We start from the raw sequence: 139,496 nt of genomic DNA on the forward strand, positions 1-139,496 counted from the left end.
CAGCAAGCTCCTTGACGCCGAATTTATCCGAGAGGTCCTCCACCCCGAATGGTTGGCGAACTCAGTTATCGTCCCGAAGGCCAACTACAAGCTCCGCATGTGCGTGGACTACACCGATCTAAACAAGGCTTGCCCCAAAGATCATTTTCCTTTGCCCCGCATAGATCAAATTGTAGATGCAACCGCGGGATGTGATCTTTTGTGTTTTTTAGATGCAAACTCTGGTTATCACCAGATTCGCATGGCCGTAGAGGATGAAGAAAAAACTACTTTTACCACTCCGGTGGGGACTTATTGCTATGTGTCGATGCCTTTTGGTTTGCGCAACGCTGGGTCTTCTTTCCAGCGCGCTATCCGTATCACCCTTGATTCGCAGGTTGGCCGCAACGTCGAGGCTTACATCGACGATCTCATGGTCAAGTTCCGAGACCGCGCCACCCTGCTCGAAGACCTTGCCGAGACTTTAAACAGTCTCCGCACTACCCGCCTGAAGCTCAACCCCGAGAAGTGTGTCTTTGGGGTACCTGCGGGCAAGCTCCTCGGTTTCTTGATTTCCAGCCGAGGGATCGAGGCCAATCTAGAGAAGATCCGGGCCATCGAGCAGATGCGACCCCCGGCTCGACTCAAGGAAGTTCAGCGTCTCGCCGGCTGCATGGCGGCCCTCTGGCGCTTCATCTCCAAACTTGGGGAGCGGGGGCTCCCCCTCTTCAAGCTTATGAAGAAGACCGGTCGTTTCGACTGGACGCCGGAGGCCGAGCAGGCCTTCCACGATCTGAAGAAGTATCTCACCTCACCACCCGTGCTGGTGGCCCTGTTCGAAGGCGAGCCACTGCTACTCTACGTATCGGCCACTCCTCAGGTCGTAAGCATGGTGCTAGTGGTGGAGCGTGATGAGTGCACGGCGTCAGGTGCTGGGTCCCAGCTCCCGACCGCCCCCGGGTACTCTGCCATCCTCGCGGCTCCCCCCGAGTAGGGGGTCGAGCCCGAGCACTCGGTTCCCCCCGAGCAGGGGGTCGAGCCCGAGCACTTGGCTCCTCCCGACCAGGGAGTCGAGCCCGAGCACCCGGCAAGCCCCGACCACGACGCCGAGCCTGGGGGCTGTAGCAGGCCCTCTGGTGAGGTCGCAATCTGGCCCCGTCGGGTACAGCGACCGGCGTACTTCGTCAGTGAAGTCCTCCGGGAGGCGAAAATAAAGTACCCCCAGGCTCAGAAACTGCTCTACGCCGTGCTCATCGCTTCCCGGAAGCTGTGCCACTACTTCCAAGTGCACAAGGTCTCGGTGGTTACCACGTACCCACTGGGGCCCATCCTCCGGAACCGAGAAGGCACCGGGCGTGTAGTCAAATGGGCGGTGGAGCTGGCGGAGTTCGACCTGCACTTCGTCAGCCACCAGGCGATCAAAAGCCAGTCGCTTTCTAACTTCGTGGCGGAGTGGACGCCCGTCCCTGAGGTCATTCCAGAAGAAATCTCCACATATCCCGGGCACAATTCGCCCGGGTATTGGATTATGCATTTTGATGGTTCCCTCACGCTTAAAGGCGCGGGGGCCGGAGTGGTTCTCACCTCCCCAACGGGTGAAGAACTCCGGTACATCGTGCAGCTGCAGTTCTGCGTATCCAACAACATGGTGGAATATGAGGGCCTCATCGCCGGCCTCCGAGCCACGGTGGGCCTCGGGATTCGTCGCCTCCTGGTCAAGGGAGACTCCCAGCTGGTGGTCAACCAGGTGTCGAAAGAGTACCAGTGCACGGATCCTCAAATGGCGGCGTACGTGGCGGCAGTCAGGAAGCTGGAGAAGCGCTTCGACGGCCTGGAGCTACGGCACATCCCTCGCCGCGACAACGCTCTGGCCGACAACCTCTCCCGCCTGGCCTCCTCCCATGCGCGCGTCCCTGCTAGAGTCTTTGAAGAAAGACTCACACGGCCTTCCGTCCTGCCTGCCGAACAGGACGAAGGGGAAACCTCGAGCTCAATTCAGGGGACCCCGGCGGCGCCCTCAGTGGGAAGCCCCGACAGGGTGCCGCCGTCCGGCGAGTGCGCTGCGCTTGCTGATTGTTCTCGAGATGCCTCATGGACGGACGAGATCCGATGGTACTTGAAGGAAAAGTTCCTCCCCGAGGATGAGGCTTCTGCCGAAAGAGTTGCTCGGCAGTCCAAACGCTATGCCATAGTTGATAGGGATCTCTACCGACGTAGCGCAGGCGTCATTCTCCTGAAATCCATCTCCCAGGCAGAAGGCGGCGAGCTTCTCACTGAGGTCCACGAGGGCGAGTACGGTGGCCATGCATCGTTCCGCACGCTGGTCGGGAAGGCTTTCCGGCAAGGTTCTACTGGCCTACAGCCCTCCAGGATGCTTCCGAGCTGGTTTGGCGCTGCAGGGCGTGCCAGTTCCACGCAAAGTAGATTCATCAGCCAGCTCAAGCTCTTCACACCATCCCCCTGTCATGGCCTTTCGCGGTCTGGGGGCTGCACATTCTGGGTCCATTCCCCCGAGCAGTCGGGGGCTATGAGTATCTTTACGTCGCCATCGACAAGTTCACCAAATGGCCGGAGGTGGTCCCAGTCGTCAAGGTGACCAAGAACACGGTGCTCCAGTTTATCCGCGGCATCACCAGTCGATTCGGTGTCCCGAACCGGATCATCACCGACAACGGCACTCAGTTCACAAGTGCCCTATTCGGGGACTACTGCGAAGACCTCGGCATCAAGCTCTGCTTCGCCTCTGTCGCTCATCCTCGGAGCAATAGGCAGGTCGAGCGCGCCAACGCGGAGATACTGAAGGAGCTCAAAACCCGGACCTACAACGTGCTCGCAAAGCACGGGAAAGGGTGGATCGACGAGCTGCCTGCCGTGCTATGGGCCAACCGGACCACGCCAAGTCGCGCTACCGGGGAGACTCCTTTCTTCCTCGTGTACGGCGCTGAGGCGGTCCTCCCCTCCGAGCTCACTCAAGGCTCCCCTCGGGTGCATGCCTACTCTGAAGGCGAACAGGAGCAGCAGAGGCGCGACGACGTTGACTATTTGGAAGAGCACCGACGGCGTGCCGCCGTCCGAGCAGCCCGCTACCAGCAAAGCCTGCAGCACTACCATCAGTGCCACGTCCGGGCCCGATCTCTCGAGGTGGGGGATCTAGTTCTCCGACGCGTCCAGTCGCGCGAAGGAAGGAATAAGCTGTCCCCTATGTGGGAAGGCCCCTTTACCGTGATCGGTGTCCCGCGAGAAGGCTCTTTTCAGTTGGCTGCAAAGGATGGGTAGCCGCTCCCCAACCCGTGGAACATCGAACACCTGCGCAAGTTCTTCCCGTAGATGGCCATGTTTGCAGGCTCAGGTCAACCAGGCCGGGGGCTTCCCCCCGCCCAAGTTGGCCGGGGGCTACCACTAACTGGGTAAGTCACCCAACCTTGTAAAAAAAAAATTGTCAATACAGTATGTATATCAATGTGCAATCCTTATGTAAAATTTCATTTTTCTGGATTCCATATGTTTAATCTGTCTGGTGAGATGCTCAATTGTGCGAGAAAAGTTCGCTCTCTCTTTTTCCCCGCTGATAAAAGAATCCTGATCGGTATGCGCGCGGGCAGTTGCCGCTGGCTTACGTCTGTTGTGGTAGGCTGTGGTGTTCGGTGTCGTGACAGTCTTTCGGGCACTACCGAGTTCCTGGGGTTCCCTGGTAATCCTATCGCTCGAGCCGCTCGAGTAGTCTGGAGCCTAGACCCTAGGGGAGGGCTGTCGGTGCTCAGTCTGGTCTGTCATACCCGAGCGCCACCGAACCATAGGACCTCTGGGTTATGCCTCTGCCTGCTCTTGTCCGCCGGTCTGGGTATTCGAGAGGTCTCGGGTAAAAAACGAGAGCAGTCTATAATGAGTACCGCACTAACAGAGCGCACCAAGCAAAGAATTTCTCTATTTTTTCTCAAGTCACAGATCGACAATCAAAAGCAAAAGCAGCTCGACCGCAAGGGCCTCAGTGCCCAGGTCGCTGCTCGGCCCTAAGGGTCATCGGGTGGTCCTACCGCTTAGGCGTGAGTGGTCGGGATCACCTGATCCCTGGCTCCTCATGAGCCCCCTGGTGCTCGGGCGCCCCAGCCGTGGGAACCAAGTTCCCGGGCACCCCGAGCTCGGAGCGCATGCCCCTCCTGGATCGGTTGGCCGAAAGGCTAACAGCTGTCCGGTGAGTGGTTAAATTCAGACGAATTTACATTCAGTAATATTTTGTTCCCGAGTCGTCCTCGGGGGCCCTCATACTCTAATCTTCTCGGTGAGATGGTCTCCTCGCGCACAAAACCCTGATGTGTGTCCACTTTTTCCTAGAACGACAGAACGGCCCGTAGAAAGGTGTACCGTGCGTACGGTAATGTCCGATCGAAGTCTTTCATGGTGGTCGTGGTGTTCGGTCCGCTTATAGGGCCCCGAGCACTACCGAGTCCCTGGGGTTCTCGGGTAATCCTATCGCTCGAGCCGCTCGAGTAGTCCGGAGCCTAGGCCCAGGGACGGGCTGTCGGTGCTCGGTCCGGTCCGTCCTAAGCCCGGGCACCACCGAACTGTGGGGACTCTTGGTCGCATTCCCGCCCGCGCATGTCTCCAGTCTACTTGCTGAGTGGTCGCAAAATGGAAAGGTGTTCACCGGTCATGGCGTGCTCCGTGCTGGATCGACCTATCTCCCGAGCAAGGAAGTTTGTACCTTTGTCTTTTGACTTAGCCGTTGCGGACTTGCGAGGGCTCGGGGGCTGAACGCGCCGAGAAGGACGGTCAGGGCGATTTCGTTCTCGGGGAAGGAAAGGTCGGGGTTGGTCCGATTGAGTACTCCTCGGGGCATCAAGTGAAAACAACAGAAACTTCATCAAGCACTCAGAAGAATACTGGAGTTGCGACCCCAAAGAAAGGCTTCCATTATATTCACAAAAGGACAGCTATTCTAAAGGATCACTCCCATATTTACATCAAGACAAAGAAAAAGAAAAACTACAAAAGCCTACTCTAAGTCGGAGCCCTCGCCGCTGCTCCCCGGGTCTGAGGTCAGCGGTGCCTCTCGCGTAAAGCAGGCCGCCACTTCGGCGGCGGTGCTCCGAACTGCCTCCCGGGCGGCCTCCTCCTCAGCTTCAACCACCCCTTCCCGAGCTGGTTCCAACGGGAAGTTCGGGTCCCGGCTTCGGTAGCAGGCCAGGACATGTTCGGCCACTGCCTGGACCAAACCGCGCCCTTCCCGGGCGGCGAGTTCCTAGACGGCCTGGGGCAGCACCTCGAGGCGCTGGCTGATCCTCTGGAAGCCGAGGGCAACCTAGCTGGGGCCAGTCCCCTTCGCCTCCACGTCGACTCGCCCGAGCCCAGCCGGCCTCACAGACCTCTGCATCTGCTGGAGGATGTCTTCCATCATCCGCTTCACATTGGCCCGTTCGGTCTTGGCGGCCTCGAGCTCCTCCGTCGCGCGCCGCAGCAGCTCCTCGAAGCCCTGTCCCCCGGCCGCGTCGGTCGCCTGGGCTTCAGCCCGCTTCACCCGCTCCGCAAGGGCGGAGAGGGCCTACTCGCGGGCGGTCAGCTCAGACTCCCACTTGGCGGCCCGCTCCTCCCGAGCGGCCGCGGCCAGCACCGCCTCAGCGGCCTCCGTCTCCTGGAGAATCAGCAGTTCCTCTCGGGCTTCTAGGTCCGTCGTCGTAATGCCGACGTCTGTCTCCCTGATGGCGACGTCCTCCTCCCAGCTCTGGAGCTCCTCCTCCCGGCTCTGGAGCTCCTCCTCCCGGTGTTGGAGTTCGGCGCGGACCTTGTCAGCCTCGCCTTTCAGGTGGGCCAATTCAGCCTGGGAGGCTTCGGCCGCCCTCTCGCGAGCCAGAACCGTCTCCTCCCGCGCCTGCGCCTGCCTCTCCCTGGCGAGCGCCTCGGCAGCCTACTGCTGCGACGCCTCGGCCAGGCGGGCGGCTTCTTCCCGTTCCCGCGCGGCCTCCGCGCGGGTGCCCTCTAGGGCCTTCCGCTCCTCCTCCAGGGCGCACCGCTCGCCCTCGTTGGTGGCACACGCCGCGGCGACGCGGGCCTAAAAAAGGTGCCAGCCTGCGACAAGCCGCGCCCTCTCCGCAACAAGGGCAGCGCGGTCCGCCTCAAGCTGCGTCATCTCCCCCACCACGGCCGCCTCCAGCCTCCCGATCACCTCACGGGCGCTTCCCAGCACGACTGGGAGGGGGTCGGCGGGTTGGCTGGACGACGGCTGGGCGTTGGGTCCCCTGCGAGCGTCCTCCGAGGGGCTCGGGGTCCCCAAAAATTTCCATGCAGGCACCGCCCACGACAAGGTTGACCGCCCCACGCTCGACGCGCTCGGGGCGGACTCAGCCGGCATCGGCTGCTCGGGCACGGTCGCTGCCACCCGCTCGGGGCTGGGTGGCGCCTGTGTTTCCGTCTCGGCCGGCGCGCTTGGCTCAGGCGTGCTCGGCTCGGGGGCTGGAACCGACCTCGGCGCCTCCGCCGGCGGCCTGCAGAAGAAAAACGAAGGTTAGTCTCCAAAGCCGCTCTGGGCGAAGTATACTCACAAAGGAAAGGGGGAAAACTTACACATATTTGGGTCCTCTGTATTGCCATCTCGATGCAGGGATCCTGTACCCCGGGCCCGATGGCATGGGCCCAGAGTCCTCCCTCCTCCTCTTCAGCGGGGGGCTCTGCGGGGCCGCCGTGCGGTCTCCGGGCTCTAGACCACGCCCAAGCAGATCAAAGTCTGGTTCCAGAACCGCAGATGCCTCCCCCGCTGACGGCCCCGCGCTGGACGACTGACCACCCCGGCCTCCCTCCTCGCTAGGCGACGACGACGGTGGGGACTATCGGAGGATTAACTCCTATCGCAGGGATCCCGAGAGACCCCTTTTTAGAGATTCGGCCGGGGGATGATCCTGAATAAGTTCGTCGGAGAAATAAATGAAAGTGAACGTAAATGCGACGGCCGGTGGTGGTGGATGATTGACCTAGTTCAAAGAGAAATAAATGCACTGGAGTTTAGACAGGTTCGAACCGCACGGGGGCGTAATACCCTACTCCTGTATGGATGCAATCACTGTCCTGAGGGAGGTCCCCTGAGGATGTATCTGGTTACAAGAATATATTGTCTAACTAAGAGCTTGAGGCTCCTTGTTCTTCGGTAGGAGCTCTGCTCAGGCTTGCTTGCAATGTCTTCGTCTGTTGGCTTGGTTCGTTGTGGGGTTCGTCTTCTTCGTCTGGGGTTTTTTTTGTTCCTGCGGTGTGCCGACTCTTTTATGCACTCGTCGGCCACGACATACCCCGAACGGGAAGGAAGGGGTACAAGTTCCAAGACGCCATGACTGAAAAAGGCGTCTTCATTTCCTTTGGGTCAAATAACTGGAGCGGTGGAAAAACGCGGCGCGCGTTCGGTCACTCGTCACTGTGGACGCCCTGGCAACGGGCGCCGTTGAGAGGCCCCACCGGGCAGCCACAGAGGCACCCGGCATGCCCGCCCTGTCTTGTTCCTCTGCCACGGCAGGGCGGCAGGCGGAACGCCTTGATCCTGGCAATGTTATCCCGAGACGCATCGGGTAATACGGGACGGGACCCGTGCAATTAATAGCCCCACGCCCCTCTGCCAAAGCATGGCAGGAGCTGACGCTGCGGCGGGAGCAGTTGGATATGTCAGGCCACGCGTGCTTATTTAATGCGGCCTTGGACCTCTGACGGGCAGACACCTCATCGGTGGGCCCCTTGGGGGCCTCTCTGGGTCGTCGGGAAATCGAGTGCTCGGGGGTACCATTGACCTCCCCGAGCACTCTCTCTCGAGAATGCTTATCCTCGTCCTCGGGGCACCGGGTACTCGGGGGTACCATTTACCTCCCCGAGCGCTTTCTCCCAAGCACTCTTGTACGGACCTTCGGGGAACCGAGAGCCCGGGGGCTGCCACGCGCAACACCGAGCACTCTCCCCCGAGCACTTTTTGTATAGATCTTTCGGGGAACCGAGAGCCCGGGGGCTGCCACGCGCAACCCCGAGCACCCTCTCCCGAGCACTTTTATACTGACCTTCGGGGAACCGTGCGCCCGGGGACTGCTGCGCGCAGCCCCCGAGCACTCTCTCCCGGGACTTAGCTCTTCTGATCGTCGGGGGACCAGGGTGCTCGGGGGCGATCGGGCGCTTCCCCGAGCACCTTCTTCCCGGTACTTAGACTTTCCTCACCTCGCGGGGGGAACCTCGCGGGATGGTGCCACGTGGCGGACAGCTGGCCTGGCCTCGAGACTCAGGGACCCCTGGTTCCTGATACACCGACAGGGACGCTGGCGCAGAAACGAAAGTCCGGGGGCGCTTCCCTCTGTCCCCCAGCGCTATCGCCGCCCCGCTGTCGGCGGCGCCACCTTCTCCGGCTTGGCGGTTGCTGCCCGCAGCAGCCCCACCGCTGGCCTGCGGCTCGTCGCTTGCGGCGCCCGGGCCACCGGTCTGCGCCGGATCGCTTGCGGCCTCCTTGCTGGCTGCCTCATCCGCCCCGGAGATCTGAATGGTCCCGGGGTTTCGGCGCCCTGGCCCCTGGGCGTTGAACTCCGGCAGCTTCGCCTGCAGCGCCACCCGATCAGGATTGGCGCAGAGGGCCATCTCCTTCCACGGGAGCTCCGCCCGGCTCAGGTCATCCACCCCGATCACCACCCGGAGCAGGCCCTGCAGCGCCGGCCTGCCCAGGTCCCACTCCTCGCCGATCTGGGTCCGGGTTATGTCCTGGGGGCCGGTGTAAAAACAGCAGGGTCGGGCCCGCTCCCGCAGGGGCGCCAGGCGACGGTGCAGGTAGTCCGCCACCACCATCACCGAAGTAAGTCCGGCCTGGCGCAGGAAGTCGATGCGCTCCAGGACCGGCGCCATCCGCGCGTCCATCTGCGGCGGCACCTCCCAGGTCGCCTTATGGGGTTCCGCCGCCATCTCTGGCAGAGTCAGACGGTCGTGGGGGCTGACGTCAACGTAGAACCAGTCGCGCCGCCAGTCCTCCCACTTGCTTCGCAGCACCTGGAGAATGTATTGCTCCCCTAGGCCGTCCTGCAGCCGGAAGTTGCAGCAGCCGGCGACGTCCGCGGTGGAGAGGCCCCTCTTCTTCCTGGCCGACCGCAGCACGAAGAAGTGCCGGAAGAGCGCCACCGACGATGGCACCCCCACGAACATCTCGCAGAGGTGGGAGAAGACCGCTAGGATGACGACGGAGTTGGGGCTGAGATGCACCAACTGGATCCCGAACGTCTCCAGGACCTGAAGAAAGAACGCTGAAAATGGCGGCACCAGCCCGGCCACCACGAAGGAAGTGAAGAGGTCGATGCTCCCCGGACGGTTTGTCGCCAGCGGGAAGCTCACCAGCGTCACCACCGAGGCCCCCCGCTGGCCCTCAGGGACCATCAGCTTCCGAACCCTGTCCGCCGCCTCCTCGTTCACCAGGCGGGACTCCGGCAGTACGCCGTCGGGAGTCCTGTCGCGGTGGCTTCCTCCTGCTCTTGACATCTCGTCGGGGTGGGGGATGATCTGGACGGTGGGGAAAGGAAGGTGCTCTGATCGTCTAAGGAAAGTCTAGGGCTCAGGAGCGCAAAGAGGGCAAGAGCTTGATCGCAAGATGGCATAAAGAGGGGGACGGTTCGCTCCCCTCCTCCTTTTATACCCCAGGGGGATTCAAACGTCACCTGCCACGGCGCGCTAGGCGGGACGGTTTCCTCGATCAACGCAATCGCCAGGCGAATCTCCCACGGATCGTGCAGTGTCAGCAGTTGCCAGGCGTATTTTTCTCGATTTGCGCGGCTGCCACGCGTGCTGCCTGCTTCGTCATCACGCGCCGCCCATCCCATTGTCACACGCCTCGGGAGTCGTTTGGACGTGCGTCCGTTCGGCACCCCGTTGGGCCGTACCAAAGGCCCGGACTGGAGGGACCACCATCTGAAAGCTCGTCACATGCCGTTGGTACCGGCTTCGGTCTCGTTGGCGACGATGGGACCATCCGCAGTCTCTGGGCCATTGCCTACCAATGGGCCCAGGGGCTGCTGTCGGTGTATCAGGAACCGAGGGTCCCCGAATCCCGAGGCCAGGCCAGCCATCTGCCACATGGCGCCATCCCGCGGAGTCTCTCCCGCAAGGTAAGAAAGATCGAGTCCCGGGAGAGGGCGCTCGGGGCCACAGTCGGTGGCCCCCAAGTACCCCAGTTCCTTGATGATCCACAAAATCTAAGTACCGGAAAGAAAGTGCTCGGGAAGGTGTACGGTGACCCCCAAGCACCCTAGTCCCCCGACGACTAGGAGAGCTAAGTACCAGGAGAAACATGCCCAGGTCCACCGACGGTGGCCCCTGGGCACCCAAGTATCCCGAGGACCCACCGAAGGAAGTTCCGGGAGAGAGTGCTCGGGGCTGCGTGCAGCAGCCCCCGAGCACTCGGTTCCCCGAGAATCCGTACAAGAGTGCCTGGGAGAGAGTGCTCGGGGAGGTGAACATTACCCCCGAGCACTCGGTTCCCCGAGGACAAGAAGGGGCATTCTCGGGAGAGAGTGCTCGGGGAGGTGAACAGTACCCCCGAGCACTCGGTACCCCAACGACCCAGAAAGCCCCCTGGCAGAGGCCCCCGAGGGGCCCACCGATGAGGTGTCAGCCAGTCAAAGGCCCGAGGCCGCATTTAAAGAGCGTGCGTGGCCTGTCACCTCCAACTGCTCCCGCCGCGCTCAGCGTCAGTTCCTGCCACGTTCTGGCAGAGAGGCGTGTGGTCATTAATTGCACGGGTCTCGTCCCGTGCCATCTGGCCTGTCTCAGGATAACGTCGTAAGGGCCGAGGCATTCCGTCTGCCGCGCTGCTGTGGCAGGGAAACAAGATAGGGCGGGCACGCCGGGCCGCTCTGCGACTGCCCGGTGGGCCCTCTCCACGGCGCCCGTTGCCAAGACATTTATGGTGACAGATAACCGGGCGTGTGCCGCATTTTTCCACCCCCGGTCACTTAGCCCAGAGGAAATGATGACACCCTTTCCATTTATGGTGTCTCGGAACTCGTGCCCCCTCCCGTTCGGGGCACGTTGCTGCTGACGGGTATTTAAAGCAGCCGGCGGCACAGAAGGAAACATCTGGAATAGATCCTTAAGCTCAGAAGAACACAGCGCAAGAGAAACACGGCTAAGAAGTGAGCAGCACGAGATAGGTTGAAGAACAAAGAACCCCAAGCTCTGAGATAGACAAACATTCTTGTAACCAGCAACATCCTTGAGGGACTTCCTCAAGGCATTTATAGTATTCATACAGGAGTAGAGTGTTACGCCCCCGTGCGGCCCGAACCTGTCTAAATTCCGATGCATTTACTTCTTTCTGCACTAGACCAATTCCACCACCACCGGCCGTTGCATTCATTCCCATTTATTTCTCCGACGAACAGACTCAGGATCATCCCCCGGCCAAATCTCTAAAAAGGGGTCTCTCGAGATCCCTGCGACTGGAGTTGATCCTCCGACAACCCCCATCCCGAGCAAGTCTGAAACCTCCGAACTAACCACAAAATCCAAAACTTCTAGGTTCAACCCGAAACTTTTAGATTAAAACTTTAAACCAAAACCAAGAACCCCAATCCAGATTTAACCTGGAAATTTGGGCAACCTAGAACTTTCGAGTTAACCTGGTACTTTTGAGTTCAGCATAACAGACCATCTAAAAAAAGGGATAACTTTTAATCCCGATGTCCGATTTTGATGAATTTTGACTTACGAAAAGATTATTCAAAGGGCTACATATCCCTACTAAATTCATGATCTCAAATATATCGGATCAAAACTAGAACACTCCAAAATCCGATTCAGATATTTTCACACTTCCCGCACTGAACTCCTAAAGCGAACTTTCACTTTGACTTGGTTAGAAACTCTTAAGTACTGAGACACGACAATAAGCTCTACGTTGCATCCCTCTTAATAGTGCGGCTAACCTGTATTTAAATTGAAAAATAAAACTCGTTTGAACCATTTTGAGCCTTTGAGTACCTTCAAGTACCGCTTCTTTCATTCAAACTTAGAGGATTGCCAACTTTTATATCATGTCTACTCCATCTCTTCTTGATTCTTCATATGATTCACTCGTAGCTTCCCATGACCTTACACAGTATTAGCGCAAAGACTTCACTCTCTCTTCACCACCGCATTGGTTCTTCGGCGTCAAGATATTTGCTTTCCCTTCACCACTGGATAGTTCATCGCAGCCGAGTCTTGCTTACCCTTCATCGTCTTGCTATAGAAAACTATTTTGTATTCGCCATCTTCAATAAATTCACTTTATCATATATGGACTACAATCTTGTTCTTCACTCTTTGCATATATAATTTCAATTCAACTTATGTCTTCTTATGGATCCTAATCTCAACTCACTCTTAAGCACAAAGCACATGTGTTAGCCCATAAAACTTAATTGACAACATTATACATTAAATTACTTGATCTCTACGAGTAATTTAGTCTTCATGCTTCAAGCTTCTTGTTCTTATGAGCATCACTAAGATCGCAATGGTTGATGCAATTCTTTGAACTCATAGCATTTCTCAATTTATTTGTGCTTCATCATTTATGCATCTCCTATGAAATAACTATTAGTCCATAGGTATCAATATAATTATTAGTTTATAGGTATTGTCCTTGACTTACCCAATCATTATTTAGAGCACATTCATCTTGATGCATATCTCTTCTTCATGCATCACCTATAGAACAATCCATTAACAATTATCAACATAATTATTAGCCTATAAGTATTATCATTAATTACCAAAACTACACATACGAACTAGATGCACTTTTAATTCCGGAGACCTGCTCTTCCGTTCGTCGGTGCACGCTGACGCAGCGTGATGGAGTAAACTACGTGCAACGGTGCAACAAAGAGAAATTGACAAAACCCTAATTAGTGTATGCAACTCACGTCTATACTTTGTGTGGTGACTGATAGATAGATATATAGAGGGAGAGCCACACGGTTCAGATAAGCCACAATCGGAGTATTAACCGACACGATTTTCATATATTTATCCGTTTTCCCACGTAGCAAAAAGAATAAAACAGCAAAAGGAGACTGCACATGCGCAAGCAACTGAGCCCGGTTTTGACGGGCCATTCACACAGGTGTCGCGTGTCGACGCCCTCGCCACGGCCTTGCTAGCCGAACAAGCACGTGTGTTCTTTCAGTCCTCTCATTCACGCATGCTAAGTGAATGGAGAAGAGAAATTCTTTTAAATTAATCTCAATCCACATCCACTAACAAGATATGTCTAAAGAAACACATCTCTCTCACATAATTATATCTTTAAAAAATATTTAAAATTATATAAATATAATAGACTAAACCCATATATTCTAACATTTCAAACGTCTAACAAATAGCAACCGCCTTTATTTTGTCACTAAATTCTTCTCACTCGTCAATTGGCCAGCCTACTTCAATAGCAAGCAGCAAGTCTCTCCCAGCAACAACAACACGGCACATGCCTGCAGTTCAAAGGTGAAAGACGAGAGAATTTCGTTCACCGCATGCTGTACAACCAACGGAGATCCACGCCTGCCACCACCGTAAGACGGACTTACTTGCTCGGGATCGTACTGCCGCCCTCTCAGTACTGACAATTCCACAGCACATTTGCGCGATCGCAGCTGTTGGGGAGGCAGAAGAATTGGATGCTCTGCTACCGCTGCGTCAGCATTACATGTAGGGCGGAACCATACGAAAACCGCAGGGAAGGCACCGTACAGTGGTAGATATCTTTGTCATCTCGTTCCTTGGAGCATTGCGACGGGCCGGTGCGGTCAGGAGCATGCCCGGGCGCCTTGGATGCACCACGCAATGACGCCGCCATGTGCGCGAGAGACCGGCGCGGCAGGCGGGCAGGTGCGGTAGGTGGGTGTGTGGCCTTGCACGCTGCGCCGCACGCGCCCCTGCACGGGTACCTGGGACGACGGCACGGGATGTTCCACCGCCGCGACGTCCGGCTTGCTGTGGTGTGTGTGGCGTAGCATCTTCACGCGATCCTATCCGAGTCTTGGTTCTGCTAATCCAACCACGGACATACATACGGACATAGGTTTATCAGGTATGTTTATCTGGGTTGAGATTCATATTAGAGGGATAGTTAAAATAATATATAATAAGTGAAAAAATCAATAAATTGATAAGATCATGTGTGAGATAGGTACGATCAAGATGAACGGTATATATCTATATACGATCTAGATGAACAGTATATATATGCAAAGATATGAGAAATTGCATTTTCAGTCCGTAAAGACATGTGCGATTGCATTTACCATGCGTGTCGGATAGCAAGGCAGCACGCCGCGCCTGGGCGCGGCAACGTGCGCTGCCTCCCGGTGACATTAACACCCGTCTCCAACCCCAAGACAGAATCCTATGCTACATACCGCGACGCCATGCGAATCTCCGGTACCGAAACTGAACTACTGCCTCTCCTGCATCCACGTACACGTCGTCGTGGTTGGTTGGATTCCTGCAGCTTGTTCCCGGTCTCGCTTTGTTTCGTTTGGATCGATCCTTGTCGACTGGATCATTGCTCGTTGGTCTACTGGATCATCGTGTCCGGAAAAGGTGTGATTACCGGTACAAAGCTGCAGATTAATCAACGTGATCAGTGGTACCCCATATGATGTGACAGTTGCTTGTTATTTTTGTGCACTGTCGATGTGCTCGATGGAGATCACCCGCATGTCTGTGCGCTCAGAGAAGATCAATTGTGTATGTCTCTACACTGGCTTACATAACTAGGCATCGATAGTTTCTCGTGCGTGAGTCTACGACGTACATGTTCAAAGAACATGCACGGAGCTTGTAGCACCGGTCAACGTAATGGTGAACAGGGATTTCAATTTTTTTTTACAATTTTTTTGTTCATTAGAAAAAAAACTGAAATTCACAAAATTTCATTGGTTTTTTTGGCACTCCTTTATAGGTCCTACATGTCAGATAAAAGAAAAATCTAGAACTATATATTTCACTCTCCTCCAAAATTTGTAAACTGTCAACATTTTGACGAAATTTCAATTCCTGATGGAGAACATTTGGAACTGTCACCTGCACATTGTTGTGGTGTTCAGTTTTCACACCGGAGTAGTTACAACTTGAGAATATGTTTAGGACGCAGGAATTTCGCAGCCGGTAAGAATTCCCGTGTTCCAAACGGCGCTTTACTGTTTTTGCGTACGTTGTTCTTCTGTACCTTGCAATACCTCACTACTAGTATTTTACTGCCGGGTATTAACGTTTCACCGTACTAAGGTTTGCTGGTACACACACACACACACACTCTCCCCTCGTCCTGAATTATGGCATAAAACCAGAGCATGCATGGAGCTGCAGGACGCATGTGAAGTCTGATGAGTAAAGCAAGAACTGAAAAAGGGCCAAACAAAAGTTGATGCCCGGATCAGAGCATCCAGCTTACTTGGTTTTCGTCAGGCCTAGAGGAAAAGGGGCAAAATGAGGATGCTACATCATTAACTTTTACTGACTTACCAGACACTCCAGGATCATCTGTTACCAAATTCAGCACATAGACTGAGGTAGCTTATGACACAAAAGCAACAGTGACCAGAGAGAGTACATTCACCTGAAGTGAAAGTAGAGAGAGAGAGAGAGAGAGATTGATAACCAGATCACATCAACTTATCACAGTAGTCGGTTGCCAATATTACTATTTTGATTACATATCAGAATGAACACAGAACATTAATGTTTTTCACATCACAGAGAAAGTTTGATATGTAACCTTCCCATTTCGATATTTTTCCTTTGGACTGAACACTTGTGGTTTGTCTGAGGGACACTTTCCTTTGTCAGTTGGCTAGTGCGGTCCACAATTATATGTACCAAATGGCTAACTAGAATCGATGAACATTTCCCCACATTTGATAGAAAAAAGAAAGCATTCATGGAACCTTTTGCATTGCTTGTTTGATTCATCCCTAGTTAATAATAACTTAGAGATACGCGGCGAGTAGATTTATCCAACCTGAAACGGTTTATATAGAGAGAGAGAACAAGGCTACGATCTTTTTAGGGAAAGTATTGAAAAGGTTATTGTTTGATGCATACCATTTTTGTTTGGCCAGCTATTGCTAGCAATTAGTGTAAGAAATACATACTTTAATAAGTTAGGCTTGATCACGGATAATCTTCTAATTAATAAATTAAGATTATAGTTGAGGCTCATGCCACTTCTGCATGGGAAAATACAAATTAATTTCTCAATATTCGTGAATATAATGATAAAAAACTTGGCTTACTGGAGGCAAGCTTCAAGAAAAAGTGGTAAAAACATTTGGTAGCGAGAACTTGCTCGAAACATGGCAATGCGTTGTTCAGATGCCATATTTGAAAGGTAGTAATTTTATAGCAAAAATATCCGCTAGTCATTCTGGCTATGTGGTTTTCTATGAAATCCATATGTATTTAAAAAGTCTAAAGAGGGCATAAACTTTAATAATACTGTTTGGTGTAGTATGGGAGTACAATTTATCGCTATCAATTGACTGGAAAATTTGTATCCACCACACAATGGCTCACTGTAAGCTCTCCAAGACTACAAGCTACTCTCCAGTGTTGAACTGTTGATAGGATCCTCCTCCTGTGTACTGACAGTTACAGCAATGCTCACTAGCAACCGACACATTTTGCCGAGGAAAGGAATTTTAATACTCAGCCATTTATGTGGGCCTCTACGTACCTGGTTAAAATAGTAACCAGAAAGCTTCCGTGTTGCTTGCTTGAACAAAATACACTTCAAGAGTCTAGATACAGTCTTAGTCATGAGGGTCCATACCACTAAACGCTTGGCAGCCAAAATTGTGTTATCAGATAACAGCTATGAACTGGATGAAAGAAAACTTCAGTCAGAAAGGGGATATTGGAGTTTGCCCTAATGACAAAATAGACAGCTTAGGAAGAATAGCATCAGGATTTTGGTTGTCCAAAATTTCCAGCTATTATACATGTCACACTTAAGAGGCAACAAAAAAAAAAAACAAAGAACAGGGCTGTGATAGTTTGTTTGACAATATGAACATCGATGGAATTCAAGGTGATACAGAAAAACGAGAGAAAACATACATACCGATTGTAGTGGTATTTTTTAAGAGATTCTGTCCATTGGTCAATTTTGAAATTCCTGCATTACATATGCATATGAACATAGTTGTGACTTTAAGACGTATGTCACTATAAACACGAAAGATGTGTCATTTTTCTTGGGACGACAAAAATCTATACATTATGATAGCTAATTTACAGATAGATATAACTATATATCACGCAAACTTAAATAACAATATTTCTACAGCTATCACTTGTGTCGTCACTGCAGATAGAAACAAGTAATCATACCTATGCGTGACAAAAAAAAACTTAGTATGCACCTATACAGCTGTAGATACCAACAATACATGTAAAAGACTGCAAGTTATATATGACATATTTCTCATAGGTAGAGTACTGCAAATGATGAACTTATCCGGATTAATTATATTTTTAGTTATTACACATATATTTTAAAATCAATTTAACGAACGAGATACATACTACCGTGTAGTAGGTGATGATTCTACCACACACTAGAAAACAATTTATTCGCAGACCGGATAATCATGATGCAGCAAACTCTAGGCATAGACTTTTTGACGTGACTCAAGAAACAAGAATGGGATTTATTTCTCATGTTTTCCTTTTACTGTTGTGTTTGTTTTGATCAAAATTTCCATTGGTGTCGTGTTGCAACCTTGAGGGAGAGAGAGAGAGAGAAGGGTTTCCAGAGCGGCAGCGGCTGCCAACCCCTCTCCCTCCCCTACGCTGGCTGCTGCTGCAGGCTGCACCCTAAAGCAGCAAGCCTTTTTACCTCTCTTCCTACCACCCCACACCGCATACACCATCTCCTCTCCTCGCTCCACTTCTTGCTTGCGTATCTCTCTCATCTCGTCGCCTCCTCCTCGATTGCAACCCTCGCTCTCCAGAGGCGCCGCCATGTCGGGGCTCTACAGCCAGGGGTTCTCCCCTGCGCGAAACCTCTCCCCTCAGATTAGAAGCAACCCGGATGTTGATAGGTAGAGCGGCGCAATTATTTCTTCTGTGTTTCTTGGACAATTCTTGATGCCAAGATTGCTTCTTTGTCCCTTTTCTTGTTTGGTTTGATTGATGATATTGTGATTGTTGTAACAATTATCATCGGTTCCTTTGGTTTCTTGCAGTCAGTACTTGGCCGAATTACTCGCTGAACACCAGAAACTGGGACCTTTCATGCAGGTGTTGCCCATATGCACCAAGCTATTGAGCCAAGGTGAGAACTTTTGATCTCCTTATTGTTTCTTGCAGCCGGATGAGAGTTTTCTTTGGTTGAGTGAGCTGTTCATCTGCAATATTGAATTGGGGACTAGTGCCCCTAATGCTTGGATGAGTGCTCAGTTTAGATGGCATTGGCTGCTGGTTCTTATGTGTATGATCTCTGTCTGGTGCATACGATTCCTTATTCTCCTTTCTTTGGATTAGTATTCGATGCTTAATCGATTGGCTAGATTAGATGATCAGACTTCTGAGAGATAATGTCATCATTTGGTGTTCTTGATGATCTATCTGTCTGTGATAATCTATAATGGTGATGGTGCAAACCTTCTTGGTTGAGATATTGTGGGGTATTGTTGTTTGGTATGCTTTCAAGGAATGGATGCATTATTAACTTGTATGCTATCTTAGCAATTTGTCTTGTCGTTCTCTTGGTGAGAATGGTATTGATTGTCCTAAAATTGATCTTAACAGCAGTACAGAAGAGCTTCTAGGCTGTACAAGTGGTAAAGGTTATCGATGGAGATCAACATGTGTTTATCCCAATCGCCATCATACAAATCATGGCACGTTATCAGTAGGAGAATGTCGACATATTACACAGCCTGCGCATGACTAACTGTACTCAGTAGAAACAATTTTTTCTGACCTATCTATGTAGATCTTTAGTAAATTTAATATAGGAATACTGCGGGACCTCTTGCCCGTGCTGATACTGGAAAATGTGGACCTCATTTTTGTTTTTGTAAATTGAAATATAACCTAAAATTTCTTGTTGTATAGGGAGATGCCTCTCTGTCATCTGGCTCCACTATTTGTGTGCAATACATATGATCAGACTATATGATTTCCTTTATCATACCATTGTAGATAATATATATCACCTTCTTCAATGAGATCATCAGGAATAAGTGGTGATATTGGACCATGCATCAAGTAGATTACACTTCAATGTTGTTTGTTTAGACCATCCTGAAGAAAGAACTATCCCTCTGGTCATCTGTTTATTTCAGGCATAACAAGGGAATGGTTTATATTACGGAGTTATTGCTAATTGCTGTATAAAACATATACAGTTTCTATGTGCATGCACGTTTTTATTCCACTTTTCCCCTGTCAATGCATTTCCACTGCATGATCATTTCTTGTGTTGACTCTCATGAAAAAGTTAGCGGCAATGCAATTCAGGTTGTAATCAACAACTTATCATTTATGTTTATAGAAATTGTCTTCTGACCTTTCTTCTACATTTATGTTCATAGAGATTATGCGGGTATCAAGCATCGTCCACAACCATGGATTTGGCGATTTTGACAGGCATCGGTTTAGAAGTCCTAGTCCAATGTCCTCACCAAACCCCAGATCCAATATCCCTGGCAACGGGTTCAGTCCTTGGAATGGACTACAAGAGGTAGTCGCTCGACAAAATATACTTATCTGCAATCAAGTGGGTCATACTTTTGTACTTCATACACCAAATCGATGTGCTTTTCCTCTGGGAGCTCTGGTCATTATCATCATACAAAACAACCACATATATGCCTGGCGTGACAATGATATTTCAGAGCCATAGTGCACTACGACAACAAAGCCTTTTAGTCTCAAGCAAGTTGGGGTAGGCTAGAGATGAAACCCAACAAGAGCACCAACAAAGTGGATATAAAAAGTAAAAGAGATTTGTAATAGTGATAATATTAAAAGGGATCGATAGCTTAGGCCATGGTTCAGGCATGTGGATTGTTGAGAGCCATAGTTTGCTAATATTATAAATTATCATGCAAGATGTACTGGTATTTTTGTTTTGCACATGCTTCAAGATATAACTTTTTTTTTTGGTAAAAAATACTGATAAAGCATTTGTCTTTGCTTTTTGAACTGTGCCAAAGCGATTAGGTTTTCCTCAAGGAACCAGTATGGACTGGCAAGGAGCACCACCAAGCCCTAGCTCTCATGTTGTAAAGAAGATTCTACGTTTGGAGGTCCCAGTTGATTCCTATCCGAATGTATGCATCCTCCAACTTGTGCAGCTTCTCTTAATGTTCACACAGAAGAGTGAATAAGCTTTTTGTTGATATTACTCTCTTCTATCCCAGTACAATTTTGTGGGCCGCATTTTAGGACCTAGAGGTAACTCCCTAAAGCGGGTAGAAGCATCCACTGGCTGTCGTGTTTTCATTAGAGGAAAGGGTTCCATCAAGGATCCAGGGAAGGTAACAAAAGTTTACAATGGTTGATTTACATCCACTCAAATCAAAGTACTGTTCTTTATTGAGATTTCGGCTTATTATTATGCTAATGCGTACCTATAGCAATATATATTTTTCTTTCAACAATAAACCTCTCACATTATTAATATATTGCTTTTTAAGCCTGCAAATTGGTGGGTTTTACTCGGTTGCACATTAAATTTAGCAAGTCCATTGGAGTTGTCTTCCTATGCGAGGGATTCCATCCATCACCATGCTCGTTATTCTGTGACCTGTTCATGACCCTAACAATGAATTGCGTGTCCCAACTTTTGTGGGAAAATATGTATATGTTGTTCGGAGACCTTCAACTCCCTAGTTGATTTCTTGAACTCTAATGCTGTAACTGAAGCTTCTCCTGCATGTCCGAACACTGTATATTTCTTGAATGTTGTATCCTTTCAATACAACGTTCAGAGTTTCTCTACATGGTAAATGTTACTTTTTTGCAAAATATGTTTCAATTCTATCCGGCTTACCTGCCATTTCTTTGTCTCGCTATCTTATATTAGTGTTCCTCTATCTCTTATTTGACCCTGATTAACTCTTAACCTAAGGTTGTATTGCTCCCCCACCCAAATCTTGTGTTTCTGCCTCCTTGTTCGAGAACACAAGCCTTACATATTTGGTTTATGATTCTTCAAGGAGGACAAGCTAAGAGGAAAACCGGGCTATGAGCACCTGAGCGATCCACTGCATATCTTGATAGAGGCTGAGTTCCCTGCCAGTATCATTGATGCAAGGTTGAGACATGCACAGGAGACTATAGAAGAATTGCTCAAACCAGTGGTGAGTGATTTTTATGCACCCTATTACTGTTGCCTCCTACGTATATCTGCAAGATTATTATGTGAGCCTCCTCCCTGCTACCCACTGGAACATGTTTGTACCCTGAACCTGGAGAACTCTTGAAGACTAGGTCTTTATGCAAATCTTCAGGGCCAATCCAGTGGGGAACGGTAATCTGATTGATATCTGGAGAAAGCCAAGAACATAACCATTTTACCCATGTTACATTTTAATATCATGAAAGAGCTTTTTTGGTGAACGAATAATTGTGAAGATCTTAAGTCATTCATACGTAGGAATGCCTCTGGCTTCTGTGATGCTTGCCCTCAGTCCTCACATAGCTCTTTTCTTGAATTTCAGTTATCGTTTACTGATCTCTCTCAAAATTTTAAAGTCATTATCCATGTTCACATATTCTATTCTGAACTTTGTGTATGATTTTACATATATTATATATATAATTGCTTCTCACTTCTCTGGAAGTTCCTTATATTTACAAATGAGGTCTTCATATGCCTGACTTGCAAAGCTATATTGGTTTTTGCTGCAGGATGAGTCTCAGGATTTCTACAAAAGGCAACAGCTCAGGGAGCTGGCAATGCTGAACTCCATCCTGAGAGAGGACAGCCCTCATCCTGGGAGCGTCTCTCCATTCAGTAACGGTGGCATGAAACGTGCGAAAACAGGCCAGTAGAGAAGCATCTATGCCGTCCTGCCTGGCACTGTCCAGGTGTGTTATGCCGTCATGGGAATGCCATGCCTTGGGGCAATGTTTGCCATGGGCATGTGTGAAGGAAGCAATGTTCCTTCACTAGCCGAGTCTGGTATCAGTTAGCCTTCTCCTTTCAGACAGGGGGAAATCGCTGGGACGATGGGAGTAGGCGTGGATCGTCGGGTCGATCCATCCTTGTTGCTGTGTGGTCTAGAACATTCGTTTTATTTGTTATTGACGGTTAACCCTAGTATGTGGTGGTATGGTGATCGTCTGATCTGCATGATAAACTATAGAGGCCTGAGTATGTGAGCTTTAGGTGTTTAATTAACCTTGTATTATATCCTTTTAACGTTATGGAGTTGAAAAATAAAAAAATAAGGATCATCAGCTTGTATCTTATGATACCCTGTTTGGTATAATGAACTTTGAACTTATGGCCTGTTTGGCACAACTTCACTCTAGATTTTCTAGCTTTGTTTTAGAAATCCACAGTGGAACAAATCTGCTATAGAACTAGAGCTAACATGAAGATGTTTGGCTAGCTGAATGTTCTAATTCAGGAATGAGAGATTTTTGAGGGAATTATCAATGGAACCCTTTTGGTGTTACATATACATTGTTTTTTTTACATATAAGCATTTTGTTAGTGTTCTCAACGTAGAAAAATATTGTATCATTTGTTTAGAGGACTTCTGTATCATACTGTGATCTGTAAACTGCATTGTTCGAAATCCAGTAACTTGCTCCCAATCTTACATTTAGCAAAATGATAGGCTGGATGAATCAGGAGACAACTGCTCCAGTAGTACTGTTTTTGCATTGGTACAAACATGCAACATTGCTATTTCATTTCAGCAGATAACCGTGTCATGCCAAACATTGCATCCTTCTCCTGATAGAATGAACATAACATCGAATTTTGCAGCCTTCCATAATTAGCAAATCATGTAATTTGTATGTTGCACCGCAACCGTGGACCTGATCTTGATAAGGACTCACAAATCCAATGCCAACGAAAAACCAAGGAGAGGCTTTGTCGGTGAATCAGGAACCGGGGGTCCTCGAATCCCGAGGCCAGGCCAGCAATCCGCCATGTGGCGCCATCTCGCGGAGTCTTCTCCGGGAGGTAAAAAAGGTTAAGTCCCGGGAGAGGGCGCTGGGGGCCACAATCAGTGGTCCTCAAGTACCCAAGTTCCCCGATGATCTGCGAAGTCTAAGTATCGGGAAGAAAGTGCTCGGGGAGGTATGTGGTGGCCTCCGAGAACCCGAGTCCCCCGACGATCAGGAAAGCTAAGTACCGGGAGAAATGTGCCCGAGGCCGCGAGCGGTGGCCCCCTGGGCGCCCAAGTATCCCGATGACCCACTGAAGGAAGTTTCGGGAGAGAGTGCTCAGGGATGCGTGCAGCAGCCCCCGAGCACTCGGTCCCCCGAGGATCCGTACAAGCGTGCCCGGAAGAGAGTGCTCGGGGAGGTGAACAGTACCCCCGAGCACTCGGTTCCCCGAGAACAAGAAAGAGCGTTCTCATGAGAAAGTACTTGGGGAGGTGAACAGTGACCCCCGAGCACTCGGTTCCCCAACGACTCAGAGAGCCCCTGACAGTGGCCCCCGAGGGGCCCACTGATGAGGTGTCAGCCAGTCAAAGGCCCAAGGTCGCATTTAAAAAGCGCGCGTGGCCTGTCACCTCCAACTGCTCCCGCCACGCTTGGCGTCAGTTCCTGCCATATTCTGGCAGAAGGGTGTGGGGTCATTAAATGCACGGGTCCCATCCCGTGCCATCCGGCCCGTCTCGGGATAACGTCGTAAGGGCCGAGGCGTTACGTCTGTCGCGCTGCTGTGGCAGAAGAACAAGACAGGGCGGGCATGCCGGGTCGCTCTGCGGCTGCCCGGTGGGCCCTCTCCACGGCGCCCGTTGCCAATGTATTTATGGTGACAGATGACCGGGCGTGGGACGCATTTTTCACCCCCGATCACTTCGCCCAAAGGTAATGATGACGCCCTTTCTATTTATGGTGTCTCGGAACTCGTGCCCCCCTCCCGTTCGGAAGACACGCTACTACCGGCGAGTATTTAAAGCCGCTGGCAGAATGGACAGAAGGCGAGGAGAAAACAATTGCTCACAAGCAGAGAAGAGAAGATCAAGAGCACCCAAAGCCAACAGATACACGCAGACCAAAGAACAAGGAGCTCCAGACTCTAAGATAGACAAACATTCTTGTAAACAACAACATACTTGAGGGACATTCTCAAGACATTTATAGTATCCATACAGGAGTAGGGTGTTACGCCTCCGTGCGGTCCGAACCTGTCTAAACACCAGCGCATTTACTCCGTTCCGCGTTAGATCATTCCACCCCACCGGCCATCACATTCATACCCATTTATTTCTCTAGCGAATATATTCAGGATCATCCTCCGGTCAAATCTCTAAAAAGAGGTCCCTCAGGATTCCTGCGACAGGAGTTAACACTCCAACAGGCTTATAGCATTAGAACATGCAGATCAGTGTCCATTTGGAAAAGAAATTTCTTCAGACCCTAGCTGATGGACTGGCAAGTTTACAAGCAAGTTTGGCTTTAACAAAAAACAATTACAAATCACCAAGTACAATTTTCTCCGAGACAAGCTTGCAATCTGTTAAATTAGAACTCAAGTTCTAACTGCACCTATTTACTTATGTCACAGAGACAACGATAAATCATTGTATCGTTTTTCCTTTTGAAACCAGATATCTCCCTTTCAAATGCTATTGTGACTACATCAATACATCTGCAAGACTACAACAAATCAACATCCGTGTTCTAAAATCCTGGCCACTCCAGGTGCTTCAACTGCCCCGGTTGCTCAGGCAAGAAAACTACCAATCCCCTCAAACCCCTAATAATAGAAAAAAAAAATCAACCTCACCCTCGAATGATACAACAGGGTGGGAAATCTGCACTTATACAGCGAGATCTTTGACCACTGCCAGCCACAACGGCTCACCATCATCAAACTGGTACTCACTAGCCCCGAGTTCCTAACGTCCATTAGCCGACGTAGCCGCGCATTTTCGGAGACTGGCAGGAGCAAATCGGCGAACAACAGTTGGCTGCTTGGCAACCTGTAATAGCAAACGAAGGAGAAATGGGGACAGAAACCAACCTGGGAACGAAGGAAATTTGGGGGGGAGAGTGATGATTAGGCACACAAGTCTGCAAGAGAAACGATGAATTCGAGGCTTGCTGCCGGAGCAGCCATTTCCTGGGGATTCTGATGCCGAGCTGCGCAGACGAGACGCTTCGGTGGAGACGGGGGTTCGGATGCGGAGAGGATTGGGGTATTGGGGGCTGCGGCACGAGACCAGATAAACTGTCGTCGGCTAATGGAGGAGGCGGCCGGCGACTGGCGGAGGCGAGAGACGGCACGGCAGCCGGCTGGGGGCTAGGGTAAAAATCGCCAGAGAAAAGTCGGGCGGGCGTGGGGTATTACCTGAGTGGCAGTGACGGTTAATTATCTTTTAACTCCACGAGTACATATGAAAATAAGATTCGTAATGTGTCTTTTCAGCTGTCTCCATCAAAATAAACTATGAGAGGCTACTTTAAGGAGTTGACTGATCCATAAATTGGGGACCTGATCCTCTGTCATAATCACGATTAATACAGAGAGTTACTGTTTGAACAGTGTAATGTGTCTGATTCTACAGTACCTTATATTAATTAATTGTGATTACTGTAGTAAAGTACTGGAGCAATAGTACTTCCGTTCGCTGTAGCGCCGACTTCTGCTATTCATGTATACTGTAGCTTTTCATCCGAGTCGCAGATTTTGATCCGACCGCTGTAAGCATCCCCTAATGCACATCACTGTTGATCCTCTGCATTAGCTCCTCCACTCCAGAGGATCCCGATCCATAAATTGGTGGAGCTGTTTGAAAAGGCTCTATTCAGATCTATAATAAAGTTTGGAGCTAAAACTCTCCCAAATATATCTTAAAATGCCACAAATAATCCAATCAGTATTTCACAGTGCCTATCAGTTTCAGGATTACATCCTCAGTTATCGGAACAGTTCAGGACGTTTTGAGCCGATTCGTTCGGACAGGTTTGGCTCCAGCCTCCTTGCATTTGTGTAACGTGGTCCGTGAGGTGTTGTTGGCTTCCTGGGGCGCAGGAAGGCAGCAAGCAGCATCGCTCTGAGCGATAACGATGGCTGGTATCCGACGACATGGTGTTGCACAGGGCATGGTCTGAACATTTGGATACCAGCCACCGTAGCATGTTCAGCTGGCCAAAAACGTCTCTCCTGAGATTTCGGCCAGTGCATGAATACGGTGAAAGTGAGAGTATCACACTGCCATGGATGGAGGCGTGGAGCTCAGCAAAGACACCTTTGAGAATGACAGGGTTCAATAGCTAGGTGTGAATTTGCTCGGGCCAAAAAAAAAAAAACTATGTGCGAAGATACAAGGTGCAGAGCAACAAAGATTAGCAGCAAATTCTGGAGTCAGGTGACTCAGGAACAGAACTACATAATACATGTAGAATCAAGATGTAATCTAACTCTGAACAAGAGCTGCATGATACAAGGCACATGCAGAGTCAAGATGTAAGCTACAAGTACTTTTCAGGATCAATTGATCAGCACTTCCAAGTGTTCAACTACTGAACTAAACAATGCCAGGGCACGGTACTGTATATGCATCTTTTAAATAAAAATACGCACACGACCAAAAATAATAGATGCTTAGGATCACCGTTCCGTATGCAGAACCAAACACTGCACAAGTCAAAGTAACCAGCACTGAACACCACAAGGCGCCACTGAATCAGATTAAAAAATGATGATACAGACGTGCACGTGCATATGTTAAAGAAAAGCTCCGCAAAGCATACTTATATCAGCCACATACCAAACCTCAAATTCAGACCTGCAATTAACACAAACAAAGACAACATTGTTTTGTATACGTCAATATGAAGAAAACATTTCCTTCACCGTGTCACCAAGAAAAGCAGTACTTAAGAGAACTTAGCTCAAACAGTAGCATGTATACCAAAGAAACGGTTCAGACAGATTATCCAGCCAAACATCAAAACTGATACCCACTAGGCAGGCGCCCGCCGCAATAAAAAACAAGAACAGAGTAGTAGCAGAACATCATTGTTATCGAGATACGAACTCAACAGAGTCGTTGAATAAGAGGAATAATCCTGTCATGGTTACCCGGACATGCACACATGCGACAAAGCATTTAATTACACTATAACGGTATAACCGAAAAAGGCCCGTGAATATAACGGTATAACCGAAAAAAAGCCCACGGACATGCATATTCACATCAGACAAACAATAACTGAATTATATCCTAATAAACCCACAAATAGATCAGTGCTTTGCACAAGAATTTACAAAGACCATCCCAGTAACCAACTATTGCAATTATGTACCACCACTTTGTTGAAAATCAAAGATCCCTGCTACACATATATACAGCGGTTCAACTCCACATTCAAGCACGGCATATTGCATCAGATAGATCAACAACATATTACTAAATGCAACAGAATACCATATATACATTAGAGAATCACCCAATCATGTAACATGCAGAGTCATAAGTTTTCACATTGACACTTTATACTAACCGAAATTACACAATGCCAAGTTCTAATGATGCTATGGAGATAGACAATAAAGCTTCTAACGGTAGTAATTACGGATCATTGGGACCTCAGGCCCCGCCAACCTCCTCCACGCAGACAGAGGCAGAATGGATGGCGCGCATGCAAGTGCCACTGCCACAGCCCGAACGCTTGCGCTTCCTGGCAATCATCTCCCACTCGGACGCAAGCTCCTGGCCCTCAGAGCTACCTCCCTCCACCTGGCCGTCACAGCTCCCACCCTCCTCCTTCACCTTCAGAGGGACGGTCGGCTTCACAGGTACTGGTGGCAAGGTGATCACCTTCCCTGGTTCAGGAGTAAGCGAGATGATCGGCTTGGCTGGCTCCGGTGGCGGCGAGTAGCGAGCGGAGGGGAAGTTGGTGGGGGCGCTGGCACCGCGGAGGCGGATGTTGGCGGTATCATAGGCAGTAGCGGCCTCCTCGGCGGTGTTGAAGGTGCCCAGCCACAGGCGGCGGCGGTTGTGCGGGTCGCGGATCTCCGCCGCCCACCGCCCCCACGGCCTCCGGCGCACGCCGCGGAACCGCACGGCCGGCCTAGCCTCCATCACCCGGCGCTTCACGCCCGCGCTGCTGCTGCCTCCCCTCCCCCTCCGCGGCGGCGGAGGCGGCGCCTCGTCCTCGCTGGATGACGAGTCGGTAGCGTCAGCATCGTGCACGAGGATCCGCACCACGCGCGCCCGCGGCGGCTCAGACGCCGTCGCCGTCGCCGTCGCCGCCGCCTCCGCCGCCGCAGCAGCCAGCTCCTGCAGACTAGGGTTTGGACCCATGCCTTGAAATCCACTCAATCCATGTGGACACGCGATAGGGTTGGCTACGCTTAGATTCCGCGCCCCGCCATGGGAGCGTGGGGGGGGGGGGAGGAGGCGAGGGTAGGGTTTTAGGGTTAGGGTTTCACGGGTTGGCTCTTCGGAGGCTTGTGGGGTTCCGGTGGAAGCGAGAAGACGAAGGGGAATTGCGTTGAGCGGGTGGGGACTAAAAGAAGCGGGGGTGAAGCGTAGCTTTGGGATTTTACGTTAGAGCGTCGCCGCATCGTGTAGGAATCTCCGGTTTAAGGAAATCGGACGGTGGGGATATTCTCAGAATATGGGATGCGGTTAATAGATCGACTAAGTTCTTTTCTTTTATGATGAAACCCTATTCCAAGAAATGTATAGTAGTTGGAACAATAGTAGATACTTAGCGGATTGGAGTGTCTACGCCGCACACGTTTTTTGTTGGATAAAGCATGACAAAAGAAAAGTAAAAAAAATTGGGTTCACCAATTTCAAGCATCTCAATATTTATTTATGAATTTATTAATATTTAGCATATTTATTTAATTATAGGAAAAATAATGGTACTTTTATGTATGTATATAATTTTAATATGTGGATGACAGTAATACGAACCTAACTAAATTTGTTTCATATTTTTTTTAAGTTTTAGATGTTTTCCTATGCATTTTAGATTATTTCAACCGATTTGTCAATATAACTATTATTACTTTTGCTATTTTCTGATATTTCAAAAAAAATGTATGTGTACACATACATATGTGTATATATGTATACATGCATATAAGTATACATACATATGTATATACACATGTATATATACATATACGTATACATATCCATATATGTACGTACTCATAAAACAGTATCTACAGTAATTTGATACGATAGAATTGCTCTAACTCTTGCGCTTTAATATATGTAATAGACTAGATAGACATGTAGGACGGTAGTAGTGTAGTGTAAATTTTGATATATTATCTTGTCTAAAAAAAGTTAATATACTATTACGTAGTGTGGCACATGTGTAGCACCGGATCTAATGGGGCAGAAGTGCACTTAGGAGCCCTAAGCTCTTTTTTAATTTTTAGGCATGAAAAAAGAAGAAGAAAGAAAAGAGGATGAGGGGGAGAGAAGAAGAGAAAAATACGAGGGTAGTAGCAAGAAGAGAGGGAGAGCCACCTGTTTTATGGCTCTAGATACGTCACTGCACATATGTTATTATCTTATACATAACCTTTGATGGATTTTAGACTAAATTCAAAATGGTAAATGAAAATGTAATTTGATGTATTTCGTTTGACAAATTTGTAGCAATGTAGGGACAGTTTGGTAGAACTGCAAACAAATTCAAAACAATTTGATTTATTTTTCTTGGCAAATATGAATCAATGTATAGGTAAATTGGTACAAAATGCAAAAGCAAATTAGTAGAGCAGGCTGTGGTCACCGACGAGCTCCTTCTCGTCCACTACTTCAATGATAGGTGGTGTTTCAAATCGAGCCAAATCCCGTGAGTAGCAAGCTTTCTCGCCCGCACACTAACATGCTCAGCCTCCACCTTAGTGTGCTCCCGATCTACCTCGCCTCAGTAGATCCGGCGGGTGGTTGCTCAGATCTAGCAGGGAGGGGCCGTAGCTGTCGTGACAAGGGAGGGGGAGAGGGCGCGGGTGTGAGAGAGAGAGCGGCAGGGAGGGGAGAAGCCGCCCACCGACTGGTGGGGAGGGAGAGGCCAACGGCAAGTGCGAAGGGAGAGGACGATGGGGATTAGGGAGGGAGAAAGTGTGAGTGAAGAGAGATGCAGGTGGTGAGGCAATTAAAAAAATGTGCTATATAGTTGGATACGTGGATGAACGATCGAGTGTGCATACTATGACAATCGAGTGTGCATACTATGACAAATGCATACACGCTAAAATTAGACTTCACTAACCATTTTTCCTCTATATTCTGCAAACGTGACAAGGGATCAGAATAATTCTCAAAGGGTATACAAGTCCGGGCACACCAACTGTCTACCATAAAAAAAGTCTAGCATTCCTCTGATTCTCATTTCTTTCTAGAAACAGAAAACATCAGACAGCGGCTCTTATCCTTCCCACCACCTCACTTTTTTCTTGTCCAAGCAAATTCCTTTCAGGATAACAGGTACAGGGACAAATATCTGTGACGCACAAGAACGTACTCATGAACATAGTGCACAGAAGCTTCATGGTACATGAAGCTGGAGATGAAAAGGGGCCGATAACTCCTTATTATCAATTCACTATCATCTAATTGATTACACTCAATCTCCATCCCAGAAGCAGCGCTTTCAGCATTATTGTCATGAAAATACGAGTACATGACTGGCATAAACAACCCTATGATCTCCTTTACAATGAACCGCACAGCTATCCAAGACTTGCGCGTACAGCTACGCATGGTAAATCAAGTCAACAACATTTATGCAGTCAACTAGTACAATCTGAATAAATCAGGTTCGCAAAGAGAAGGAAAACAGGGAAAAGAAACAGGCTCCTAATGTACCGAAAATTGAAACCAACCTGCTTGTCATACTCTAAGGGCAGAATTAACGGGGCAAACATTTTAGCAGGTTGGCACTCAACAGAACTTCCAGCGATTGTTGCAGTTCACGCATGTCACAAATGTTGTCATCGGTTCATCAGCACTCCGAGTCTGGAGCTGATAGTAAGTCGTCTTGCGCTGGCCACATCTGCCACACTTGAACTGATCGGTCGTTGCCTTTGGTGCTCCTCCACGCTCACAATCGAACAGAGCCTTCTCCTTGATCTGTTTATTCTCAAGCTTCCTTGCATCACTGGCCATCTCTTCGGGGGATACGTCTGGAAGCCTCCCAGGCCTCACTTGACCGATGAGAACCCTTCTCCGAAAATCAGTATTGTTGTCGGCCCTCAGGTTGAACATGATTGACCTGTATTTTGCCTTGTGAGCTCCAGTGGAACGTCCAAGCTTCTCAAATAGTGCAGACTCCACTGTCACAGCAACTCTGAATGGGTCGCATGCATCTACTTCATCTAAGATGTTTCTCACTTCCTCTCTGTCATCCTTGCTGGTCTCTCCAGAAACCTTTGAGAAGGCTTCAGCAAGTAGTTCCCGGATTTTATCTCGGGTAGGATCATTGCATTTGACAAGGGACGTAAGCTTTGGGGGACCATTAGGCACAGATGATGGCTTCTTTGTACCAGGAGTTCTACTGACTTCGTTAGAAACCCTCTCTACCTTCACAGGTTGAGCTTTGGAATCATTATTAGTGATCTTCTCAACTTTGAAAAAAGCAGGCTTCTGGTCCCTGACATCCGCATCTCTTTTCTCAACCTTTACACTTGCTGATGCAGAATTTTTATCAACCTTCATGGGCTGAGCCTTCTCAGCCTTTGCTGAAGAGATACTTAATTTTTCATTCTCTGAGGTGCCATTTTTCTTTCCTGTCTCTTCAAGAACAACCTTTTTCCAGTACCCAAAAAGGTCTGTAGCAACTGCCTGAATGTCTGAGTGAGGGTGCTTAGTAAGGTACCGAAGACGTTTGCCAAGCTGACAAAAACAAAACATAGAATGCAAGGACTGCAGGTGAAGTGGTTGAAGAAAATAAACAATAACCAGTTAACGTCCTAAAAAGCAGTGACCAGATAAAAAGAGAAAGCAGATGTTCAACACGTAAGTATTAAGTTAATGAACTAAGTTTCTGTGTCAGCCTAATTTTACCTTAGAATTCAATTCACAAAAAAAAAAACAGAAGTTCTGGCTCTGGGAACATCTATATACCTTTATCTATGGGTGTTCCAAGATTGTATGTTAGAGCTATCTGGCTTTAAAAGGTGGTCTCGTATATGTAATAGATATGCTTTGCACAAAAAGAGGGTAAGAAAAGTTTAAACTCAGTTAACTAGCTTACTAGACCAGAGTTTACTATAATGTAAAAACAAACATATTAGACACATTGTTCATGTACCACAAGCTTTCCCACCAAATCAACCAACTACGAAATCACCATTGTCACTCTTCTTTTCCGAAATTATAAAAACTGGATTCCACAAATAAGTTATCACATGTTTCACATGCTTTTCCAGCCAATTGAGAATCTCACGCCAGCACCTAAATCAAACACAAGCCATTGTGCATTCTTTCTCTTCCACAGTAGATGAATTATGGCACTAAATCACACAAATTAGAAGAAAGTTGATGCCTGGCACACCACTGTCTGCAGAATACCGGTCAAGATAACCAATACCAAGAAAGTAATGTAGTTTCCTTAATTACCAGAAAGGATATCACCAATCTCACTAACTCGGATGGAAATTGCAACATGTCGCGCATCTACCATCTAAAAACTGCATCATTTCACAAATGAGAGGCACCTGCCGTCAAACATCCCTACACTGAAAGCCCTCTAACAAAAACATCAAATTGAGCGAAAAAGGAGGACAAAATATCATATTTCTATTGACCTCCAATAGGAAAAGCAACCCGCAAGATCTAAACCAAATAAAGGCCCAGTTTTCGCGTCTTCCCACCGTCGCCTAATCAAAATCCCTCCCAAACATCCCGTAAATTTGACGAACCAAACGGATAAAAAAATCTACAGGAAAACCCAATTCGATGACATAAGGCCTATCTCGCCCACAACTAGATTGCTGCCGCCGCACGCAACCACCAGAAACGACACGACGAGAGGACACCTATGGATTTCTCCGCAACCACAAAAATCGGATCGGGGCGGCCGCTCACCTGCGTGGAGACGAGGACGTCGGTGTTCACGCGGATGGCGCGCAGCCGCCGCAGCGCGTCGAGGCAGCGGTCGGCCTCCGGCGAGTCGGCCTCCCCGGCTGCCGCGTCGGCCGCCTTCTTGGCCGCCTCGAATGTCTCCAGAAGCTCCCTCTCCATGGCGGCGGTGCGGACCGGCGCGGCGAGGCGAGATCAAAACCCTAGCTCCTCGCCGCCGTCTCTGTCTCGGTGAGTGGATTGGAGGGCGGGGGAGGAGAGAGAAAAGAGGTTGGATGCGAAGGAGGGTAGAGTTTTATAGCGAGCGGGCGGCTGTCAGAAGGCGCCGTTGCTTCGGAGGCGGATACTTCTGGAACAACGCAGATCGGACGGCTGAGAGGACGCCACGTCACGAGTGTTCGGCATTCAGTTGTACTACTGGGATTACAGCTATTGGGAGGGACTTTAGGTTCTGGCTGGTATGCTTTGTTCTGCAGAAGTGACGTGTGAATTGGAAGGTCATACTCAACCATATTTTCCTCGTTTTATTTCTTTTTATTCTCTTTTTCGTTTCTATTTTTTTATTTTTTATCTTTAACAGCTTTATTTCGAAGAATTTATGAAGGGAAGAGAAAACAGTCACATTCTAAAGAAAATGAACTTTAGAATTCCTTACTGAAGAGATCAAAAATCTTTTTGTAAAAGGATTCTAGGCTCTAACAAAAATCGGTTGAAGATGAACTAAACAGAGAACAGGCTGATAGCCCATCCCAGCGGTAGGAATGTCCGATCCTTCTAAAAATGAGAATACATATGCGTGCCCAGCGATAGGATTGACTAAACTATATGTAGTATATACATCTAATGTGTACTATAAAAGTGTTGGTGTGTATGCACATGTTTTGATACTATAGCTGCTGTATTCAGATGAGAGGCATAAAAAAATGGTGAACTGTAAGCTTTCAATAAACAGGTGAACTGTAAACAGAGCATTCCTGAATGTTTGGTCCAAAAGGGTAATGTGTTCAATCTCTTAGTCTACGTTTTTTTCCCCTTCTCCTTTCATTCGCATCTGATCCCACACAAGTGGTACTCACTATCTGGTAATCACCAAAATGGCAGGGTATTGAAGTGGTAGCTTACAAAAGTTTGCAAGGAGATTTATATCAGATGGTATCACCAAAACATGATATCTAAGAGCTCAAAATGTGGCAATGATGATCCAAATCCAACTGACCTTTCTCACTTATTGATGATGTAACACGGTTTCGCACTAGACATACAGAAACATTTCTTTGATCTTACTCACAAGACCTGTATCTCCTCCAGGATACACAAAGGGGCTAGACTGAGTTTAGCATGTTAGCACCATTACAGAACCCCGGCAGCTTCTACACGAATTTGGAACGGTGTTTCAGGTATTGGCCTATTGCAAGGGGCTTAGAGACGACCACTGTATTATGGCTTGCTTTGTACCTTATAACCAGCTTGCATTTTGGGCGTTGTTTGAGACCATAGCAGAAGACCCACTGCCATCACCAACCTTTGCCAAGGAACGATACTGCAATTTCACACTCTCTGCATTGTCTAAAGTCTTAACTACATACCTGTTATATGCATGCAATAGATCATGAAAAGAAAATACAGGTTTTCAGATAGTCAGATAAGCATTGTGCTTAATTCAGGGATACAGATGAAATGTTTCTGACCATCCATTCAGGCACTGTGCAGTCACAACTGCTAGGCGCCCCACAAATCGTTCTGGTGTCCTCTTGTTTCCCTGAGAAAATTTATTTCACCCATTAGTTACTGCACAATGGTAGAGCAGAGAGAAAACGAAAACGAGTGCTTAGTTGACTGATCAGATAAAATACCTTTATGATGACCCGATCAAAGACAGCAAAAGGAAACTGAACACCTTTACCTCGAGAAAGGTCAGTTGGATTTGGATCATCATTGCCACATTTGTCCTCATGTAGAGTAGAATGGGTTTAAGAACATCATGTAACACATACAGTTACCAAATTTGAAGGTTAATTGATAAGCTGGAAAAGGGTGTATACCTGTTCAAGGCGCTCTCTTCTTCTTTTCAATGCTTTTGCTGACTCTTCTTCACGTTTCAAAGCCTGAACTGCAAGGCGAAGAGCTGAAAACATGCCCAAAGGGAAGCTACATAATATCAGTATATGAAATGCACTGATTTCTCAGAGAAAGCTAAAAGAAGACCAATGCACTGATTTTTCAATCAGTTTGCCGAATCGAACACCCGCACCCGAGTCAGACACCGACACCCGCACCCGTGTCCCAGTAACACTGATGACAGGTATACATGATACTATGATAGATTGCATGAATGATCAGCAGGACTTTACCCAGTTGCCTACATCACATCTGAAAAGTGATATTGTACAGAACACGGACTTAGAAAAATTAAAAGGCCTGCAGAACAACTAACAGGGGAAAATTGCAGGAAGATATTAAATAGTGCTTGAATAGCATAGTCTTACGTGTGCTAGTAGTAGAAGGAAGTAGATATGAGGACAGGCAGGGATTAGTCTTACAAAATAAACAATTCAACCCATGGATACCAATTTTGTAAGTAACATATTTATCCCTAAACTTTGATCCTCAAGTATCAAATGTGCTGTTATTGGTGGCATAGCTAAAGAGAAGATACACCCACATGTACACAGCCTAGTATAATAGTGTACCAAATTAATCAGCATGAGAAAACAAGTTCATTTGCATAACAGAACAAATCCATTTATCTTAGTGTTTCATATAATTTATATTCATACCTAAGTTTGGTCTAATGGAGTCCTCGGTAATTGGCTGACCACATTTGCCACAAGCTTTCTGCATTGCATGGAACAGAAAATATTCTATATCACTTTCGCATGCAATTGAATTTCACGACACAACTAGTGATTTATCACACTATCCAGTTTACAGTATTATTTTAGTGGTGTCTATCCTTGCAAACTAAGCTTACCTGATATGTTATTCATGCTGGCAACAAAACAATGACTGTGAAACATCATTTATGATAACCCAAGATAATTTCTTTTTTCATATAGCACGTTATATATAAGCTCTTCAATTGCACTGCTATCATCCTAGAAAAGAAAGAAGAAATGCCATTCCTGCTGCTGGATATAAGCCAGATCTGAGGTTGTATAAGCAATGTGTAAGGGAAAGCACTACGCTTGAAAGGAGCAACCAAATAATAGTGATAAATATAGCAAACTTGGGCTAAGAAAATATAAGGTACATTTTAATGATCTAGAGCCAAGAAATTGAAATATTATCAGGGAGTTAAGGATGCTTTGACAGACCATTCTGTAGATATGTTGCATTCCACTACTTCCGTATGAATGGCCGCATGATAGAATCATAGCATCATCCATGAGAATACCTCTGCAAATTTAGATGCAGGGAAATAAATGAAACAAGATAATCGGAATACATTCTTCCTTTAGAGCTATTATTACTTCTATATCACAAGCATAGATGATCTGGATTTGAGAAACCATAGTGGTAAGCATGCCAGATTCTTTTAAGGCCGGAGGCGAAAAATAGCATTACATGAATTTGTAGGCACTAACATGTATCAAAAGTATATGTCCACAAGCATAGTTCAACAACTATGAACTATCATGATTTAGTGGTAAAATACTATTCACATACAACACGATAGACTGGTACCTGATATTAGCACTATAGCGGTCTCATTTTTATATGATGCTGTTTCAATACGCTACATTGCTACAAAGTGAATCGAGAAGGTGAAATAGTGAAGTAATCTCTACTGCAAATATCTAAATTCTCAAGAGAACGACAAAGTCATTTTCAGGTACCCACGTCAACGGATCAGAGAGGTGTGCTCTCAGCAGGTCCCAATAGCTAGATGCAGGACCCCCCTCTCTTCTTCCAATAACTCCGTATCCATTCTCAACCCTCTTGTCTCTGGGGATAGTACCAGGTTCGTCCCCTCCGGACGAAGTACGAACATATTGCTCGGTTCCACGGTTATACACATGGCTGTGCTGCTGCCATTGATGCCCCTCTTGGATGTGACTTGCTCCATTCTCCCCATCCAACACTGCCCGCTCGATTCCTAGTGGAACAGATCAACAAGCAACAGTAATCACCTTCATCCAGACACATGGAAATTTCAAATCCTAACTGGGAACAATTTTACTGCTCAGACATCACTATAAACCTAGCTTAATCAAGTATATGCACGAGTTAGTATAAATCACTCCACACCTACAACTACAAGCAGCAGAATTCATTCTACTAGTAAGAGCTGAAGGCCTGAAGCCTCTGCCCGAACCCTTAATTCACCTGGAGAGGAGGAGGCGCACCGCTGCCGCGAGCCGCGGGCCGCCCCGCCCACCAGCTCGGCCTCCTCTTCGCCGCTGTCGTCGTCCATGCTGCCCTCATCCTCTTCGACCTCCTCGTCGCCGTCGGAGGTGGCGGGCAGGTGTTGCTGCCGGAGGAAGTGGCCGGCGGCGCGGGAGGGGAAGTGGGCCGCGACGGGGAAGGGAAACGGCAAGGGCGCCCCACTCGAGGAGGAGGCTGCGCGGTTCGCCCCTGGAGGAGACGCCATGGCGCGGCGGCCGGAGTCGGAGAGCGATTGGAGAGCACGGTGGGGGCAAAGACGCTGTGGTTTGCTGGGCTCAGGAGTCGGGCCTTCGCGGCTTGTGCTTTTCAGTGCGTTGCCCTGCGCTTAAAAAAAAAAGCTTAAAAAAAACACTAGCGAAACTCGAGTAGCATCAGCGCCTTACAAATCCTGAGGAATTTACACTGTTTCATGTGAAATTCAAATTCCTAGCTCCAAACAGTTACCAGGTAGAAATTGGCACTATATATCTACATGATCTGCAAAATTTAAAATGTATGAAAAATATGGCTATATATGTTACATGAAAGATTTTATGACATTATATTAATATTATTTTTCATGTGGCAAATCTGAACAATTTATTCATACTTTTAGTGGTTGCACGCATTTTAAAATAACAAGTAAAATAGAACTGGATCATCCCTGCCAGTGTTTATTTGGACATCAGGATTGCCATTAGTTTGCCATTCCAGTGGCGCCAAATAAATATGCATTGAAGAAGAGAAACCCCTCGGAACATATAGCTTGCATAAGTTGCACTTGAACTTTCTTCTGTATCATCAATACAACAGCTATTCTACACTGAACAAGATCCCTCTTGTATTACGCATAACCTAGGCTAGCATCTTTACAGCACCAAAGGAAACGTCTCAGCCTCTCGGGGCATGGCATCATGCCCTCCCATTGCTTGCCTTCTTTGAGGCGAAGAGATGGCAGACAACCGAGAGCTTGCTTGTCGCACGCGAAACGAGCGAGGAGCCAGAGGAACTCCTACTGCTCAGTGACGACCTCATTTCTTCTGATTCTTCATCTTCGTTTGATTCTGAAGGTGGTTGAGGAGGTATCGTCATGAGGAAAGTTTCAAGCATTCGGATGATCTGGCTGAAACTGGGTCGCATGGAAGGATCCTCGACCCAGCATGATTGTACTATGAACACAAGCTCCTGGGGGGTCTCCTCGGGGAGAGCTGGACGCTTTTGCTGTTGAACAAGAGAAAATATAGCTCACATCAGTAGACTGCAATCGAAGACATCAGTAGACTGCAACTGAATAATAATGTCAAAATTGGTTATCAGAAACGAGTTATGCATAAGGATTCCCAGATAAAGTGGAGAGATTGTTAAAGAAAGGTGTTAATGTTATGGACCAGTTGGATCATGTTATGATACCTGTTCCTATGAAACACTAGTATCAAGAGATGTTGACACATGGTTCTTCATGCGGTGAAACAAATACCATGGACTACTGGTCATCTTGACACATAAGGCTAACAAGAATGTGAAATTCTAAAAGTTCCTTCCATGACAGCATAAAATCCAACACAATGCTTCCTTGGAATCAATTCTTGGTCATTTCATCTTTAAAATTTTTTAGCTTTCACTCTTTAGGCAGCCAAGCAAGTATTTCAGCAAAGACTTCAAAGTATCAACAATTTCTTTAGTAGTAGTAAGTAGTAACAGGCTAATAGCTTTATCCAAAAGGCATTGCTAGTTGCAAGTATGGACAGCAATACTTGCATGCTTACCTGAAAAGCAGCAGCATATGCAGCCTGTAGATTTGACATGCCTTCGAATGGCATTTTATTGGTCAACAGTTCCCACAAAACAATGCCAAAGCTGTACACATCCACTTTATTTGTGTAATGCTTTTTCTCACCACGTCGAAGTGTGACAGTGCTGTATAACTGCAAGATCGCATTAAGTAAGACCATGAGTTACACTATGTAATTGCATAGATCAGTACTGGAACATCCGGTTTTTATTAAATAGAATGTACCAAAATAATGGCAAGAAGATACAGCTATGATATTACTACAAGAGAGATTTTTTGTTGTTTTGGTATCAGTATGTACTTTTATTAGCTTTTAGTAAATGCAAAAAATAGTGGTTTACAACCTCTGGGGCCATCCATCGATAAGTCCCAGTTTCAGCTGTCATCATTTCAGTCACAGTTTCTTCACGTGCAAGTCCAAAGTCAGTAAGTTTCAGCTTCTTGCGATTTGCTGTAAGCAATAAATTGTCTGCACAAAGAGCTATATAATAAGCATAAAAGCATTAAAGCAACAACTACTGGAACAACCAAGAACGTAAATGAAGCAAAGCAAGACTAAGGAAATCGCAAGGTAAACATCTAGAAGTAGACCATGAGCAAAAAAGTAAAGCTGATGCATATCCCATCTTACAATAAATGGGGAAAATGACAAACACGGAAATAGAAACAAACACCTTACTGAATTTTGAATGACTAAAGATAATCTCCCTAAAAATCAAATACCATACTTTGGCATATAAAATACATTTATCTGAACATCCTGAGATCTTAAATCAAAGCTGCAACCGGCCATAAAAATATCATGGCAATATGCAATTTGTTTTATTGTTACACCAATGCAAAAGAAATTTATTCTATGTGTTAAAGAAAAAGTAAATCAAAGTGTACACTGCCAAAAGTCAAACAGATCGAGCATCCTTACCAGGCTTCAGGTCCCTATGTATTATGCCATTGGCATGTAAACATTCCATTGCATGAGCTATATCCAGTGCATAGTTGATTGCAGTGTGTGTATCTAGTTGGCTAGGCCGAATGCTGTTCAGGTAATTTTTTAGTGACATCCCTGGTAGTAGCTCACTAACAATCACCATCAATGGTTCCTTGCAAGCTCCAATGAACTGCAGGAGTGCGCAAATGTGTGAGAAAAAGATCAAAGAAAATCGACAATTTAGTTAGCAGTACTTATGCTTGGTCAGAACTCAATAAGGGTGGTTAATGCAAAATCATAGTAGCCACACATGCATGTCATTCAGACCAGTAAGTACCTTCACAAGATTATCATGTTTCACTTTGCACATCATATTTACTTCTCGAATGAAACGAGCCTCGAGTGTTACTTTTTCTTCAGGAGTACTGCCACGGTTAAGAACCTTTATCGCTACAATTTGATCACCGTACCTATTTGAAGCATACATGGAAAAATTGATTACGATGACTTAAATATACTTATAGGCAAATGAAAAAGACAAACTGAATAAGTTTGGGCAAGTTTTATGACATCAACATGAAGATTTAAATGACACAAGTTTCCTCATGTGTCGAGAATGTCATATAAATTTGTGATGGTACCAACAACCATCTACGACAGACTAGCATTGTTGAACAGGCGAGCATATTAGAGATTCTTGGAGGTCTATTGCCATCATGACTAACATTTCCTCGGAGATCCGGAAGGATGGCACAGCTCATGACTAATGTTTCGATCAAAGTATCCTTCTGCCTCTTAAACTATCAACACAATATTAGAAGCCTGAACCCTGAAGCGAGCATCAGTCGTGACTTTGTGCAATACTATAACTGCTGGAGGTAGGGGATGCGCCTCGTGGATTCAGGCCCTCTGAGAAACTATATAATTCAAAGCATAACTAATACATTTTTTTCAAGGGTCTAGGGCATAACTCCCATTTAATTCGACAAGAACTAGTACTGCAACTAGAGCAGAGACTTCAAATTCGACGCAGTTGATACAAGTAGTTATGACTTCCAGCACAAACATGTGAAAATTAGGCACGGGCATGCATGTCTCAAAAGCTTCTTTACTTACTTCCCCTTGTAGACCTTCCCATGAGCTCCCTCCCCAATCTTGTCCCCAACGAACAGCATCTTGGGATCAACAAGCAGCTTCCTGTCTATCCAGGACGCCGGCACCGCGGCATCTGAGCACCGTGCCGGCGACACCGAATCATCTGCAGCGACCTTGCTGGGCCGAGGCCGCCTGAACTCCTCGCTGCCACTGCTGCCGCCGTCCCTGCACCCGTCGCTGCCGCAGCTCATCGTGTCTGGCCGCACGCGGCGCGCCGCTGCGGAGGAAACGACGCTGTCTGGGTCCACGAACTTGCAGGACAGACGAGGCATTAACACCAACACCCCGTGCGCGCGCCCAAACAGCCGGAGCCCCAATCCGCGCGCCCGGCGCTCATAGAGTGCGCACTGGTGATCAGGAATCAGAGCACCGAGGCCGCTCCGAAGAGCTAAATTTCACCTCCACTAAATTTTGCAGCCGCGTGCTGAACAAAAGACGGCGATTTTTTTTTTTTTTTGGCACAAAACCCGCAATATTTCTTTCAGAAAATAACCAAATTACAGCCCAATCGCGCTCCAGAGCACTAATCGCCTCAGAGAGCCGCGATTTTTACCTCAAAATCTAAAAAGAATCTTTAAAAAAAGATAAAATCACACAAAAAAAAAACAACTTCCCCCTATAAGAAACTAAGCCGATACAGGCAATTTTGAGCTCCAGAAATGGGGAAAATCCAAGGAAATTCGCGACTGGAGGCGGAACCCTAACCCTAGAGGAGGAGGCTGGGATTTGGTGTGGCTTCGGCGTCGGGTTGGGGGGTGGTCGTCGTCAGTCGTCGAGCGGGGGAAGGAAAAGTCGGGGGAGAAGGTATCGGGGGGAAACACGGCCTTGGTGGGCAGCTTTTTATAGAAGCTAAGCCAAAGCAGGAAGAAGCGAGGGGAGTGGAAGCAGCCGGTAGGTGTATTGGTATGCCTCCCCATGTTCGTACCACAGATTGCGCCCATGCCCAAAATATCTCTCCCTAAGGCACCGTACTAGGTACCCCAGATCTGCTGCATTTGGTGCTCCATGTGGTGATTTGATGGTTTTCTTTCTCTAGCATAGTAATCGGTTTGATTTACCTCCGAGAAAGACAGTGATATTTACTAACTTTTATTGAACTATGGTTGTGGTGATTTAAAATATTGTTAGAATGATGTAACTGTGAGACAGATGAGGATTATGCTCGTTGGAGAGAACACATTGGCAATAACAGTTTAAAAGTGTATGGAGTGGCATATGATAAAAAGGATATAGCAAGTAGACAATAATGTGTGCATCCGTGTAGAAAACATGTATTCTGAATAAAGTTACAAGAGACGATACAATAGCTGCATTTTTATTTTGTTTCAGGGTTCTTCAGCTAAGAGCTTCTAAAAACCTCTAAATTGGCTTTTCCTCGATAGTTTGCTAATGAATCATTAGTGTTGTCCAGATTTGCATTGGTATTTATCTAAGCGTTGAAATATGGGACAGTGCTTGAGTGATTTATATTGTAGTTAAAATATTTGATGTGGTGATACAAGATAAAAGATGAATTTATTATAGAAAGAACATGTCAATAATGATCAATTCCGACATTAAGAGGGAATTATACAATCATGAATAGGGATATAAAAGCTTGATACAATGTTCGCATCCATACTCTGTTTTATATACTCTCTCCAGTAAAAATAAGCGTAGTTTTAGACATCGACATAGTGAAGCGCCCCAGGTTATCCCCGGTGCTTAAAACCATTATTATACCAGTCCCTAGATCAGTCGCTAGTAAATAAGAGTCTTACAACATGTATTATCAATGCCATTCTACACGAGGGACAGTGAGCATAATCCACCATCCCAGCAACACGTACAATACTAAGCTTAAGAGCATTAGAGAAAGGGTCCAAGACAACAGAGTACACAGCAGAGATAGCATGACGAACACGCCACTCCACAGGCAACTCGGGTGCGGACGCGACCGGGCCTACTCGTTAGCCTCACCGTCTGCCTCGGTGAAGTCCGGGTCGTCCTCTGAAAGCACAAGCAAAGGTGAGTACAAGAGTACTCAACAAGTCCCAACCCTTGCCCTACGGCAGGGGTTACGAATACATGCATAAGTAGATGACAAGGAATAAGCTGTATGGTTAAATTTTGCAGAAAGCTAAGTTGTACACATGCATGGTTCAATTTATGTAAAGCAGTTTTATGTAAACGACATCGGTAATAAAAAAAAATGGTTGTCCAAATTTTATTGTTGCTGGACACTCTGTCCCCGGCAACCCACGGCACAGGGCCGGACCTATATTCCAAAACAAGGCATACCCAGCCCACTCACTCACAAGGAACACGCACGCAACCCGCGCTAGTTGCTGTGACCGAACCATAGTTCGTCCATGACCGCAGATACGGCTATTCGAATAGCTTTACCTCTGCAGAGTTGTACACTTTACCCACAAGCTGAGCTCGACAACAATCCACCGATGTGGAGGCGCGACTCAACAAAGTCATTACCCACAACAGCATTATCACACTAGCCGCCTACGGGAGTTAACCAGGGGTTCATGACCTTAAGCTAGGCCTCCAACCGGGTCGCCAAGCCTGCACCGCCTGCACCTGCTCCATGGTTTCCCGCTGCACGACTGCCTCCAGACGGTATGTCGGTGTATTAGGAACCAGGGGTCCCTGAATCCTGAGACCGGGCCGGCCATCCGCCACATGTCACCATCCCGCGAGGTCCACCCTGCAGGATAAGAAGAAACTAAGTCCCGGGGGAAGGTGCTCGGGGCCGTAGCCTCTAGGTTCCCGAGCACCCCAGTTCCCCGATGATCTGCAGAGTCCAAGTACCGGGAGGAAAGTGCTCGGAAGGTTTCTCACTTACCCCCGAGTACTGTAGTCCCCCGATGATCCAAATACCGAAGTGCTCGGGGCTGCACGTGGCAGCCCCCGAGGACTCGGTCCCCCGAAGGTCCCACCGAAGTGCTCGGGAGAGAGTGCTCGGGGCTGCACGTGGCAGCCCCCGAGGACTCTGTTCCCCGAAGGTCCCACCCAAGTACTCGGAAGAGAGTGCTCGGGGCTGCACGTGGCAGCCCCCGAGGACTCGGTTCCCCGAAGGTTCGCGCAAGATCGTCCGACGACCCGAAGGGTCCCATCGTCGGGGTGTCAGCCAGTCAAAAGCCCAATACCGCATTTAATAGGCACGCGCGGTCTGACCTCCTGACATCCTGACATTCTCAGCTGCCCACGCCCCAGTGTCAGACCCTGCCATGCACTGGCAGGGGGGCGTGGGTTCATTAAATGCACGGGTCCCGTTCCATTTCATCCGGGTGCCTTGGGATAACGTTGCCAGAATCGAAGCGCTCCGCCCGCCACCCTGTCCTGGCAGAAAAATAAGACAGGGAGGGCATCCACAGTGGCGGGTGGTCGGATGCGCGCCGCATTTTTCCACCGCCCTGTCACTTCGCCAAGACGAAATGATGACGCCTTTCTCCGTGGTACCTTGGCACTCGCACCCTCTCTTTCCCATTCAGGATATATCGAGGTTGGCGCGCCTATAAAAGGAAAGGATGGAGAACACGTAAAAGGTGGAAAAAAGGAAGAGGACACAGACGCTCACAGAAAAAAGCCCGACAACGCACACGCTCGAACCAGCTCAAGCCAAACTAGAACACGAGAGCCTCAAGCTCTCTGTAAGCGGCTCTCTCTTGTAACCAGATACATCCTTGAATAATTCCCTTCAAGGATAGATATAGCACTCACACAGGAGTAGGGTGTTACGCCCCCGTGCGGCCCGAACCTGTATAAACCCCGGTGCACCCATCTTTCTCGCACTAGGACGATCATCCCCCACCAGCCACTGCATTTATTTCCGTTTCCCGCTTATTTCCCAAACAAGCTCGTTCAGGATCATCCCCCCGGCCGAATCTCTAAAAAGGGGTCTCTCGGGATCCCTGCGACAGGAGTTCATCCTCCGACACGATAGTAGACTAGCTGGGGGGAATTAGACTAAGCCCTGCCCATACAGGGTCGAGTGGTTGTACTGTATCAACTAGGTAGGATGTCACATCAACTCGGTCCTTAAACGAACCAGGGCAAAACACCTCCACATGGAGTCTGCTCCACGGCAGCACTCCTCCCGAAGCCTGTCATATTGACAGCACCCCGTCTCCCTAGATATTCCCGAAAGAACTCAGATTTGCCCCGATTCTAACCCCAACTCAAGCATCCATTATTATCATCTAACAAGGTTTTACCCATCCATAAACCACACAACACCAACACCAAGTTTTACACCTTTTTAAAAGCTAGATGTGATTAAGCATGAAATCATGGTAGAGGTTATCGTTTCCTAAGCATGCTATTACAAGGTGATTGCGTAGGCATAAGTAAGGTAGCCATGGCGAGATCCTAGGTTTACCAAGTTTAATCTCTCAGGATAGACACCGATGGTTGGCTATGCTACTTCAGGTCATAGCTAGATCAACAGTTTAAATTATGCCCACTAGTAATACTACATGTATTTTATCGAAGTAAACGGCTGCTACGGGAGGTGTTGATAAAACCGGGTTCAATATGGTCAAAGGGAAATGGATTGAGACTTGCCTTCGTTGAAGTCCTCGAGGGGGTCCTGCTCGAACTCCTGGGTTCCTGGTACTTCCTCCTCCTCCTCAACGAACTCTCCGGCTTCTAGACGCGACATACAACAAGACAAGCATACAATTAAATAAGTAAAATATATATAAATAAATTTTGGATAAATATGAAAATGGTATGAATAGATAGAACTCAAATTTAGGAGAATATTGGTGGATGAATTGTCGAAATCGGAGTTGGAATGAGGAATTTATAGGCTTTGGAAGTTCACCGGGTTTGATTTGAGAAAAAGAGAAAAGAGGGAATATTCCCGGGATATTCCACCGAAATCTGGTATCCTGGAAAAATTGGGAGAGTTACTGTGCTGCAATGTTTACTGGGCTTAGCTTTTGGCTTGCTGGGCTTGGCTTGGCTGGCCATTGGGCCGAAGTGACGCCGGGCCGAGGCAGGCCTTTCGGCCATGGCAGCCCAGAGGCGATCGACGCCCTGTCCGAGCGATTCGTGGGTGGCGCCGCCGTCTACTTGCCGGGACACGGCGGCGGTCTTGCCGGAGAATGGCCGGATTGGCCTTCCCGGCCGTCTCTCATGGCGGTGGGAACACCGGGAGAGAGAGGAGGGAAAGGGGAATCCATTTTTGCGTTGAACCGGGCGAGGAAAGGGGGTGGAGGCGGTTGGTGGCGTGCTTCCATGTGAGCGGCTCGGGTAGCTCGGTGGGTGGCTCGGTGAGTGCATGGGAGGGGGTGGAAAGTGTGTTCGAGGGCGGCGGTAGGGCACGTGGTGCTTGACGGCCAACAATGGCGGTGGTAGAGGGCTCCGTCGAGGAGATCGATAGGGGGCTCGGCTCGGTGGGAGAGAGAGAGAGAGAGAGAGAGAGAGAGAGAGAGAGAGAGATTAGCGGGGGTGAGGGAGGGTAGGAAGGAAGAGAGGCTTGCCTCAAGGTGCCTGGGAGGTCGCGGTGGAGAGAGGCGGAGCTCGGGCGGCCATTTATAGGGGGGAGAAGAGGTGGGCTTCGCCGGCAACGGCACGGCGGCAAGGACGGCTTAGCCGAGCTCGGTACAGGCAGCGTAATGGCGGCCGTAGGTGAGTGGTTTGGCGCGGCAGACTTCGTACACGCGTGCGCGAACGCGCTGTCGCGGAGGCAGAGGGGTCGAGGGTGAGAGATCGACACGGCGGCGTACCGGTGGCCGGCTTCCCTGGGCTCGGTCGCCGAACGTACCGTGGGGATGTGACGGGCTAGAGCAGGGGGGAAAACGGGAGGACGGCACGGCGGCGTGGGCGCGCGTTGTGCGGCAGAGAGGAAGGGGTCACTGGTGTGCGGCTCGGCAGATGAGCTCCAGCGGGGCGCGTACTGGTGTGCGGTCGCCAGGAAGAAGAGGGTTACACGGGCTGGGGATGGATGGGCGGCCCAGGGAAGAGGAAAAGGGGCAGGCCGAGCCAAGAGAAGCGGGCCGGCCGGGTGGAAAAAGGAAAAGAAGAAGGAAATAAAAAGGGTGATGGGCTGGCTGAGAGAGTCTGAGCCCAAAAGAGGTGACAAGAGTTTTGAAATTTTTGGAACGAGAAAGACTTAATGGTTTTTGAATTGTTTGGAAGAATTTATTTGAATCACATTTTGAAACTGATTTGGCCAAAATTGGGATGTTACACATAGTCTCTAAAATATAAATTTAACTATTATTTTTTATTATAATTATTTTTAAATATCCAAACTCAATACATAAATAACCAAAGTTTGAAATAATTAACTGCATGCAACCCAAAATAATACTTATTTATGACTAAAGGGAGTACTTGATGATCAAGTGGTTTTCCATTTTAGATTTGTAGTTATAATGTTTATTGATGTGATTAGATCTAAGCATATTAGGCTTAGACGGGCCAAAAAACCCAGGCCCAGCAAGCCCAACAAGGTTTATTGGATGAACATGGGCAAAGTTTGTAGAGCCCGAAACACCTTAAGCTTGGGTTGAGCTTTGCTTGAAACATTCTTTTAATTATTTTAACACTTGAAATTGCCCAGCCGGCTCAACCTGACCTGATTTTGGTTCAAAAATGTAGTCTTGACATCTGCCCATAGACAAACCTAGTATAGATTTTGGCCCTCAAAATGAACTAGACATTTTATGAGACTTGCCTGTAAAATGCTATGGCCTAGCTATGATGGAGAAGAAAGGATAATGCTACAGTGGAGAGAAGACATTGGTGGTAGCATATTGTCGGAGGGTGAACTCCTGTCGCAGGGATCCCGAGAGACCCCTTTTTAGAGATTCGGCCGGGGGGGTGATCCTGGAAAAGCTTGTTTGGGAAATAAGCGGGAACGGAAACAAATGCGATGGTTGGCGGGAGATGATTGCCCTAATGCGAGGAAAAGATGGGTGCACCGGGGTTTAGACAGGTTCGGGCCGCACGGAGGCGTAACACCCTACTCCTGTGTGAGCGCTATATTTATCCTTGAAGGGAATTCTTCAAGGATGTATCTGGTTCTAAGGGGAGAGCCGTTTACAAAGAGCTTGAGGCTCTCGTGTTCTAGCTTGGCTTGAGCTGGTTCGAGCGTCTGCGTCCTCTTCTTCACACACTTTTGGTTCCTTCGGTCTTGTTCGTCGGGGGTCCTCTCTTTTTTAGTGTTCTCCATCCTTTCCTTTTATAGGCGCGCCGACCTCAACATATCCTGAATGGGAAAGAGGGGATGCGAATGCCAAGGTGCCACGGAGAAAGGCGTCATCATTTCGTCTCGACGAAGTGACAGGGGCGGTGGAGAAATGCGGCGCGCATCCGACCACCCGCCACTGTGGAAGCCCTCGGGTGCTATAAAGGGGGCCCATCGGGCAGCCTCAGATGTGTCCGGGGCGCCCACCCTGTCTTGTTCTTCCGCCATGGCAGGGTGGCAGACGGAGCACTTCGATCTTGGCAACGTTATCCCGAGGCATCCGGATGAAACGGGACGGGACCCGTGCATTTAATGGACCCACGCCCCCCCTCCTGCCAGCGCATGGCAGGGTCTGACACTGGGGCGTGGGCAGCTGAGAATGTCAGGATGTCAGGATGTCAGGCCGCGCGTGCCTATTAAATACGGCATTGGGCCTTTGACTGGATGACACCCTGACGACGGGACCCTTCGGGTCGTCGAATGATCTTGCGCGAACCTTCGGGGAATCGAGTCCTCGGGGGCTGCCACGTGCAGCCCCGAGCACTCTCTCCCGAGCACTTCGGTGGGACCTTCGGGGCACCGAGTCCTCGGGGGCTGCCACGTGCAGCCCCGAGCACTCTCTCCCGAGCACTTCGGTGGGACCTTCGGGGCACCGAGTCCTCGGGGGCTGCCACGTGCAGCCCCGATCACTCTCTCCCGAGCACTTCCTTCTTGGTATTTGAGCTCTGCGGATCATCGGAGAATTAGGGTGCTCGGGAACCAGAGGCGGCGGCCCCGAGCACCTTCTCCCGGGACTTAGCTTCTTCTTACCTTGCAGGTTGGTGACATGTGATGGATGGCCGGCCTGATCTCGGGATTTAGGGACCCCTGGTTCTGAATACACCGACACATATAAAGATATATGGATATAATAACGGAATGTGTTCTTATGTGTATCCATGGATTGCAGGTAAGTCATGGAATCAAACTTATAAAGCAACCGGGTACTTCTACGGTGGACCATTAGCCAAATCCTTGGGGCGAGAATTAAATACAGCTACACTTGTGTTATCCATGGCTCAGTGGGCGTAATTGACTGACCTGGGCAGTGGAAAAATGAGCGCACGACGTGGGGGCCGCGACTGCTACGGCTCCTCGACACCACTCCTGTCGCGTGCTCTCTCCTCTCCTCCGGAAAATAATCCTATCAAGCCTGATTTCATGCATTTTGAGTTTAGCTCTAATTCGTTGTATAACATATAACAATTTCTTCCTTTCTTTATCGTATCATTCATGATTTTTATCATAAATTTTATAATAATTTTTGACGTATATCAAACTATAAATTAGATTTAGATTTAAAATACATAAGATCATCTTATAGGATTATTTTCCCTCCGGCCCTTCCCTCAGCCCCTGGTGCCGAGGGGCCCGTGCGATTCCACGTGGTTTTGGGCCGTGCCCATCCCTGTTTTCACAAACCGCACTCGGCCGACGGGAACGCCGTTCACGCGGAATCCTTTGCCCTTCTTTATTCTCCCGCACCATTCTCTGCGCCGGTCGCGTCCGAAGAGGAATTCGTCGCGGGTTCAAGGCTTTCGCGCCGTGCGAGTGCGACTCCGCTGCGTTCCGCGGCCGGACAGTGTCCCGCAGCTCACGGCCCGTGCTCCGCCCGCCGCCCCGTGCCAAATCTCATGGCATCGATTTCCGAGTACGACACGTCTGGTAGTGTAAGACGTTCTTCAGATTCACATGCAGAATTCATTTTTCCCACTGAAAACAGCAGGACAGGATCCTTCTCCCTGTACATAAGAAAACTATAATCCTGATATAATACATAGCTATTTTTATTATTATTATAACTAGAGTATACTACTTTTCTGAATAAAATAAGTGTTGTTTTAGGTTACGTGTAGTCAATTGTTTTAAATTTTGATTGTAAACTATTTTTTATGTATTAAAATTAGATACTTAAAAATAGGAGTGGAGCTAAAATTGGACGATAGGGGGTCGAGGAGAGACAAATTTAAATCGGTTATAGAAACTATTAAATCAATCATTGAAAAAATATGATTTCTCTTAATATTGGTTAACATATTTTTATTTTAAAAAAACATAATACAAGTATTGCGATGAACATGTTCTATAATCGGCTTCAAACATCTTTTTTATTTTTTATACACAAATTTGCTCAATGCAACGAATGCACAATCTTTTCTATAATGGATGATGATATATATCTATTCAACATTTTGATATTGCTTTTTCTAGTTGATATTGACTTATTATAGAAATTATTGAAAATATCTATAACATAAATTAACTAGAGCTTAGGTCAATAAAGAGTATAATAATGTGACATTAATCATGACTATCCTTGACCATTAAGGATAGACGCTTTAAAATTGATAAAGTTTGATAAGAAAAAACGCTTCATTACATATAATAATCACGTGTAGTAAATTATACTCGGTGACATCTAATACTAAAATGTGTTAAAAAAAACATAATATTCAAAACGTATATAGTAGATAAATGGGTTTGTATACAAATTAGCTATTAAGTCTTAAGTCATTTAGTTTTTATATACTAATATATATATATATATATATATATATATATATATGTATATTAGGGAACTACATAAGCATAGCGGGTCTCGCCCCCGGCCACCCTCGGCTCCGCCCCTTCTTAAAAATAATACGGATAGATTTATCTCAAAAAATAATTTTCATAATAATATATTTTTTTGTGTTTTATCAATATATTAAAACAAAAGGTACTAGTCAAAGTTATATTTTAGGGACCGTATCGATATCCAAAACGACATGTATTTTGAACTGGAGGATGTACTTTATGATATATGTATACTTATTTATAAGTAAAAAATATATTTTTATGAGATAAATATAAACTTCTTAAAATGTACTTACTATTTTCTGAAGATATGTTAGAGGAAGAATATGTATATTATAGATAAGATATGTAATGTATCTAGGCTATAAAGAAAGAAGCAAAAGAAGGAAGAAAAAACAGAGCATGAAAACGAGCCGTGCGCATCGAGAATGTCACCTAAATCATGCGATGTGTCGGCTGTTGGCAGCCCTGCTCGATCGCCGGGAAAAAAGGAAAGTGTTTTCGCACGGTCAACCAGACCCTGTGCGTAGCTTTAAATTTCGTGCGGGAGGAGTTGACCTCAATCTCGTCACGTCACTTGTCAGGTCGCAATCCCTCCGTTGTCCGCTTGATAATTATTGGTCGACGACTTCTTCAAATGTACAGTGAAGTATGCCCCGGTTGTATTTTGTATTTTGGTAGGATTAGGTTACTCCCGATACTCTTCAATATAGAATGCCTTAGGTATTGATCAGATAGCCACACAAAATAAAAAATATGTGGCAAAAAATTGAAGGAAGAGAAAATAAGATGGTGTTTGAGGCTATCCAACAGAAACTCTAAAAATACAAACCCTATAATACTATGACAGCATTATCTAACACTATTACATTATCTTTTATTTTTTTCATCTCCAACAGACATCATATTTCCTACATTTTATTACTCTTCTATCCCTCTGAACCCACATGCATACTCAGTGCACAGCGATGAGGTATGCTACAGTAGGTAGCAAATTTGCCAGCTCTTCCATCCCGGTCGTATACTGTAGCTGCGAAAAGTTGATTTGGAACATCTATCGAAGAGGGATACAGTGTGAAGGTAGAAACAATCTACTGTAGCAGAAAGAAAAATACAGATACTATCTCTGTTAAACCTCCGTTAAAGTTGACCTTAGCCTGAAAATGGATGAGCGATGGGACGAAAAGTCTAACCTAGCTATTGAGTAACGCTTGGACAACGAACAACGAATCCAGCGTTGTCCAACGAATCCAGACCCTAAGGTAGCTAGCCACGTTCCTAACAAGCCTAACTATCTAAATAAGCACATATCTTGCCCAAATTAAGATCGAAATCTCGCAGCTATCGTCCGGAAGTTTAATTACTTGCCACTTGTCACGTCACGACACAGTCATGTCACCGCACAGCATCAAGATGCCATGTTTTGAAGTTATTATTTTAAAAGTAATTGAAGTGATTTTCACCCATCGGATCAGCCGCATCGTCAATCGTTCCTATTTCCAACGCTGGAGGTAGCTGAGCACCTATCTGAACCTGACTTCTCCGGATTTTCGATGCTCTTGGTACGGTCACATATTTGCGCACATCAGCCGTCAATCATATATCAAACAGAAAAGAAAATGAAATTTGAGATCTTAGTTATCAGGAAAACAAGAAAAGGAACCAGAGCCTTAACCAGTACTTGAAAGTCCCATCAGGTATTCGGATGCTACAGTATGTGTGATGGACTGATGGCCGATGAGTGAGGAGGCCAAAGATCTAAAATCTTGGCAAACCGTATAGCATGGGCCCAAGCCTGACCTCACGCACCAAATAACACCCAATGATTATGCTCCAAAAAGTGTGCAAGGAAAACATGGAGCAACAAAACAATACTCCTAGGCATCCTTCTTGTTGTTTTCTCCACAAACAATACAAGATCATATTGCACCAGAAAACTTATTGTGCAACCAGACAAGAGGCTGCCTGCATCTTCAACTTTTGCTTGCTCCTCTTATCACTACATGCATCATATCCGTCCATGCCTTTTGCTTTGATACGATAAGCTAAAGAGAGGGCGCTCTCAAGAGAGGTCAGGTCAGTCGATTACTGGAGTACATCATAAGCATGAGCTTGTGGTGTAAACTTTGACGTTTGGTAGGAGGTCACTGTCCTGCACCCTCCTTTTTTTCTACTATATTTCACAAGCATGTTGTGACTTGTGAGTCATGCTCATGCACTTCTTTTTCGTTTTTTCCCAAGGTGAGGTGAGGTGAGGTTTAGTGCAGGTGCGGCGTCACCACTCATCCGCTGCTTGGTGTGGTGTGGTGCCCCTGCACTGTGATCGCATGTATCTCGCGCGCATTATTGGCGCTTCTTTCCGGAGGACAAAGCAGTTGTCTCTATCTAGCTCAAGCCCCTAACCGTTGGGATGCCATTGAAATAAAGAGACGAATAAAGAGGAGAAAGAAGAGGGAGAGTAGATAGAGAAAGAAGAGGTGAGCCCCTTTACATTTCGCTCATGTGTCCGCTACTGAGCTAATTCATCAACATCACTGTTACGGCGCCCGCGCCTTGTCGACTATGGTGGGTAATAGAAATGTGTGGTGCCCATGATGATCTGGGAATGGCACTATGAGTTTTGTTCTGCAACCCTTACGAAATCTTTCCGGACTTGCGAACTGTATAGACATTTGCAGAAATTTAGCAAAAACAGTTCAATTCTTGCAAAAGTTTAAAAATGGGTTCCCAAATTTAAAGCATTTATATAGTCTTCCACTTAGGTTTTGCTTCCCCTACTACAGTTGAGAGCGGCAGAAAAAAGTCCCTAAGATTTGGCCCCCTCCCTCCTCCTTACCCGGTGAGCTCGCTGGAGTGAGGGTGGAGGGGGCCGGCCACTTTGTCCTCCTCATAGCCCAAGTTTGTATGTCGCCTCTGCTTTGTCGTTGCCGCCGCCGTGGGCTCACCGAGGTCGCCGCCGGTGCGCGTGTCGAGTTCTCCTTCATTGCCTCCTCCTGCCGAGGTCTGCGCCTCCCTTGTCGGTCGCGTCAAGCTTCTATGCGTGAGTGCAGTGTGAATGAGTGCGTGACTCTGCGCGGGGGGCTGGCTCATCGCTTTGGCGGCGCAGCGTGATGCAACGCATCTTGCTCGGCGGCTTCGGCGCACGGGCGGTCTCACGCAAGCCTGTGGGCTGGGTGGTTTAGCGGTGCGTCGCATCGGTATTGTAGCCAAGCAATGGGGCTACCGTTTGGAGTTCGACCAAGTATCGCTAACGATTCATCGTTGTGATTTGTTCTTTTCTCGGTTTCTGCAGATGCCGATACGTATGTGTATATCTTTTTGTGTTTAGTATGTTTGTGTAGAGATAGACCCCCGACAGATCTTGTCATGTTGCCAGTATACAGATGTTGGTTTGAGAAGCGCTGGACTTGGGAGTTGGCGGTGAGGACTTTGTAGCAACTTTGGAAAGTGCACTGTGCATATGTCTTTCTCCTTTGTGGTGCCATTTTTGGTCTACTTGAGCTCGCCGACATCTGTATTAGGTTTGTTGGTAGGGTAGCTGCGTTTGGGGATGCGTCAGCTCTTCTGGATGTTTTTCATGTCTTCGGATTGTCGGGGCTTGCTCCAGAGAATCTCAACCTTCTCTCGTGACACTGGGGCTTGCTCTGGCGGAGTTCGATATGTTTTCCTCGACTGCGTTCAAGAACGAGGTTCCTATGGACAAATTGTACTGTGCTTTCAATTTATCTATAAGCCCAACCCTATTCAAAAAAAAAATTCAAGCAGACCTTCATTCCTGCGGCGAGATACGTGAATCGTCACCTTCCCCCAAAAAAGAATCACAGGTCAATAAAAAAGAAATGAAAAAATCGCAAAAAGAAAAAGAAGAGCCCAAACTACCACCATGGCCCAATGGTGGCCCAATTATTCTTCTTTCAGCAGCTGGGCCAAACTGCAGCAACGAAGTTTATGGGCCTCAATAGGCCCAACAAGTGACACATACAGGCCCATAAACAGCCCACGGCCCAAAAAGCCCAATAGGGCTCCCGGTCCCGAAGCACTACAAAAACCCTCGACCCATCGCCTCCCCACACACCCCGCCCGCGCCGCCGCCGTCGCAGCACTCCGCGAACCCTAGCCCTCCCTCTCCTCCGCGGCGGCTTTGAGCTACCCGCAGCCATGGTAAGTCTTACTCCCCGAAACCCTAGCGCCCGACCTCTCCCCCTCTCGCCTCTCACTCTTATCTCGCCGCTGTTGTTTGTGGTGGGTGCAGACGTTCAAGCGGAGGAATGGCGGGCGCAACAAGCACGGGCGCGGCCACGTTAAGTACATCCGCTGCTCCAACTGCGCCAAGTGCTGCCCCAAGGTATAGTCTCCTTCCTATGCATCGTGATTGTTTCTGATAGATGGGTAGAATTGTTTCAGTAGTAGAGGATGCTGGGGGTGTGGTTGTATATATTCGTTGCCCGCATGTGTTTGTGGTGATTATGTTGGATACCTGCTAGGCATGGTGGAGTAGATCTCGGGTTTTTGGGGTATTGATATTGTGAGGTAGCATTAGAATTGTTATTGCGTTATTTATTAAATTTGGCTAGATCTGTATAATTCTACTATATCTCAGGGGAATTTTGGCTCGCTCCCAATCGTTTCTCATGTGAGGTTCAACGCTTTTAGTTTCATTGTGGTAGCATTTTGTGCATGCTGTAGATACATATATGACGTGACAATGATGTATGCATGAAAAGCCTTTTTCTCTCGATTTGTGTTCTCTTATTCCATTCTAAAAGATGCCATAATACTGATAATTTATAGTGGATGTTTGGTCTCAGAAAATAGTGGGTAACTTGAATTAAGATGTGCGCCATATTATCTTAAATTATTTTTGCGTTGTTTGGGCTCATCTATGATGGGAGTTCATGTACATGCTATATATAATTTTTGACATTCGGATTCTTTGCTCACAGGACAAGGCTATCAAGCGGTTCCTGGTGAGGAACATTGTTGAGCAGGCTGCTGTGAGAGATGTGCAAGAGGCTTGTGTGCATGATGGTACTATAGCTATTTTAACTTCAATAGTTAGTACATGTTGCATTGTGAAAACATCTCCCTAATATGTTCATTTTCTCAGGATATGTTCTTCCCAAGCTGTATGCAAAGGTGCATCACTGTGTCTCATGCGCAATCCATGCTCACATTGTCCGTGTTCGCTCTCGGGAGAACAGGAGGAACCGTGAGCCTCCGCAGCGCTTCAGGCGCAGGGTATAATTTTCTAACTGCATGCATTCCTTTGTCTGTAAATTTGGTCTTGATTTGTTTGTTGAACTTTGATAGTTGTTTCTTGATAATCGCTTGAAGTTATAATCCCACCATGATTAATGATTTAATTAAATTAGTTGGCATCGGTGCAATGTTATTATTGCTTTTATAGGCGTTGCATTCATTGTGTATATGTTGCAATGGATGCGTCAACGAAAGCATATATGAACATGTGCTGGTGCATTGCAGGCTTATGTATAATGACTGAATACATTTCCTGCTTCAGTCATACTTTCCTGGTTGCACACATTTGTGAAAAAATCGTCATACATTTTTACATTTAGTAGTAAGTAAAACTTGGCAGAATAGACCTTCCTAAATTATTTATATATGGATGACCCTTTTTTTGTTCAAGGTGTACAAGATACCTTCTAATGAGATGGTCCCTAGTTTGGGGGACTAGTCTGCCCCATTGGCTACTTTCAATGCCTTTTGGGATGAATTGGTCCCTGACATTTGATCCTCATCTTCTTCACTTTGTCTGCTAAAACATTTCCATTTTTAGCTGATCATTTACGGATGGGATATTTCTGTTTCCAGTGAAAAATGTACTCTTTTCAAACTCTATTTGGTTGATTCTCTAGATAGGTAGCTGGACTGCTAGAGTGCTAGTGTGATATTCAGTCGTGTGAACAACTTGATTTTCTTTCTGCTTGCTAGTATGCCATTTTTATTTGATATCCCCAGAGAACTATCCACATATAGAAGTGCGTGTAAGTTAGCGGTTCACGTGCCACAACAATAACTTATGCATCAATCTCCGTGTATTGTTATTATTTTTATTTTCTTACTATTACTAGTACTTTTATTATCATTATTGTTTTTTTAGTTGGATTTTGTGGGTTTCATCTCTAGTCCACCCCAACTTGCTTGGGGCAAAGACTTTGTTGTTGTTGTTGAACCATCTTGTTGCTAGTAAGCTTGTTGGTTTGATGGTTAGGTTGCCTTTTAGGTCAAAGCCTGTTCACTTATGGTTCTCTTTTTGAACTTTATTCAGGATGATGGCCCGAGGCCAGGCCAAGGCCCGCCGCGCCCAGGTGGTGGTGCACCTCCCGCGGCCGCTACCGCTGTTCCTCGTACCTAAGTTCTGGAATTTGTTTTCGGGACTTAGTTTTTGTCACCGATGCTATAATGGACTACTGCTCTTTTGAGAAAACAACTTCGCTGTATCCGTTTGATCTTAATTTCCTTTAGCACAATTTGTGGTTCTTTATCATCCGTGTTAGTGTTGATATGAAACTGTTGGTTGGATGCTGTCAGATGCAAATGCATTTAGTATTTCGACATTTGCTGCTGTTCCAGAGCGAACTCGCATGAAACGTGATATTATTGAGCGCCTCGCAAGGTAAATGAGGTGGTAAGCGAGCTATGGTCATGTTTTGGTCTTTGCTTCGCTCAAACCTGTAGTCGCTGTAGTCTGCAGCATTGCAGCATGACTGGTCGTATGGACCTGCCTGTAGGCAGTGAGCCCAACTGGCTGTAGTTCTGGCTAGGATCACAACTAGGCAAGCCACTGTGAACAATGAGTCGAGATGACTTGCACTACCTGTATCTAGCTCTTGAGTTGGTCTGGTCTTCCATTTTAACCGGTACAAAATGAAAGAACAGTCCATTCGCCGAGCTCTATGTATCTTGGGAATAAGAGAACGAATGCAACAACATTTGCAATATGTGATATCTGCAGGGCATGGGACACTCCATCCAAACTTAGCTCCTTGTACAACATGACTCTGAATCCTAACCTAACAAGGAACTAAAGGCTAAATGGTTTTAACCCTATGTTTAATCCCCAGTCAGCAGAGTCCAAAATGCTGTCAGACTTGCTATGGTTTGATAAAGCGAGCTTATTTTCCATGTACGCCTCTCAGGCTCCTGTTTTAGAGCTCACCATCATCTGGACCAAATATCGTCACATCAGATGATAAACACAATGTATTACACAAAGAGAGCAAAGAGTGCACAGTTGGAAAAAAAGAATTCAAAAGCTCACCACTGGGTTTAGCACTGACTTATTCATCTTAAGGCTCAACTTTGTTAGATAATAAACTAGGTTTAGCACTGACTTATTCATCTTGGGTTTAGCAGTTGAGAATATGCGCAACTTTGTTAGATAATAAACTGAAATTGTGCATGAGATAAATGGGGGGGGGGGGGGGGGGGAGGCTGGGGCATATCAAAACAAAAGCACAAGATTACAGATAGAAATAGATCTTTTTTTCTAAAGAAACGAGTGTACAGATACATAAATAAAGCAAAGACATACTTTTTATTTTCAGAACTCAGAAGTGCAGGAACAAATCTCATATTGCTACTAAATGAAAGCAATGATAGATACTTCCAAAAGGGGGAAAAAATAGCCTAGACCCAGTGGGTAGGCATTCTACTCTGGGTTTCTTCAAATATTGCTTAGTTTGATTTTTTTTAGAAAGAGCTGTTCTCATATCAGATGATAGATGCATATATTTCCCTTTGCCCAATCTTAATACCCGTATTTACAGATGAAAATATTTCACCTGTGTTACTACTTACTACACTCGAAGATAGGAAGTACACCACTATTTCCAGGGCAGAGCAAGAATACATCAATGGGTGAGGTAGCTTTGCAGGGTTTATTTGGTTGTGCACATGAAACAACGAAATGAAAAATTAAATTGTACGCACAAATTCAACGAGAGGTAAAATTAAGCATAGTCATTTGAACCATTTAAGAAAAATCAAAACAGAATTCACACCTTCCTGTTTAGGAGGAGACTCATCAATCCGCTTGTTCGAAGTGTCGTAAGGATCTAGTTTCATTCGCTCTCTCTTCTTAGGAGGAGTAGGTTCCTCAGAGTCAGGAACTACATCCTTCTTAGCAGGCTTTTCTTCCCAGTCCGGTCCAGCACTAGAGTAAGGTGAAGGTGAGGCTTCTCTCCTTCAGTAATATGACCCGAGTCATCTGACTTCTTGCTATCCACAACCAAACCAGCTTCTTTAGGGCCACCCTTTTTACGTCTGACTTCTGTAGATTCATCAAACTTCTTCCCTTTGGATGCTCCAGCGCTCTTACCAAGCACGGATCGACCCTTGATCCCGCTACTTGCTGGTATTCCTTTCCCCTGAGCGCAAGTCATGCTCATACAAACTCTGAGACTTCAATCTATCACCTTTCCCAGCAGAAACTTTTCGACGGGTTATGGTGGAAGCGTTCTTTCTGGTAAGCTTTGGTTTAGAAAATGGTACATTCTTGCCATTACCATCATCGCCATACCACAAGTCATCATCGCCCTTCCTTTTCGTCTTGCCAACCCCAGACATATTCGTCCTCACAACCCCTCGTGATACTCCCTCGCTCGGACTCCTCCTCAGTCTCGGATTTCCTTGGCGCCCTCTCTGTTCTTCCCCTTTGTCCCTGTTGCTCCAACCGGCAAGCCTAGTACCTTTCCCTTTGGCATCCTCTCTTTTGTTGCACTTCCTTCCACCGGCAGTCCCACCGCTGCTCCAATACCTCTTGCCACCAAGGGCGGACTTAACGTGGGACACCGGTTCAATTGAACCCTCAAAATTTGATGGAAAATGTACTGCAGCTGCACTTCGGGCACAAATCCTTATGGCTCAACTCAGATTGATCTTGCTCGCTGAAGAAGAAGAACCTAATCAGATCATGGACTGATGGATTAGATTAGTACGGTACCACGCAGCAAACAAATCGGAAGCTGGGATATGATTGAGAACAAGCCAACTCCTAGAACAATCGAATCCACTTATGCAGGCTAGGGTCACTCACCAACAGAAGAAGCAGTTAACCCAGGTCCGGATGGATCTCCGCCTCTCGCCAGCCCAGTACCAGCACCGTGCGGGGGAGCCTAGGAGGGCGACTGGCGATAAGTCGCGTCCCGCAGCCGCAGCCGCAAGAGAAGTCGCCGCCGGTGAGGTTTACAGTACTCTGCTCTCTAAAACCTTCCTTGCTCAGCTATGGTCCACATGCCATACACATACACACAGTCTAATATCCACGGGCCGTGGCCCAATTAACTTGGACACTACACTGTTTTTTTTTATATTTCGAAAACAAAAAATTATAAAAATAAGAGTTCGTTTGAAAAATTGTAAAAATAAACTTATATCGTCCTTTTAATGAACGACTGATTTAAAAATGAAAAATAATTCTTCCTCTTACTCTTAAAATTCAAAACACTATCAAAATTGTAATAAAAAATTCCAAAAAAAAATAGTGGTGTGTAGGAAATTATTATCATATTTTTTATTTCTCATTGTACATATCAGATTTTTGTCAGATTTTTTTAGAGCTAAATTATATGATCCTCTACAGCATATATTTTCGTAAAAAGATTCATGATTATTTTGTTAATATTTTGAATTTTTAGAGCATTGAAATGTTGCATTTTTTGTTTTTTTATCTTGTCATCCACCGCCCTTCCATATTTTTGCAATTTTTTTCAAGAATTTCTATTTTTGCAATTTTTTATTTTCGAAATAAAAAATCCACTCCACTGCACCTACGGAGGCGCCCAATTCGCTGCCCAGGTCCATTTAGAACTTGCAAAAACTTTTATTATTGAAATCAGAGCATTTTTCTATTAAATTCTAGTATATTACAAATGGAACATTGTTTTATTCCCAAAATATAATAATAAAGAATTCAGAAGATAAACTTAGGGGATGAACTGCAGGTACCGTCGTTGAAAGGTAAGGAGAGGCGTGGAGCGATCCATGTATATCTGTAGATTCACTCAGTTCGACGTAAATAAATGAAAGGGCACATCAATTCCTTGATCAGTTGAGCCGGCAGCACGGGTGACGGGGGCACGACCCTTAATCTCTGAACTCTGCAGTGGATTGGTTAGCACGATGTCGTTGTGTGAGCAAGATCAAGTCAGAGTATTGCAAATTGCAGAGATATCTCTGTAACAACTTCACCTTTTTCAGGTCTAAAATATAATTCCCTCTTTTCAGGTCTCGACAAAGCTTTTCGTGAATTACCCAATCAGTGCATGAATCCTAACTCTTTGAATGTTTCTCTCTCGAAAAAAAAAAAACTCTTTGAATCTTGGTCATGCAGCTACCCTTTTTTCTGGATAAATGGAAGAGTTTGTTCACAGCTTGTGTGGATAGCTTAGAGTTCAAGACATGCAGCTGCCTTTTGATCATACTGTCAGATATGGCATCTTCAATTTTACCGGATTCGGTTGTCAGAACTTTCAGCAATAAAACAGCTTGCAAAGCTCAGAATCTTCTACTGTATATATAGGTCAAGAAAGGTACTCTTTTTCAATGGACTTGCCCCGTAATTAGTCCATGTTGCCGCCGGTTAGGTTAACTAACCTTATTAATTACGCACCGAGCTAAGACTCCATCGATCGAAGTCATGGCTTGGTGAGACGTTCTAGTCACTAACCACGCAGACAGATTCAAATACAGGTCACAGAGTACAGTGATTTCACAAATGAATGACCTCGTTGTCTGTAAGGACGGCGAAAAGGCCCTTATAAAATATCGTCGAAGCTAACAGTAGTCAGCATCGGACAAAGGTTCAGCTAGCAACGGACCAACTACTAGCTAAAAACCAATCGATTGGACGACATGTAACCCCACGATCTTACGGACGTACTGACTGGTTGACCTTGCTGTGTGTGTGTGTGTGTCTAAATGTACTGCTACTTCAGAAAAGGCAGCTCATGAATCCTGGCACCAATGTAAGTTTGGTCTCGGGTTGTTGGGCAGTGCATCTGTGTCTTTCCGGCAATGTTCGAGGACCAGTTGGGCGATTGAAATGAAGTGATCGTTCATCTTACCATGGAGAAATGAACAGTACACTATTAGCAACAATCGTATGGGCAGAAAAGGCATCATAATACACCAGCCGTTTGCTTTCCTCTAGGTGAGATGACCTTGTCGGAAAGCAACCTTGAGAAAACAAACCGACCACGACGTCAATGTCTAAAAGCGTTGCAGCCTCACTTTTTAATTTCCAACAACTGCATTAAAAAACAAACCTCAAGTCGAGATCTGGACAACGGCTTATGTAATTCATGATCTGTACTATGTAAGGCAAGTTTCTCTGCTACCAGGGCCCCATCTCTGTCCCATTTCCTCTTGAAGCCAATTTAATACTGCATCATCAACTGCTCATTAGTCATTATTCACGATCAGTGCAGGCTTATAATTTATTCAATGATCAAATCGGAGCCTCCAACTCACCCTCTCATGTATGTCCCATTTGCTTATAAAGTCTCTACTCCCAAGCCTGCTTCTGTGCTGTACTAGATTCGCGCACTTTGATCATTGCAAGCTTGCTGCCAGCCTAGAGGGCTCGGTTTTTTGCGGGGATTGCTCTGTTTCCTGCCAAATTCCTTCGTTCCAGGCAGTCGCCGGATCCTATCCGCCCTTTTTTCATGGATTCCAAGCAGCATGCGCTCCGGCCGATCGCCACCAAGAAAGACGGCAGCTACGGCGGCAAGGTGGCCGCGGCCATGGAGCGGTCGAGCTTGGCGAACGCGTCGTTTCGGGTGTACTACAGCCTGCGCGCCGGCGCCGTGCCGTTCCTGTGGGAGTCCGCGCCCGGCACGCCCAAGAGCGGCGCCGGCGCCACGGCTTCCGTCTCGCCCGCCGAGACGGCAGCCAGCGCCGCTGAACTGCTGCCGCGGATAGCGCCACCGCCGTCGCACCAGTCGTCCCAGCTGAAGGGCAGGAGGTGCCGGGTGAGGTCGTCGTGGCCGGCGGCGAGAGGCGTCCTGAGGGCGCTGCTCGGCGTGCTAGGCATCAGGAGGAGGTCGCACCGGCGTCCCACCTCGTATCTTTGAGCTGATGCTGCATCGTTTTCCCGCGCTTAGTGCACGGGGAGATCGATTCTGTGTGCTCACACAAACATTATACGCGCTTCACTTTCACAGTATAAAGACATGGAAATTAAGGAGACTGATTAGCTATGTGGTTAAATTTTTGCGTTGTTTCTTCTTGTTTATTAGGATTAACTTTGTCATGGCCGCTCTGTGACTTCGTGTTCGTCAGTAGCTGAGTTGCATTTAGAGCTGCTCCAGTGCGTGGATAGAGCGGCTCCAAATGTTAGATATGGTTGAAGTTGGGGCAGTACTAAAATCAAATAAAAAACATCATTTGGTTCGTGACAAGTTAGTGCGGTTGTATAAAGCAAAATTTATAAAACTCTGTTTAGAAATATCATCGTAAGACTTTATTTATACCATATATCATATGATCTAATGGTTAGGTTGAAGAGGAAAAAAGTGGACACGGGTTATCATAAGGGAGATATCTTTTGTAGAACTGAGTTCTATAAAATTTGCTTTTGCAACGCCAAACTAAATCTAGAAAATAGTATCTGGATTATAGCCATGCTAATTTTTCTAAAAACCTAGAGTATGACATGTGAGATCCATATATAACTATTTTTTAACATTAAAATATAGTTAAAATTAGTTTTAATTTGTAGATTTAATTGTAAAGAACATAAAGATTCAAATAGATTACAAATAGCATATACGGTTTAATAAATATTGTGATTTAAAGCTTGATAATGGAAAATGAATACATTTAGTGCAGCTAGGCACACCTCCTGCCAATGTAGACAAACCAAAACACGGGCCAGAACTCGCTCAAGCTGTTAGTTGATTATAGATAGGCACAGCCGAAGTTACCAAACCTAACTAAATTATCTATACATGAATAATATTTGGTTTGCACTCAGAGTTTGTAGCTAGCTGAGGAAGTAACTGTGGCTGTTGAATTTTGATTGTTGATTTTTATAATAAATTATTAGCTTCCCAGTACAACTAAAAGCCAGAAAACCAATCAAAATCTACTTCTCAATTTTTAATTTATTTTAGTCACAACTGCTTCTTTAGTCAGCCAAAAATTACCAAAAGCTAAGACCAGATATCAACCATTTAGATAGTTTCTATGGTTTTTTAGAAAAACTAAAAAAACCTATTAAATAACGAACCAAAAGACTCTTAATGCACTCTAGATCCTAATCACATTGGAGGAAGAACCTAGACAATAGAACCGACAGTTACCGCTTCAGTGCGAAACTGCGAATGCCCTTAGCATTGCGACTTGGCGAGTAGCGAAGGTCAAATTGCATAACCAGTCTGCATTACTAGGACCATTGGTTCAGTCTTTTCCTGATCCTGTACTTGGGCTTAGGCCTTAGGATAGATATGGCGCTATGAGGCCATCTCCAAGAGAGACCTCAAATCTCCTTTTTCCAGTGCTACAGTGTTTTAAACAGATCAGGATAGATATGGCGCTATGATATCTGGTATTGTGGTTAAACAGTATATTGCTATAATATTTGATATCGTACTAACGATTTTTTTATTTTGAACTTGAAAAATCATACGTGATAGCTACCACGATGTTAATTATCATTATATCGTGATATTCAACCACGACGCTAAAGATTATGATATAAAAAAAATTCTATTTTTTGATATTGTTTCTCGGTAGATTCATACATACAAGAAGTTTTTTTAAAAAAAAGCCAAATTCTAAAAATTCCACCGTGGCCTAGTCGGTTCGTTACACAAAATCCGTGTGATCTAGGGTATAAAATCTTGGCCGTCGAATTCAGCGCCTCCGCCCTCGAATTCGAGTAGTCCCGCTTTGGCCACCGCTTCCGCTCGGCGTCTCTTGGCTCCGTCGATGTTCGGCGGCGACGAGAGGACGTCGTCGGTGAACTCCCCCACGCGGCAGAGCACCCGTCCCCCTCACAGATCAGTATGTGCAGCGATGCCCTAAACCTTCTCTCTGGCAGGAAAACCGTCGCTCCCCCCCCCCCCCCCCCCGGTAATTTCCGCAACCGGGGCAAACAGGGTTCGCCATGGCCCACTCGTGATTGGTAGTACAATCCAGTGCCGAGTTGCATAAATTATGCGATGTTGCGAGGTGCAGGGATTGATTGGTTAGAGCTCTAGTCGAGACCGGGTTAGTTCTGAGTTGTGGTTTGGTAGAGTTGAATGGGAAGTTGGGAACTTAAGAATCGTCTCGTTGGCTTCGTAGGTGGTAAACCCACCGAAAATTTTGAAAACCTTGGCATGTTCTTGTGTCAGCAATCAGCACCGTTGTTATTGCTCGTGCTTCAAATTAGAATCTGAATTGGTGGTCGAGGAGGAACTGAATCTTCAGACCATGTGTGGCTGTGCATTATGAGTTGTAGACGTGTAGTGTTGTAAATGGTCTGAAACCAGGTGATGATTAAATTTGATATTCATGTCTGAATACTTCTAATTTTCAATTCACGCTACGTTTGATATGATATGTACAATCTTAATAAACCTTTAAATTCTTCTTCCATGCGCTTCTAACACTCTGATTGTATGGTTTATGAGAAGCCTTTGGAACGCCAAAAGGAGGGAGTATGTTCATTCTCTCCATCAGTTGGCAGCAACGAATCACCGCAATGATTGGTTACACCGTTTGAACTACAGAAATCTATAGAATCCAGAAGCAGTCCATGTAGTGCTGGGTCTGTGGGGTCTAATTCAGGAGCTGCCCCATTTGATATATGCATGAGTGATAACAAATGCCCCATAAAGTTAAATCCTTCTTTACTCAAGATCAACAGAGACAAAAGACGAGAGATGGAGCTTTCCAAGGATGCAGCTCCGTTGCAACATTTGAGGCCTGGGATGGTTCTGTTGATGATCAGGTATGTCTATGTGTACACATGTTGCTATTTTTGTTATCTCAAGCCAATCACTTAATCGTTATCTGAGCATCAGCGTTTGTTTTGAAAATAGTGCCGAATGTTCTCGTCTGGAAAATGTGTGCGCTTGTGGCTTTATAGTTTTATGTCACCACGTCTTGTTTACATAATTTGTTGCGTCTTGCATTACATTTTTCAGAATTCCTGCCATGAACATGCATTTTCTGAAATGATTTGATGGCGTGCTGCTCTTTGTTATGTGTTCAAATACAATCAATGCATTCTACTGCAAAACATATATACTTGATACTCCTTGTATCGCACATATCAGGTTAAAATTGTCAAAGTTTGTCAGCAGCTTGGTGTTAGTACAGGAGGATTTTATAAACCTGGCTACCGAGATGGGGCTAAGTTAAGTCTGTGGATGATGTGCGGAAGAACTGGGATCCAGATTCACGCTCATATGGAGATACACATCCATTTGATAGTGTTCAACCACAAACATACCAGAAGAATTCAGGAAGTTCGTTCAAGATGCCATTCAAGCTTCCCATGAACTCTTGAAACAAGGCGTAGGAGCTGCAAATGCTGTGGAAGAACTTCCTCCACTTCTACAACAGTAGTGCGAGGTTAGGTCTTCATCAGGTACAAAAGAGCCACTTTCTTCAATGATATTCGGTATCGTAACATTATATTTCTTGCTGAGATCAATCTGGTGAATGATCTGAAGCCTGCTACTTAGTTTTTTAAAAATAAAAGAAAAGAAAACTGATTCCTGCTAAACTGATTCATTAAACACTCATTTTGGATGGGCATCTGTAGACAAGATAAAATCAGCTTTGGTCATGATGCTTTACGCACGAGAGTTTCTTTTTCTTGGGCATTTCGAGTACAGTGTCCTCCATTCCTCTGATCTGCAATTGAAATGTCATAATGTTGCAACTTTGTTTGTTGATTGCTCACCGGATCACACAATTGTGTTATTTGACAGGGCAAAGATGAAACGGGAACCAGCCTTGCCTGTCTTTCGTTGGGTGAAACTGCAGAATTCTTGTATGGTGATGTAAGAGATGTGGACAAGGCTTCAAAGGTTTATCTTGAATCTGGTGATGTTCTAATATTTGGTGGTAGATCAAGGCTCATATTCCACGGGGTTTCCAACGTCAAACCCAAAACTGCCGTCGAGGAGGAGGGAGCGCCTCTGGAAGGCGAACACGGCAGCTTCCACCTGCATCACCGCGGCGCCGGTGATGTCCGTGACGGTGAAGTTGCGCCCCGTCACACTGATGATCTTGGTCACCGCGAACGCCGTGGACTCCGGCTCACAGAACCGCGCGTCCACCACCGCCGTCGCCTCCAGTGCTGGCGCTGGCGCAGCCATCTTTCCTGAATCCTGATCAGCCTGGGACGCGCAGCGTCTATATATTCGCGACGACGAGGCGGTCGACGTCGTGGTCTCCGGTTTGACTCCGACGCGGACCGCCACCGTCAGCCATCCTTGAATGGAGAACGCGTTTGAAGATAAACGAAACATCCACTTCTCCCACTCGTCTTCATTTGAGACGTTTCACTTCTCCAACTTGACGGCTTGCCACGGTACTGCCCATAGACCATTTTATCACGTTAGCAATTAAGAATTCCAGTGCTGCGTCATTTTTTTAACACCAGTACCTCTTCAACGGAGCCTTCTTTAAATACATTATTATAATAGAGTGCGACGCCGCAGGATCGATCCGGACGGGCTGGCTCCACGGCGGGAGGCCAAGTCGCCAGTGCTGCGTTATAGACTTCGCATTCGAATCCGGGGGCGAACAGCGACACGTGAGAGTCGCTACAGCAACCTGCAGTCCAATACCGAATCGATTTTACTGTTTGCAAGATAATGTAGCGTGAAATCCTATCCAGCTATTTAAGATTGAATGGTCCACAACAGAGTGACTTCACTCTGGCTGAAGCCAGAGGATCCAAATTCCTTCGGATTCGTGCTCCCCCTCGACGCCGGTGCTGCGTGTTCTTCAGGATCTCCCGCGGAGTCTTGAGAAGACGAGACGAACCGAGAACTAATAGATCCACGAGCACGATAAATCTGAACATTACACATAAAGATGAATAGAGTCCAACACTGATCGGACTCCTGAAGACTTATTCGCCCTTGTCCATTAAGTTGGCAAATAAAATTGACTTCTCATCCTCCCTTCCCATCTAAAATTTAGTACCTGGTCAAGTACCAAAGTACTTAGACTCTTTGAGTTGGTACCTTTGATTGTGGATCATCGGATTTTAATCAATGAATGCCTCCCATCATCTGCAAACACTGTAAAATATCTCTAAGAATAAATGCCATCGAATAACTCCGCAATTCATATTTTGCCAGTTTTCAAAAATGTTTTCACTCCATGTCATCCGGCAATAGCGTGGAGTAAAGAAATTTAAAGTCCAGATGGCATGGAGTGGAAGTGCGCTTATTCGATGACAAATTGTAAAACTGGAACTTATTCGACGGCATACAGTTGATTCACCCGTTTATTAGCGTAAGCCAAAAAAAGGGCCCAATATGGAAGGGTTCTAGCAGAAAGAGAACAAAATTAAAGTCGTGTCAGGTGTGATTAATCTCATCTCAACATGAACTTGACCTTTGTACTTACCGTTGTGACAACCGAATCACAGCCTTCAAAAAGGGAAAGAAAAGGACCAATCACAACTCACACCGAGAAAGAAAAGCAAATGGATCAATCTCTTGTGTGCTTTTTACGGCATCACTTGAAATCTGTACTAGCTCTGACAAAGACGTGAACTCAAGCATGGTCCGAACCGTTTGCACACACCGATCAGGACAACAAGGCCTGAATACAAATATAAAACGCTTCGAGTTGTCAGGGGCAGCAAAACTGAAGAGGCTTCGGATCAAAACTGCAGTATGCGTCATCGCTGGTAATGCATCTCGTCGAGGATGACGACGAGCGCGACGACGAAGGCGTAGTCGATGCCCGGGTTGACGGTGACGCTGTACGTGTTCTTCCCCAGCAGCGCGCTCACCACGCTGAACCGCCGGTTGATCTGCGGCGCGGCAGCCAGAAACAAGTCCATTCAGTCCAAGAAAGTAACATGCATGCGCGGATGGATTGAAGAGACCGGTCAACGAGGCACTTGCCTTGGCGATGACGGTGTCGGAGTCGCCGAGGGAGACGGTGCAGGCGCCGTCGTGGTAGCTGCCGGTGATCCTGAAGTCGCAGGCCTGCTCGGCGTCGTTGCTGGCGAGGAACACACTCACCTTGGTGGACCACCGCAGCTGGATCGCCGACGGCTTCACCACGGTGAACAGGAGGTCCCGCCGGCTCGTGCTGTCGCCCCTGAACACCTTCCACCGCGTGTTCAGCAGCAGCGCCTGCACCCAATCCACGGCCACACCAACCAGCGCACGTCAGGACAGGCGGAGAGAGAAAGAGAGATTAAGCATAGGGATGGATAAGTCAAGGGGGAAGGGGATCGAGACCGATTCTTGGACGGTGAGGACGGGGCGGCCGTCGGCGTCGACGAGGACGCTCCGCCTGCGGAGGCTGAACAGCACGCCGTCCACGCGCAGCACGAGCGCGCCGGTGGCCGCGTCCGTGACGGCGAAGTCGCTCCCGGACATGCTCAGAGTCTTCGCCACGGCCAGCGACGCCGCGTCCGCCGCGCAGAACCGCGCGTCCACCACCGCCAGCGCCGGCGCCGCCTCCCCCATCTCCATCCCGCCGCGCCGCGCGCGCAGACACAGCCGCACAGCTAGGGAGGGAGCGGCGCGCGCGCACGTCGCTGGTTCGCTGCGGCGAAGGCAAGCTGGCTCGAATGCGTTGCGAGTTTGCAACCAGACTGGCGCACGCACGCGTCTTCCCCAGTTCCCCTACTCGCTAAGTTTGACCAGGTGGGCACTTAGGCGGTAGCACCAGTACTAGTAGCAGCAGCAATGCCAGCTCGGTTTCCGTGATCAAATTTGACCAAACAATCAGTTCAACAACGCGGTTTCAGATTCCACAACTGCTGTACATCTGGATATTACGCTCTGTTTGTTTCTCTCTTAATTACCACAATCTACATTGTAGGTTATAGAAATTTCTCTAAAGTAGATTATGGATTGTAGCATATTCTAAACTTAGATAAAAAAATCATTTTCACAATCTTACCGTCTGTTTATGCAATCTGGATTGTGGAATACAATCCATAATGCTAAACAAACATGCCCTTCGATGCTTACAAGTTTAGTTTAGTAGGAGATTCAAACATTTACTATTGAATAGTTCAATAGGAGATTCTGAGATTTGGTCTGCAGGCTAGACGAGTGAGGAGGATTAGTGAGCCACAATCACTTGAGAAGTCCTTTGCGCAAGCGGTGTGGCAAGAAGCCATGAATCGTAAGCCAAGCCTTGCTCAGCAAGAGCGCCATGGAGAGAAGCGGAGGAAAGAGGAAGATTGGATGGAGGAGGATGACCTATTGGAGCCGGATTTCAAGCGTGAGAAAGATTTGCGGAACAAGGTTCATCGATGTTTGAATCCACCCAGACACCGCTTCCAATTCCCACCATGTCTCGAAACTGGAGACCAAGATGGGCTTTACCTGAACCCAATCCATGGTTGGGATCGCGCGGGCCAAGGGGGCTATGAAAGCGACCCTAACAATCAAGGAGGCGTGAAGGGGGACAATTCGGTCAAGGTGGCGGCCGTGACCAAGGTGGCCACGGGAGCGGCCTGTCTGGGGAAGGTGGTCGCAGTGGGGATCCGACGGGAACAGGAGGTCAGGGAGCTGCCCAACAAAATCGAGGACCATCTGCTCGCCGTCAGGAGGGTCCTAGTGCTCCGCGGGAAGGTTGGAGCTCTTGGACGCAGGACAACCCCAAGATTGGACCCTCTCGGCTGGAATCCAAAGGTAAATCATCCAAGCCCATCACTCCCGAAGAACAAATTATGTGCTTCCGTTGTCAATCAGTTGGGCATCATCAAAGTCATTGCATCAATGAACTAGTATGTTATAAATCTAAAAAATCTGGACATATGGTTGTGGATTGTATGGTTAGTAGTAGAAAAATCAGAATATATGGTTTTGGGGCTGATCAGAGCTTCTATGCTATAAAATTGGGAAATGATAAGAAGCGCACAATCCACAATTCTTGTTTGATTACAATGCTTCGAGGAGAAACCGTGGTGAGCAAATTAGAAGAGGAATTGAAGTTTGTGTTAGACTCCAAATGGGATTGGGATGTTAGGAAACTGGATACAAATGTTGTATTCCCTAGTAAAGATGTTTCAGACACAATGGAAAGAATGAACTCAGTTGAGTTGAGATATCTAAAGGTTAAATTCTTGAAGTATGATGATCTAAGTTTAATTAGGGACGGCCCGATCAAAGTCAAAGTTAACCGCCTTGATCCTTATAAGATTTGACATTTCGTCATAATTTACTTTGATAGGGAAGGTCATGATATTAGGCTTGTGATTGAAGGACTATCCGGTAAGGGACCCAAGGAGGGACCTAAACCAGATGAACCCAAAGATGATGAATCTGAGGACGACGAAAGTGAATTTGATGAGTCCTTTTGGAAAGGTGCTGAAGCCGAGCTGAACAAAGCACCCAAAAAATCTGACAGATAAAAGGAGCACAAACCAAAGGAAAAAAAATGAAAGTAGGAGGCTATGCTTGTCATGCCACTAGCCATGTTTGACCCCAAGGTGGGGCTTACTGTCCCATGGGCAGATTATGCTCTATTGAAGAATAAGCAGCTTACAGGTCCGGCTGCCAAAGAGCCCCAAGACCAACTGTCTTCACAGATGAGGGAGGACAAGAGCATTTTGAACCTTTCTTTGGGAGAAAATACTACCAAAGCTGATGCTCAACAACCGCTATGCATTAAGGGGCACGAAGAACAGCTTGCAGATCTCAGTCACAATCTCATGGTTCATCTCAATTTTAGTAAGGGCTGCACAAAGTCAAATACCTCTTTCCGTGGGGAGTTATCTATAAGGTACACAATGGAAAAAGGATTAGGTTTTGGACTAACATCTGGATTCATGATATCTCCCTCAAACTGCACTTCTCTGAGCTGTACATAATGACCTTAGTTGCTACTACCAAGCTGGCGGACTGCTTTAAGGCAGGCACCTTCAACATCAATTTCAGAAGAGACCTGACACCCTCAGAGTTAGGGAGATATGAGTAGTTGAAGACGTTGATTATTCATATTGGTTTGGATGATCTAGATGATGAAGTACACTGGACTCTGGAGAAGTTCAAGAATTTTACCACCAACCCCTTCATTCAGGAGGAGGGGGGGTTTGAAAAACAAAATCAATGGGAAAATTTGGAAATGTAAAGTGCCACAGAAGATTAAAATTTTTACTCTAGCAGATGTTTAATGATCACCTCCAAACTGCATCCACCTTGAAAAGGCGAGGTTGGAAGGACAGTGAAGCCTGCTGCCTCTATGGGAGAAAAGAAAATGTAGATCACATTTTCTTTCAACGTGTTCTTGCTAAATTCACATGCAGTGCTATTAGGGATTGTTTTGGCTGGTCCGAGCAACCATGGACCCTTGACTTACTCCTGACTGGTTAACTTAGAAACTGAGTCTACCTATAAAATTGGGTCTTTTCTGTTTTGCAGGGCTTTGCTAGACGATGTGTAATGTTCAAAACAAGATAGTGATTGAAAAAAACATCCCTAATATGCCAATTGATTCTCTTCTTAAAAATCTTTTCTTTTGCAGAGCTGAAAATTCTTACTCAAAAAGGGCGACAAGGAGACGTTTGAACCGGCTCAGTTGATGCGTTGGTGCAACACTTTCCATCCAAACTCTGTGGTCTAGTCGGACGTTTGGGAGTTGTAATCAGGAGTCTGTTATTTGTCTATGTTGTTTGTATGCTTATCTTCGGCGCCAGTAATATAGGCCTGGTCGGTGTATTTGCTGTTCTTTTTTCTTAGTTTGCTGTTTAAATTGATAGCTATAATATGTTACTTGCTTTTAATAGAAACAGATGTCACTCTTCGTTCAAAAATATCGTGGATTTATAAGTTGGAAGTTGGAACCCACGTAAGAATGGAACTTTTTCTTTGTAAAAGGACAAGTTCAGGAAAGAATACATGTTCACCTCATAAGATATTACACGTGGAAGCAGTGGATTGGTAACTTGATCATCTTTACTCTGTTCTTTCTTTTGACATTCTTTTAGTTCCATTGTGGTCACAGGCTTAGTTCGGACGAGATGAATGAAGATTAAACAATAGGAGATTAGGAATCAAATCCTGCGTGCGTGGTGGCCTCTTTTCCTTTCGTGCGGTTTAGGCAGCAAGCCAACACCCACAGCGAGAGCGAGAAAGTATGAAAGGATCAGCCGCCCAGTTGTGTGCCGGTCGCCCGGTCGGCAATCTTCGTCTCGGTACTTGGCTAGCCGGTTACTGCAAGCGCAAAGCGGTGAAGAGATGGGCTCCGGTGGGTTCACTCGTGAGGGCGATCAGGTCAGGCAGAGCGTCATGTCATGTCATGGGCGAACTAAAACGCAACGAGAAAAATCAAGGGGACGAGCAACACAGTGGCGCAAAATGTGATGCCATGAGTAACATGCGCGTGCTGGAAGAGCCAACCACTCGGCACGGAGTGGCAGCCGCGTCAGCGAGGGAGTGCATAAACATATCTAAATTTAGATGGAACGTATGTTTAAGGTTAGGTAGTGCATAAGTGATAAAATTAAATTATTAACAACTAAAATTTTATTTTTTCTCCTGATACCAATACAGCAGTCACTCAGGTCGGCTACTGGAGCTTCGTAAATAGCTAGAGACGAGAGACAGCGACGACTGACGACAAGGCGCTAACGCCCAACCGCGAGACCAGTGGATCGGCGGCGCTCACTGCCGAAACAACGTGATGGGGTGTCTGTCCTTCATGCCGTCGTCTTCTTCGGTCATGCATGGACCGCCCGGCAACGGCCACGAACGCTCTGCTGTACCCTCTCTCTATGTCCCGTGACCTTGGGAAAGTGAAGAACACATGTGTATCTATGCACACTGTTCTTCTGCAGATATCTCATATCTGCTTGTATGCATAGTACGGAGTAGTAGCATACTGCATACGTACAAGTGGCTATCGGAGCAAAGGGCGGCGATATTTTCTCTCGGCGACAGGGAAGGAAGCCGTAGCATGTTGTGGGATGGAGGATGATAGGACAGGGGACTCTGTATCTGTACCTATGAAACGACCGACATGGAGCCAGTACCTAACGACAGCCTGCTGCTGCTGGAGTAGTAATTAGGGAATCAAAAGGTCGTACATGAGCTCCAGTCCTGTAGCTGTAGGTGTCGTCACGGTGCTGATTATCCAAACCAAATCTTGAATTGCAAACGTACAGTGGTCCACATCAATTTGGTAATACGACACTTCTCTTTGAGTAAATGAGTAATAGCGTACTCCCCCCAATCAAGTAAACTTGACGTTTCAAACAGGAGATCAGGTAGTATATAGGTTGATAAACTCTTTTGCTACAACTTAGAAGTGAGATAGAGATCGATGATTAGGAAACGTTGACTGCAAACGTGGAGTATATGTTGAACACTTGGGAGTAGAAGCATTGATAAATGACAATAGGTAGCGAGAGACAGCTCATGACTCCTGATTATTCAGGAACATGCAGCTAGCGTAGCAAAGGTAAACCAAACTTTGAGCCAAAGCACTTTACGGCTCCAGTACAATAAACAGACAAAACAAGCACACTTCAAAGCAACACATCTTCGCAATCGAGAGGAGTTAAGTAGGCCCAGTTAGCAGGGTCTCAATTTCAGTGAAGGCAATTGTTTTGTTCTAAAATTGTTGTAGTTGCGGGTGAACCTGTTGGAATTGATCTCGGCCTTATCCCTGACGTGACCGAGATAAAAGGAGGACCGTTTGCCCTCCATGCGCTCTGATCGGGAGCCCCAACCAACAAATGGTGGTGGTCCCACCTTGTGCTGCGCTTGATATAAACCAAGGGGGAGTCCCGTAGGGCATGTGACTAGATTTTCGCATGTTAGGCTGATCTCCCCCCACAACTCTAATCCGATCCTAAGAGAACGCAGTAAACAAGGTGAAGGCTACTGCCGCCTCTTCGTCCACTACGTGCTGGTGATCGACTACATCGTCCAAAGCCTCTTCATCAAGCCGGCGACCACTTCACTATCATCAGATGGCGTCACCGAACTCAGGTAAACACCTCACGCTTCCGCACTTAGGGTGTTTGATCCTAGGGCTAGCTATTATGTTGATTAAGTGAAGCTTTAATATCTAATGAAATTAGCCCAAAATTAATGATGATTAATGCATAAAATATTGTTGTTAATTCTCTGGTTCAATTGGATCCAACGAGAAAAATTTTCCGGAGAATTTTACGATCAATTTATATAGGTTCATAATTACTTTCTGACCAAAGTTGATTGTAATTATGTGCCATCTTTATGTGTTCAATTTAAACTCTTTTCCGTTTTCTGCCCAACGGTGATGCGGATTGGAGTTTTATTTTTGCATGATTTTAATCAAACCAACGTAGGGTTATTTTCGTGCAAATTATTTCCTTATGATAAATTTACTGATCTGGCCCAATTCTTCTCTCCAGCTCTTAACGCTTCCTCTATTGCCGCCACTATTGACGGCATAGAGCAACTCACGGGCAATAATTTTCCTGCTTGGAAAGCTAAGGTGACTGTTGTCCTTGGTGTTTTAGACCTGGACTATGCACTCAGGGTTGACGCTCCCACAGCTCCCGTCATTGGCGTGGAAAATTATGATGAATTAAAGAAAACTTATGATGCACTTTCTGAGAAGTGGGAGCGGTCCAACCGCATGTCTCTTATGATAATGAGGAACTCAATATCAGATGCTATAAGGGGAGCAATCTCAAACTCAGAAAAAGCTAAAACGTACTTGGCATCTGTGGAGGAGCAATTTAAAGGCACCTCCAAGGTTTATGCCAGCACACTGATTCAGAAGCTCCTCAACATTAAGTATAATTATGGATCCGGTGGCATAAGAGAACACATCATGATGATGACAGATATGGCTGCCAAACTCAAGGGCATGGATATGGAAATCTCTGAGGGTTTCCTTGTCCACTTCATTATGACCTCTCTCCCTCCTGAGTTTACTCCTTTTAAGATAAATTACAACACTCAGAAAGAGAAGTGGAGCATGAGCGACTTGATTGCAATGTGCGTCCAAGAGGAAGAGAGGGTGAGGGCTGAAAATAAAGATTTTGTGAATCAAGTAAGCAGCTCTAAGAATAAGAGAAAATTCCAAGGGGATTTCAAGTCTAAAAAGAAGTTGCATTTCGTCGCTAAACACGACAAGGCAGCACAGAGGGCGCCCAAGGCATTTGCTCCTTCTGCTCCTGCCTCTCAAGAATCTAAAGATGACGGATGCCACTTCTGCCACAAGAAGGACCACTACCAAAAGGATTATGTTGGTTTCCTGAAGTGGCTTGCAAAGAAGGGGATTCCTTACCGGGAGAACATTAAGAAAGGGGGAGCGAAGTCTTAGAGTGGCCAATGAGAAGGAAGCTCAAGTTGAAGCTATCGGATCCCTTCCATTAGTTCTTAATAATGGCTTCACTCTTAGATTAAATAATGTAGTTTATGTTCCTTCTATGAGGAGGAATCTCATTTCAGTTTCGATGTTAGATGATGATGGTTTTCATTGTAATTTCGGAGACAATAAATGCATTCTTAAATTTAATTCAGATGTTATTGGTCTTGCCATCCGACAAGACAAACTTTATATGCTTCCTCTTAATGAATCCCCTGTGACGATGAATATCTATGATGTAAGCCATAAGAGAAAGAGAAGTACAATTAATGAGACTTCTTCGAAACTGTGGCATTGTCGTTTAGGCCACATTTCGAGGGGGAGAATGGAGCGTCTCATTAGGGAAGAGATTCTCCAACCCTTAGACTTCTCCGACTCTGACCACTGCATAGATTGCATTAAAGGAAAATACGTTAAGCAAATAAAGAAAGGGGCCACTCGAAGCACAGGATTATTAGAATTAATTCACACGGACATATGTGGTCCTTTTCCTGTGATATCAGTTGACGGTTTTGATTCTTTCATTACCTTCACTGATGATTTCTCCCGTTACGGCTATATCTACCCTATTAAAGATCGATCTGAATCTCTCGATAAATTTAAGATATTTAAGGCTGAAGTAGAAAATCAGCACAACCTGAAGATTAAAGTAGTGAGATCGGATCGCGGGGGAGAATATTATAGGAGGCATACCACATATGGGCAAATCCCTGGTCCTTTTGCCAGATTCCTTCAGGAAAATGGCATAGTAGCCCAATATTCTACACCTGGTGAACCTCAGCAAAACGGGGTAGCTGAGCGACGCAACCGCACGCTTATGGACATGGTGCGAAGTATGCTCAACTATTCTAGTTTACCAGTTGGACTGTGGATGGAGGCACTTAAGACAGCCACACACATTCTTAATCGGGTTCCCAGTAAATCAGTTCCAAAAACACCATATGAATTATGGACTGGAAGAAAACCCTCTTTAAAGTATTTACGTGTGTGGGGCTGTGCAGCTGAAGCTAAAGTCTTTAATCCACACATTGGGAAACTAGATCCTAAGACAGTTAGTTGTCACTTTATCGGGTATCCAGAAAGATCAAAGGGATATCGCTTTTACTGTCCAGATAGGATCACTAAGTTCGTAGAAACAAGACACGCTGTGTTTCTTGAAAACGGGGATATGGAGACAAGGGAAGTTGATCTTGAAGAAAAACGGGTTTATGTTCCTACTCCACTGATACAAGAGTCACACATCCCTGTGCCTCAGGTGGTTGCACCTTCAGTAGAAACTAACGTCAGTACACCCCCTGTTGAGGTCTCTGAAATTCCTAATGATATACGTAACGATGAGCCTCAGCAGTCCCCTGCAGCACCTAGTCCTTGTCCTGCAGTGCATAATGAACCGATCAGGAGATCACAGCGTGACAGGAGACCTGCCATCTCGAATGATTATGTTGTTTATATGAATGAGGATATTAATGACATAGGGAAGACAGAAGATCCCAACTCATATAAAGAAGCCATGATGAGTAAGCATTCGTCTGAGTGGCTTAATGCCATGAACGACGAATTAAAATCTATGAGCGATAATGATTTGTGGGACCTAGTACAAATTCCTGACGGAGCCAAAACAGTAGGCTGTAAATGGGTCTACAAAACAAAACATGACTCTAATGGGAACATCGAAAGGTTCAAAGCAAGGCTCGTAGCTAAAGGCTTCTCGCAAAGAGAAGGAATCGATTATAATGAAACTTTCTCTCCTGTATCAAGTAAAGATTCTTTCAGAATAATTATGGCGCTTACAGCGCATTATGATTTAGAGCTGCATCAGATGGATGTAAAAACGGCATTCCTTAATGGTGACTTGGAAGAAAATGTTTACATGGCTCAGCCAGAAGGTTTTGTCATGAAAGACAAAGAACATTTGGGATGTCGCCTTAAGAAATCAATTTATGGTCTAAAACAAGCGTCTAGACAGTGGTATCTCAAGTTTGACAAAGTCATTAGAAATTTTGGCTTTAAAGAAAATGAAGTTGATAACTGTATTTATATAAAGTTTAAAGGGGGAAAATTCACCATCTTAGTTCTTTATGTGGATGACATCTTATTGGCCAGCAGTGATAAGGATATGCTGTTTGAGACCAAGAGATTTCTTTCCTCTAATTTCGATATGAAGGATCTCGGTGAAGCCTCTTATGTTCTTGGCATTGAAATTCATCGAGATCGGTCCAAAGGAGCATTAGGTTTGTCTCAAAAGGCATACATTGACAGAGTACTAAAGAAATACAATATGCATAAGTGCTCTGCCACGCCTGCTCCTATTGTTAAGGGCGATAAGTTTGGGACATATCAATGTCCAAGGAACCAATATGAAATTGATCAAATGAAGACGGTTCCTTATGCTTCAGCTGTCGGAAGCATTATGTACGCTCAAGTATGTACGCGCCCTGACTTAGCTTTCGTGACCGGGATGCTTGGCAGATATCAATCAAATCCAGGACCGGACCACTGGAAAGCCGTTAAGAAAGTCCTTCGCTATTTGCAAGGCACTAAGAACTACATGCTCATATTTAGAGAATCCGATAACCTTGAAGTCTTTGGCTATTCGGATGCAGACTTTGCGGGGTGTGTAGACACTAAGAAATCCACGTCAGGTTATATCTTCACCCTCGCTGGAGGAGCTATCTCGTGGAAAAGCTCCAAGCAGACACTTACAGCATCTTCAACGATGCAAGCTGAGTTTGTGGCATGTTATGAGGCTACCGGGCAGGCTGTATGGCTAAAGAACTTTATCCCGGGACTAAGAGTGGTCGACAGTATTGTAAAACCACTCACATTATACTGCGATAATCAACCCGCAGTTTTCTATACGAGTAACAACAAGTCGAGTGGTGCTGCCAAACACATCGACATTAAGTATCACGTTGTGAAAGATAGAATCCAGGATCAAACTATAAGTGTCAAGCATATAAGCACTAAGTCAATGCTTGCGGATCCGCTCACTAAAGGCTTACCACCCCATATTTTTCGTGATCATGTTGCCGGTATGGGGTTATTGGAAAGCCTATGATTCTGGATAAGAGGACCATTATGCCAACCACTCCCATTAGGAATAATGAATTTCCATTTCGAGATGAAATAGTGTACTATGGGTTCTGGGTTTCAATGGCATTTTATGAGCCGCTGTAATCTTTTGCCTTGGTGTGCTATTTCATTAAGAATGGGCTTATGATGTTAGCCTTTCGATCAAGGGGGAGAATGTTGGAATTGATCTCGGCCTTATCCCTGACGTGACCGAGATAAAAGGAGGACCGTTTGCCCTCCATGCGCTCTGATCGGGAGCCCCAACCAACAAATGGTGGTGGTCCCACCTTGTGCTGCGCTTGATATAAACCAAGGGGGAGTCCCGTAGGGCATGTGACTAGATTTTCGCATGTTAGGCTGATCTCCCCCCACAACTCTAATCCGATCCTAAGAGAACGCAGTAAACAAGGTGAAGGCTACTGCCGCCTCTTCGTCCACTACGTGCTGGTGATCGACTACATCGTCCAAAGTCTCTTCATCAAGCCGGCGACCACTTCACTATCATCAGATGGCGTCACCGAACTCAGGTAAACACCTCACGCTTCCGCACTTAGGGTGTTTGATCCTAGGGCTAGCTATTATGTTGATTAAGTGAAGCTTTAAGATCTAACAGAACCCACCTTATAGGTGGAGCGTGTTTAGAATATTAGATTTTTTTAACGATTCAGCCTATGTACTAGGCTTACATATTCGGTTTTTTTTTTTCTGATCCCGTCATTAGTTGCTATAGGTTTTTGTTTGGTTGATTGATATGTAAGGAAAATAGGTGCTTGATCAAGCATGATGTTTTTCTCTGCTCAGACACAATGTAGTTTGGTCGTTTGGATGTTACCGTGTGCCGAAGAAAAAACGTAACATCAAAATAGCCCTTCATTACACACATAAAATGTAAAACACCACCGCTCCTCCACCAGAGAGCGAACCATTGTCTCGTCGGCGGTGAGGCTCTGGTGATGAGTTGCCGGAGACCACTAGAACTGAACAAGGGCTCTCCCCTGCTTCTCCTCCGCCGTTGTGCGTGTAAAGCAGGCCACGATGGCAAGATCGGCGCGTCCGCAAGCAGACCGAGGGCGAGATCCGCGCGCCCGCATGCTCGTGTGACTACGGGCGCGACGAGGATGGCACGGCGAGATCCGTGTGTCCACGAGCTGGCCAACGGCGAGTTCTCCACGCGTTCGCGACCTTTCCGCGTGCTCGTGCATCCATGGGCGTGACGGGGATGACAACAGCAAGCCTGCTCGTACGGAGATGGGCGCAATGCGATCCACTCGACGGCGGCAGTGGACGTGCGGAGGCAAAGGAAGGAGGAGGCCCGAGCGTGGAGGATGGTGCGGGAGACGCTTCTCCGTCGTAGCTAGCGGAGAAAAAACAGTAGGAGACGACGGTGAGAGAGAGGAGAGATAGACAAGCTCGATTTTGAACGCTTGAGCCTGATGAAATTGTCTTGAGTCTGAGTCTGAGAGTTAACCTAGTGCAACAATCAAACACCACACAACAGCAGCCGGGCATGCTCACGCAAGTCTCACTAAGGTAGCAACAAAACAAGACCTATGTGACGTCTCATTCACAACTATCCAGGAAAAGCTCACCACTAACAGCAACCAAGATCAAGTTGACAACAACGAAATTATCATAAATTAAAAGTGATCAAATTCTACTGCTAGTACTAGTATTTTTTAATAAAAATATAACTTTCGGTCTTTATATCGATAGAACCTCAAGACATTAATAATACACTGTATATAACTATTTTATAAATACGAGTATCCGTATTATTTTATAATTGTGAACACTCACTGTTCTGTAGCTGTGTTGGTCGCATGCTGACTCATGTAACAGTACGTGGAACACAACTCACCCCATTCGAATTCTGATTCGCCATTACCTGGTTAATAAATGTTGGACCTTACCAAACGCACTCGCTAGTGTAGTTGCTGCTGCCTTATCGGGTGATCAACATGAACAAGCCGGCGTAGCCGTCCACGGAATAAATAACCCGTCTCCCTGCCAGCTCAGCACGATTCAACGCTGGGCCCCACCGTCAAAACCCAAGCCACCCCCATCTGACCCTTTAATTCCATATCAATAAACAACCCAACAAAGCGCTCCGACCCCACCTCTCCCCACCTTGTAGGCCGGTACCCACTGACCGATCAGCCCCACGTGGCGGACCAGAACCTAGGCCCGCATGGCAGCTGGAGGAGCCCCACGGATCTAGCGTGGTGGTAGATTAGAATATCTCACGTGGCACGAGGGCGTGGGCCCGTGTCGTCAGCGACGCCCGTGACGCGCTGCGAAATAAGAATGTGTTCTCTGACGCGTAGCCGTAGAAATCCCGTTACGCTCGCTCGGGCCGCGTCGTCCTCGCTTCACCCGCTCTGAATATTCACGCGCCCGCGAATCTACCCCACGCAACGGGAGCGGGCGGGCTGATGCTCTGCAGGGTGGTGGCGGTGGCGGAGGCGCTGGATTCAGTGGCGGAGTCGTGAGGTGCTCGGGGGAGGGAGGAGAGGGCGGTGGTAAGCGGGAGGGGGTGAGCAGAGATGATACGGTACCAAATACGGAACGAGTACGGGCTGTCGGATCCGGAACTCTACGCGGCGCCGGGGGAGGAGGATGACCCGGAGGCGCTCCTCGAGGGCGTCGCCATGGCCGGTCTCGTCGGCGTGCTCCGCCAGCTCGGGGATCTCGCGGAGTGAGTGATACTGCCTCTGATTTGGCCTGGAAACTCTAGGTTGTGTACATAGCTTGTGATTTTGGAAATTTTTTCTGAGGATTGCGATGGCCTCCTTTTTTTAAAAAAATATCGGGGGTGTTTGTGTATACTGTAGTGTAGTTTGGTACTTCGCTTGATGCTTTTGTTACTTGTTTAGTTGATGTTTCTGAGTGTTCTGGGCGAGTTCCTGAGCACATTTGCTCAATCTGAAAGCATCGGTTCGGTGGGGAATTTGCTTTTTCGCTGTGTTGCACAAGTTGCATTTGCTGCGGATGGTTAGACTTAGACTTGATACTGATTGAGTGTATCAGTGTTTCCTAGAAATTCTGGCCGTATTTGGGCATATCTTCAGTGCTGATTTTTTTTTTTTGGGAGATGATTTTAAGGGACTGCCATTTGAATTTCCGCCCAAAATGGGGTTGTGAATCGAACTTGATTCCACTTTGGGGCGGTGAGATCGGCCGATGCGGAAGTTGCGTTGGCCGGTGTCTTTGTTAAACGCCTTCAGTGTTTCAGGAGATTTTTCTTTCGTCATTCATGGCTCACCTCGTAGCTGATCTTAACACGAGTTAGGAGATTACAGGTTAGAGAATGCACTGCGTTTTTTATTTCACTGTGGAAGTCAAATCTGGTGTATTCTTGGGCAACAGCATGTGACTTACGCACATGGGTTGATGTAGAAAGACGCTACAGATTGTGAAGTATTTGACCTTGCTTGGTCACAGCTCCCTTCCTTTTTCTGCAGCTAATAATCGGGGCTTGATCAGAGTATTTGACCTTTGTTTGGTCTATTGGAGGAGAATTGGCATAACGATTGGCATTTCTAACTGTGAATCTCATTATTGCAACAATAACACTTCTGAGTCCGACGACGAGTGCTTGCAATATGTGTGGAAGGAATTCATTACCATAATATCCCTGAATTTTATAATGTTAGCCTGTTGGTTTGCAGATTGAAAATTAAGGTTACTTGCGGATGCTGTAGATGAATCGGTGTGAAAGTTGCTGTTTTCTCAATCAATTGTTGCTGCTCAGTTTAGACTTCACTTTAGTGCTTAAATGGGTTTTCTTTTTTATATAAATGGACTAGTGGGCTGACTTGGCATTTTGTTTTTGCGAATGAGTTAGGTATATAATTCAAACTGTTGGCTTGGTGAAATTTTACTCACGAATATTGTCCTATTTTTGGCTCAACTTCAGCATGGAAAAAATGATCATGTTTGGTTGTTTTTGAGGAGTTGCCTCTTAAAAAACTATTGGATAAAGTTCTAAGCCAACTTGTTTATGACATAGGTGTTAATTTGCTGATTACTAATACTTTATTTATCCATGTCTTAGTATTTGTGTTACAATGGTACCGTAATAGTGAACATGCTACTTTTTTTTATCTTTTTCCTTTCTACTAAAGAGTTTATGTTTCCCTCTGTGTGCAAAAGGTTTGCAGCAGGAATTTTTCATGACCTGCATGAAGATGTGATGGCCACTGCTTCTAGAGGACATGGTTTAATGCTCCGGTTGCAGCAGCTAGAGGCAGAATTTCCAGCAGTTGAGAAGGCAATTATATCCCAGACTGACCACTCAAATTACCCACATGATGATGGTTAGCCGAAAAATAAAATCTGTGCATCACCCTTTTGTTAATTTCTTTTGGCACAATTCTTATTTCGAAAAGTTCTCTGCACATTCTCTTGTAGGTGTTGAGTGGCATGCAAATCTTCAACTTAAACAGAATATGATCACACAAGGAGATATGCCCCGTTTCATTTTGGATTCATATGAAGAATGCCGTGGCCCACCACACTTGTTCACGTTGGATAAGTATGGAGGTGTTCTCTTTTATAAAAAAAATACTATGAACATGCTTTCTGCAATTACAGACGAGGATTGTTCTTCAGGTTTGATCTTGCTGGTGCTGGAGCTTCCTTAAAGCGATATTCTGACCCCTCTTTCTTCAAGACAGAACATGCCTCGAACATGATAGAAATGGATGTTGTCATCGAAAAGAAGCCCCGTAGAATCAAGGTGAGTAAAAAAGATCAATTCTTGCCAAGATTCTACAAAAAAAAAAAAAACTTGCCAAAACTTGTTTTCCACTTTGCCCTGGATGCTTTGCTTCTTAGTCTGATTGATGATTTTCTGCACAGACAACATGTGAAACTAGCTGCTACGCTTCTATTCTAACAGTTGAAAGTTAAACCAGTTATTTTTATTTGGTAATGCCTATGATGGTGACTATGTTGGTTTGACATTCTTTTTATTTTTCAATTGATTGAACCTGTTAAAGAAGATCTATTTGTACATAGCGCCAAGAGTCAACCTAATTAAATTGCACGCAAGAATAGAAATTTAAAGTATGACCTGATAGATTTTGGAAGGTCTGTCAAGCCAAGAGTACATTGTTCATCTGCCATTTGTTGATGACAATTAATAAGTTATCATCTCAACTTGCCTTGTATTTTTTAAATTGGAACCTGGCCTTTTCCCCTAGGTATATCCCTATTTGTGTGTGCTTTGTTCTATTTAGGTATGCTATTATGTAGATCTATATAGATCCAGTTCTTTTGAGGCCCCATATATTTTCAGCGAGAATTGTGCCCTTGAAATCAGAAAATTACTGACCTCTCTTCATTCAGAAGAAGGCTATGCGTTGGAGGAAAGGAGCGACACTTGAATCATTACTAATTACAAACTCTGAGTAAGTTCAGTGCCGTTTCTGTGGCCATGAGTGATTCACCCAAAGCAGCCAACGTACTTTGGAAATTTTAGTTTAGAAGATTTTAGACTGGATTTGCTATGTGATGATACATTGTTTTTTTGAGCAAAACCTGCAGGCCTCACACTACCTCCAAGGATCGAACTTCTAGAAAAGTTCCACCAAGGACAACAAAGTTGAAATCAAGGCATCCACGGAGTCCTGACCAAAAAACTATTAGCAGAATCTGCAGGGAGCATCTGCAAGAAGTAATTTCGTCACAACAAAAGATCTTGTCCAGCTATTCTGCAAGGCACTGCCATGTGAAATTTAGGTCAACTGACTCAAGTGAAACAACATCTCCATATGGAGAGTTGGACAATTTTGCTGCTCTTGTTCAATCTTCTGGTAAATTGGAACTCACTAAAGTTGTTCCAGTAAATGAATCTTATACTGTGGAGACTACATCTGCACCCACTAATGGATCAGCTTACCTGGAGGCAGACGATAAACAATTTCTGGGGAAACAACATGGACCTACTGAATTGAAAGAGGCCTGTAAGATGTCTCTCGTGGAACAAAATGACATGATCCGTGACTCAGAAAAGCTGCAGGAATCTTCAGATTACCTGGTTGGGGAATGTAATCGCAGATTGCAGTCAGTACGTGAAGAGAAACTTCTATTAGCTGTGCTTTCTTCTAATCATGATGTCAATGGCTGCAGGCCTGATGACATTGCTAGTGATCAAGGCAACTTTGTCGATGCTCTTAACATGGGCTCTGAAGGTGAAGCAGATCTTGAAATGAAAACTGAGCGGGATTCCAGTTCCAATGTGGAAGGGAATGAATTGAACTGTCATAGCAAGGAATGTGAAATTGCATTGGACGCACAGTTTCCAGAAGTAGGTCCTGCAATTGACTCGTCACCAGGTCTGAAAGATTCATGCAATGGTGGAGAACCAACCTGTGTGGACTTGCCTTTGATAAATGATTCTGCTCCTTCCGCAGTTTCAAATAGTAATGGTCCAAACTCGGGTTCACCTTCTAGCAGACAATTGAATGGTGTTGATTGGACCAATGATGAAGAGCCTTTTAATGATGACGATCTCATGGATGTGAGTTCATCATCTAGTGTAGTTTCGGACAATGCTGACATGCAAACCAATGCTGATCATGTTGGTTGTCAACAATACCAGGACGAAGCTTATCACTCACTCAATGATGATCATGCTGCTGTTATCCACAGTTCTGATAAACAGTCACCCAAGACATCTAGTGGCTTAAATGGTAATTCTTACCTCTGAAGCATCAAGTCTTTTGATAAAATTTATCTTATCTTTTATAGTGAATCTAGCTTAGATCATTTTAGCTTTGTCGCTATTTTTCTTTTACCTACATAGTTATTGTCTTGACTGGTCAGGTTTGGCTGTCAGTAGCATCAATTACACTGACAAAGCATATCACTCTGTGGATCATGGCAAGAACTTTGAGCTAGATGGTACTTCTATTGTATTGAGCAAACTTAATGATGTTTCAGAAGATGAAGAAGATATCAATGTTGGGATTGCTGATGATTTGTTTCTCCACCCAACCATACCCAATCAAGAGAAAATACAGGAGTTGAAGAAAGAATTCGAAGAAGGCAAATCTCTAGATACAGATACTTCACCTGGCAAACTTGCATCATTGCTAGTTAAGGATCATGGTATGTGCATGAATGATTTGGAGATGGACAATGTTTTAGTTCCTGAAGAAATTGTTGCGGATACTACCCCAACGGGTTTGCTTTTAGATGGTATGTTGATCGTGAGTCTTTTTTCTTTTCCGTAACACCTAAAAATGCTTTATTTGGTTGGGTCCTCTATCTATATTGCATTTTAAATGCTTTATTTGGATGGGTGTACAGTTGATTCAGGAATTGTTCCGACAAATTCAAGCATGCACAGTAATCTGTTGTATGAATCATATGATGACGGGGTTGTTGAAGACGTGCACTCTTTATCAGATGATGATCTATCAACTCCTAAAAAGCTTGTTGCAGAGGATCATCGAATAGTTGTGCTTGAAGAAGGGACTTGTTCAGCTAGCCTCAACACACACAAAGAGGATTCCTTGCAAGCATCTGTCATGGACAGGGAATTCTCTTATGTTCAAGAGCTTCCCGGAGTCATTCAAGGTGTATCACCTTCTCAAGATGACACAGAAGCTTATGTAGGGGAGACACTTGCACCCTCTTCCTGTGTGTTCAATGATGACACAGAACCACTGAAGATTGGTGATCCTCTAGCCCCTAGTACTTCATCTCTATCTGGGTCCAGTTTTTCCTGCGTGGAACAGCATGCATTGACTGAAATGGAAGACATTGTGGAATGTTGTAAAGTTGTGGATGCAGAAGAATCAACTGCTAACAGGTTTGCAGATGATGTGGTACCTACTGAAGAGTTCACTGATGCTGCCAAGTGTACTGAGAAAGCAGAGGTTCTGGCTACAAATTCAACTGAAGAAGATTCTATGCATGATTTGCAATTACAGTCTAGTTCTCCTTTCAGTGAAGGCATGGAAACAGCAGAAGCTACTTGCAGAAATCTTGGGGAAGTAGATGAATCAAGTGAACATCTCTCTAAGAAAAGTATGTTGCAGGCAGACAATATTCCTCCTCTTACTGAAATAGAGACTACAGGCGAAAAATGTGGTGACAGTGATGATAATCAATTTCTTTCCTCGGCGCGTTTTCCAAAAGAATCTGATTATCAAGAGGAATTACTAGAAGAGGCCTGTCTTAATGCTGAAGTTCTCTCTCGGTGTAATTCAGATAAGGATGGTGCAGTAAGCCTGAAAAGTAACACGGTGGAGAAACAACCACTGGATGTTGATCAAGATTTGGTGTGGGGAATGTCTGCTCAAGATTCTAGTAGTACAAGCTCATCCATGGATCCTGTCTACATGATGAGCCATGCTCAAATTTATCCATCTCCAGGTACCAGTTACCAACCATGTTTCCCTGAAGAACAGGATTTCCTTTCAGAACTTTTAATACAACATGGCAATATGGGAGCAGCTGCTGATTCCCTTTGGGAACCTGCAACTCCACCTGATGAAGCACCATTACCATCAGAAGTTATGACTGAAGAAGATTTCAAATCCTTCTGCCACGAATATCATGAGATAGATTTTACAGCTGGCACTGAAGGTTGTCATGGTGAACCAGCCTCAGATTCTAATAGTATGCCAAATGCTTGTGTGGTCAGTGAACCAGATTTTCCTTGTTCTGTATCTGCTTTGCCGGTGAAGTTAGACCAGGAAGCCTGTGTTCGTTCTAAGTTTGGTATTCAGCATACTGAATATTCATCTGCCACAGATATACAAGCTGATACATCAATGCCCTGTTCTGGCGAAGAAGATTTCAAGGATGATACACCACGAGTAGATTCTCACTTAAAATCTCACGAGTCTTTCAGTGATAACAGAAGTCCTGAATTAGATATGCTCTCTGTTCCAATGGATTTTGACTTGTATGGGGTTGATTCTTATAGTAGTTCTCGTTTGTTTGATAAAGAGGATAAAGAGAAGACGTGTGAAGAATGCTGCTCTCCTTCAAGCAACATTGTTCCAGTGAAAAAGGAGCTGGAAATTCGTGCTAACCTTGTTCCACATTCTTTTATTGATCAAAAGGTAGACGAACTGGATGCTCCCTCAAGTAATGCTGTGCTAGTGGAACCAGAGATAGGAGCCCATGTCTTGGATAAATATGATGATAAAGATGTTCCATGTTGTTCAACTAGTGAGAAGATAGGTGTCCTAACTTCACGCAAACCTGTTCTAGTCCAGGGGTCAGAAGTTTGCATCTTTGGTGAATTTGATTCTCGAATTGTTCCACCATCCTCAACTGATGAGAATAAAGACACTGTAGAAGCCCCTGCTTTAAGGACTTCTTTCCGAGCCGAACAGGAGTTAGAATGTTGCCCTTCTGGTGAACATGATTCTCAAATCGCTTTATCTTCTTCGCTCGATGAGAAGATTGATGAACTGGATGGCCCTCCTTTGAGCAATGATGTTGTACTGGTTCAGGAGCCAGAAGTTTGTGTACCATGTGGACTTGATTCTCGAATCGCTCCATGTTCTTCAACTGATGAGAAAATATATGAACTAGATTGCCCTCCTTTGAGCAATTCTATTTTAGTGGATCTTGAGTCAGAAGATCATGCCTCGTGTGGCCTTGATTCCCAAGTTACCCCATGTTCTTTGGCTAAAAATAAGACTGATGAATCTGAAGCTGCTCAATCAAACAGTGTTCTTCCTGAGGGTCTAGAGCAGGAAGCTCATGCATCCCTTGAATTGGATTCTCAAGTTGATGCATGCTCCTTGAATGGTGGTAAGGTTCGTGAAATAGATGGGCCTCCATCATGCAATGTCATGGTGGAATCAGAGAAGGAATCTGGGTGCTCAACTGAATTTGATTCCCAATCCGCACCATATTCTTCAAATTCAGGTGTACTAGATGGCACAACAGCATTGACTTTTATTCCTGTCATGCCAATTACTGAGGAAACATATCAGTCGTCTCCTGCTCCACCACCCACTGTACCATTGCCAAATGGTTCCTATGAAGATCCTCAAAAACCACCCCCTCTCCCTCCTCTCCAATGGAGGCTTGGAAAGCCTCTCCTAGGGCTGCTGAGTACAAAAGGCTGTATGCCTGAGCCTGCTAGGAGAACAGACCCTGTTTTGCAGGCACCAAGCCAAGAGATGGACACTCGGTTAGGTTTGCTTGATCGAATGAATATATCAATAAAACCAGTATCCTCTGAAGAGATCAAAGAAGATAGATATCAGAATTCGATGGTAGACTGTAATGATCGAAATGTAGAATTTGGAAGATTATCGACCAGTCTAGCATTAACTGATGTTGCAAGGACTGAACACGACTTGCCATTCTCAGATGCTTCAGATAACAGTAAGCAAGAGGGCCATATGTCTTCATCCGCAATAGGAGTTGAGGAACATCTGGATGATACTGGGGTCACATCGACAACAAGAGTTGAGGAACATCTGGGTGATTCTGGGGTCCCACATGGAACGGTTTTATACCCATTGAACCCTCTGCTTCAGTTTCCTACATATGAACAACAGGGCCCTCAATTGTGCATCTTATCTTCAGATGCTTCAGAAAATAGTGAGCATCCCAGTGATACGAATCCAGCTGCATCTGAGGATGCCAAATCTGTGGATGGTCACAATGCTGATGGTGGCATGGTGAGCACTTCAACTACAGGACATGTTTCTGAAAATAGGTGTTACCAGCAAACTCAGCACGGTGAATCACTCTCAGAGAATTCAGACCATAAAGAGCATCTTTCTAATGCATCAGAGGATAAGAGTGTAAAAGATCAGTCTATTACAGGTGAGGCACCTTCAGACACACCAAACCATTCTGCACCAGGCTCACTGTTGGAAGAAGGGAATAGCCAGGAGAGTCAAATTTTACAGGAACAAAATGTGGAGATCTCTGAGGATAGTCAGTTGGAAGGCTCATTTGCCAGTGCAGAATCAACGGCAACTCAAGATTATCCACATGATGAACATAATTTGGAGAGAGCAAAGATACACCAGCCAATCAGCCCAGGCCCGTTCGTGGTGTGGCCTGGTGATAAAAGTAACCTCGTTAGTGGCCTTGATGAAGGAAGCTATGCACATGCGGAGCAGCCACCTGTGATGGGATGGACTGTTGGACCTCAGATGCTTCATCCTAATTATGGTATATCAGTAGAAGAGAACCAATTTGAACCAAATATCGCAGATAATCGTTTAATCAGGAAGCCTATTTCAATTAAAAACATCCCAAGGAATCCATTGGTTGATGCTGTCGCTGCTCATGATAGAAGCTCGGTAGGTGTCCTCTTTCATCGTGATATTCTTTTATGTGCTGTATTCATGTTTCCTGTTTTAAGCTAACACCGACTATTTTTTTTTTGCAGATGCGAAAGGTTTCAGAGCTTGCACCCCCAACTGACAAGCCAAAGCCCAATGAGAGAAACTTGTTGCTAGAACATATAAGAAACAAGGTTGGCCAATAAAATTCTTCCTTTGTTAAAAATAAAAATAAAACAAGCATGCGCTCTCTCTAACTTATTTTGCTGTTTGCCCTTCAATCAGACCTTCAACCTGAAACCAGTGGATTCTGCGAAGCCAACAGCCATGAGATCCCCTGCTAGAGCCGGTACTAGAAACTTGAAAGTTGCTGCAATCATAGAAAAGGCAAATGCCATACGTCAGGTTGTCTCTCTGCAGTTAACTTCCACTTCTTTTAGCGACGAGTTAACTTCCATTTTGATGTTAACATTGTTCTTTTACTTGTGTCTCATGTGTATCATATTGAACAGGCAGTGGGAAGTGATGACGAAGATGAAGAGGATAACTGGAGTGACACATAGACGGCTACTTTTTGCTCTCTGCCTCTCTTGGTTTTTTTCCATTGCAGAAAGATGCCAAATCATCAAGAACACTCTGGATAGGTTGGGTTCAGCTCAGCCATGTCATTTTTTGGTTAGCAATGCTAGTCTTATGTATAGTATATGCCCATACATTTCTGGTTTTCTTTTCCGTTCTTTTACCCTATTGTTTGTATACTTGCCTCTCCCAGCAGCAAAGGCTGTTGTGGTAGCTATGATCCATGGAGAGCGTGCATACTCTTCAGGTCTATGTAAATTAAACTGATGTTCTAAGTAAACAGAATTATTTACTGAAAAGAGTTGTCTGCTATGATATGGGATCCAGTAGACGCGTCTTTACTAGTTACTGATCAACGAACAACGTATAATGGAGAGAGTATGCAGGTTGCTGCAGTGACAGGGAAGAATTGTATGTGCAGGCTACGCTAGAGCTTCCAAGCAAAGGAGCCGAGAGGCCGATGGCCACGAATGCGAAGAAGGCCATGCTGATGGCCGCCGCCACCGAGTCCATGAACAGTTTGTCCGCCGCCTACATGCGTAGGTGTAGTCCGTCACCGGCGGCCGCTGCCGAGAGCGCCGATACCAAGAAGTAAGCGACGACCTGCACCAACGTTTTCAGACTCATTCAGAGAACGAGACATGCGGTGGGCGGTGGCTACGCCAACGTTGCCAGGTTGGTCATCGGTGGTTGGATCGGGGCGTTGCGAATTCCATGGAAATGCGCTTGCGCGCACATGCGCACCAAACTCACCTGATCGCCGGCGAAGTCAACCACGGCCGACGCCTTCCTCGCCGCGATCAGGTCCCGCCCGGATCTGAGCTGGTGGAACGTCGCGCGGAACCTGCACCGTGGTGTAAAGCCACGCGATGATCGAGATGCCCAGGCAGTAGCTGCACGCGCGCAGAGCACTCATAAATTAGCATTCGAAAATCGAAATCATGAAGAATCGCAATGCCTGGAGTTGATCAGGTACTAATACTGGTACTGATTTGTATTCGGAGTATTTGCGGAAGTCTGGGCTGCCGCCGTGCGAGTTGGACGCCATGACGACGAGGGCGAGGAGCGAGAAGAGCCACGCGACCGCCCGCAGCAGCAGCCGCGCCCGCGCCGGCGTACTGCCATGGCCGATCGAACGCTTCCTTCTCTCGTGGAACATGAGCCAGCAGGGCATGAAGCTCAACGTCACCGTTCTGCCGAGCACACCTGCGCCAGCTGCGTCTCCTCGTCCGCCTCGGCGCTTCCTCTCCATCAAGCGGACGTGCGCCACGAACGCCGGGACGCAGTCACAGTCAACGAGGCCCCCTAAGCGGCAGCCCCGCCGGCATGACCTTGCCGTCGCTCCCGGAGGTGAATCAAGTAAGAGAGTTGCCTGGGCCAAAAGGAAGGCTCAGTTATCCAAGCCTGCCTTTCGTGGAGGCCCGTCGAGGGATTAGGCCCATGCAGACGTGGTCGCCGTGAGAAAGAGCCACGGCGACGGCGAGCTTCTCCGAAGAAGCCACTGCCGGCGTGCGCGAGATACGGCGTTTCTCCGGTGTTCGAGCGGATGCGTTAGAGCCTATGTATACATTTCCTGATCGATCAGTTCATGATGCCTTCTTGCCTGGATGCGAGCACGATGCAAGCCAGTACCTAGGCTAGCTAGCGTTTGCGTATTTGCAGGACGCGTCCGGCGCGCTGGAAATCTTTAACTGCGGTTCAGTGACGGAGGATAGGCCAGGCCAACCTGGGCCGTCCCTTCCCCCCCCCCCCCCGCCCCAAGGCCTTTTTGCAAAAAAAGTTTTTCACACCGGATATGCAGTCTGATTGCTAGCTACTCTTCTGTTTTTTAATACTTGTCAATTTTGATCACTTTATTTATTTTTAAATATTTGCCATTTCACGTTTTTCAAGATGTTTCTAAATATTATAATTTGTAACTATCACTCAAATATGTATTTTGAACCAAGTATGGGAAATATCAATGTATTATTTTTTTATGGCTATAAATTATGCCATAAATTACTTTAATGATTTAACACTTGGGAACATTATCAAAATTATTTTGTTATTTAACCCCCTTGAATTTTGGTCCAGCTCCGTCACTGTGCGGTTAGACGTTCCGGGTGCTGTTGATAGGCACACGCAACGGTGTCACGGTGAGGCATGCTCATTTGAAAGAATCAGAACAGTACCATATATACATACACGTGTGGCCTGGCCTGCTGGCCTAGCTTGGCCCAAAACAGCAAATACTGGTTCACTGACACTGCCTGTAGACCCCGGCAGGCAGCTGTTGCACGCCGTCCTTCCTAACCTGCCGTCGCCGGCTGCACAGCCACCATCGCCATAGCCGATTCCACAACAGTACCTTGTAACAGAGCTCCATGCCGTCCATGGCGGCATCGCCTCCACACAATCTGTCAACACCAACCCGTGTGGAATGAAAGCAAAAAGCGGAAAGCCCATAGTAGTTTTTGGTGCGTGACAACCGAGCGTGCTCCACGCGACTCCAGAACTCACCGGCGCCCACCAGATGGATCTCGGCGACGATGCCATGACTGAAGGAGGAGCAAGACGCAACCAGAAACGCCTACGTCGTCAGGCAAGGAAGGAGCACAAGCAACAGGAGAAGGCGCCTGGGGAGAAGAGGGCGACGACGGCGGCCAGCACTGTAGTTACAGTAAAAATATATTAGACCCGATCCGCAATGGATGTACCAATCCAGTGTTATAGTATTGCTATTGTAGTGTAACTTATTACTCCTGTGCAGTAAATCAGATCACTGGTACAACAACAGATAGTGATTAGGTGATATATTATACTGTAGCATCAGCCTTATTTCACTGTACAATGAATGATCCACTACATTAATTTATCATTAGTGCAAAGGATTCGGATCCTAGCAAAGGCGGGAATGAGTGTCACGTGAGTGCGTGATTGCGTTTGGGTCCCATCTGTCAGGGAGGAGTTGGATATGGATGAATAGAGCAGAGCACCCTGTATTCGGTATCGACGAGGTGAATGGAACACGACGCCACACTGTTTCCGTGATTCTCCTCGATCACGAAGCCAAGGTGAGCTACCTGGTGCTGTGGTGCACACGTGAAACAGGAATTAATACTGGTTACTAATTCATATTTAGTAAAATGTTGTTTGAAAATTATACACGTTACAAAGTGATACACCAGGGTCCTCTTGTCTCTAGAATTGTCCCGTGACCACGGCTCTCTTCTGATCTCCCACCCGGCTTGCTTTACTTTTCCCCTTTGTTATCCACTCCAATTCTCTGTCGGTTTGTTACAGAAGACCCACCCGATCAACCAGACCCAAGCAATCAACGAGCCCAAAAAATGGGGAAAGTGCTGTCAGCCGTGGCGATCTTCTCAGGTTTCCAGACGGCGAACACACACAAAACTGGCGTGACATCGCGAATCGGCTCGGTGGTAGCGCTGGATGTGCCCAGCCTATCCGCTCGAGTTTGATCCTAAGAAGGATCGATGCTCAGATGTCACGCTAGGGTATTTCTCTAGTAGCATGTGAGATTAGTCTGAATTAAGTAAGATACATACGTGGGTATATGTTTAGTGGTATTGCTCGCGTATTGAAGGTTTTATATTTTCAATCTCTTTCATAACGTGTATATAGATACACACGTATATACGCATAATATATGTACTCCATACATATATTATGCGTGTCCTCGATGTATCTTAAAGAAACTGGCGAGACATCATGTGCTTACCCGGCTACCCCACCACCCGCCACGCCACTAATGATCATCCATCCATTCATCCTCATCCTCGCGCGAAAAGAAGTTGTCGCTCGGTAGCCGAGCCGAGCTAAGCTCAACTACTCAAGGTTTGCTTGCTGCTGAAGAGACGGGGCTAAGTGCCGGGGTCGATGGCGGCGGAGGCGAAGGTGCCGCTGCTGGAGGGGAGGAGGGGCGCGACGCCCGCGCAGACGCTGGGGAACATTGTCGTCTCCATCGTCGGCACCGGGGTGCTCGACCTGCCATACGCCTTCCGCACCACCGGTTGGTTTGCCGGTGCCCTCGATGTTGCGGCAGCCAGCGGCGCCGCATTCTACTGCATGCTTTTGCTTCCATTTTGCACTTATTCATCTAGAAACGAATATCTTATTATTCGATCGATCCGATTTCTGCAATTAATAATCATTTTCTCGATCTTATTAATACTAGTTTCATCCCTTTTCACTTATTCTTATTAGCGTATCTTTGTATTTACTTGCATGTGACCGGAGTCACGCTTGTTCGTGGCGAGGCTGTCGCGGTGTGCATGTGTGCGTGGTGCGGGCGTGCTGAGCTAGTCGTGGCTGGTGCAGCCGATTCCATAAGAGTTCAGTTAGCTAATCAAGTATAAATAAAGAGGAGTGTTACGGTGCTTGGGAGGTACCTGAGGAACCTTTCCTCTAAAAAATATGGACCGTTGATATTAATGAGGGTAGGTTAGGAACTGTAATTATCCGCTGCGCTAAAACAACACGAAGGTCGTCTTCTCCGTCATGTTACAGACCTCGTCTCTGCTACGGTGCCACAGCCAGCTGTTCCCCAACTCACAGCCGCCCTCACTGTTGTTATTTGATCCGCCGCCGCCCAGGGACCCTGGCCAGAGGATGGGCCGCCTTTCAATCTCCTCTGCCTGGCTTCTTTTTCTGCCCAACGTTGTACTCCAGTCTTCCCCTCAAGAATCTGAAGATTCGATTCCTGCTCAGCCCGATTCAATTGGATTAGGATTCAGGTTGCAACATGGTTGGACTTTGTGGGAGGATTTTGATCTGTTGGGCAGAAGAGTCCTGAGAGGTGGTGATTCCGCCAAGTTGCGTCGTTGCTTGGAGGCTGCCGCTGCCAGGAAGGTGCCACCAACGCACTTCACGGCGTCGCAGTTGCACACAGCGACGCACCACTCGACGACTTTCGCGGCGGCTGGCGATGGCCATGACCACGGCCACTGCGCGGCCACACGTGTTGGATCCTTCGAGTCCCGCCCCACGCTCCGCCACCGCATGGGCGCGCGGTCGACGGCGAGCACACGGCAGCGAGAAGCACAGAGAGACAAGCCCCTCTCGTGAATTCAACCAAGATGCACTAGTACTGCGTACTAAATTACCCTCCTCTCTAATTCTGAAAGAGAATGAAATTACTAATATACCCTTTAATTTTATCTTTCAGTTGATGTCTGACTCACATTTTTTAGTTCCGACCCACAACTTAAAATACCTCTTATTAGGTACCTCTTATTTTTTAATCATTGGATTTGAGCAAATGGACGGCTCTCGTTAATCCCAAGCATTGTAAAATCTCTCATAAATAAAAGGAGAAAGCAAGCAAAAAAAGCTGCGAAGTTGTGCAGCGCAAAATCCATCTGTTTTCACTATTCAACTTCTTCCTCGGGTTCGCCTGAGTTTCAGGTGATCGGGTGATAGCATGAGCGAGTTATCTCTGGAGAGGGGCTGCGCGATGCAGCTCCAACAATTCTGAAGTTCATTTTCTAAAAGATTCAGTTTAAAGCTGGAATGTAGAGATAAGCTATGAGAGCGAGAAACAGAGGAGGAGGAGGCGAGGAGCATGGCCACCCGCAGAATCATCGTTGCAACTACACCTACGGCGACTTGGGCTAGAAATGCTTCAGCCGGATCGGCCGGTACATCACAGAGGCCACCATCATCCTCTCCCAGACCGGCGGCGCCGTCGCCTACCTCGTTTTCATCGGCCAGAACGTCTCCTCCGTCCTCGCGCTCCTGCTGCCGATCCAGGCCGCGCTCTCCTTCATCCGCTCGCTCTCGTCGCTTGCGCCGTTCAGCACCCTCGCGGATGCGTGCACCGTCCTGGCCGTGGCCACCGTCATCAAGGAGGACCTCCAGCTCCTCGCCGTGCGCGGCCGGGAGCCGTTCGCGGACCGGAGCCCGCTCGCTGGGCTCTGGGGCGTCACGTTCGCCTGCGGCTTCGCCGTGTTCTGCTCCGAGGGGTTCCGCTTGACGCTGGCGCTGGAGGCATCCATGTCAGACCGGAGCAAGTTCCGCTCCGTGCTCTTCCAGGCCATCGCCGGCGTCACCATCGTGTACGTCTGCTTCGGCGTCTGCGGCTACCTCGCCTACGGCGCCACCAAGGACATCATCACGCTGAATCTCCCCATCAACTGGTCTACCGCCGCAGTCAAGGTCAATAGAAATCTCACGCACGATGCATTGATGCAAACATGATCATCCGATCCGTTTCATACCCTCAATTTCTTGATTCTTTTTTCGGCAGGTCTTGCTGTGCATTGCGCTGGCGCTCACGTTCCCAATCATGATGCACCCGATCCACGAGATTGTTGAGGCGCGGCTGTTCGATCCGGGCTGATGGCTGCGGAAGCACTGCCGCGGCGGCGCCGAGCGCGCGGCGCTGCACGTGAGCCGCGTCGCGGTGCTGGCCGCGCTGTCTGCAATAGCGTGCTTCATTCCGGCGTTCGAGTCGTTGCGTCCTTCGTCGGGAGCACGGTGTGCGCGAAGCTCTCCTTCGTGCTGCCCGCGCTCTTCCACCTCCGCGTCGTGGGCGCCGCGGCGAGCGCGAGGCGGCGCGCCGTAGACTGGGGCATCCTCCTCTTTTGGGCTGGTGTTCGCCGCCCACGGGTTGTCCACGGTTGTGATTGTGTCCCGGCATGGACGAGTTTTTAGAAAATGGGTAAAACATCGTACTTTTTTTATCATGAGATGTATAGGGCCAATAATTAATTATTACAATATTTTAACTTATATAGCTAACTTTACATGCGGAGTAGACCAGATAAAAAAAAAGCATCTTGAAGCTGATAATCTATAAACCAAGCATGGACGAGTTGGAATGTTGTTTCAAAAACTAGCCTAATAGCACCCGCAATCAAATTCTAACGGTCTTGATTAAATCAAATACTTTTTTCGGTCACAAATGCTGGTTACTTTGATCAAAACCGAGTCAACATTTTAAAACTTGATAGCCAATAACTTCTAAAATATTTAATTTAAAAAGATAAAAATCACATACGTAGATTTGTCTTGAATTTTTTTATAATATTATTTTTTTATTAAATATTATAAATAATATTTTAATAAAAAATAATAGTCAAAGTTATACGTCGAAAACCGTAAAAAGTCAAAAGCGATAAGTATTTATAACTGGATGGAGTAGTATATATCAAATACGATTAATAAATTGTTAAATTCGAAATTAAAATTATGAAAAAAAATAGCAGTTCGGTTTCTATATAATTTTAGAAGCAAAATTCTTAAATAAAGAGTCCAAATAATATAAAATAGATAAATTTTTAATTAAGTATATCGCTATAAAATATTATAGTGAGATTAGCCACGTTATTAAATTGTGCCATTGCTTTAAAAAATACGGTCCGGCTATTTCAATGTACTATTGTTAGCTTAGTTTGCAGGTTTTCATATGGCTGCTTGATTTACACGTACCAGTCAGGTGTAGTATGCTCAGGCTCAGTTGCTGTCGAAGCCTAGCACGCAGAATTGCAAATTCAGAGCATGACAGATATGTGCTCGATCCATCAGCGAACAAAAGCTGGAGTAGCTTTGCACAGTGCCAGTGTGGTTTGGGCAAGTTTCACTGGAACACGTGCAGCACTTCGACCTGTACCGTCTGGTAGCAGCAGCAGCTTTGCTCCGGGATTTTACAGTATCAGAATCCCAAAGCCCAACAGTAGCTGCTATTCGTGGCGTGCACGGAGTTTGATTAGAACGCCAAATCAGCACACGATGGAGTACTGCTTTGCTTCGATAATGCGCTAACCTGGAACAGTATACACTCTTAAAAAAGAACAGTAGGCACTCAAAGGAACTGTGCAACAGTGAATCATCGAAGATTGAGAAGTTTCAGTACAAGAAAAAACAATTTCCTGCATTGTTCATCGAGGACATTGTCTCCAGTCTCGACAGCAGAAGCAAGAAACGATAAAATTCGCAGGATTTCAGATATGTACGAGAAATATAAAAAGGCAGGGAGCAGCAAGTGCTCCTCTGCTACAGGTACACAACATTGAAAACTGAAGCAGAGTACATTGGATATCAATCGGTAAATATCATCACATCAGGTACTAGTATCATCAAATATTTCACGAGCAGAACACGAGGAGCCCACATACTGACATACAGGTAGCAAAAAAAGAATTAATTCGTTGGTTCTGCAAGAAACATGGACGGAGGTGGTCCTGGTAGCCCATTCTGTGCGTAGGTGCGAGGCGTCATGGGCCATGGTTCGAGTCCGTTGGCGTAGAGGATCCGGCCCCCTACCTACATGTCCTGAAATGGTAGCCATCAAGACATGGCAACCTGATTGGATTGGAGACCAGACTTTCGCCACTAAAACCGGAAAATAATGCTGTGATCGGATCTTAATTCATAGCGCGATTTCCTATCATATTTCCTCTCACATGATTCCCTCTTGTTCCATCGGTAATTTTACCTATAAATTAGGTTCATAACGCAAATACATTTTCCACTTAAACCCGCTGTTGCATGCACGCCTGCTGTATGAATCACAGTGCAAGTGTGCAAGACCCTGCTTTGTTGACACATTTCAAGTGTAGAAAAGAAAAATGAACATACATCGGTGCAAAATACTCACTGCTAGTGCAAACAAATGCAGCACAGAAAATATGACATGTGAGATTGTATTGGATGCTTGATACTACAAGCTTAAAATTCCTCACAAGTCACTGTTATTTTTGCTAGTTTTATTTATTCGTAATTTACAGAGGTATGGAGAATAGAGAATAAACTAGCTAGCTATGAATTGCAGCAGGAGATGAGAGGATAAACGGATCCTCTGACTTAGGGATCAAAAGTCACGAGCGAACAGTAATTTTGGTGGGCTGTAAATAGTACCGTGACTTATTTTACTGTATCTAAGACACTGTGGCAATTTGCTGTGTCAAAAACGTTGTAGCAAGATTACTGTATCTAAGTCACACTTACAATTCTCTGCGACTTTTGTTCCCAGCGTAAAGAACCCGTTTCCGAGGATGGAACATGCTCTTGAATCGGTTAGGTTAGCATTTACTCACCTTTGTACGGTAGCAAGTTAAGCCGTCCGGCCATGCCCATTACTTGGGAAGAGATGCATATATATATGTGCAACTTTTTTATGTGGACGGATGGATCGATCTACACGCATGAACGGTTCGAAGCATGCGTGCATGAACACACCTCATCTCTTTCACGGATTTGGTAAAATAGTAATGGATCCAGGAGGAGATCGATACCTTGGTCGCAGGCCAGCAATGTCAAGCGCGCTAGAACATGTCTGCGCTGCAAGCAACAGTATCTACATCTCACCTGCATTGCAACAGTAGGAGCCATGAGCCCATGAACATACGGCGCTGTGGTTGGTGTTGAATGATCTCTGCATAGGAACTCGGCCTGCAGGCGGCGTGTGGTAAGAACAAGCCGTGGAGCTCAGGATAGATAGCACTTGAGATTGATAGACAGAACTGTCAGAGAAAAAGAGACTAGATTATCTCTCTTTCTTCTCAGGGTTCCAATCTAGTGATTTTCTAGGCGCTATCCCTCCTGAGCTTCAAGGATTGTTCCATACCCTTCTTCTCAGATCTTATTGCTGCCATGCACACTACTAGCTAGCTGCATGAGAAGTGGAGGAAGAAGAAGAAGCAGCTAGCAATGGCCGCAAGAGAACAAGGGTGCAAGAACTATAGAGCAACCGAGAGGGAAAGAAAGGTTGAGGTGCTTTGGAATATGGAGAGTTGAGTGCTGCAAGTGAAGATGGATTGGATCCAAGGGTGCCTTGCCCTATTTATAGTGAGAGGAAGATCACAAGACTCTCTCCGTCTCTCTCTCATGAGCTAGCGTTCGTGTGTATGTGTGAACCGTGAAGTGAGACAACTGTCACATTTCTTGAGGTGCATGGGGCAGGGAAAGGGGGAGGAGCCACGGAGAGGGGTCTCCTACTCGTGTCCTGTGCTCTATTCCTCCCACCTTTGCTTTCAACTGAAGCGACTCCTCCATGTCGCCACGGAGAGGGGTCTCCTCCATGTCGCTCATGTCTCATCCTTCTTTCTCGCGTGAATCGCACAAAACCACACACATGATATTATTTATAATACAAAATTATAAATATTGTGATTAGTAAAGTAAAATTAAAAACTATAGTATTGTACATCAAGTTCACACAAAATCTGATTTTAACTGAATTCATTTAAAAAGTGGTCTTATATTTCTCCAAAAATTATTAAACTTTTTGTGCGTGTTTTATAATCCATGTGCAACTTATTTTAATTGGATTCACCAAAAAATCATGTGTAGAATTTAAAATAAAATTCTCAAAAAAGTTACTTTTATAAATCCTAACAATTGTTAGTGTCTCAAATAAAATTCTAAAAATTTGGAAAAATTCAATAATATTCTTATTATATGATGTACTAATTTCTAAAATTATTTTCATCCCTATGTTATACGGTGAAAAGTGATTTTCTTTGTAATGCTCTATCTATATTGTCCAATTATATACTTACAAAGGAATTTACTTTTTTCACCATATAACCCAGAGCTAAAAATAATTTAATAAATCAGTCCATCATATAAGAAGAATATTAGTTAATTTTTTCTAGATTTTTTGGATTTTATTTGCGTCTGTAACAATTATAAGAAGTTATAAAAGTAGCCTTTTTAGAGATTTTAGTTTAAATTCTACACATATTTTTTGAATAAACCTAATTAAAATAGGTTTTACATAGATTATGGAACACGTACAAAAAATTATAGGATTTTTTAAAGCATAATACCATTTTTTAAATAAATGCAATTAAAATTGGATTTTATATATAAGTAATGTACAATACTAGATATATTAATTCCTTGTTACTAAACATAATACTTATAATTTTATATAATTCACTCTTCTTTCTCCAACCATATACCAATTTCGCCATATAATAACAAGATGACACATGCTAGAGACAAGGGTATTGGCCACGAATGAAAAAGCTAGAAAAATCCCGGTACGTAAGCACAGTGCTAGAGCACTAGCTAGCATATGGACGCTGCACGTAAGATATCTGACACCAAATGATCTGAGACATATTTCTGACACTAAAGCATTCCCATCAATGTAAATACCTGTACACTAGCTCATCACAAACATGCATGTGCATGCTCCGTTTATATTTGTGTTGCTTTACTAGTACTGTTTTTCTTTTGCCGTTTTATTTTTACTGGTTACTACTGGTACGATGCAAGTGAACATCTCTCAGTTATGTGGATCTGCTTTTTCTATAAAGAAAAAGTTCTGTGGATTTGACGGTGAAAGAAAATCCTGTGAATAGACAGGTGAGATAGCTTTAGTCAGGTATCATGGATCAACCTTTTGGTTTATCTGCCCATGATGTGAGAAGGCATAGGTAGCTTGACCAACTTGTGCCTAGTCAAAGTGCCAACAAGACAAAAGCGTGTGCATGCTCCAATGATCATTCATTGGATATACACTATATCCTATAGCTCAAGTAGCGATCATGCTCCAATGATCATTCATTCATTTATATATTCACTTCCTATAGTTCAAGTAGTGCCGACTGGGTGTACATTATAAGAGTATTATTCGGATTGGATCGATTATAAGTTAAACTTCACTTATACTGTAAGAGCAAGGCAATGTATATTATCTAAGTCAGTATTAAGGTGAATTCTATATAAAGAGAATTTTAGTTGTTGCAATTTCCACAGTGTTAATAGATTATAAGTTAAACTTCACTTATACTGTAAGAGCAAGGCAATGTATATTACTAAGTCAGTATTAAGGTGAATTCTATATAAAGAGAATTTTGGTTGTTGCAATTTCCACAATGTTTATAGATGAGAGGAGTTAGATAAGCTATGCCCCACCATTCAATAAAAAAATCAGTCCACACCAATGACTGGGTGTGTCATAGAGAGATTAGAGGGGAGAGAGGAGGAAGAAATATTTTTTAAGTGCTTATGGCTAGACAGCAAGGTTATTGTGGATTTGGAGAATTTTTTTACTATTATCGACTCACATATTTACTACTATCAGATAGTAAGCTCTTATTACCTGATTTTTAGTATATGGTGGACGCCCTAAGGGTAACAGATCAAGGAAGGTTGCTAAGAGGATTAGATGAACACCAAGTAGCACATATCTCGTTGTAGTACTCCCTCTATTTCTTTTTATAGGGTGTATTAAGATTGAAAAAGTTCTTAAAAATATACTTGTACTATTAATTTCTCCTACCATATATCATCAATTACTATAAAAACTAATATTTTATTAAAACATATGTAAAATATGAATATGTTGATACATCTTTTTTAATACTAAATATACGCATAATTTAACTAATTATTGATTAAAATTTACAAAGTTTAAATTTTCAAAATCGTAATACATCCTATGTTTTGAAATAAATGAGTATTTCTGCAGGACATTCAAATCGATACATAGATGTGCTAAAATCATGTTCATCAATGCAGCATTCACCAAAAAATCAGTGAATGTTTGCAGTACAACCATAAAAAGACTGGCCCCCAATGGACCGCTTCAGAACATACGTACAGGGGCCTGCGCCATGCGTATATGCACACCAGTACAGTCATCAAGTGTGACGTACCGGCATGTTTTTCTCTCAGATTCTATCTGAACGCCTTTTTTTTCTTGCTATTCATCACTCGATCGATTTTTTTTTTCTGCCTATCTATCAAATTTGTGTCTGTTGGATTTTACTTTTTTGATTCAGTAGCTTCAATTCGTCGAACCCGCAGGAGCACGAACACAATTAAAAACATTGACATGACAAAATTTGAGTGAGACGGCTTGAGTTCTCACTCGAAAGGTTTATATCCATGCAGTCCCTAAAGCCATGATCACTTTGAGAAAGAAGACTTGAAAATTTTAAACATGAGGACAGGGGAGAGACACATGCTCTCCTTGCAAAGGTTCAGATCCACATGGGATCTGGCCATCTGGGTGTGCTCTGCCTGGGTGCGCCATATCTCCTGATCAGGATCACCTCTTCATGGCAAGTGTCAGGCGATGAACCCCCAGCTTCCCGTGGGGAATTCACTGTGCCTTGCTCGGCCTCTTTTCCTCGGCACCCATCCCATTCAAGGAGTGGAGCGTCATCAGTCATGACATGGCCACGCCCGCCTCAGCTGCCGCTTTTAGCTAATCACGTCCGTGTCTCACCTTTCCCCTGCACATATGTGCTTTTGCTAGCTTTCTTCAAGCCATATTGTGCAAAGCTTGTCGAAAAATTCTTACCTAGCGCTTGCTAGGTTGGTAGAGTGAGCTGCCGAACAGCCTGCTTATACTCAGGCGAGTTGCGAGGCCAGAACCAGAATGTCATCGTATTTTAGAAATATTGGAGCTCCTGGTACTTGTTTATTATTCAAAAGTAAGCTTGTTAATTTCATTTTTAAAAGGCTGATTTTTTTACCAAATAAATAACAAGCAGACTTAGTGTATAGACTGTTTTTATATTGTATTACCATTACGACATCTATTGCAATTAGAGTGGATCTTAAGATTTAGCATAGCGGTGTACCCATGGTAAATTTGTATGAACATTTTTTTTATCTTGCACAGTAACACAATTATTTGGTCAATCGACCGGCTTTTTCACTGAAACATCCAGCCCAACCCAACTCACTTTTACTGGATGGACCAGATTGGACATAAATTACACCCATGTGCCATTTAATCCAAGGGGATGGCGTCTCCATGAGAGAGAAAGAGAGATAGAACTCAATAATAGAAAAGGCTGCAACCAGGAAAGGAAGAGGGAGAACCAGGAAAGGAAGAGGGAGAGCGCTGAGCTGAGCTGGTGTGGTGGGGAATTTCTATCTGCCACTGGAAAGCTCATTCCTGAATCCATCCAAAAATAAATAAAATTCATACGCGCCCAACTCTGACAACCCTGCCGGCCGGGCATGTCAGCAGCCAGCGCACCCCTGCTACGTACGGTTCAACTCAAATAAATTCTTAGCATCATCCCAAACCGGGCCTATTAACCATAGTACTCAACCATTTCATTTTTTAGGCATAAAACAAGGAGAGAATAAGAGAGAAAAAAAAGGAAAAGAGGACGAGAGGAAAAAGATAGAGCCTAATACTTCATAGCTCTAAATCCATGGCTAGCTGTACCTTACAATTTATTCCTGCAAATGAGCTATATTAGATATATACAGTAAGCCTCATTTGAAAAGGCGGAATATCATGAAATCCTTTATGAAAAAGTTTGATATACTACATGATAGTCCTGCTATGCGAACCATCGAGCATGTGCACAGCCTTCATCACGTCGTACACGAGCTTTACAACTCAGTCGTAGGTGTAGCTAATTCCAAAAGGAAAAGGGTTTGATCGGACTAGTATTAAATATGAGTTAGTCTCACGTCATCTTTTTTATTACTTTTTTCTTATCTAATAAAATTATTAAAATTTAAATAATTTATATATTTTTATTATTATCTTTCTACTTTAACCTCCCCTCGTTACTTAGATGCAGATATGAGATTTGATGTGATAATGAAAGTAAATAAAAAAAATTAGAATAATATCCTCTTCTATTTTTAATTTCATCTAAATCAAACTACATATTAGACCATCTCCAACAGCTACCTCAAATTTTCATCCTCAAAATACTATTACAGTATCCTCTATCATTATTACAGCATCCTCTATCTCCAATACTGTAGCAGTAATGTATCACTGGATAGAGGATCTGTTGAAGATGAATTTCTAGTACTACAGTATACTGTAAAACACTGTAGCACTAGAATTTGCAGGTTTGAAGATTCTGTTGGAGATGACCTTACTTTGTATTCATTTGACGGCACTGTTGCATCTATCTTTTTAGACATATTTATTTATATTTAATATTATTATATCTAATATTTATATTTTTATGATGAGCTAGTTCCTTTAGTTTAAGAGTTAGTAGAGTAGGGATTTTTGGGGCTCAGCGAACACGCACGTAGCAGTGATGTACGTGCTGTGATGGAGTGAGACTGGTGGGCTTTTTTGGGCCAGTGGACCTGGGAACTTGTGCCTAGCCGTTGAATGGAGTAGGAATAGGAACGACGCCTCCTGACCTCGTCTCTAGTCGGAGTAGTGGCTCGTGGGCTTTCGCGCCCACTGACATGCGTGCATCAACACCTCCTCCGTACCGTCTAGCCACCGGCCCCGATGGATTCTCTTTGGAGCTCACCCAGTCACCCTCATCTCCTCGGTAGACCTGACCATTCCAGTCTCATATCGTCCACAGCCCCTAATCACCTACTACTTTCATGCTAATCTCTCTCTCCCCTAATTGTTCTGGAACTGACATGAACAGCCTTGATTTGGGAAACACGCCTATTTTCTTGGCGCTTCCTGCATTTCTGATGTCTGAAATCTCGAATGAGTTTTCAAGCGCTAATAAACACGTGCTGGTGAAATTTCCCAGCAGTGGATTGATTCGGGTTCCTTCATCGTCCGCTTCACGTGATGCAAGAGGTTTAAGACAGTTGTGAATCATTAAATATACATCTAATAACTTCTATAATAAACTATACGAAAGAAATGATTATATACAAAAAATAAATTAGATGAAGCTGTTTTTTTACACTCAAAGAATTATTTCTACATATTTCACTTATAAAACTAAAAACTGAAAACTACTATTTAACATAGCTCTTATGATTTCAACCGAAAAATTAATTTACAAACTTTATGAAATAGACTATAAGAAAACAGACGCGAGGGCACGACCAGAAGGGCACGTAAAAGCAAGAGGTTTAAGACATTTGTGAACCATTAAATACACCTCTAACAACTCGTAGCCGACGCTCGGAAAAACAAAGAAAAACAGGTGTCTCTGAAAAAAACACCCTATTTTCCCTGCCAAAAAGATGGGGGCGGTGGCGAGGGGCATTCCCTGACAGGTTCGGCAGGCACGCACCAACCTCTTCCCCCTGGGCCATATCTTTGTCCGGCCTTTGGGAGACGCCGCGCCAGGCTGCCAACATGCATGTGCCGCCCCCGCCATTGATGGACCGACGTCTGAGCAGTGACTGACGAGCACGCACACGCAGACGCCGCGCGCCCCCTCCCGAAACCTCTTTTGATCGTCCAGGAGGGCAGCAGTACCGGGCGGCCTGCGCGGCTCGTAAATTCTCGCGCAGCCCCTGCCTGCCTGCATGCAGGTGCAGCGCCACTACCACGTAAAGCCGGCTGAAGGTGGCAGTCGCCCGGCCAGGTAGCCCGTACCTTCTGACCCCTCGTCCTACTCCAACGTACCTGAGCGCGCTAGCTGGAGCTGGATCGGATGCTCCCTGCCCTCCGCATGCATCTCCAATGGCCATCGATCGATCTCCTACGAGGCCATGAGCAATAGCTGCTGCTGCTGCAAGTCAGGCCAGCAGGTAGAAAAGGCAAATGGCTAGGCTCGTAATGAGATGGTGATTGCATCGCATGCGTGCTGCTACTACCTGCTGGAATCTCGAGCGTTTTCATTTTTTTTAAAAAAAATATTACTCCCTGCACGATCGTATTTGACGTTCCCTCCCCTGCCGGTTCATCTTTGTCATTTGAAATCTTTTTTTTTCCTTCACCAAGCAAAGTATAGAGAAGCCTTGAAATGTTGTGGATGGAATCTCACAAAGCGACTGCTCAATTACTCCTAGTATTTGAAAAGGTTACCTGCGTTCAAATCAAGGTCTTAGCAATCTATCTATACTTCAGTAGACCTCAAACTTTTGCCACGACTGTGTCAATAATCTTTTCACTTGTTCTTGGAGTAGTATCTATCCTGGGTAAGAGTTTTTCCTAATGCTACCAGTATACTACGTACAGTGGCAGACGCATGATAGACAAGTATACGTGTGCTCTGGAACGTTGAGCCATACCTCGATTAAGAATGCAGGCTATGGCCACGGCATGCGTTTGCGAGCCTAGGTCTTGCATGGCATGGAGCGTCGTTATTGGGGCCTTGGGCTCTGACTGTGGCAACTTCGATGCGGCGTGGAGCAGCCAAACTGGCCAGGTTTACTGATTCCTATGGCTCCAGCTGGACCATCAACTTGCACCGTTCCGGTGGCGCACCAATAAATAAAATAAAAACAGTGATGTTGTTTCAAGTGCAAGCAATGGGTGGATTGCCTTGTAATCTAATCTGCCTTAATCTATTATTGCTACCTCCCCACTAAACACCTCGGACTCCAGAGCCGATGCTGTCTCGGTAACAGACGGTGTCTCACATCTAATGAACACTTATCCCTAGCAGATGCACTCAGGTCTCAAGGTCTTTTTATTTTAATTGTAAATTATAAAAAGTTGAATTGTGAAAATTACATTATAAAAGTTGAATTATACAATCTGTAAAAGTTGGCGAAAGATGAATTATTGAATTGTTACAATCTGAAGACTGGATTGTACAATTTAGCTTTTACAATCCAGCCTGTTTGTTTCAGCTTGCAAATTATGATCACAATATGCAAGTTGAAACAAACAAGTTCTCATTCAGGGACGGATCCACCGTGGGGCGAAGGGTTGTAGCGAATATGATCCTCTTAAGATATATATGTGATTTTAGTGATTAATAACAACATATTCAATAGTACTAACATATTTGTCAAGTACTTATATGCTAAGTAGGTCTCATGGATGCACACTTGAGAAATTCTAGCACTATATGGCTCAGAGAAACCCATGGTTAAGTTGAAGAGAAGATAGAACTCAAAAAAGTTTGAATTGGACGAGTTCTAGAAAAACTCTATATGTCAGATGGTCCGACACTTGAAGACTTGTACACGCCGGAAGATTTGTTCAAAAGCAGGACTTCAAGGTTGAACATATCGGATGGTCCGGCGATGAAGTGTTGTACACGTCGGAGTATTTTCAGAAGAAGAAATTCAAGGTTGTACACGTCGGATGGTCCGGCGTGCACACTGGATGCTTCGCCGGAGTAAAGTCCATAAGGTTTTTTGATGAGTAGAAAAAAGACTTGTACACGTCGGATTGTCCGATGCATATATAAGAGGCATCACCGGAGCAAAGTCTAGATGAATTCCTTTCGGTTTAGATGGATGAGGAGACATTCAAGCCACCAAAGATGGATGTATACACATCGAAGGATACACCGAAGGATTCAAGGTTTAAAACGGCTAGTTTTTGGAGGATAATCCGGTGTTTAAAGCCTGTGCACGCTGGATCATCTGGCGTTCACAAAAATATGACCGTTGGAGCAACGGCTAATTCGCAGGGTTGAGGTTATATATGCCCCCACTCGGTCATCTGACGGTACTGGAGTACAGAGAAGCTCACATAGAATTGAGGAGACATTCAAGAGACCAAAGTACTAAAAGTTATCATCCAAGATAATTAGCACAATATTAGAGAATGATTAGTGATATTCGGACCATAGAGAATTATTGCTAGGTATTGTTACTTAGAGAGGGGATCAATTAGTGATATCCTACCTTGTACCAAATGGTACATTGATGTCTTGTAGTTTTGGTGACTCGTCGGCACCATGAGCCTTAGTGGTTCAAGTTTGTCGACCTTTCGGTTTCGTGTGGAGTGGCGACAAGAAGCTTGTATGGGGACACGGAGACACTTGTCTTGGTGGCTCAAGGTCTGAAGTGAAGACGACGACAAGTGACTGAAAAGAGAAGCTTGTAGTTAGCCTTACCTTTGTGGCTTGGTGGTTCAACCTAGGTGGTTCAAGAGTCGTGACCGGGTGCCGATCAGGAGCAATAGTCTAGGTGGTTGCTCCAATATGGACTAGAGGTGACGTTTATGCCATCGATACCACGAGATAAAAATTATTTATGCCGAGTTTGCTCTCTCTACATTCTTGACATTTCCGCATTTACATACTTGCAAATTAGCTTTGCTTGTTTACCTTCCTAAAATAGTTTGTTAGGATTGGCTATAGGTTGCAAATCCTTTTGAGCAGTAGAGTAAACACATTAAATAAAACTAGAGTTTTTTATATACATAAAAATTGATATGAGTTTATCTCGTGAAGTTTTTGGAGCCGATCAGTTTTAAGTGTCAATTCAACCCCCCTCTTAGAACGTCACCGATCATTTTCAATTGGTATCATTTTTTTGAGCCGATTAGTTTTTTTTTTCAAATGGCATCCACATAACCCTTTTCTCATCAGTAGTGGTACTATTTAGATGGATCATAATTTATAAATTTTTCTCTATAGTGCTCTAACGTTTTTCCTTGAGTTCAATATGTGTTTGTAGTCTTTATGAGATTAAAAGGAAGAAATTTTGATGACCTAAGCAAGATGCTAGACTATTGACAAAGAGAGAAACATGATGCAAAAAGCGCGCAAAAGGAAAAGCATGATGCAAAGCAAGTAGCTCTTGCATGATTCAAAGGAGAAGTGTGATTGCATGATTCAAGGGCCCCTCTACCCCGGGCGAACTGAGTTCCTAAGCCTTCTCTTCAATTTTTTGGTATGGAAGAGAAAGAAGAAGAAAATAAAGATGAGAAAGAAGAAGAGCCTCTCCTAATCGCTGGCCTTGGATAGAGCTGGGACTTGGGCTGGGTCGGGCCAGCCTGGCCCGGCCCCTTTGGGGTTCGGGCTATTCGGGCTGTGCTAGGACGGCTCGAGGTGTTGTTCGTGCCGGGTAGGGCTGGCCCGAGTCACCTCCAGCTAGGCCTAGGCCCGGCCCAAAGGCACGACGGGCCTCATCGGGTCGGGTTGGTACGGGTCCAGTACCGTTTTGAACACATAAGATTTCTTGGTCGCTGTTGAGCTCATGTCTATTTGCCAGCTGTTGGATGGTATAACCACTGGGCTCGAGGATAGTGGAGTGGAGTATTGTATCTTTGACTAATATAAATACTGTTGTACCTGTAAACCATCACGAATTTATCAATTGGTTCTTTCAATGTCACCGTTTTGATAAGGGTTGGACCATGTCCACACACATGTGGGCTTGAACATTAAGGTGACAGGGGTTGGACCATCATGTTTGCACACATACGATCACCATGTCTGCACACATATGATCACCATTGTGCATCAGGCTATTTTTGTGCCGGGCCAGCTCAAGCACATCCCATATTTCGTGCTGGGCCGGGCCGCCCATCGTGCCTCATATCAAGGCCCGGCCCGACCCGTTAATCGTGCTGGACCAGCCCGGCCCATCTATACTCGTGACGGGTCGTGCTTGGGCTGGACCGGGTCGTGCCGTGCTTGGGCCAGCCCAAAAAACACGGTACAAAGTCCCAGCTCTAGCCCTGGATGGTCTCGTTGGATAGAGCGACGTACTGCCGATAAAAAATTCTAGTTGAAATAGTATTTGAAGTAAGGATGCAAAGCGTGATGGGCCGCGCCGCGAACCCGCTAGGCTGGCTTGCGCTGCAAGCCCACAAAGTGCCGTAAGTCAACCCACGTCGCTGAAGCAATCCATGAGGGCCTAGCTACGGGTAACTAGCGGTGTTGTAAGCCCGTGATACGATAGGACGACAACCCTCAACATGATAGAACGACGCGAGGGCTCCACAACACGAGTGAAGCTATGGTTGGCCGCGACGAGGTCATGTAGGGTGGCGAGGAACATGAAGAGAGCCCAAGTGACATGAGGACAGACACAAGCATGGCGAGCAACATGACGAAGAGCATCTACACCACCACCCATTAAGGCTGCAGGGCAGCTGCTCGTTGGGTGTCATCAAACGACAAGTGGGCCAGCGATAGCAGTAGCCAACTCACGGTGGCGGTGGAGGTGGCTTGCGGGCTGGCGCAAAGCCTGCAAAAACACTCGCATAGTGTGCGGGTTGCCGCATGCGTCCACATATGCCCATGCGACTGTTGCAAATGTGGGGTGGTCCGTCGCAACCCGCCTCACTTGCATCCTTAAAATTGAAACCAATAAATTGAATGCACACTGGAATTAGAATATTGAATTATTGTTTTAGGCCCAAAATTTTAGTCAATTGCTTCCCTTTTTCTCTCTGTTTTGCCTTTTTTTTAGAGAGGATGAATTTATGTGGGCTGGGCGGTAGGGAACATCGCTGGTTGCGATTTGCGACACTTCCGGTCCATTTGTCTGAGCAACCTTGAAGGCCCATGTGGCCCGTTTTTTATGAATTGTTTTGTGTTGCTACTTCCAAGATGAGGCATTACGGTCCTCTCTAAAAAAAGAGGAATTGCGGTGCTTTTATGTCACAAATCCACCCGCTCCAAGTGCACTTGCAGAACGAATAATCGAATATACGGTTGCATATACATTTTACAAATGATATTTGCAAAGTATAATATCCAAAATAAAAAGGAAAAAAGAAAAAGGAGTTGTAGAACCACTTCGGTTCACCTGAGTAGGAACATGGACAAACCACGCCATGGATTACGTGCGTGAATGCCTAACAATATAATGTGATGTCGTCACGTATGACGTAACGTACGAGTTCACTGTCACGACGACACGATGTGCGCGTAGAGGATCTGGTTCCAGACGTCGGGCACGCCGGGGAGGCACCAGTGGATGCAGTCGGCGTCGCTGCTGGGGTCGCGCGCCCGCGCATGCGCCTCCGTGTGCGGGTCCCACTGACGCCGGTGCACCGACGGGTGCGCGTCCTTGCGGTGCTCCGACAGCTGCGTCACGTTCAGCACCCGCACCGCCACGCCGCGCGCGCCCAGCCGCGCCACCTGCGCCTCCACGGCGCGCGCGAACGCCGGGTCCGTGTCCCGGCCGCGGTGCCCCTCCCCCGCGATCGGCTCCGTCTCGTTGTAGCACTGGTGGTTGCCGCTCCCGGCCTCCCATTCGTCGGAGTGGAGGTGCGTCGGCGACATGCTCATGAAGAAGAGCCGCGTCCGGGCGCGGTCCACGTGGAGCTCGAGCCACTCGGACCACGTCTTGGTTGCGAGCTCGAACGCGCGCAGGCTGTCGGTCACCTCGTACACTGCCCTGCGTGCGCCCTCCGCCGGCGCCTCAAACGACCCCCACCTGCATGCACCGCACGCACGCACGGTCAATGCCAACCTCGTCGATCATCACGCGCGGCTACTGATCCACAACTCAGGTACTGCACTCACAAGACTTTCATGGAGGGGCGGCGCCACCAGAGGTAGGAGTTGAAGACGAGCACGTCGGCGTCGGCCCAGCGCCTGGCGTGCTTAGCGATGGAGCCAGCGCTCACGATGCGGTCGGCGATCCGGTGGTGCACGGGGTGGTCAGAGTTCGACTCCACCAGCAGCGGCGACCAGTAGAAATCAACCGACGCGTTGTACTCCTGCAAAAATTGGTGATTTCAGTTGCTATATGCATGGTGCATGTACAGGTGATGCATGATCGGCTAATCATGTGTGCACAGTTGCACACGGACGTACATTGATCTTGAAGGAGACGAGCGATCCGTTGCCGCCCATGGACTTGTGGAGCGTCGGTGTGGCGGTGTCGATGAGGCAGACCATGGACACCCACTGGTTCCGGTTCAGCGAGTCGCCGACGAACGCCAGCCGCTTGTCGCGCAGCTTCCCCAACAGCTTCGCCGCGTCGAACCTAGTATTCATGCAGGCAGTTACATTACATACCTTCGTCGAGTTGTTAGGAAAAAAGTACGCTTCTACAGCTTCTACAAGAGCAGCTGAACGACTCGTTGAATCCCCTGTTTCTACCCTGTTTCTACAATGCACCAACTCCAAAACCATTTAGAAGCGATTTTCCAAATATTTATGCGCATTCATCACCAAAATTTGATTGCTTTTTGCGCGCCACAAGTCGTGCGACAAGCATATGCATGAATACACGTACCTAGGAAGGTCGCACCCGTGCGGCTGCCACCTCCAGTGCTGGTACTTGAGATCCGTCCTCCCGAACTTCTCGCATGACGACTGATCGGACATGAATTTGCACGCGCTCTCCTTGTACAGCGGGTACGCCGTGCCATCGTACACCCACCGGCCGGACGACATGTCGCAGTCGCTCAGATCACTCTGCCCGCCGTCGCCGGTGTCGTCGGCAGGAGGCACGGCCGTCGGCGCCTGCGGCTTGGCGCCGTTGCCGTTCTTGGTGGTGACGGAGACGGCGAGGACGACGAACAGCACGAGCACCAGCAGCACGAACGAGTTGAAGTGGCCCCGGAGGCTGATGCTGAAGCTGACGCCCCACACCGCCCTCGCGTGGGACTTCTTGGCCGCCTCCTCCGCCTGCCACGCGTCCTCGGAGTCCACACCGCCGGCGCCGGCCGTGCTCCGGCCCTTCCGCGGCGGGGTACTCCCGGTCATTTTGACGTGAAACTCGCTCCGACCTATCGCAGCTTACGTGCGCGATCAATCGATCGATCGGGCGACGTCGAGGGCCGGTTGCTGGCTAGCATGCACGCAGGATCAAATAGCTTGCATGGTGCAGCTCAGTGCAGCAGGTGTCATCTCACTTATGGTAAAAGGATCCTTTTAGGTGAGAGTTGTTGCCGCTAGCTTGACCTCGTTTTGGTGCACCTAAACTTGATCTAGGTATTCGTATCAAACTCTCATTTCTTCTCCAAATCATGGTGTTAAATTTATACTACTAGTAGTTTGCACTTTATATATATTACACTGGAGATGGAGAAGTGAGGAAGTGGTTCTGACCAATAGAGAGCAGGTGAAATGAATTGAAAGAGGCTTGACCCTGGTGCCTCAGGACAATTTGTTGATTACTACTGGAATTGTACTTGAAAAGTCATAACTTCCCCCATTGGCTTCTAAGCTAAGAAATAGTACAGGATTTAGGAGAAGTCTATGTGGAGCAGATGGGGTGTAATAACCAACATCATTTGGCGAGATTCCAACAAATGCCCTACAAAGTACTAGCCACATTGACTGATTAGACCGATAGCTGGGACAATTCGTTCACCACTTTAAATTTCGTTTACAGACCATATATATCACAGATCGGTTGCATGTTCATTTTGTCAAGCATACCCCAAAGCTGCGTCCTTCTCATCACAAGTCATTTAGATATAATTTGTTCAATAATTCCCATCTTTGATATTGCTAAACCTTCTGATGAATCAATTTGTTCGAACCACCGCTAATGAACCCATTGGTTAAACCTGAAAAATAAGAGGAAAATCAGAGCTATGCACTAGATTCTGTTCCAGTGCAAATAAAATGCATTGTCTTCTCCGAGTGTACTTCTTTGAACAGTGACATATCCGTCAGGCCGTTCTTGGAACAGGGTACTTGTCATTACCTGTAGAGCGAGATTTCAGCCAATAGGCCCTGTCTCAACTCCTGGAGTAACAGCTGTAGCATTGCTCTGTACAAAGCCTACAGTTATAAAAGAAGATACAACTGATACTTATGTCAGTCCAAATCTCTCACTGGACAATAATAAAGGAAGCACAACAACTAGGCTAGTCAAGTTTTGACAGCAGAGCTGAAACTCAAATCATACTGATATCTGCCGTCCCTTCTAAGATTTTGGTGGAAAATTTGGTGAGCACAAAAGCTTGGAAGAAGGCTTTTCGTTATTGATATCATTTTCTGAACCATCAACTGCTGTGTACATCACGAGTGGAAGACCTGTTCAGGTGATGTTAACACCCATAGCCTGCCCAATTCTTAGTGTCTGCTGAAGTTGCGTTTAGGAACAGAGAGAATAGCCCAGCTCCAGCTCCCATTCTCCAGAATCTGAGACATGGAAAAAGAACTGAAGCTTCAGAGTCTTAAAAACTCCCAAAAAATTCAATCCTGACAACAATGGACTGATTGACTGAACACTCAACGCAAACAAGCCAGCCATCTCTCAGCAAAAGAACCAGTTCATGGCACGGACGTTGGTTGCGCTGTACAGTCACTGGATCTCGCGGCCACGCGTTTGAGTGCCGGCGGTTTGGGGATGGCGAAACGCGCGAGTTCTCTGGCCGGTGGGGCATGGAGTCGGGCTGGTTTGAGCAGAGGCGGGTTCGCGGTGGCCGGAGCTGCCATGGCCGTGGTGAGGACGTGCGAAGTCTCTTAATTTGAGAGAAAAATACACACCGAAGAATCGGAGTAAGATTTTTTGGTCAACTACATGAGTTCTCAGATAATTACGCTAGCCAGTAGTAATACGTTCTTCATTAATTCACGATAGATATAACTGTTTCGGTATATGAATATGACTCACGTCACCTTAATGCGTAGTTGGCAACAGGAACATAAACAACAAATACAAAAATTGTGTTTCATAGAAAAACGGAAATGTCTCCAGCCACTCGATATTAAGTCCCTTTCTTCTTAGCCGTCTGATGATACGCCTTTAACTTTCATTCTTGTCGTCATCTCTAACTCTATTTCTTAAACTTCAGACAGAACTCTGAATCTTGAGATCCTAACAACGCCTCCCCTTTAGCTAGTAGCTTGCCCTCAAGGTGCAAAGGAAGGAAAAACCTTACGTATGAAAGGGACGTCCTCCCAAATAGCATCTTCTGCAGAAAGGTTGAGCCACTAAATGAGCCATGGGCTCCTCTATTCTTAGAACAACTCTTCGGTACAGTACATCAACCAGTTTAATTTTTAGCTTGCCATTTTCTCCCACCAGAGGAACACCTGATAATGGAATGGCCTTCCTTCCCACATCCTTTTTCAGTTTACTCACGTGGAAGACAGGATGTATAGCTACATCTTTGGGCAATAAAAGTTTATAAACCACCTGTTATCTTCTCCAAAACTTTGAAGGGGCCATAATACTTGGATCTGAGTTTTAAAAAACCTCTTAACCCCAGAGCATTCTACCTATATGGTTGTACTTTCATGTAAACCATATCACCAATTTGAAAGGTTCTTTCACTTCTTTTCTTATCAGCAAACTTCTTGATTATTTCTTGTGCTTCAATAAGATTTCTCTTGAGTTCGCTCAGCATCTCTTTTTTTGTGTGATAGTGATATTGGCCTCTTCAAAGATATTGCAAGGAATGGAAAATTCACAAATTTGTGGAGGAGGATAACCATACAAAGCTTGAAAGGGTGTAGATTTGAGAGAGGTGTGATAGGTGGTATTATACCACCATTCAGCTATTGGTAGCCACACATACCAGACCTTAGGCTCTTTGAAAACAATATCCTCAAATAGGATTGCAAGCATTGATTTATTCGCTCAGTTTGACCATTGGTTTGTGGATGATGAGTTGTATTAAATCTCAAATCAAAGTTCACACATTGAAATATTTCTTTTAAGAGTTTACTTGTAAAAATTATATCCCTGTCACTCATGATTGAAAGAGGTACTCCATGCAATTTGAAGACCTGATCCAAAAATAATTGGACTACTTGCTACATTTCACGACCCAAATTCTTAATCACGTAATTAATCATAATCATGCTTTTGAAGTATTATGTTTAATTTTTGCGTAATTCGAAATGTTAATGCATTCGTATGAAATCATTTGGATGAGAAAAAGAAATAAGGAAGAGAAAAAAATTAATTTCGCAGCGAAAATGGACACCTTTCACTTACATGTAGGCCCCACATGTGGCCCCACCCTCCAACTACTTAAATGGGCAGCCCACCTACTCTCTCTCTCTCTCTCCCACCTGCTCCCATCACTCTCACGTGCAGCAGCAGCTGGAGCTTCCCCCTCCCACTCAAAAGCTCTCACTCCCTCTCTCCATTTCTTCTCAAATCCGAGCTCTAGAGAAGGATTGAAGGTATGCATGTGGTACCATTGCATTCTAGACCTCATAAGTTACTCATCCATCCAATTCATTTTCATTTTCTCGAAAGATTCGAGCCGGATTTGATATCTTTTGGTATTCATGGTTGAAGCACAAGAAACACTGAAGTTCTTCGATTTCCCTCCATTTCCTCCACTCCTCAACGGTCACCCAGCTCCACAAGCATCTTGAGTAAGTCTCTTAGGCTCCCCATGGCAAGAATTCGTGGTTTGTTTAGTCGATTTCGAGTTTTAGCAAAGTTCATGAGTTTTTGAGGTTTTGAACCAAAATGAGGATTTAGATGAGATTTGATTTAGGAATTGAGTTGCTAGGTGGTTAGTTGAGTTCTAAAATCTCTATACTCTCTCAAACATATCCCCCTTTGGAGTGGAAAAGATAAAAAAATCGATTTGGCAAAGTTTTCCTTCAAATAAGAGCAGTTCTGGAAAGTCCGGAACCTCCGAAAAATTGTCCGGAAGTTCCGCAGTCCGGAACCTCCGCAGAAAAGTGCAGATAGTCTGCAAAAGTGCGAAGGTTCTGCAGAAAAGTACGGAGGGTCCGCAATTACTATTTATCAGGCGCGTTGAGGCTTGTAAAATTCATAATTAATTCATCCGAACTCCAAACGACGTGAGACCAGTTTCGGCTTGTTTAGGTCACTGTCGGTGACATGGCAACCAGGAGTCCTCGAGTCCCGAGGCCAGGACAGTAGAATGCCACGTGGCACCCTCCCTCGGGGTTTATCTCCCCGAGGCCCGAGAAGACTAAGTTCTGGGAGAGGGTGCTCGGGGCCATGCACAGTGGTCCCCGAGTACCCGAGTTCTCCGATGATCCGAGAAGACCAAGTCCCGATAGAGGGTGCTCGGGGCCATAAACAGTGGTCCCCGAGCACCTGAGTTCCCCAATGACAAGAGAAGCCAGTTCCGGGAGAGGGTACTCGGGGCCATGAACAGTGACCTCGAGCACCCAAGTTCCCCGAGGACCCGAGCAGTCAAGTTCCGGGAGAGGGTGCTCGGGGCCGTGAACAGTGGTCCCTAAGCACCCGAGTTCCCAGAGGACCAAGAAAGGGCATATCCGGGAGAGAGTGCTCGGGGCTGTGAACAGTAGTCCCAGAGCACTCACCGTTCCCCGAGGGCCCGAGAAGTCCTTCGTCGGTGGCCCCCACAGGGGCTCAACGGTGAGGTGTCAACTGGTGAGAGGCTCAATGCCGCATTTAAGATGGCGCGTGGATTGTCATTTCCAACCACTCCTCCCACGCTTGCTGTCAGTCCCAGCCACGTTCTGGCAGTGAGGCGTGGGGACATTTAATGCGTGGGTCCCATCGCACGTCATCCGGCCGTCTCGGGATAACGCCGCAGGGCTCGGGGTGCGACGTCTGCTGCTCTGCTGTGTCAGACTCGCTCTGACTGGGCGGGCACGCGGGGCTGCTCGGTGGCTGTCGGGCGGGCCCTCCCCGCTACACCCGCTGAAAAGCGGAATGATGACGATGAAGACCGAACGGGGGTGCGGTTTCAACTCTCCCCTTCACCTCAAGTTGTAGCCCATGATGGTTACATTCCATTTATGGCGCCTTGAAACTTGCACCAATCCTTTCTGGGCACGCCACCCGCCCCCGCTGGGTATAAAAGAGGGGCGGGCTCCCCGGAGAAGAAAAAAGAGCCTCAAGAACACGGCGAACTGAGATCGGACAGAGCACATCCGACGAACTCTGGACGACGACGGAAGAAGCATGAAGCTCTAGACTTAGACAAACATTCTTGTAACACAGCAGATCCCCAGAGAGATATTCTCAGAGCATTTATAGCATACACACAGGAGTAGGGTGTTACGCTCAGTGCGACCCGAACCTGTCTAAAAATCCCCTGAGCATTTACTTCCTCCGGTATCCGATCATCTACTCCACCTGCATCTTATTTACTCTAATTTATTTCATGTACGAGGCGGATTCAGAATCATCCTCCGACCAAATCTCAAAAGGGTCCCTTCGGATCCCTGCTTGAGGAGTTCACCCTCCGACAGTCACGGTTAGTTGTTGCCATATCCTAAAATTATGAAACCACTTTTGTTAGCCTTGTATTAACATGCTCTACACATTAAAAATACTATGATCCATGAGATGAGTGTTTGAATTCCGTTGGTTAATGAAATACGCACTGAGATTTAATGAGTTATTGAAATAGTTTCAATCTTTAACATTGCATAATTAATTGAATCTAAACCCCTTATACAGTGTATGACCATGTTTAGATAAAGTGTGTTTAGTGTTCAAGTTGAATCAATCAACGAATCGGCGAAAACACATTTCCTGTCAATGTCCGAAGTGTCCGGACAAAGTCCGAAGGGTCCGCACATGTTCGGAGTATCAGAGAATTCTCCGGATAGTTCGGAGTTTGCTTGAGTGCGCAAATGTCCGGATGTTTCGCAGAATTTTGCGAATAGTCCGCATATGTCCGGAGGTTCCGGAGGTTCAGCACTTTCAGTAACTTTTCAAATGGGTTTGAGTCCTAATTTTGTTCTAATTCGCATGTTTGCTCTTTTAACATGTTTTACGCATCATATGGCATGCATTGTTGCATTTCATCCATACTAATGTCATTGCACGTGTTATTCTTTTTAGAGAACGTCGAACCGGTTTTCTAGGAGAGTGAAGGAGATCTACCTGAACAGCAAGGCAAACAACTAGGCATATTGATCCCTCTTGTGTAATTGGATAAGTCTAAAATTGATCAATTATGCTTATGTATGTATGCATGTTTAGTGAGTCAGTATCGGGTACCAATGGGTAGAACCTATGCCGATTGCATTCTTCTACTTTGAATACTTATGTATTTACATTCCTTGTAGCCGTGAGGTGTTGTCAATGTTTAGATATGAGTTCGACTTATATGCTTAGCCATGCTTAGGTCATTCGGTAGAAGTCGAACGACGGCTCATCCCATTGTTCGCGAGCATAGGATCTTCTTATGGTTACGCACACTCATTAAGGTTGGGATGGTTGTATGAGTGGTGAGTATGAGACGAGATGTGGGCGGTGCTAGGATGATGTTTTGTCTTGCCCAGATGTGGAGTTCCCCTAGGTAAGCCGGTAGAGGAAGACCGGACACCGTAGACCGCTTGCATCGTTTAAGGCTGATCGTCGGGGTAATTGACTTTAGCACTTACCTTACTCACCACATATCGATCTAATGGTAAGGCAAGCCGAATACCTTCGCAGCTGTGGCTTTGTGGGGCCTGAACAACGACGGTGTGAGCGGGCGGGCTTGTAAGCGGTATAGTTTGCTCTAGGAGTAGTTCTGGTACCGCCACGCCGAGCGTTGCTTCGCACACGGTTGGGGCTGGTTGGGAAAGGTTATCACAGGTACCCCCTTGTATGCACTTTAGCGGGTGGCACAAGTCGTATGGTCCTCGTGTCGTGTGGGTCCAGGAGTATCCTCCTGCAGGGTGTATAAGCAGTTCGAACTGCCGCGCTCTCGGTGGCACACTTTTGGGTGGAGCCTAAGGGCATATGGTTTCATCTAGCTTTTGGTGTTGATAGGTGTTACTTTTTCGCTGCATTGTTTCTCTAATATTTTGTTGTAACATATTGTAAATTTTTGAATGCTCAAGAACTTGTAATAGAATTTAGTTACTCGTTCTTTCTTAAGCTTTATTGTGATGCTATATGTTAGGCACAAGACACGTGTTGAGACTATTGGAATTAATCATCGTGATCATGATTAAGTAAACAATAATCCTAAAATTAATTAAAATACTATTTAGATGATTCCTTATACGTCACCACCGCAACAATATCTAGCCTTAGCTATCGGAATTTTACACGCGTACAATGCCGTGCAACCCTCACTTCTGTGGACCTTCTGCCAAGCTTGATCGCCGAGGATTCTTGGGTCTAATACCCATTGACAATCCTTTGAATTTCAGAGATAACCCAGACTGAAGATTGAAGTAAGATTTTTTTGTCAACTACAAGAAATTAAGCAAGAACAAGAGAAATCACATGATCCCAGATAATTACGCTAGCTAGTAGTAATATGTTCTTCATTAATTCACGACAGCCACGGCTATTTCGATACATCAATACAACTCATGCCACCCTAATATATAGACGACAACTCAAATACATAAATAGCGAATACAAAAACTATGTTTCAATAGAAAAACAGAAATGTCTCCAGCCGATCGATATTAAGTCTTTTTTCTCTTAGCCGTTCGATGATATGCCTTTAACTTTCACCCTTGCCACCATCTTCAACTCTATTTCTTAGACTTCAGACAGAACTCTGAATCTTCAGGTCCTGATAGATGTTTCAGCGGCGGTCAACGGGGCTGGAGGTTCTTGACTCATGCGATCCGTACCTCAATCTGGGCCGCAAGTTGCCTTTTTTCATAAAACATCCTAAAATGGATCGTAGTTAATAATCACGATCCATATTTTTGCATAAGCCTCCTCAAATCGGATCGTCATTAATAGTCGCGATGCTTAAACCCTCATAAAGAATCGGGATCCAAATTATTTCATAAACCCCCCTACATCGACCTGATTTATTATAAACTAGTCCCTCCGTTGCTCCTACCGTCCTCCCTCCTGTCCGGCGATGGCGACGGCCGCCTCGTCGTCGCGAATGGACATCCGCTCCTCTTCCGGTCTCCCCTATTCCCCTCCGGATCCCCCCTTCCGTGCCCGTTCTTGCTCCGCCACCGCGTCCCTCCTCCCGCTGTCCGCTACTACGACGCTATCGCGCTGTTCAATTACAGGCGCTAGTGCGTAACCTCCCGGTGCCATTGGCGAAGCGGTGGTCGGGCGCTTGGTTGGAGTGGGCGTGCTCAACTCTGCGGGGGATGAATGAAGTAGAGGGTGGCAGGCCGGCGCGTGTTCCATCTTCATCCATGGGCATTGGATGTCAAGGCCAGCGGGCCGGGGCGGCCGTCCTCGTCGTCGTTCTCTTCGCCGTTGTCACGTCCTCCGTCTCTCGCGCCGCGGGCGGCCTCGCCGTCTGCGTTCTGTTCAGAGCTGATTCAGATATTGGCACGCTCTATCGTCTGTGTTCGTGTTCCGTCGAATGCTCAGTACACCTGCATGTCTGATTGGTCTCGTTTTAGCAGGAAGATTTCTGTTGCAAAGAATGGTATCTGCCCAAAGCAAATCTTGGCTTGTTTTTGACTTATTTTTGTTCCTTACTTGTCTATTTGATGTAACAGGTGATTACTGCTGTCAACTGAATTATCTGCAAAACAACGAGATATCGTTCAGTAGCCCAGTATATTCGTCTCCACACTTGGAGTATAAGGAAATGTAGGAAGCACAACAACTAGGCTAGTCAGGTTTGACAGCCGAACTGAAACTCAAATCACAATGATATCTGCTGTCCCTTGACTCCCTTCTAAAGATTAAGGTAAAAAAACTTGCTGAGCTCAAAAGTTTGGAAGAGATCCTTTCGCTGTTCATATCATTTCCTGTACTGTCCGCAGTCTGCACATCACGAAAAGCGATGCTGACCATTAGACCTGCATGCATAGTTGTTCGTGTCTGCTGAAGCTGCCTTCGCCCTGGAACACAGAGTGGCCCAGCACCCAACTGAAGCTTCAGACTCCTTTGTCGTCAGAACGAAATCGATTAGGTGCGTGCAGTGTATCAAAGCATATTTTTGACGGGGAGAACATTAGACTTGAGGTTTTGAAAAGGAGTCCATTTGAAGCAGAATACTTTACATGATCATGTCAGAAGATCGACCGAAGCTCAACCAAATTGAGCATCTTGGTTGATAAGACATTACAGCCTGCAGGACAGGAGGGTCGACTTCCTACCACGAACTGACCAGGAGGTGTTCTCGCCTTGCGCAATGAAGATTTAATCGATAAAAAACAGCCTCGCCCCCGCCCTCGGTGGTCCTCCATCACTCAGGCCGTGGCACCCCTACCGCCTTTCCTCACCGCCCACCTTCCGTCACCACCGCAAGGCCGCTTGTCACCCACGACCATTTCTCTAGAGCCCATCGGCCAGAGGACCCCACCCGAATGGCCGAACCCCTAACCCTAAACCTAACCGGCGGCGGGGCGCAGAGTTGCGAGGATGAAGAAGATGCCATGTTTTGCACAGGGAAGCGGGCAATTGCTCAGCCATGGCAGGACGCGGGAGCTCCTCGCGTGCCACGTTTCGCACAGAGAGATGCTCGGCGGAGTCGGCTGGGGCAACGTGTCGTGCAGCGGGAGGTTCCCTCGGAGAGGTTAGCCTCTAAATAAGGTTTCGTTGCAAGGTCATTTGTGTCCAAATTTGCAAAGCATACCGGCGAGCCGGCCCTACCTAGTGGGCTAGACCGCCCGTAGTATAACTTGTCTGATTAGGCCCATAAATTTTTTTAGTCCAGCCCATGCTGGCCTCGAGTTTCCTGCAGTATTATCTGTGGGAGCCTTTCTAATTTAAGTCCATGAAAAGATAGGAAAACAAATTCTACACACTTCTTTATGATTAGCGCCAGTTACAAGGAGCTCAAAGCGGTGCATTTCATCCACAAATGAAAATTTATCATGTATATTTATTACTTGACATATATAATTAGTGTTGAGCAGATCTCGTCCATCAATTCATGCGGTGTTGCAGGAGGAGCTGTCTGCAGCACCACTGCATGAGATTTTTTTCGATAAGACAATTCGATTCCAGGGGTCCAATCACGATCAGACCGGAGAAGGAACGGTTGCATGCGTTCATCTCCTCTGCAAGTTCAGTTGGTTACAAGTAGGTTTTTCTTTCTTTCTGAATTCGTTCTTTCCTGCATTCAACAAAATAGCCTCATTACGTGGACCAGAAATAAAAGGGGAAAAAAGAGAGAGAAAAGAAAAGCTGATTACATCCACGGCCACCCCCAGGTTTTTGTTCCCTGAAAAACTAATCAAGCGCAAGGCGCATGCATGTACAGCACTGGCACGATGTTTGATTTTTAATCTACATTTCTTGCTCCCGCGATCGATGTCACTTGGGCTAGCCCCTTCCGATGCGAAGTGTATGTGCGCATGGATCAGATGACCAGATCGTTGCTGGGGAAGAAGAGCTTCCAGTAGAGCAGCTCGTTCCAGGTGTCCGGCACCCCGGGGAGGCACCAGTGCGTGCAGTCGGCGTAGCTCCTGGGGTCGGCGCGCTGCTCCGGCGTCGGCTGCGCCCACTGCTTCTTGTAGATCTGCGTGTGCGCGTCCCTGCGGTACTCGGACAGCTGCGTGATGTTCACCACCCCGACCGGCACCCGCGACGTGGCCAGCACCTCGTTGGTGACCCGCAGCATCGCCCTGCTCGTGCTGCCCCAGTACGACGCGTCGCTGATCGGCGACGTCTGGTTGTAGCAGTTGCCGCCCTCCGCCTCGTCGCCCCACTCCCTGCTACTGTTAGCAAGTTGCAGATGTTGCATGTTAGTTAAGCTCCTGTGAGGTGAATGGATTGGAGCTTGAGAGTGAGATTGGGAGCTGACTTTGTGTGGGTTGGCGAGGCGGTGACGAAGAACACCCGCGAGTTCTTGGGATCCACGTTGTGCTCCAGCCACCGGACCACCTGGTACAACACCAGCTTGTACGCCTCCTCTGCTTCCATCTCCACGATGTCCTTGCTCATGTCGTTGTCGGCGCCCCTCCTGGAATCAATCATCATCAGTTCATCACATGCATAGAGTTCTCTTCAGACTTGAGATCAAAGCTCATTCTGATGGATTTTGTGGCTATCGTTGGTCAGGTGTAGCTTTGGATGGAGATGCGTACAGGATCTGGATCTTCTCCCCGGTCATCCACCAGAGGTAGGAGTTGAACACCAGGATATCGGCGCCCTTCCAGAACCTCGAGTGCTTGTCCATGGGCGCGCCCCGGATGATCAGGTCGTCGATGCGGTGCATCACGGCGTCGTCGGAGTTGGACTCGGCGAGCAGCGGCGCCCAGTAGAACTCGATCGTAGCGTCGTAGTCCTAGGACAATGCAAGATCAGTAAGCAATGACCCATCACTAATTATTGGCAGCAAAGGATCAGCACAGAGAAGAGAGTGTCAGAAGCAGCAGTAGCTCGTAGATACCTTGGCTCTGAAGATGCTGAGGGAGTCGACGGTCTCGAACGACATGGACACGTCGGGGATGGCGCGGTGGAGGAGGCAGAGCAGGGAGACGTACTGCCCGCGGTTCAGCGTGTCCCCGACGAACAGCATCCGCTTGCCGCGCAGCATCTCCAGCATCAGGGTCGCGTTGAAGCTGCAACACATCATTTTTCAGTATGTAATCGAAAGTTTCAGTGGACTCAAAACGATTTTTCAGAACATACAGAGATGCGACGTATTTGAAAGGTTGGAGCCAAATCCAAATGCTACCCTAATACAAAAATTTTGTGTTTGAATTGCCAAACTAAATTCAAACTCTACTATACTAGTCTGTTCGAATCCAATCGAACGAATCGAATTCAATTCCCGTAGCCAAACCGGCTCTAAGTGTTAGTATCTGTTCTCATGTAATCTGCAACAAAGAATGTTTGTCCGTTTGGCCCTTTTGTCGGTGCTCCAACAGCAAAATGCAACAACCGAAGTCCACTTCATGATGCTAAGGATGCGATACTTGGTTCCACTCTCGTTCAATTTAATAATTAGTTAGTTAATTGAATTGAACTAAAGTAAATATACAAATACTTATGGATCGCTACACGCGCATCCCTACATGATGCTTGACCTCACACCTAATTAATCCTTGGCTCCTTGCCACTTATGAGTTAGGACCACGAGCAACCACGTTTTGTACTCTACTGTTCTACTGAAACGTTCCGTTTTTAAAACCCAACCTCCTGGAGAGTGAATCAGTCACGGATCCTGCTCCAAATGAGTCATGTGTTAATGGGCTCACGATTTGCCACCACCCTTCCTGGTGATAGTCAGTCTATACACTGCATAATAAGAAAGGGATGGTGCACAAAGACACAAACATGCATGGTCCTCTCTGTCCGCCTACTAAGATCATGTATGATTCATCAATGTTTATGGACCACGTTCAGTTGTAAAGTTGAACTGAAAACTACGATCATGCTCTACTGCAATCGAGTATGAGTATGACCACGTAGTTAAACAACGGTTGTTGTACTACTGTAGGTTCTAGTTATAGTTACAATACTTTTTTTTTACTGATCCTACTATGGTTTTTCTGTTACAGCTAAAAAAAAAGTCGCCGCACTAGTAAACATACAGTCAATCTATCTCTATGCAGCGACTTGTTCTCCTTCCATTCAATAACGCTTTGAAATGCCCAAACCTATATTTGGTTGCTATACTATCTAGTGGCACGATGCTCCGTTTTAATGTTACTCAGGCCACGTATCCGTAGATGAGATGTCACGATATATATGTGATGATTTCATCATCCTCAAAGCTTGAAGGAGATGAACCCTTAGGTTGCTTGCTAGCTCCGTCACCATGTTTTGTCTCGGTTTCTTGCGAGTTACTACAGTCTACCAGAGCTCCGTCACTGAAAGCAGGAGTGTAACTCCTCACCATGTTTTGTCACGGTTTCTTGCGAGTTACTGCAGTCTAGCAGAGCAAAGCAGGGCCACGGTGTCTGCGTTTTCTCGCGAAAAAGAAGCACAGGATTCTTGCTACCAGCTCACGCAACATTGCTCACCGACGCAATGCAATCGAGAGAGACGGCCAGCGGCTGGCGCCGGGGGGAGGGTTCGTAATCGTACCTGGGTAGCGAGCATCCGCGCGGCTGCCATCGCCAGTGCTGGTAGGCCTTGTCGGGGCGGCCGTGCGCCTGGCACGTCAGCTGCGGCTGGATGTATGGGCACTCCCACTCCTGGTACCACGGCCGCGCCGCCTCGTCGTGCACCCACTCCCCCTGCCCGATGTCGCACCCCGCCGGCGCCGCGCCCACCGCGAACGGCATCGGCCCCGCCGCCTCGCCGCCGCCCTGCACAATCACAATGGCGCCATCACAATCCAAGGCTAGCCCGTGCCGCCACGGCTTTGGAGCTCTGAAACCCCGTGTGTGCAGGGGCGTACCTGACCGGCGGCGCTGAGGAACGGCGCCGCGGCGGCTAAGAGCGCCAGCGCGGCGAGGAGCTTCATTGCTGCGCGCGACCCTGGTGGCTTGCTGGCTCAGTGGCTTCGGTTCAGAGTGACGCGACGGGGCACATTGGGATCTGGGTGCCGGAGCTAGGAGCTAGCTATCAGTGACCGAACCGCACTCATTGAGCAGATATAGTGCGGGGGGCACGGACAGGGGTCCAACTCCAGCTCCCTTGGCCGCTCTCACTTAACAACCGCGCGCGTCGTCGGCAGGACGACATCGAGGAGCTTTTGTCAATGGCGATTTTATTGGGAAAATCTTGTCGATGCTTGTACTGTACGGCCGGTGAGATTTATTTACCTGGTTAGTTAGGGGAGGAGGGGCCGATAGGTGCTTATAAAATTCTTTGGTTGGGATTTCGTTTGATGGAATTCGGGTGGATTGGTGCTGCACAGGACTTATCTGGATTCAGTTACGCTTCTCTTTTTTATGTGTTCCTGTTGTGCACGAATTTCTTGAGATTTGGAACTCCTTAAGATTTGCTCCTCGACGTGTTAACAACTCACTGTCAGTCTACAGTCTAGCTCTTGTTCTTCTTGTTGGTTTTTTCTAAGAAGTGCAATTGATTTATGGTAAAAGACTCGGTCGATATAATAGGTAATGCAGCGTATTGCTTCTGTTAAAAGAAACTCTTCTAGGTGAGGTCTCCTGGTCGTTTACTTCAGAGTAGATCATAACATTTGGTGCACCTAAATTCTGCGTTATCCGGTGATAGCCATAGACATGCTAAAGTGACAAACCAAACAAGAGCAGAGGGGCATGTTTACTGAATTTTTGCACAGGTGCATGATGAAAGCAACACGAGAAAAGCAAGAACTTGCACAAAAAAAGACGCGAATTTCTTGTAGCTTGCAAGCAAAGTTTCTGAAGAAAACAGCGTTTAAAAGGTATACGGAGCACGTGGCCATTTGCCGTTTGGTGAGGTTTATGAAACGACTCAAACAAGCAAGCCGAGAGCGGCTAAAAAAAAAGCAACAACAAACGTGTCCTTTAAACGATTTGGTTTGGTGCTCGTACCATGGATTTTTTTTAATAATATTACTTTATTAGAAAATTGTAAAAATAATAATCAAAATAACAAAATTACAAGAATAAATACCTATCAGCATATGGAATACCAACAAAGAACTTGTCGGTACTCCGAATGCCTACTTCCTACGTGTTAGTGGATCCAGAGGCCTGTCGGCATGTGAAATGACGACATATGGTGAGCCCTAGTAAAAGGGTGCCACATAGGTTGTTGTTGCAGTCTAGTGGTCTATCGGTATTCCGCGTACCGACATGTGACGCAATATGACTTATTGGCACGTGGAATGCCGACAAGCCTTTAATAATAGTCTGGCCGCCGATTCCTCCTCTATTCTTCGTCTTCCACGCGCGATGGGCGAGCAGAGAGCGGCGGTGGCGACGAAGTAGTGCGAGCATGAGCACGCTACGGGCGGTAGCGGACCGACGAGCGGTAGTGAGTGGGCGGCCGGCGGTCACAAGCAGCGGTGAGCCACTTCGGCGAGCAATCTGACATCAGCGGTGAGGAATATTTCCTTTTTTATTAGAAACAATAGAAAAATAAAACTAAAGAAATAAAACCGGTGGCTCCATTTACCCACAAGGCAACCAACCGAGGCTAGAGTAGCCGGCACCTAACTTCACCTAAAAAAAAGCAACGTGAGTACGAAGGTACTCGCAAGACTTAACCCATTATAAGTACATATAAATAACACGACTTCAATGATTATGCATTTAGTTTCTAGCAAAGAAACGGTCATAATATTAAGTAAATTCATTATACGAAAGCAAAACTTGATATAACTGTGTGAGCATCTACACTAGAACACATATATCAATCTATCTTGTAGACATCCACTTAAAACATAAACGTAACTGGAACCAAAATAAACATAAATGTAAAAGGAACTATCGTATCTCACGATAACCAACATACATTCCCAATATACCATCTATCCCAAACATCCCACATTCGTGACTCTACGACTGATGCAAATGGCCAGAAGCGTGCTCGATAACTGAGAGCGCGATAATTTAAATTAATTTTACACCCTGTATGGGTACTCCTATACCCACATGACTCGAGAACCATTCGGCTTGCGCAACCCGATAAAGTCTATGCAAGGGGGTACTTGTGTCAACTATTCGTAATAAGTCCTAACCGTTTAATCATACGTCGATAGGTGTGAGGGTCATTCAGAACTACTCTCGAAGAAAACTAAATACCCTAATCGACCTCTCATGTCCGACACCATGGACTCATACGCCAAAAAGCCACATCTAGAAAGGTATTCGGCTCACCCGTCCCATATCTGGGGATGTGGCATGTACCAAAAAGTGCTAAAACAAACTGCACCGACAGGCGGTGTTTAAACGATACAAGCAGTCTATGGCATCCAGGTTCCTCTCTCGACCTACCCTGGAGAACTTCACATCGGGGTGTAATACACCCCTAATACCACTCACATCTCGCCTCAACCTCATCACTCATCCAACCAACATTATCAACCAAATATTATTATCATTGTGAAAGTAATTAACACCTATGCTCGTGAACGATGAAAGACTTCACTGCTCGACTTCTATCGGTAACATGTGCTTTGCAAAGCATCACGGATAACTTTTAAGTTAGACAACGTCATATTAAACCTAGGGTACAAGAATACATATAATCAACAATCCATGGCAGGAGAAATAATGCATCAATATAGGCTCTACCTATGGAACCCGACATCGACTCACTAACATGCAAACATACATAGAACATAATTTATCAATTGAAATGACACATGATCTAAAATAATAGGTGCAATATGCTTAGATGCTTGTCTTGCTGCTTTCCTTCAATTCAGGATCAAACGTGAAACCCTTTTTCTAAAATCCGCCATACTTCGGATCGACGATCACTAAAAGAAAATGCACCATAATAAGCATGATGATATGATACAAAAGAATTTATATGATGCATGCTTATGAAAACACTAGTAAAAGAATAATCGGACGATTAGCTAGAAAAGGTTCTAAATATTGGTCAAGACGACCTAAGGTGTGAAGGTTCTATGAAGCTGGCGGTCAGACCGGGGAATAAGTGGTGATCAGACCGAGGAAAGGCTGGCGGTCAGACCGGTAGGTTTTCTACAAGATCAGGCGTTCAGATCGCTGGGTTGCAGAGAGGTTTGGCGCCTGGCAATCAGACCGAACCCTGGTGCGGCCAGATCGGCCCAATAGCGGTCTAACACTTGATTGTGGATCTTAACATGAAGCTAATTGGCTAAGTTTCATCCCAGCGGTCAGACCAGCCAAGATGACGATTAGACCACTGGGCCCTGCTGGCAGCGCCTTGGCAAGGCCGCCGACGAAGGCTCCGGTGATGCCTTCGACTACGAAGGGTACCAAAGCATCCTATGAGACTATTATAGAACTTCTATGGTAGTTTGGACAACATCCACTAGGTTGATTTGGAAAATTCCATGGATTGCATCCAAGTTAGGGTTAATTTTGAGCCTAAATGAGATGACGAACGATTCAATCTCAAAATGATGGAAAAAGGGCAGGGAATGTCTCACCTATGCATAAGGGAATTACCTAGCGGAACAGTCCACTCTGAAAAAGCTTTGAATTGGAGATCGGTCTTCGGGGTGGCGTGTGGACTCGAGGGTGATGAACGCTCCTCCGATGAAAGGATGAAGGGGATGAGCTCAGGGAAGTCCTAGGGAAGCTTGGGGAAGTCATCTTCGTCGATCTCCGGATGTTGTAGTGGTGGAGGTGGATCTCTCCTCTCTCCCCTCAGCTTAAGGCTCACTCCAGCGACGAAGAAGCTTAGGGACGACATAGGGGACTCATGGATGACCTCCTCCTTGGATCTCCAGCCTTTGGGGAGCTCATGGTGGGAGGGTGATCTCCTCTCTTCTCCTCCTCTCTCTCTCTCTCTCTCTCTCTCTCTCTCTCTCTCTCTCCCCCCCCCCCCCTCTCTCTCCCTCTCTCTCGGTGAGGAAGAATGGATTGGAGGTGGTTGAGCGGATAATATTTTGGCGATGGCTTTAAGTGGCAGTTCTGAGCAGTATCGATCAGACCACTAGATCGGGTGGTCAGACCGCCCCAGGACAGAGGCTCTGGGGTTCTGCACGCCTCTTGCAGTCAGACCACGGGCTACCTTAGTCAGACCGTGAGGACAATCTTCTTGCTGATTTTTTTCTAAGTTCCCCTCTTTACTTTCTTCTTTCCCACCAAGACATTTGGGTTTTCCTAAAGAGTTTCGGAGATGATTAGGAAACCTCGAACACATACATGATGGAAAACGCGCATAAACTAAAGACATCCGTTTTCGAGACATTTTAAAATACTCGAAACATGATTTTAAAGATGCCCCAATGCTAGTGCATGCTTAATGCCTAAATTCAGATCTTTGAGCCATTACATGGTATCGGAAGGTAGGAAATCACAATGCAATACAGGTTGTGGCTAGCGGACAACAAGTGCAAGTTCCCTTGGGTCCAGCAGTTCTGGGTAGACCGCCTGACGCCAGAGTCATAGAACTGGAGAGTACGACGGCACCTGGAGGCATCCCAATTGTGGTTGTTCGGGTGGGTCCTCTTCACCAGCACGGACGGAAACAACGTCGATAAGCGGTTCACCTTCTTCACGCAACAGATTGTGGACGACCCCCCGGAGCAGGTCCTTCAATACAGTTGGGGCTCCATGGTACTAGTGCAGACATATTGGGTGTTGTGCGAGGCCTAGAGCAAGAGGAGTGACTCCGAGTCGATCACAAGTTGTCCTTTTCTCCTGACCATGTGGTCGTACGAGCGCTTCGACATAGGGCGGCCGCACCTGAGCTCGTATGACATGTACGACGAGGCTTTCTATTTCCCCGACAAGTTCGACCTGCACGACTTAGTGAATGACCCTGTGATGGGTTCCCTTTGGTGCAAGCACGACGTAAGGAATACAATTTAACACATTTTTTTTTCAGTATTGTTCTTTCATGACGCTTATATGCTTGAGACTTTCCTTTTTCATGTAGTCAAGGTGGGCGACAGCGACGACACACTCTTCATTCCCTCAGTTCGTTGTCACATTCGACCAGCTAGAGACGAATAGGGTGCGCTGGACACCGTACGACCACAAGGCGGTCACGACGTGGGCTCTCTGGCTTGCGCCATAAGGATTAGGCTCTCTAGATTACACGGTGACGACTGGTATTTGACGTCACGATCGAGCCCTACTACTCGGACAGAGTGCTCAGACAATTCGGGTATCACTAGCACTTCACCTTGCCGCGACGATCGACAGACAACACTCACTTTTAAGTATTTATTGTTATAGGTTCTTTACTATTTATACTTTCAGTTCTGTAATCGTAACTTCATATTACAGGATGACGAGGAAGGGCCAGGGTATTGCATATGATGCAACTTGGAGGGGTAAGTTGCATGCATGGGTGGACGAATGGGTGGACGCGGTTGCATATGTCCACGTCCCCAGCGAGTCTTACTACCATAGGATGGAGGATGCATACTCGCGCTGGTTCCATGAGGTGATGCAGGTTAGGTGCATCTCAGTGCCTTCGGAGCCACCGCAGCACAAGCCGGAGGTCACCGCCACGTTTGCTACAGAGTCGGCGGTGGCGTACCACACAACGATACGTGAGGATGTTTCATTGTACTAACTTTCATTCTTATTATTAAATGTGTTATCTCGAGCATTGCAGGCGGACATATGCAGGGATGTCAGCACGGAGCTACTAGACATCATGGACCGCTAGGAGTCGGTCCCACAACGAGTTGACCCGAGTGAGTTGATGGCCGTTCTGCGTTAGCTGGCACGACGTTGCCTCAACGAGTTTTGACGTGCTTCGTACTAGCAGGTACCAGACGTTGTCAAGCCTACCATAAAGACAAGGTCGTCGTCACGCACTCGGGCTATGTTGCCATGCTTCGACACGTAACCACTCTCGTCGTCTTGACCACCACTGGTGCCGGTCCAGTTAAGAGCCGACAGGCCTGTTGGCACGTGGAATACCGACAGGCCTATCGGTATTGCACGTACTGATAGGTCTGTCGGCTGTCAACTGGACCGACACCTATATCAGTGTCTACCCGGGAGCATAATACCGACAAGGCTTTTCTCCGTATTCTGTGTGACGACAAACCCCGGACCTAGCGCCACGTAGCGTATTAACATGCAGAGTACTGATAGGTCACTTATCGGTACTTCGTATGCTGATAAGTAGCTAGTCTTGTAATTTTTTTCTGACTATTATTTTTATAATTTTCTAATAAAATAATATTATTAAAACCCTCCGTACCTTGTACGGAGTAGTAGCGATTAGCACCAACAAATAAATGGAAGCTTCTTTTATCAATGGCCGATATGTACGTACGTAGCATGTTCCGTCATAAGGAACGTTGTAAGGATAAGATCTAAGCTGATGATTTCACGCGAACTGAGCTATTTGATTAGAGTTCTAGTGGTGAAACCTGTCCATCTGATTTTAAATTTTAGACTTGATACGGATACTTGTGTTTTCTCAAGATTTAATCTTAAGAGGAGTCTATATATATATATATATATGCTGTGTTAAGTGGTCAAACCATATATCCGCGCTACGTGAGATTATGTCTTAAATCTTTGTTTACACATATGCTAGAACTATATGGATATGTGTGAGCTCAAGTGTAGCGTGAGTATATCTACCTTATACTTAAAAAAAGGTGTTGATTTCACGAAATGGTTGTTCTATACGCGAACGATAATACCGCGAAAGCCTCCCGTGCAGCCGCGCCCAGAACGAGTCCGTTGTGAGTAGGAATGAGCTTATCCATAGGTCCACTCTAATTCAACTTACGGAAGCGCTTCTACTACGACGTGGCCGGTTCGTTGCGTCGCACGTCGCACGCGGCCGCGGTTGCATTCCCCAGGGTCATCGACCACCAGATAGTCGCTTTTGCTTCTTCCCGTTCCAGCTCCGCCCAATCGTGCAGAATTGGCAGAGTCGATGTGCGCCGTGCGCGGCCGCAGCGAAAAGGCGCCTAACCAACATGCTACTCTGTGCGGGTCAAGGCGTTCGCGACCAACCCGTAGATCACTTTGCTGCTAACTACGACGGCCAGGCCGGGCCGGGCCGGGCGCGCGCGGATATCGAGTGCTGGCCTGCCGGGCGTTACGGCGTCGCGTGCCGCCGGCGGGGCCGGCCGAACCACTGGAACCAGCAAGTTTTTATGCTCTTTTTGACGATCGTGTGGCGCACCGCACCGCACCACTGCACCTAACGTTCGAGCGTACGCGCCACCTGCCTACCGCTCGTGAGGTAGATGGCGCCACTGCGCGCCGTGGCCTCCGTCGCCGAGACCCTCTCTCATCACGCTTGCGCTCACGTCCGTGCGTGTGACTGTGTACAGCGGCGGTAGGTTTAATATGCCACCGGCACGCGGGCCCTGCCCTTCGGTGGATTTAACTGGTCACGGCACGACAATCCACTAGCTGGGCCCGTTCCAGCTCAAGGTGGTCTCCGACGAGAGCGGTCACAAATCACCCATGCAGGTAGTAGAACCCCATTGACAGTATCGCTGCAATACTATTTTCGGATTAATTGATCTAGCCCAGGACGGCACCCCCACACACACAGCCAAAACATTCTTGAAAAGTTCAAGCCAGCAAAGATTTATTGGGTGAATGTCATTCAGTGTCTACATCTAATGGTGGTAAGACCATAGATCACGGAGATGTACTATCATGCAAGTGTAAAGCGCTTTGCAGAATTAATAAGCATCAACTATGCTACGAATCACCAACCACCCTGTTCCCCCTTTTCTCTTGGTGGCATATCTATCAGACTATCACAAAAACGAAATCAATCTTGGTGGCACCAAAATGTCAAATCGGTGGTTTGGATTTGACGGAGAGAGTACGACGGAATAGGCGCACACCAGATAAAGGTGGCCACAATAATGCCATATGCTTCTGCTGCAATCAATCATGCCAACACCTGCAGATTAAGCTACCTGCAGAGTAGTAATTTGGGGTGTGTGTTCAAACAATAATGGAATGCTAATTCGTTCACGATTTGAAGTAATCCTTAAAGCTGTAGGCAATTGATCGATTCGCACGCGCGGACTTGGCGCCAAGAGAGCACCGAACACAGCATTCGTTCACGATTTGAAGTAATCCTTAAAGCTGTAGGCAATTGATCGATTCGCACGCGCGGACTTGGCGCCAAGGGAGCACCGAACACAGCATGGTGCAGGCACGCCGCACCGCAGGCGTTCGATCGTGCCGCAAGCGCTTCCCGAACAGCGTCTGTACTCCGCAGTAGGTTGCCGGCGTTAAAGCTGCACGCAGATACAGGAGCGTACGGTGTATGGGTTGAATTTTTAGATCTCGGCCCTTTTCAAAATATTTTTCTCCGCATGGACGTAAAGGAAACAATGTTTAAAAATGGATTATTTTTACGGCGTTACAACTATTAGTATCGTTGTTAAATATTATAACGTTGTGATAATTGATATTGTGATAGCCGCTACATATAATCTTGTGTATAAGATCATACGTGACAGCTAACACAACGTTAATTGTCATTGTGCCATGCAAAATAGTTCAAATTTTAAAATTTATTTTTTGCAAATATCTATTTGTAGAATATTTAAAAACAATCAAAATGTAAAAATTCTGCCTGGAAATGATACCATTTGGAATCAAGGTGCGCACATGGATGGTCGCTTGAATCCTGACTACAGTGCGTTTCCAGAAGGAAAAAATCTATTTTTCATCCATCAACTATCGAGTTGTTTTAATTTTCGTCCTGCAACTTCAATACCAGAAATCTTTTATCCCCCGATATTTAAAATCGTTCGAAACTCATCCCTCAACCTATTTCAGAACGGTTTTGCACACGTGTCACTGCTAACTTGCATCCCGCGTGGCCTGACCATGCTGACTTAGCCTCTCCCATATTATGGCCCACCTGTCAGCCTCTTCTTCTTCTCCACTCCACCTTCCGCCTCCTCACGCTCATGGCTGCTGTGTTGTGGCCCCGCTCGTCCCGTGACTCATGTCATCTACGCTACAACGAGTGCGTGACCCGGCCTCCTCCGTGCACACCATGCTTGTCGACGCGCTGCTCCACGAGCGGGACCGGTGTGCCCATTGACGACCTCACCACCTACGTCCTGGCCCTCCTGCTCCTCCGCAACACGCAGAGGTCGAGCGACCGTGCGCAGCAGCGAGGGCTTGAGCCAACGGTGGAGATGCGCTCCGGCGGATCTCGGTCCAAAACGGTGAGCACATGAGCATCGCCTTGATACGGGAAGTCAATTTCTAAGGCTTGTTGACGGCGGAGTGGCTCGGGTGGAGCTACCCACGGCGGTCGGAGGGGTGCGAGAAGGGGCTACAAGGAACCGACGCTACAGTACATTTTTGGCCAAACCAAAGGGCGCATGAGCATTGCCTCGATGCGGGGAGTGAATCCCCTCATCGAGGTGAGCCGAACCTTGCCCCGGTTGGACCGACGACGGTTGTTGGGCCTCGGAGTGGTGGAGCTCCGGTGGGGTGACGGCGTGACAGCTAAATGGCCAAATTGGAGCGGGGAGAAGAAGGAGGAGGTCGAAGCGGAGCTCGTGGTGAAGTAGCTCACCGAGATTTGACCGGGCTGAGGAGAACGGCGATGCGGTGCACCGGCGGGACGAAGCAGAGGAGAGCGGGCCGACGCACCCACAAGGTGTTCGATGCACCCACAAGGTGTTCCGCGAAAGCTTTGTCGCCGGGGAGATCGATCGAGAGGAGACACGAAGCTGAAGCCCTGCTGCGTTTCATCGCCATATGATTTTGCCGCCGGTCGTATTCACCTCACCTCGTCGATGGGAAGCTCTACTGATCGAAGCCTCACCTCCAATTTATCCCTATCGCGCCAAGTCATGCGGTCGCCGCCCGCCGATCCCATTCGCCGCGCGCACCCCTAGAGCCGCTGGCCACCGCCCATGGAAGATCAGGTAGACGCAGATGCCGCTCATCATCCCTACTGTGAGTTGCCACCCGACATGGAAGAGCGAAGATTGGCCAGAGACTCTGCGGCATTAAAGCCCTGCTGCGTGGAAGATTCGCCACGCCGCTGCCTCATGGCCGCACTGCCTCTCTTGCAGGTTGCCGCCCCTCGAACCCGTGCTGTCCTTATTGTCAGGCGAGTCCCCATGCCCCTGCTGCTGCTTGCTGCGGAGGAGGCATGGAGAACTCGGCTGGAAGCGTTGACGTGTTAGCCACACGAGCCTCTTTATCCGACATGGCGCACCCAGTCAGTGTGTATGTCCATTTTAGATCCGGTTCAGATACATTACGTGTGTAAAACTACTATAAAATAGCTCGAGGAATAAATAGCGAACGGTTTTAGAAGTTGAAGGACTTAAGATTTTTTGTTTTTGAGATGAGAGATGATTTTTAAACCAATTCAATAGTTAAGGGATAAAAATGGGCTTTTTCCTTTGCAGAACAGCAACTCTTATCTCTGAAGTAGTGAAGTTTGACTTGCTTTCAGTGCTGGTATCCTTTAGAAAAGGTAGTGCATTGCTCTAACTCACATAATTTCTTTTTCTGCGTGTCTGCCCCTGTGTAGTACTGTAGTGAAGGGCCACCATTTTTTTGTTCGGTCTATTTCTGGACCTAATTCTTGTTGGATCTCTGCCGCGCAGGAGAGGAGAGGTTGGTGCCGAGTACTTGTCACTAGCCAAAAAGGCTATGGCTGAGGTCCTAGCAAGACAACAAAATCACAGAGATTAGGGATACTGTCTACATACTATTAGTATTACTAGGAGTAGTTAACTGCATCAACAGCAAAGTCAACAACCGCCCTGCTCTCTGTTTCTCTATCGCCATTATTTAAGCTTGAAAAGCTCCTTTTCGCCTGTCGGTTAATCAAATTTACAAGTTTTTCATCGATAGTAGTACATCACAGTCGACTAGAATTCTGGAACAACTTTGTTGTTTTTAGAACTTCAGGAACAACTATGAAGGCCCCATTGTTTGTTCACCGGTGGTCCACTGAGAAAGACACATGTATTTGTATACTCGGGCCG

General features: G+C 46.4%; 10 protein-coding genes, 1 non-coding gene and 4 pseudogenes across 13 annotated transcripts; 7 read left to right on the plus strand and 8 right to left on the minus strand.

Annotated features, from left to right (window-relative positions):
- Positions 1-17,737: 17,737 nt before the first annotated feature.
- Positions 17,738-22,497, plus strand: LOC133913628 (KH domain-containing protein SPIN1). Its single transcript, XM_062356831.1, has 7 exons — positions 17,738-18,056; positions 18,201-18,289; positions 19,554-19,702; positions 20,178-20,294; positions 20,385-20,501; positions 21,183-21,326; positions 21,877-22,497. Exons 1-7 carry the CDS (start codon positions 17,977-17,979, stop codon positions 22,018-22,020), a joined length of 840 nt encoding a protein of 279 aa, XP_062212815.1. The 5' UTR covers positions 17,738-17,976; the 3' UTR covers positions 22,021-22,497.
- Positions 22,498-24,816: 2,319 nt separating this feature from the next.
- Positions 24,817-25,669, minus strand: LOC133911316 (uncharacterized; annotated as a pseudogene).
- Positions 25,670-27,576: 1,907 nt separating this feature from the next.
- On the minus strand, positions 27,577-28,681 carry LOC133913629 (ethylene-responsive transcription factor CRF5-like). The gene has a single exon (XM_062356832.1). It carries the CDS (start codon positions 28,470-28,472, stop codon positions 27,756-27,758), a length of 717 nt encoding a protein of 238 aa, XP_062212816.1. The 5' UTR covers positions 28,473-28,681; the 3' UTR covers positions 27,577-27,755.
- Positions 28,682-30,775: 2,094 nt separating this feature from the next.
- On the minus strand, positions 30,776-38,192 carry LOC133913631 (transcription elongation factor TFIIS-like). Its single transcript, XM_062356834.1, has 7 exons — positions 37,548-38,192; positions 37,062-37,317; positions 36,536-36,617; positions 35,999-36,056; positions 35,248-35,346; positions 33,228-33,415; positions 30,776-32,033 (listed from the first exon to the last, which is right to left on the minus strand). Exons 1-7 carry the CDS (start codon positions 37,810-37,812, stop codon positions 31,083-31,085), a joined length of 1,899 nt encoding a protein of 632 aa, XP_062212818.1. The 5' UTR covers positions 37,813-38,192; the 3' UTR covers positions 30,776-31,082.
- Positions 38,193-38,320: 128 nt separating this feature from the next.
- LOC133913630 (serine/threonine/tyrosine-protein kinase HT1-like) lies at positions 38,321-42,340 on the minus strand. The gene is made up of 6 exons (XM_062356833.1): positions 41,423-42,340; positions 40,644-40,776; positions 40,301-40,496; positions 39,723-39,847; positions 39,353-39,511; positions 38,321-38,807 (listed from the first exon to the last, which is right to left on the minus strand). Exons 1-6 carry the CDS (start codon positions 41,731-41,733, stop codon positions 38,499-38,501), a joined length of 1,233 nt encoding a protein of 410 aa, XP_062212817.1. The 5' UTR covers positions 41,734-42,340; the 3' UTR covers positions 38,321-38,498.
- A 12,958-nt stretch (positions 42,341-55,298) lies between these two features.
- On the plus strand, positions 55,299-57,851 carry LOC133913632 (small ribosomal subunit protein eS26-like). The gene is made up of 5 exons (XM_062356835.1): positions 55,299-55,430; positions 55,522-55,614; positions 56,213-56,297; positions 56,377-56,507; positions 57,562-57,851. Exons 1-5 carry the CDS (start codon positions 55,428-55,430, stop codon positions 57,646-57,648), a joined length of 399 nt encoding a protein of 132 aa, XP_062212819.1. The 5' UTR covers positions 55,299-55,427; the 3' UTR covers positions 57,649-57,851.
- On the plus strand, positions 56,990-57,094 carry LOC133913918 (small nucleolar RNA snoR99). The gene has a single exon (XR_009909151.1). It is a non-coding gene; the product is annotated as a small nucleolar RNA snoR99 (small nucleolar RNA).
- Positions 57,852-62,716: 4,865 nt separating the features above from the next.
- Positions 62,717-63,703, plus strand: LOC133911288 (uncharacterized). Its single transcript, XM_062353485.1, has one exon. The coding sequence runs from the start codon at positions 62,960-62,962 to the stop codon at positions 63,365-63,367; it is 408 nt and encodes a 135-aa protein (XP_062209469.1). The 5' UTR covers positions 62,717-62,959; the 3' UTR covers positions 63,368-63,703.
- Positions 63,704-66,105: 2,402 nt separating this feature from the next.
- On the plus strand, positions 66,106-67,618 carry LOC133911317 (uncharacterized; annotated as a pseudogene).
- A 1,087-nt stretch (positions 67,619-68,705) lies between these two features.
- LOC133913633 (protein LURP-one-related 15-like) lies at positions 68,706-70,143 on the minus strand. The gene is made up of 3 exons (XM_062356836.1): positions 69,722-70,143; positions 69,380-69,613; positions 68,706-69,285 (listed from the first exon to the last, which is right to left on the minus strand). The coding sequence occupies exons 1-3, from the start codon at positions 69,956-69,958 to the stop codon at positions 69,151-69,153; spliced, it is 606 nt and encodes a 201-aa protein (XP_062212820.1). The 5' UTR covers positions 69,959-70,143; the 3' UTR covers positions 68,706-69,150.
- Positions 70,144-82,225: 12,082 nt separating this feature from the next.
- On the plus strand, positions 82,226-92,044 carry LOC133913637 (SCAR-like protein 1). Of its 3 annotated transcripts, none has more exons than XM_062356839.1 (11): positions 82,226-82,572; positions 84,030-84,193; positions 84,288-84,411; positions 84,489-84,615; positions 85,227-85,288; positions 85,425-86,572; positions 86,706-87,080; positions 87,192-91,171; positions 91,261-91,347; positions 91,439-91,558; positions 91,666-92,044. In XM_062356839.1, exons 1-11 carry the CDS (start codon positions 82,421-82,423, stop codon positions 91,714-91,716), a joined length of 6,390 nt encoding a protein of 2,129 aa, XP_062212823.1. In that variant the 5' UTR covers positions 82,226-82,420; the 3' UTR covers positions 91,717-92,044. The 3 variants fall into 3 exon arrangements, with proteins under 3 accessions (XP_062212823.1, XP_062212826.1, XP_062212825.1); XM_062356842.1 differs by having other exon boundaries at positions 86,823-87,080; XM_062356841.1 differs by having other exon boundaries at positions 85,230-85,288.
- A 33-nt stretch (positions 92,045-92,077) lies between these two features.
- LOC133910819 (CASP-like protein 4B3) lies at positions 92,078-93,032 on the minus strand (annotated as a pseudogene).
- A 2,581-nt stretch (positions 93,033-95,613) lies between these two features.
- LOC133910820 (amino acid transporter ANT1-like) lies at positions 95,614-98,493 on the plus strand (annotated as a pseudogene).
- Positions 98,494-112,925: 14,432 nt separating this feature from the next.
- Positions 112,926-115,195, minus strand: LOC133911289 (xylan O-acetyltransferase 14-like). The gene is made up of 4 exons (XM_062353486.1): positions 114,494-115,195; positions 114,070-114,241; positions 113,776-113,972; positions 112,926-113,686 (listed from the first exon to the last, which is right to left on the minus strand). Exons 1-4 carry the CDS (start codon positions 114,964-114,966, stop codon positions 113,155-113,157), a joined length of 1,374 nt encoding a protein of 457 aa, XP_062209470.1. The 5' UTR covers positions 114,967-115,195; the 3' UTR covers positions 112,926-113,154.
- Positions 115,196-125,162: 9,967 nt separating this feature from the next.
- Positions 125,163-128,682, minus strand: LOC133913639 (probable xylan O-acetyltransferase 10). Its single transcript, XM_062356844.1, has 6 exons — positions 128,361-128,682; positions 128,045-128,268; positions 126,402-126,573; positions 126,097-126,296; positions 125,814-125,972; positions 125,163-125,727 (listed from the first exon to the last, which is right to left on the minus strand). Exons 1-6 carry the CDS (start codon positions 128,424-128,426, stop codon positions 125,370-125,372), a joined length of 1,179 nt encoding a protein of 392 aa, XP_062212828.1. The 5' UTR covers positions 128,427-128,682; the 3' UTR covers positions 125,163-125,369.
- Positions 128,683-139,496: the final 10,814 nt, after the last annotated feature.

Source organism: Phragmites australis, chromosome 3 (assembly GCF_958298935.1).
Source record: "Phragmites australis chromosome 3, lpPhrAust1.1, whole genome shotgun sequence".
Classification (NCBI taxonomy): domain Eukaryota; kingdom Viridiplantae; phylum Streptophyta; class Magnoliopsida; order Poales; family Poaceae; genus Phragmites; species Phragmites australis.

Excerpts from the sequence above, each read along its gene's own strand:
- LOC133913628 (XM_062356831.1), top strand. The coding sequence starts at position 17,977 with ATGTCGGGGCTCTACAGCCAGGGGTTCTCCCCTGCGCGAAACCTCTCC. Across the intron at positions 18,290-19,553 it reads CACCAAGCTATTGAGCCAAG|AGATTATGCGGGTATCAAGC; the intron begins GTGAGAACTTTT and ends TTATGTTCATAG. Across the intron at positions 20,295-20,384 it reads CAGTTGATTCCTATCCGAAT|TACAATTTTGTGGGCCGCAT; the intron begins GTATGCATCCTC and ends CTTCTATCCCAG.
- LOC133913629 (XM_062356832.1), bottom strand. The coding sequence starts at position 28,472 with ATGGGTCCAAACCCTAGTCTGCAGGAGCTGGCTGCTGCGGCGGCGGAG.
- LOC133913631 (XM_062356834.1), bottom strand. The coding sequence starts at position 37,812 with ATGGCGTCTCCTCCAGGGGCGAACCGCGCAGCCTCCTCCTCGAGTGGG. Across the intron at positions 35,347-35,998 it reads CTCCATTAGACCAAACTTAG|CTCTTCGCCTTGCAGTTCAG; the intron begins GTATGAATATAA and ends GCATGTTTTCAG. Across the intron at positions 33,416-35,247 it reads ACAGGTATACACCCTTTTCC|CTCGCCTCGCCGCGCCGGTC; the intron begins AGCTTATCAATT and ends TAGGGTTTTGAT.
- LOC133913630 (XM_062356833.1), bottom strand. The coding sequence starts at position 41,733 with ATGCCTCGTCTGTCCTGCAAGTTCGTGGACCCAGACAGCGTCGTTTCC. Across the intron at positions 40,497-40,643 it reads AACATGATAATCTTGTGAAG|TTCATTGGAGCTTGCAAGGA; the intron begins GTACTTACTGGT and ends GCACTCCTGCAG. Across the intron at positions 39,848-40,300 it reads ACATAGGGACCTGAAGCCTG|ACAATTTATTGCTTACAGCA; the intron begins GTAAGGATGCTC and ends CTCTTTGTGCAG.
- LOC133913632 (XM_062356835.1), top strand. Across the intron at positions 56,298-56,376 it reads AGAGGCTTGTGTGCATGATG|GATATGTTCTTCCCAAGCTG; the intron begins GTACTATAGCTA and ends TCATTTTCTCAG. Across the intron at positions 56,508-57,561 it reads CGCAGCGCTTCAGGCGCAGG|GATGATGGCCCGAGGCCAGG; the intron begins GTATAATTTTCT and ends AACTTTATTCAG.
- LOC133911288 (XM_062353485.1), top strand. The coding sequence starts at position 62,960 with ATGGATTCCAAGCAGCATGCGCTCCGGCCGATCGCCACCAAGAAAGAC.
- LOC133913633 (XM_062356836.1), bottom strand. The coding sequence starts at position 69,958 with ATGGAGATGGGGGAGGCGGCGCCGGCGCTGGCGGTGGTGGACGCGCGG. Across the intron at positions 69,614-69,721 it reads TCCTCACCGTCCAAGAATCG|GCGCTGCTGCTGAACACGCG; the intron begins GTCTCGATCCCC and ends GATTGGGTGCAG. Across the intron at positions 69,286-69,379 it reads CCGACACCGTCATCGCCAAG|ATCAACCGGCGGTTCAGCGT; the intron begins GCAAGTGCCTCG and ends GCCGCGCCGCAG.
- LOC133913637 (XM_062356839.1), top strand. The coding sequence starts at position 82,421 with ATGATACGGTACCAAATACGGAACGAGTACGGGCTGTCGGATCCGGAA. Across the intron at positions 91,172-91,260 it reads CTGCTCATGATAGAAGCTCG|ATGCGAAAGGTTTCAGAGCT; the intron begins GTAGGTGTCCTC and ends TTTTTTTTGCAG. Across the intron at positions 91,559-91,665 it reads AGGCAAATGCCATACGTCAG|GCAGTGGGAAGTGATGACGA; the intron begins GTTGTCTCTCTG and ends CATATTGAACAG.
- LOC133911289 (XM_062353486.1), bottom strand. The coding sequence starts at position 114,966 with ATGACCGGGAGTACCCCGCCGCGGAAGGGCCGGAGCACGGCCGGCGCC. Across the intron at positions 114,242-114,493 it reads CACGGGTGCGACCTTCCTAG|GTTCGACGCGGCGAAGCTGT; the intron begins GTACGTGTATTC and ends CATGAATACTAG. Across the intron at positions 113,973-114,069 it reads TCGTCTCCTTCAAGATCAAT|GAGTACAACGCGTCGGTTGA; the intron begins GTACGTCCGTGT and ends CAATTTTTGCAG.
- LOC133913639 (XM_062356844.1), bottom strand. The coding sequence starts at position 128,426 with ATGAAGCTCCTCGCCGCGCTGGCGCTCTTAGCCGCCGCGGCGCCGTTC. Across the intron at positions 128,269-128,360 it reads TCCTCAGCGCCGCCGGTCAG|GGCGGCGGCGAGGCGGCGGG; the intron begins GTACGCCCCTGC and ends GTGATTGTGCAG. Across the intron at positions 126,574-128,044 it reads CGCGGATGCTCGCTACCCAG|CTTCAACGCGACCCTGATGC; the intron begins GTACGATTACGA and ends GATGTGTTGCAG.